This window comes from Lissotriton vulgaris, chromosome 12 (genome assembly GCF_964263255.1).
Source record: "Lissotriton vulgaris chromosome 12, aLisVul1.2, whole genome shotgun sequence".
Taxonomy (NCBI): domain Eukaryota; kingdom Metazoa; phylum Chordata; class Amphibia; order Caudata; family Salamandridae; genus Lissotriton; species Lissotriton vulgaris.
In genome coordinates this window covers 11,839,798-11,971,852 of record NC_141700.1, presented here as the reverse complement: position 1 = coordinate 11,971,852, position 132,055 = coordinate 11,839,798, and the positions used below count along the sequence as shown (strand labels likewise).

At 47.7% G+C, this 132,055-nt stretch overlaps 1 protein-coding gene across 1 annotated transcript; it reads right to left on the bottom strand.

Annotated features, from left to right (window-relative positions):
• Positions 1 to 20,212: 20,212 nt before the first annotated feature.
• On the bottom strand, positions 20,213 to 131,124 carry MED16 (mediator complex subunit 16). The gene is made up of 15 exons (XM_086946721.1): positions 130,988 to 131,124; positions 108,627 to 108,812; positions 103,267 to 103,374; positions 90,270 to 90,439; positions 88,976 to 89,407; positions 84,901 to 85,006; positions 75,845 to 76,000; positions 74,707 to 74,918; positions 74,011 to 74,217; positions 57,559 to 57,769; positions 54,874 to 55,007; positions 53,430 to 53,622; positions 31,813 to 32,029; positions 30,910 to 30,993; positions 20,213 to 21,046 (listed from the first exon to the last, which is right to left on the bottom strand). Exons 2-15 carry the CDS (start codon positions 108,760 to 108,762, stop codon positions 20,920 to 20,922), a joined length of 2,493 nt encoding a protein of 830 aa, XP_086802847.1. The 5' UTR covers positions 108,763 to 108,812; positions 130,988 to 131,124; the 3' UTR covers positions 20,213 to 20,919.
• Positions 131,125 to 132,055: the final 931 nt, after the last annotated feature.

Genomic DNA, 132,055 nt, shown 5'->3' with positions numbered 1-132,055 from the left:
AGGGGGGTGGGGTGTAGGATGGGGGGCAGGCAAACCTCTTTAAGCCCTGTAGTATTACATTGAGATACTTTTTATAATCCATCTGGCTTTGCCCACCTTTGAAAGAGCACAGTCTTTGCGAGGTTTGGCAAAGCAATGAAAAGTTGCGGCGTTTTGCAAAATAATTTGCTCCAGTCAATATGGTACATGAGGATGCGCTTGATGTCAAGGGTGTGGAGGCTTTTTTTGTTACCGAGTCCGCTTGAAGGAAAAAGACACAGAGCTCAATGGTCTGGCTGAGGTGGAAGGGGGATACCACACCGAGAAGGAAGTGTTAGTTACTTGCCTGTAATCCTAGTTCTCTTCCAGGGATATACTCATCAAAGTAGTACGCAATGAATATTTCCACGCATGGGCAGGAATATTCAATGCTTATGACTATTGATGAGGATCCCCCGGGAGAGAACTTAAATTAGTTTTGAAAAGATCTCTGTTGTTATGAACTTCGAAAAAGCTTTCTGCAAACGGTGGGCCTGCAGCTCGCTAACAAGTCTTAAGTGTGTAATAACAAAAAAGGAAGGTGACATTCCAGAGAAGAATTGTAAAGGCCATGCATGCAGAGATTGAAAAGGCGGACCCATGAGTGTGGTAAGGACAATATTCCGGTTCCAGACAGAGGAGAGGGGTGGGAGGGGATAGGGGAGGGGCGCGGGTGAGCCAATGCCCATGCGCACTATCATCCAAGGGAGGAGTCACCTATCTCGTGACTACAAAAGACTTCTTCCAAGACGACAACAACAGACAGGGAAAATCTGGCCATCATACCAAGAGTGAGGAAGGCACGCACTGGAGGCCGCCGGTTCTCGCTGAATGCATCAAATAAGTGGAATGCCCTTCCTAGTCACCTCCGGATGGAACCCGTTCACCTTAAATTCAGAAAAGCTCTCAAAACCTTTCTCTTCCCTACCACTCCCTAAATCCTTCCCCTCTTGAGTTCACTGTGTTCAGGTCAATTTCAGCGCTGGGACGCTCCAGGGCAGCCATGCGCTCTATAAATCTAAATCTAAATCTAAATCTAAATCTAAACATGCAATCATCCGAGCCCAACACCAGGTGGGGATCTAATGCAAAGTGTAGAATCTGCAGCTCATATGCCTCGAACAGAAGAGTTTCCTATTCTGCATGTATACGACCATAGCGGCTAAGAGAAGGAGTGTGGAAATGTAAGCTATACCCGATTTTCAGAAGGAAGCAGGTTTAAGCGGGTCTAAATGCTTAGGAATGCAGTAAAGGACAACCCTTTCAACTTAACAGGATAGCAGGCCCGCATGGCGGGTCTGCGTGCTTCTTTGAGGGCAGACATGCATTCTTGAGGAATTGGGGTGTCTGACTGTGCCTTGTTTAGGAGTGAGAAGGCCCAGCCTGTTGGGGAGCTGCTAGTGGGAGACAACCAACATCTTGAGGAGGGTCGAGAACCAGGGCTGTCTGGCCCACGTGGGAGCCACCAGAATGAGAGTGAGGGGCGTTTGTCAAAGCTTCCAGACCGCAATCGGAAGGAGCAGAAGAGGGGGAAAAAGGTAGGCAAAGATCCCTGACCAATTCATCCATAGAGCATAGCCCGGGGACTATGTGTGCGGGAGCCTGGAGGCAATGTTTTTGCAATTCGCGTTTTGAGCAGTGTCAAAGAGGCCGACTTGGGGGACCCGCCCCCCCCCTCAACGGTAGCCATGGGACTTGTGGGTGGAGCTCCCACTCATGTACTTGTTGACGCATCCTGATGAACAGGTCTGCAAAATCATTGGCCGCTCCCAGCAGGTGCTCCACCAGTAGGTGTATGTGATGCTGAAGTGCCAAATATCTTGCACCAGTATTGACAACTGCAGTGAGTGTGCGTCACCATGCTTTTGGAAATATTACGTGGCAGTTGTGCCGGTCTTTATGAGGACTTCTTTGTGCTGACCCACCAGAAAAAAAGGCCTTGAGAGAAGCCAAACAGCATGTGGTAAATTATTTTAAGACCACCGGCCCTGAACAGTTGGTTGTTGAAGATGTGCCCCCTAACCTGAGAAGGAGGCGTCTGTGGTCAACTGCGAAACAGGGTCCATGAAGGGCAGGAACTGTAACAAACTGTTGCTGTGCCCCAGGGCAGAGAGAAATGGGTGCTGGTATACCAACACTAGCTCCTCCAAGTGACCCCCTGGCTGTGAACGCTGCGACATACCCCGAAACCGGTCCGAGGATGCTTGTTTCCGGTCCAGGGAAGGCATGGCTTGGCAGTTCAGGCTGGACTGTTCTCATGAGGCACAGGGTCAGACTGATTTGCATTTGGCTGGGTCCAAACTGGGGTGTTGTAGTGGGCAAAAGAACGATGGATTTAACCCAGATCTCTTGACTGGGGGAGAATTTTTGAATCATTCAGCATTCCGTCCATCATTTGTTGCAGATCGGCATGTTGGAGCAGACACACGAGCAGCCTGGCATAGGGGGCTATGGCCAGGCATGAGGCCATCCAATCAAGAAGGCGCATAACTGTTCTTACTGTGAGATGATGATTTGGCTGAAAAAGAGGCAGTATCAGCTGGAATGTCTGCACTCTTGTTGGGGTGGGGTAAGCCTGGTCAGGGACTGTAATGAGAGCGGTTCATGGAAAAGGCTGAACGTGAAGGGGCTGGAGATGGGACTTGATGGAAATGATGGTGAACTCCAAACTGTGTAGAAGGGATGCAGTGGTTTGGGTGTGAGCGAGACACAGTTTGCTTGCACTCTTGATGAGTCAATCGTTTAAATCAGGGAGCACGTGGATGTTGTGCCTTCTGAAATCTGGGGATCACCCTGGGGGCTGTGCTAACATCAAATGGCAACACTTTGAACTGATAGTGTTGGTCACTTACCACGAACCATAGGTAGCGGCGATGAGTACATGGAAGTGGGCAGCCTTCATATCGAGTGCAGTCATGAAGTCGCCTTGTTGCAGCAGCGGGATGACATCTTGCAGAGTGACCATGTCGAAATGTTCTAAGAGTCTGTCGTTGTTACGAGGTCTGAGGTCCAGTGTGGGCCTTACAGACATGTCATTTCTGGGGATCAGAAACTATAGATACGCCTCCTTGCCGTGATACTGAGTTGTCGCTGGTTCGATTGCCCCTTGAGAATGAGTGCCTGAAACTCTTGTTGAAGGGGCCGGTGTTCTGGGCAGAGGGCGTGTTTGCTGGTAGGGATTGTGTTGGGGGTTGAGGTGAGCTCCAGGCAGTAGCCATGCTCTATGATGGAGAGAACCCAATGGTCAGAGGTGATCTCTTTCCAGCAAGAAAGAAAACCCTGAAGTTTCTCCTGGACAAGTCATGTGTGATCGGTGTTAGGTGAAGGGAGTCACTGCTTGTAGGAGCTGACTTGGTTATCGGAGCTCCCTTTGCCCCATCCTTGATATTGTAGCCTCTGTAAACTCCACTGGTTTACCGCTCGGATGACTGACATTGGTATGGTTTGTGATGCCTCTGAAAAGAGGTGGGAGGGTCTACAGAGGTGGTCTTGCTGGCTCCTCTGTACTGTAACCTCCAAAAGAACTCCCTTGGAGTGGATGTCTGAAAGGCACGGATGCCTTCACTGTGTCTGCATTTTTTTAAGCATTTCGAGATGTCGGGGGTTGGACTTCTGCCCAGCCTCCTCCGATGGGTCCACCTCCATACTAATTGTGGAGAAGTGTGGCTCAATGGTTAGAGCATATAACACAAATTGCCCGAACCACAAAATCTCTACAAGCTTATTAGGAGGGAAAAGATCAATGTATTGTGATACTCCTCGACATCCTACTTAGTGTCAATGTTTATTATCTTTTTCAAGTTATAACGAGCTCTATGACAGAAAACAACAATACATTAAATATTTACACACCAATATATACTTTGTACATACATGAAAAACAGATTCTTTACACAGTACAAAAAGAAAATTTCTTGCATCAAACATTACAAAAAACTAAGAATACATCACAAACAACATTAGAACAAACATTACAATAAAAAAATAAGAAAAATAGGAAAAACCAATCAAGGGGGAATTATAAGCAAATGAATGGCTCTTAAACCAATCAATACTGGACCAGCCGGTCCTAGTATCGTAGAGATGACATTTTATTCCACCCTATGAAAGTGCCGACGCGTTTCGAGATCAGGCACAGTGTCGCTGATCTCTCATCAGGGCTGTTTTATTCTTTGTATCTGTAAGATGCAAAGAAAATATTTTACTCCTCACTCTCAAGACCGAACTTCTTTTAAGGCAATCGCCTGAGAAAGAAAATTGCTACATACCAAACTTGGTTTTAAGTAGAGCAGGGCATTAAGGCGTAAAGGATTTCAAACCAAATATTTTGAAACGTGGCCAGGCAGGACAACCTACAAGAAATTTTAAGATTTTTTTTTGCATTGATGAATCTAACCAGCTCGTGGTTTCAATACTAAGGCGTCACCCAGTGCTACATAAAGCATACCTCGCTATTGTCGACTGCCGCCAACCGGCGTTCTTATATATAATCCACCACCATGAAGGTAGGCTCCTAAAACAATAGTGACAAATGTTTTAGTGGTGGGGCTGTTGATTGCAATGTTCGCATAGTGCATGCATTATTAAAATACCAGGAAAGGCAGGAATCATTTCGCCTACCTTAATGATGTATTTCTATTCCCTTTTTAGGTCGAGCTGGAGTTGCATCCGAAGGATGCTCCAGCTCGACAACTTTAGTCGTCCGTCTCGGGGGAATTAGGGACAGGAGGGTGGCACGCGCTTCTCCTGCTGGATTTGCCTGCGTGAACGCGCACGTCGGCACCGTCCACATTCCCAGCAAGTCAGCCTAACGCGCGTGCATGCACACAGACACACACGCACACAGACACACACGCACACACACACACACACACACACACGCACACACACGCGCAAGCACTTCCTGGGAACTCATTGCCCAACACACCCAGAACCCATGGTTACCCTTCACCGAGGCAGAGAGGCGCTGCCACTTACAATCCCTACCGGTGAACAGACCCGTCGCGACAGCCTTGCCTGCTCCAGGCCTACCCACGAGCACCCCGAAGGGGCTGACAGGAGGACCCTCCACCCCCCACACCCTGGAAACTACCAGAGAGCCCCATTCCTCCCCCCGAGCCCAGCACTGACCGATTGTCCCCACTGCCGTCCCGGCCCCCACACTCACCTCGGTGCCCTCGGCGGATCCTCGGCTCTGTCCTCCCCGACGGCTGCTCCGCCCGGACACGGGTGAAAAGAACGAGAGGGCTGCGAGCTCCGGCACAGGCTCACCGCGCCTGCGCACACTAACAGCTCCGCGCGCTCGCTGCGCCTGCGCACAGCAACAGTGCCTCTGACCGGCATGAGCTAAAGAAGGGACTGAGGAAGCAGTAGCCCTGACAATAGTAGTGTTGTTATGCAGATGACGAAAGCCATATTTCACAGAGAACTATGGCATATTTTCAGTATTTGAGCTTTTCCTGTGAAATATATATATGTTTTAATACCAAAGCATTATGTCCAATAAAAGCACCCAAAGAGAAATGTGCTCTCAATTTGCCGTCCTGTGTTAGCGAAAAAACCAAAAAGCGAGTGTAAGACATTCAGGGACGAATTGCCAACGTTTTAGATTATGGCAAAGAGAATGGCTTCTTGGGAAACAAGGAACATGACTACCTTCTTAAGAAATGTCCTAGGACTCAGGTCCTTTATCTTCTTCCGAAGATCCACAAGAGCATGCAAGAGCCCCCTGGCCGCCCCATAGTTTCGGGGTGCGACTCATGTCTAGAGCTGATCGCACAGTATGTGGACTTTTTCTTAAAACCTTTTTTGAGTCAGATAAAGTCATATTTGCGAGACACCACTGATTTTTTGGTAAAAGTTGAAGGAACTAGCTTTGATGTACAGGCTCAAATCTTGGTGACGATGGACGTCACGTCGCTATATACTCCAAACCCTCAAGAAGAGGCCCTACAAGTGATGGAGATTTACCTTGACCAGAGAGAAAGACCACATCGGGTCCCCACTGCCTTTATCTTAGAATTGGCGGAAATAGCACTTAAGAAAAACTATTTCACCTTTAATGGTGAGTATTACATGCAAGTGAAGGGGACCGCCATGGGGTGTCCTTATGCCCCAGAAATGGCGGTTCTCTTCATGGCAAAATACGAACAGAAGTTCGTGGAAGCTAACAACCCATTCAGAGATCGAATGTTACAGTGGTATAGGTACATTGACGACGTTTGGCTCCTGTGGCAGGGGAGTCAGGCGGAGCTAATGTCTTTCCATGGATGGCTCAATGCAAGACACAGGGACATCAAATTCTCAATAGAAAACAGCACTAGTCGCATGACGTTTTTGGATGTTGAAGTGAGATGTGAGGAAGGACGATTGGTAACATCGCTCTATAAAAAGGCGACTGATAGGAACACCATCCTGCACCACGGAAGTGCCCATCCATGCAATTTAAAGGCCAATCTGCCCTAAGGGCAATTGCTCAGAATCAGGCGTAATTGTTCGGATGTGGCTGATTATGAAAGACATGCGAGATCTTTTTGTCATGACATGCAGGACAGGGGCTACCCTAAAAGCTCCTTAAGCACTCATTCAAACGTGCTAGATACATGCCGAGAGAATGCTTGCTGCAGCTTAAGCAACGCCCTCCGATGAACAAAATGGTGTGCGTCACAACGTTCTGTCCCGACACCCACAAGTTGCGCCAAGCTGTTCTAAAGAATTGGCATCTATTAGAAGGTTTGAATTGTCCATTTCCTTCCCATCTTCGCTTATAGAAAAAAAAATCGAAGTATTGGCGAACAATTGATTAGAGCGGACATTACCATTCCAAAACCTAAAAGTGACCTTTTGGCACAATGGAACCTAAAGCCCGAGGAAGGTCATCACAGGTGCGGCAATTGTGTTGCTTGTTCTACCACAATTGAGGGCAATGAATTTGTCCATCAGGGAACGAAGTGGAGACATACAGAATTCTCCAATTGCAAAACGAAAAATGTCGTTTACGGAATACTTTGCCCGTGCCCACTAATATACATAGGCAAGACTAGCCAACAAGTCAACCAAACGATCAGCCAGCAGCGATCACGCATAAAGAAAAAAAAAATGACCGCTCTGCTGGTTGAGCACTTCTGTGATAAAGGCCATAACGAACATGAATTTAAATGGTCAGTGTTATTCACTGTGAATTCAATAACAAAATGCCACGCTATTGAGTGTGCCTTACTGCAGAAAGAGGCTTATCTCATTTTGAAATACGATAGCACTCAAACAGGCCTTAATAGCCTGTCTGAGATAGCCCATATATAACTGGCATAGACATACAGCATAGCGGACTGGCATCTGTCAGACATCCCTGGACTTAATCTGTAGCCTTACGTCCTCTTTTCACTAACACATTTTGTGCATAAAGAGTAAGCGTGGCCACTGCCTGGCAGGTAGGTATATGCAATCTTAATAATGGGTGCAGCGTCACCTACAGACTTCCCACATGCTCTGTTACTATAGTTTATTTTTGTAAGGGTGCATGCAATACACGATCCCAATAATGACCATCAATGTGCTCGCCGTACTTGTGGAATAAATGCTATTCAAATCAGCATTTATCAAATTTAAATGAAATGGCCCGTTTTAACATTAGTGTTTAGATACGAGTTGCCAATAAAGTTTTGAAGTTTTTTTTAGTTTAAACCCAGTGCGTAACCAAAATAGTTAAAAAATAGATTTTCTGTCTCCATTCATTGACAATGACACCACGTAACAGGTGCGCCCTGATTTTACATGCGCTTCCCATACTAAACATAATTTTCTCGTAGCGCAATTATGAGGACACTACAAGTCCCATCATGCCCTTTTTTTGAGGTGGGCTTTAAATACAGGAAGTGCTTGGGCGGCCATCTCTTGTGAGAAAACTTTGATCACACCAGCGGCGTGCTGTTATTTTCGAGCAAGTAAATGCCAGGACATGTTTCCTGTCTATTTCACGCTTACAATCTGTTTGAATGGCCATACTTTTGGCTACAAGCGCTTACACTCGCTTTTTGGTTTTTTCGCTAACACAGGACGGCAAATTGAGAGCACATTTCCAAAAATTAAAAAAGGGAATAGAAATACATCATTAAGGTAGGCGAAATGATTCCTGCCTTTCCTGGTATTTTAATAATGCATGCACTTGTTTAAGAGCCATTCATTTGCTTATAATTCCCCCTTGATTGGTTTTTCCTATTTTTCTCATTTTTTGATTGTAATGTTTGTTCTAATGTTGTTTGTGATGTATTCTTAGTTTTTTGTAATGTTTGATGCAAGAATTTTCTTTTTGTACTGTGTAAAGAATCTGTTTTTTATGTATGTACAAAGTATATATAGGTGTGTAAATATTTAATGTATTGTTGTTTTCTGTCATAGAGCTCGTTATAACTTGAAAAAGATAATAAACATTGACACTAAGTAGGATGTCGAGGGGGATCACAATAAATTGATCTTTTCCCTCCTAATAAGCTTGTAGAGATTTTGTGGTTCAGGCAATTTGTGTTATATATTCTATAAAGGGTCTAGCCCCCACCACGTTTTTATGGACCTATCCCCTTTTGTTCTTAGAATCAATGTTTAGAGCGGCAGACCCTGATGCAGAGGTCTAGCCTGGGACCAGGGTTCAATACCCGCCTCGGTGGGTCTTGGGCACAATTTCCTCGGACCTGATAATTCTCGCCTCGGTGCCTATTCTAATCATGGGTCCCACTCTGCAACTCTGGGCAATAGCTTGCTTAATCTCCACAACGGCCCCAACAGCGCTGGGATGCCTGGCTTCACCTTGGGGGTGCCCAGGAGTGGACATTTCACAGGGAAAAGCCGGGAAGGGTTCCACAGCGGTATGGGTCCAGTGCCAGGATGCCCCGGAATGGGGCGGCAGTGCGCTTTACAAGTACAAATACATTTACATATACATTTAGATGACACAGAAGAATCTGCTCCGACTGGAAGTTGAGGCAGGCCTGGTGTGGTGTCGAGGTGCTCATGGGACAGACAAGAGCTTGCAGACTTGATGGTGGTTGGGCCAGGGCAGCTTAAAATTGCACGGGAGGCCACACTGGAGGGCATCCTTGCCATCACTGACTTGCCATTCCCCTAGATGAAATTGTGCAGACGATGGGCAGAGGCCCCCAGGATGGTGCCAAGGCCTCAGCGGTGAGGCTGGTGTTCGTTAAGCAGGATAGAAAAAAGAAACTGACTTAACTATCAGCTGCAGAGAGTTCTTCCAAAGCACTAGAGCCAAGGGATTGAATGGGACTAAGCCAGTAAGGTTCCAAAACACAGAGCCCGACCAGGAGATAAAAATAAACTAGCAATGGAGTCTAAGGAATAAGTCACTGTACCTAATGACTCGAAAAGGCTTCTTAGAAGAAAAATATATTGCAAATGTCTGAGCCCAACACTTGATGGCAGGAGTGTGCAACGCAGATCTATCTACAGCCACACATGCTGCCAAGGCAATACTTCACGAGCCATCTACTTTCCCAGACTTGATTTGGGTTCAACAGCTCAAGAGACATTTTTGCCCGGCCTAAAAGGCTAATATTAAAAAATCTGCACATATCTAGCCTGTCAACGGCTGGAGGTTTCCTTCTCGATTGCCCGAGGAAAGGGAGACCCCTCCCAATAGCCCCAGTGCCATCCTGCCCTTAATATACAAGTGAAAAGGTAACAAGTGCCTTAGGAGGGGCCCAGTTAAAAGGAAAAGCCACAAATGGCAGAAAAAGCACCCTTGTAAATACTGGTAGAAAGATGAATGATGCAGGGATGATAGCAAGGGTTGAGTAAGAGCCCTGCATACAGCCTATCTGGAGAGGGAGGCCCTCACGTATAAAGATTCCATTGAAGGAATCGTGAAATGCGTCAAATAGCGAGTCACAACTAGCGACTCCTGAAATGTAACGTGCAAAATGAATTGTGGTCGCAATTTGCGCATTGTCTTCTAACAAATCCATAGTGATTTTGAGTATCGAACTATATATTATTAGATTGGCCGTCAACATACTGATTCAAAGTGGTTCGCAATTCTACCTACCTCATTAGCTGGCATGAGGTAGGTCGTACACTGAGACCCACTACGATTAGCGGAAATGACAGGCATGGTGGCCTGCTAGGGTCTGAAGACCAACATGACTTTGACTGCTTTAAAATAAAGCAATCTTTTTTAAAATGCATCCTTGGAGGAAAACAGGATGCCTTTTAAAAAGAAAAAGATAATGTTATAAACACTTTTTTTTAGAGACAAAGCAGAAAAATAAGCCATCCTTTAGAAAGTATAAACTGTAATAATTATGACATAATTATAATAATTATAAACATTACAAATTATTATAATATATCATTATAACTTCGAAGTTCAGTTGGCTGCAAATATCCCCAAAATTTGGTAGGAAAAAATATCAAAACATTTGGAATGCAGTGATTTTTTGGGGGAGAATAGCTGGGACAAAAGAGGACAGATTCTTGATCAGAATGAACTGTAGGCCATCAAAATGAATGTAGAACAAGATCAAACATGGTCTTGACTGCTCTATGGCCTGAAAGAACAAGTTACTTACCTTCTGTGACGCCTTCTCTGGTAGAGACTATCTCACCACAGACTCCTTACCTTAGAAGAATCCCCAGGCACCAGACTGGATCTGGAAACAGAAGTGCTGTGACACAGAGGTTGTTGATGTACTGGTGTGCAGCACTAAGGGCCTCAGAAGGGTGACCCTATGCAGAAATCCATTCGCAGAGCCGGAAGGATGGGAGGGTTGGTAACGAATCTTCGACTAGACAGAGTCTCTACCAGAAAAAGTGTTACCAAAGGTAAGTAATTTGTTTATCTGATAGAGACTTCTGGCCGCCGATTACTTACCTTAGAATAGATACCCGAGCAATACCTCCCTGGAGGCGGGTCTGCAAACTGATTAAACCAAAATGTCCTGCAGGACCAAACAGGCAAAGTGCCTGTCACAAAAGGATCGGACTGTACAGGAAGTAGCGCACAGTGAACTTGTGCAAAAGACGCCTACTTGCAGCCTGACAGAAGTCCAGGATAGGTACTCCACGAGCGAAGGCATGGAGGAAACCTTGGCTCTGGAGGAATGAGCATGCAAGCCCTCAGGGGATTGCTTTTTGGCAAATGTGCATCAGATTTTTATGCAAAGCACTATCCATTGTGTGATGGTCTGTTTCAGCACAGCCTTTACCTTCTTCACCCCCACGTACCCAACGAAAAGTCGATCGTCCACCCCAGCTCTTTAGTATAATCAATGTAGAAGGACTATGCTCTTTTTGGCTCCAGGCACCTTCGCCACCTTCGGAAGCAAGGAGGCACGGGTTCTTAAAACCAGTTTGTCTGGATAGTGTGTAGGAAGGGTGCACGGGGAGTGCTTGCAGTTTGCTGACCCTTATGGCTGATGCTATGGCCACCAGAAAAGCCACATTAATAGCGTGCAAATGAAGTAAACAGCGGTGCAGCGGCTCTAAGGGTGCCCACGTTATAAATGTTAAGACCAGATTGAAGTCCCATTAGGGCAGAATGAATTGTCTTGGAGGAAGCAGACGGAGTCCCTTGAGAAATCGAGTCACAATAAGTGACTTGAACAAAGATGGTTATTCCGCAAACCACAAGAATGCCAAAATTGCTAACAGGTAAACTTTAACTGTATTCAGATAAGAGCCCTGTTGGGCCAGAGAAAGAACAAACAATAAAACTTGGGATAAGGGGAGGAGCCTAGCCTGCAGCCGAGATGGCCGCCTAGCTCCTCGGCTCCGTCGGCCCTGGCGCCCTTCGCTGAGATCCTGCTCGAAATCCTGTGCCTCCTGGCAACACGTTTCCCGGCGCTGCTCTCCTGACCACGTCGCAGTGTCCCCAGTCCGAAACGGAGCTGCCAGGGAGGAGTTCCACCCCGGTCACCACTCCGGCCTTCAGCAGAGGGAGCGGCCGGGCCATTGTTAGTGGGGACGGCCGGAGACCATCGCGACAGCGGCGGCCGCGGAGGAGAGGGAGGAGCTGGGGCACCGGCCTCGGAGCTCGGCGCTGGTGTAATTTTCGTAGCAGCCTCCTCCTTGCCAGCAGCCCAGCGCGATTCGATCGCAACATTGTTGCCGGCTCCTGCTTCATGTATCCCGGCCCGGCAGCGAGGGTCCGGGATTGTTTCTTTGTTGCAGTTTGTAGCAGCGGTCGCCATCTTCTGCAATAGGCGCCCTGCTCCTGCCGGTGGGTCTCCCAGCACCACAGTTGCTCCTAGCATTCCTGCCTCTCCATATTCGGCTGCCTTCACGTTTTCTGCACCACCGGGGCCTCACAGAGGTTTCATGGATTGCCTGATGCCGATGGCTGATGCCGGGGGCTCGATCCCGAGGGCGCTCCATGGCAGATTACCCAAGATGGCGGACGCAGCAGCACCCTCCGTTCTCTATCCTCCGCTGAGGCTCTGTGACATCCTGGCGGCACTGGGGGACCTGAGATTGGCCTTTCGTGCTTTTGCTACCGATTTGGGGGCCCAGCTCGATGGGGCCCTGTTGGCTGGCCAAGATGACTCTCCAGAGTGGTGCGTTAAGCCATATCCTGAGCCGACTGTCGGCGGATTGCCCGAATTGGGGTGCGGATCGGTGGCGGAGGGACGTGTCCCGGGACCCGCTGCGGTACTCCTCGGTCCTTTTCTGGAGGAGTCTGACGACGTTGCCTCTCTTGTGCTGCCGGGGCTCGGGTCCCCGTCGCCGCCTCGCCCATCTCTTTTGTTCATGGGTGCCATGTTGCCGAGCGCCCTCCTGGACTTGCTCTCTGTGCACCGGCCGGCTGCTATCTTGGAACCTATATACCGTTCTGCCCCCTGGAGCTCTAGCCGTGGATTAGCGATGGTACGTCCTCTGGTTCTTTACAGTCAAGCAACGATCCAGTTTGCCTTGTCTCCTGCACCCCAACTTTCACGATGGTCTCCAAGGTGGTCCATTTCGTCCATACTGGCTGCGCTGCGACTAGTTTCGATTGGACTACAGATTCGAAGGGGACAAGGCTGAGGATGGGGACTTTCTTGCTGCACACCGGGACATATAAGACTGAGACTGGGACTTGTGATTGCTGGAGGTACAAGTTGTATGGGTGTTAGGTTGGGGCCGGGGGTTGGGTGGCCGCAGGTATCGATTATGTTTTGCTTACATTAATCCTTGGCCCTCCTCCGATCAACCGTGACATTTTATTCTTTTCCTTATTTTTCTCTTTATCTTCGTCTATATTTCGGGTACTCTTTTGGGGCGACAGACACTCTGCTAGGGGGGGGGTAGGCCGTAGCCTCTGCATGTGTGTAGGGTGGGGGGTATATCTTCTTGTTGGTTTTTTCTTTCTATGGGCCTCATTTTCCTTTCTTTCTTCTCCCTTCCTCTCTTTTTCTTCCTGCACTTATTCTTCTGGCTAGCTCTTTCATCACTTCTTTCTTGGGTCTGTGGGTGGAGTGGGTGCTTTTGGGTAGCGTTTTGAGATCGCCATTTGCTATGCTTTTAACTATCCTGATTCCATTGAGTGCGATCGCTTGCCTACTGGATAATGTTTGCTATTCCTCCTTGAGATTGCTGCCCTGCATAAGTCCTAACTGCATTGCCCCGATTCATCTCCTTCCGGACCTGTTGCTATGGACTCATTTTGGATCTTTATTTTAAAATTAAACCTCATCATCCTGTTGCCTAGCGGCATGACTTCGTTGGACGTGACTTGACGTATATGTGGTTCTATCGCTTTGCCGCTGGGGGTTGCCATTACTTGCTGATGTGACCATTATTGTCGAGGCCGGCCTGAGGGTTGTAGGCCCGTATTTGTCTGCACATACTGTTCAATAAAGGTTTTCCAAAAAAAAAACTTGGGATAAGGATGCAGAAAGAGGGTCGGTGTTCTTGGATGTACACCATGCATCAAATTTGTACCATAAGCAGGTGTATACGGTCTTGGTGGAGGCCAAAATAACATCACAGACTTCGGAAGGAAGGTCAAAGGCTTCAAAGGTTGTGCAGGTTCGGGTGCAAGGCCCTGCCCTGTTGCTGCGGCAGAAGATCCTCCCAAAGGGACAGGCTACTCGAGAACAGATGCTAATGCTCAGGAGTTCGGGATACCAAACTTGCAGTGCCCAGTCCAGAACCACATGAATGACTTTAGGCCGGAAGAGCCGTTATTGTGCGTTCTCGGTGGTGGCAAACAGATATAACCAAGGTTCTCCTTCGGACCGTGCACCACCTCCGGACGGATGGAGACACCACTTGTGAGCTGCTAGGCATCGACAGCGGACTTCGGCCACTGGCGTTCAAACAGCACACCAGGTATACATATGTTTGTTTTTTTTGTTTAGTTGTGTTGTGCAGCTGCCTTGTCGGGCGCCAGGACGCTCCTTAGCTGGAGCATCTGTGCGCCAAATAAAAACGCATAACATAACATAACATAACATATAACCACCAGGGTAATGAAGTGACATTCCATCCATGTCCGATGACGAAGGGCCTCTTGACACAGGGTCCACAACCCCACCTGATTGCTGCAGTACCACGTGGATATGGAGTCCATGTACACCTGCACCAGCCTTTCCCTGGCCAAAGAAAGAAAGGCTTTTAATGACAGTGGTATTGGCCGTAACTCCCACAAGGTGATGTGGTGCCCAGATGCCGCTGGACCTCTGAATTCCACCTCTCCCAGGTGGCTGCCCCAGCCCAGGAGTGACTCATCTGTCACTACAGTCCGCTCTGGTTGGGGAAGGGGTCTGAAACTTACCCAATCATGGTTTGTTAGCCACCACCGCAGATCTTTTGCATTTCCCACCAAGATCTGGCCCAGGTCGGAGAGATTTCCCTGGTGTTGTGCCCACTGGGACTTCAGGTCCCATTGCAGAGGCTGCGTATGCCTACGGGCATGTGTCACTAACAGCATGCAGGAGGCCATGAGGCCCAACAGCCTCCGAGTCAGGCTCACCGAAATCTAGGATAGAGGCTGAAGCATCTAAATCGAAGTCCAAATATCCTGGACTCGCTGATGACCCTTTTGGCCAAAAGACCCAACACTGCCCGACAGCGCAAGGAGAGATGGTCCGCCGTCAACCGGTCATGAGGAGGTGGCATGGGCGGCTCCAGAAAAGGGAAAGGGTGAAACATCTGGACGATTTTAGAAACCCACTTATCCAAGGTTAATTAATTGCTAGAGGGGCAGGTGATGGCGAATTCTGCCTCTCAATGGGTGCCTGTGCTGGTATGAGGGCAAATTAAAATGGGTTTGGAGGCTGCGGCTGCAGGAGGGGTAGCAGAATAGACTGACTTCTGGCTGGTAGCTCCACGTGATCTGTGGGAACCACGTACACTGCCACAAAATGGCTGGGAAACATGTTGGTCTTTGTGGCTGGGTGGGAAAGGATGACGTTGGTACCCCTACTGTAGCCATGGAAGGGGTGAAAGGCAAACTGGTGTTGACGTGGCCCAATGGATAGGCCCAAAAGACCTGGTGTAGGTCTGCTGTCTTTAAAGTGCTCAAGATCAGAGTCTCCATTTTTATCAAAAAGGAGAGAGCCATCAAAGGGCATGTCCTTGAGGGAAGCCTGGATAGCACCTGAAAAAATCAGTGGCTCTCAACCATGTGTGGCGTCTGAGTGTCACAGGCATTACATTCGCTCTGCCAAGCAAGTCGATGCATCCAGTCCACGTATGATGTTGAATTTTGCTGCATCTCGCACATCAGCAATAACTTGGGTGAGTACGGCTCAGGCCTCCTCCGAGGCCATGGGCAGCATTTGTGCAACCAAAATCAACATAGTGTGGGTGTATTGGCCCAAAAAGCACACTGTGTTCACAGACTGCAGCGCTAGGCTGGGAAAGGAGAACATCTTCTTGCCAAAGGTGTCTGACCTTTTTGATTCCCTATCCAGTGGAGTGGAAGGGAAGGGAAAGCGCCCACCCGACTGCTGGACATGACTTGTGCGCCCAAGGCAATACTTCACGAATCATCTCCTTTCCCAGACTTGATTTGGGTTCAACAGCTCAAGAGACATTTTTGCCCGGCCTAAAAGGCTAATATTAAAAAATCTGCACATACGTAGTCTGTCAACATTTGTCTTGACTGCCACAGAGGGCCGCATAAGGTCCAGGACCTCAGCTGTCCTCCGCACCATCATTCCAAAAGAAGTTCCCTCCCACAAAACCGTGGTATAAGGAGAGACCAGGCCAGCATCTGGTGAGGTGTCCAATCCACTGGCATCATCGAGATCCTCATACCAGTTGTCCTCTGGTTTGTCAAGAGGGTGGTGGATTCCATAAGGGTCTGGGGCCCCTCGTAATCATCCTCCCCAGCTAGGCCTATTAAAAAAAAGCCACTGGCCAGACTCGGAAGCCATGGTACCAGGCGATGTCGATCAAGGCCCGTATTGGAGTCGGGATTGATGATGAGGTTGGCGCAAGCACAGGGCATTGGTAAAGACGACACTGGATCAGGCTCCGTGGAAAGTCGCAATCTCGTGGGTGGAGCAGCTCTGTATCCAACACCAGATCCATGTGGCCCGATTGGTACCGAGGGCGGATCTGCAGGTGGCAATCCAGAACAGGTTCCTCCGTACCTATGGGGCACAATGGCACTCGAGGGGTCAGGCTGTGCAAATATTCAGTGCTTGGCTGTGAGGAAATGTGATGTATTATATAAGGATCGCACATCAGGAAAGTTAGAAAAAATGTATGTTCCACTGAGGCATGATGAAGGTGGGAACACGTGTTGGAGACCTTCCAGAAACCTATGTACAATAGGGGACTTGAAAAGGGATGGCTGATCTGTCAACTGTAGAAATACAGAGATGACAGAAAGATAGTCTTTTAAAGGTGCCCAAAGCATGAGCCTCGTTGGAAAAGAGAATGAATAAACAGAAGAATCTGAAGAACAAGTTACTTCCCTTTGCTAATGCCTTATCTGGTAGAGACTGTAGCTGCAGATTCCTTACCTTTGAATTATCCCCAGGCATCAGACTGTATCTGGAAATATTTCATGAGCAGCACCCCTGCGCAAGAGTAGGTGGCGCCATTCAGCTCTGCGTGGCATCGTCTGCGTCATCAGAGCCGGAAGGGATGTGCACAGTGCCTATATTGGTGCCACCCTAGTGCGCTAACATAAGTTTCTTTTCACAACTGTCTACACATGCAGAGCAGCGAAGAACACGGACCACTGGTGTGGAAAACTAGGGTCCTGAAAGGGGACAGCCCTGTCCCTAGAAATCCGTTCGCATAGCGTGGAGGATGAGTGGGTTGGTAAGGAATCTGGGGCTAGATAGAGTCTCTATCAGATAAAGAGTTCCCGAAGATATGTAACTTGTTCATACTATAGAGATTTCAAGAAGAGGATTCCTTACCTTAGAATATTTATCCAAACTATACCTCCCGGAGGTGGTTCTGCAAAACTGTTTCACACTAAAAAGTCCTGCAGGACTTCACAAGCAAGATGCCCATCCCAGCGGACCAGACTGTCTAGGTAGTAGTGCTTGGTGAAGTTGTGCAAGTTGCTGCCTGGCAGGTGCCCACGTTGCTGCCTGGCAGGTGTCCATCTGCATGGTAATGAAGTGTGGCTCTGATGGACTGAGCATGCAAGCCCTTGGTTGCTTCCTGGCCAATGAGTAGCATATTTTAATGCAGAGCACGCTCTATCGGCAGATGGTCCGTTTATGGACAGCCTTACCCTTCTTCGCTCCAACATACTGCACAAACAGTTGGTTGTCCACCAGGATTCTCTTGGTCGGCCAACGTAGACGAGCGCTTTTTTTGGGTTACAGTCAGTGGAGTTGCTACTCTTGCTTAGAGGGATGTGGCAGAGCGTAAAAGGTAGGCAGGGTGATCGACTGACCTACATGAAAGGGAGTGACAACTTTCATCACAAAGGAAGTTCTAGTGCGAAGATTCAGATTTCCTGGGTAGATGTTCAGGTATGGAGACTTAGATGAGAACGCCTGAAGCTCACTGACCCTCCGGGCAGGTGTTATTGCCACTGGGAAGGCCATCTTGATGGTAAGGGGCCTGAGAGGACAGTTGCACAGTGGCACAACGGAAGTGCACATCAAAAAGGTGAATTTTTGATTGATGTCCCACTGAGGCATGATGAAGAGAAGGTGGAAACGTTTTGCAGACCTTTCAAAAACCTATTTACAATAGGGGATTTGAAACAGGGAAGGCTGATCTGGCAACCGCAGAAAAGCTGAGATGGCAGAAACATAGCTCCTTCATGTGACCAAAGCAGAGCCCTTATGGACTAGACAAAGGATAAATAGAAGGACTTGAGAAAGGGCGCAGAAAGAGGGTCAACCTGTTTCTCAGCACATCATGCCACAAACTTGCGTAAACTGCAGGTTTATTCTGTCCTGGTAGAGGGACGCCTGGCTGCCAAGCTAACATTGCAGACTTTGGGTGGAAGGTCAAAAACTGTCCACTGTTGCAGCTCAATTTTCAAGCAAGAGAGTAAACCATTTACAGGTTCAGCTGCTGCGACAGATGAACCTCCAGGAGGGACAGCTTGATTGGAGGACCGTTGGGCACACTCAAAAGCTCAGGATACCCAACTCTCCAAGCGCAGTCCAGAGCCACAAAAATGACATGGGACCAGTCGTTCCTGATCTTTGAGAAATCTGGGCAGGAGTGGTATGGGCTGAAAGGAGTACAGGAGGCATGAGCTTCACGCGAGAAGAAAAGAATCTCCAAGCAAGAGACACTTGGAAACTCCAGCGCGCAAAACTGCTAACACTGCACGTTCTCAGCGGGGGCGAACGGATCTAACCGAGGCGCTCCCCACTGCTGAAAGAGAACTTACACCACTTCCGGATGAAGATGCCACTTGTGATCCACCAGATATTCAAGATTGGAGAGTTTGCTGCTCTGGCGTTCAGAGAACCGAACTGGTGTTGAACCGCTATGGATATGCTCGGACGTTCAAACCATGTCCAGAGACGCAGGGTCTCTCGCCAAAGGGTCCACGAACCCACCCTGTTTGTTGCAGTACGACATGGCAGTTGTGTTATCCATGAACACCTGCACTAGCCTTCTCTAAATGGAATTGCAGCAAAGCCCTTAATGCAAGCCGGATCGCCCGGAGCTCCGATAGGTTGATGTGGAGTCCGGGTTCCACGGAGATCACAGGGTCAAAAAAGTTTACAATATTTATTGAAACTAGCGTAGTCTATTATGAAGATGTTGTGCTGCGATTAGAAAAACATACAACTAGGCAAAGTAATTAACTACTAGCAAACTGTACACAATGAACAGAACTTTTTTTGCAATAAAATCTTTAAAAAGTTTAAAACTCTTGTTCATTATATTCATTAAAATGTACTCTGCTCTTCTAAATGGAGTTTATTATTGTGTTTTTCATTTTTTTTACCACGTGTGAGCTGCAAAATACTTTACACATTGCTTCCAAGTAATGCCTAACTGTTTTTGTGCCAAGCTACCAGAGGGACGAGCACAGGTTAATTTAGTGACTTTTGTGAATCATCCTGACAGGGATTGTGGTTGTTGCTCAAGGAAGGGGAAGGGGAAGGGGAAGGGGGAGAGAAGAGAAGAGAAGAGAAGAGAAGAGAAGAGAAGAGAAGAGAAGAGAAGAGAAGAGAAGAGAAGAGAAGAGAAGAGAAGAGAAGAGAAGAGAAGAGAAGAGAAGAGAAGAGAAGAGAAGAGAAGAGAAGAGAAGAGAAGAGAAGAGAAGAGAAGAGAAGAGAAGAGAAGAGAAAAGAGAAGAGATTACATTCCACATATGTAGATCTCCCCTCAGCACTTTATATGGCAAATTAACACACTATAATGTAGTGATTTTGGTGCTGCAATTGACAAATGACCATATTAAAGAATGGTTCTTTGTGCATGAATGAAGAGCCACGGTTCTGCCTTCAATTCATGCACCTGCGGTACTCGCATGACCGAGATGTAGGTCTCAGTGTAGCATTGGGAAACCTTCACAGCCAGACTCTTCATCGTCGCATCTCAAAACCCCCAATCTCGTCAAGGAATCATTCACACCTGGTGTACGTTCTATCAATCAGATTAAGGTGGCTGAAGCACGCCTATACCTATCGTGCATGCTTATGTGGATAGGCCTAGTCACTGAAGTGTTCAATAGCTTGACTGAAAAGGACACACACAACCTTATGCCCTATCAATTTATGACTTCTGGTTGTTTTCAAACATAAACACAAACAAATAAGCAATACAAGTTTATGAATATTTTCCCCTCAATTAAATAAGCAGATACACAGCGATCCATCAATACCAAAAATGTCACTGGTTTTAGTGCATAAATTATCAACTACCAAACGTGTAGGTTAAAGCCAATCTTCACCCTACAAAGCACTTTAAAGCCCATTTGGAGACTCTCGCCTTCAACAAGTAAATCCCCAGTTCCATGGACGTTCCAGGGTTCCCTACACTTTAAGCTCTCTTGTGCATGTTTCACAAGACATTGGCAGGCTGGATTAAAAAAATGTCTGGTTCCAGCTTCAAATCTCATCTTTCCACAGGACCTTGCAAGCAGAGAGCAACAATCAGGCTCCCACGGTTCTTGCAGGACAACATATGCAGATTCCTCAGCCATGATGCAGTTATAGCCGGAGTGTGCACTCAAAACTAAGGCTCCGAGACATAGCTACGTGATAACTCCTCTGCAGTTACTACAGTTCATCATTGACAGATGGCACTCACAGCCCTCAGTGCAGACTTATGCAGACTCGTACCTAGATGAACACAGGGCTCGGAGGTTTCCGAGGGCTTCCCCAAGTGTGTACTAACCGGAGTAGCTGCTTCACTGTTACCCATAGCATTTGTTCTTTCATAAAATGGAATGAGAGGTTGGAAGAGTGCTACAGTGCTCCATCTACCAACTGTGTGTTCCTTAATTCCCACTGTGGATAATCACGAGCAGGCAAGGGGCATCCTTCGCCACAGGCCCCCGCACAGGCAGTTCTTGATCCAGCGTTGCTCCCACTGCTTCACAGCGGTAATCTTGTTGGGAGACTTGAGCATGGTCACACAGCCACACCTGAAAGAGGGACAAGCAAAAGGCTCAGAACGATTACATCCGCAAACCAGTAAACACAGGCAAAGTTCAATCCAGTCTGAGCACCATTTAAAATCCTGAGTCTGAAAGGAGAGGTCTACACAGAAACTTCGCCAGCCATCATTCACAGACCTCGTGTCGGACTAACCCATTAAGAAACCACAACAATTTCTGGCCACATGAAGATCCTCTTCAGACGAATCCCAGAAAAGACTCAACGCCACCAGCCCAAGCAATATCTGATCCCTCTCTGGACATCTTGATGTACCGAACCATAAAGGGTACAGCCTACATTTAAAAAATCCCAAAATCTCTTTTTTTTAAAAAATCCCAAAATCACAAAAATATTTGAACCCTATCCCAGTCAAAATCAGACGCATTCACATCTTCAGTCTAGAGAGAATCATGGCAAGAACAAACCAGACGCCCCAAATAGGCTTCAAAGAACCACAACCAACTTCTGCTGTGTCTGACACTCAAAGATCTCGCGCAACTACAACTTACAGAAGACCTAGCGGCACAAACTAAGTCCCACATCAATAATTAATGTAAATTAAAGCTCTCTAACCCCATCCATGACACTATTGCACAAGTTACTACTTGTGTAACGATATATCTGTAAGAGACATTAGTTAGTGATAGACTCCTTACCTTAGAATATCCCCAGGTGTCTGACTGGATCTGGAAAATTTTGCATACCAATACTCTGCGCGCCGGCAGGCGTCGTCCGCGGCTCCGTGTCCGTCGTCGGCGTCGTTTGCGCCGGAATGACATCCTCGGAATACATAGACGCCGCCCATGCGCGCTGACGTCAGTTCTGATACACAGCTTTTCCACGCCAGATACGCAGAGCCATAATAGAACCAACACTGGTGCCATGAAACTAGGGCCCTGAAAGGGCATGACCTTAACCCTAGATATCGGTTCGCAGAACGGGGAGGATGGGTGCGTCGGTAAGGAATCTATCACTAACTAATGTCTCTTACAGATATATCGTTTCACAAGTAGTAACTTGTGCATCTGAAAGAGACACATTAGTGATGGATTCCTTACCTTAGAATAGATACCCCAGCAATACCAACCCGGTGGTGGGTCTGCAAACCAATAATCACACGAGAAGGTCCTGGAGGACGGAACGGCCAAAGAAGGCATCCCTCCGGACTTGGCTGTCCAGGCAATAGTGTCTTGCCAACGTGTGCAGCGAGGCCCAAGAAGCTGCCCGGCAAATGTCCTGCAAGGGCACTCCTCGGCCCAGGGCAGTGGTAGTCGCCGTGGCCCGAGTGGAATGAGCCCTCAGTCCAACAGGGGGTTCCTTCTTAGCCAAGGAGTATCACGCCTGCATACACAAGATGAGCCACCGCGAGATGGTCCGCTTGTGCACCGCCTTTCCCTTCTTAGCGCCCACGTAACCAACAAAGAGTTGGTCATCCACCCGGAACTGGCGTGTGCGATCCAGATAGTAAGAGAGCGCACGTTTTGGGTCCAGACGGTGGAGCCTCTCTTCCTCTTTCGAGGGATGCGGAGGCGGAAAGAAGGTGGGCAAGGTGATAGATTGCCCAATGTGGAAGGCCGTGACAACCTTGATCAGGAAAGAAGGTCTTGTCCACAACACAACCTTGTCCGGATGAACAGAGAGGAAAGGAGGTGTAGAAGAAAGAGGCTGGAGCTCAATCACTTTGCTGGCAGAGGTGACGGCAACCAGTCTTCAGAGTAAGAAGGCGAAGAGGACAGTAATGAAGTGGCTCAAAGGGAGCACATTAGGTAGGTAAGCACAAGATTCAAGTCCCACTGGGGCATCACGAAAGGAACAGGAGGAAACATGTGTGTGATGCCCTTCAAAAACCTATTTACAATCGGGGACTTGAACAAAGATGGCTGATCAGGTAGCCTTAAGAAGGCGGACAGGGCAGAAAGGTAGCCCTTGAGAGTGCCCAGAGCAGAGCCCTGCTGGGCAAGAGAAAAAGGAAGAGGAGAACCTCAGAAAGGGGTGCAGAGAGTGGATCCACAGCCTTTGTTGTGCACCATGCCACAAATCTGTTCCACCTGCAGGCGTATACCGACTTAGTGGAGGGACGCCTGGCTGCCAGAATGACATTACAGACTTCGGGAGGCAAGTCAAATGGCCTCAACTGTCGCCGCTCAAACTCCAAGCTCGTAGGTGGAGACTGAACAGGTTCGGGTGGAGGACCGTCCCCTGCTGCTGCGACAAAGGTCCTCCCGAAGAGGCAGACAAATCGGGGGATCGACTGACATGCTGAGTAGCTCGGGATACCAGTATCTTCGTGCCCAGTCCGGAGCCACAAGGATAACCTGGGCCCGATCGCGCCTGATCTTCTTCAGCACTCTGGGCAGAAGTGGTATAGGCGGAAAGGCGTACAATAGACCGCAACTCCACTCGCGACAAAAAGCGTCTCCGAGCGAGCAGCGCCTTGGAAACTCCAACGCGCAGAACGGATGACATTGCGCGTTCTCTTCTGTGGTAAATAGATCTAACCAAGGCTCTCCCCACTGCTGAAAGAGGCCTTGCGCCACGTCAGAGTTCAGACGCCATTCGTGATCCGACATGCACCGGCGGCTGAGTTCGTCCGCCCTGGCGTTCAGGGAACCCACCAGGTGTTGAACCACCAGGGTCACGCCCTGATGTTCCAGCCACTGCCAGAGGCGCAGAGCCTCCTGGCATAGGGTCCACGACCCCACCCCGCCCTGTTTGTTGCAGTACCACATGGCGGTGGTGTTGTCCGGGGAAACACCTGCACTACACTCCCCCGGACAGAGGGGAGAATTGCCTTCAGGGTAAGACAGATCGCCTGCAGCTCCAGAAGGTTGATGTGGAGCCGGGACTTCGCCGGAGACCAGAGGCCTCTCATCTCCGTCTCTCCAATGTGGCCCCCCAGCCCAGAAGGGACGCGTCCGTCACAACTACGTGCTCCGGGTGGGGTAGGGTGAGGGATCTGCCACTGACCCAATCGCGGTCCGTGAGCCATCACTGCAACTGTTTTGCAGTGCCCAAGACATGGTCGGACAAGTTGCCCTGATGCTGGGCCCACTGAAACTTCAGGTCCCACTGCAGAGCCCGCATCCGCCACCGGGCGTTATGCACCAGAAGGATGCAGGAGTCCATCAGCCTCAGAAGCCGCAGCGTCAACCTGACCGAGACTCAGGATAAAGGCTGAAAGATCAGAATCATAGCCTGAATATCCCGAACCCGCTGCTCGGGAGGATAAACCCGAAACTGCGCCGAGTCCAGAACCGCTCCGATGAAGAGGAGCTTCTGGGAGGGACACAGGTGCAACTTCGGCACGTTGATGGAAAACCCCAGCAGGTGCAGGAGATCGGCCGTAGTCTGGAGGTAGCCGACGACTGTCTGGGGCGAGCCTGCCTTCAACAACCAGTCGTTGAGGTAGGGGAAGACTGACAACCCTAACCTGCGCAGATGGGCTGCGACCACCGCCATCGCTTTCGTGAACACCCGCAGGGCGCTGGTAAGGCCGAAGGGGAGCACGGTAAACTGAAAGTGCTTGTGGCCTACCGTGAACCGAAGGTAACGCCGGTGGGCCGGCAGGACGGGGATGTGAAAATAAGCGTCCTGCAAGTCCAACGCTACCATCCAGTCTCCGGGGTCCAGGGCAGCTAAGACCTGAGCCAGAGTCAGCATCTTGAACTTCTCCTGTCGGAGGAAGCCGTTGACATTCCTTAGGTCCAAGATAGGGTGTATGCCCCCTTTGTCCTTCTTGGGTACCAGAAAGTAGTGGGAGTAACAACCACACCCTACTTCTGGCCCAGGAACGCGCTCGATGGCCCCCTTGGCCAAGAGGGCCGTGACTTCCTCTTGCAGAGGTTGCAAGTGATCCCCCGACACACGGTGGAATTGCGGTGGCATGGCTGGAGGGGTCGCCTCGAAGGGGAGGGAGTAGCCCATTCGGACGATTTGCAGCACCCACCTGTCTGATGTGACAGTGCGCCAGTGGAAGAGGTGATGGCGAACCCTGCCCCCCCACTGGCGTCACATGGGCCTGAAAACACGGACTAGGAGGGTTTTGAGGCAGGTGCTGCGGGGGAAGGTGTGGGCTGGCCTCGCCGTGGTCCCCGACCGCCGCTACGGCGGTTTCCACGGCCGCCACCACGCTGTTGAACGTTCTGTGGCACGTGGCTGGCGGCACGTGTGGGGGCGCCCCTTCCTTGGCCACGAAAGGGGCGAAAGGCACCCGTTTGCTGGTGTGGGGCCGAGAGGCCCAAGGACTTGGCCGTAGCCCTGGAGTCCTTAAAACACTCAAGCGCATGGTCTTCCTTTTCGCCAAAGAGGCGACGGCCATCAAACGGCATATCCAGAAGGGTAGCCTGGACATCGGCCGAAAAGTTGGCGGATCTCAACCAGGCGTGGCGTCGAACCGCCACCGTCGTTGCCATCGCCCTGCCCAGTGAGTCCGTTGTATCCAGCCCACACTGGATGGAATACCGTGCTGCATTTCGACCCTCCGCAAGGGCTTGAGCGAGTTTAGCCCGGGCCTCCTCCGGACATTGTGGCAGCACTTACGCGACCGTGTCCCACAGGGTGTGGGTGCAGCGGCCCAAGAGGCATGCAGTATTGACTGACCGCAGTCCCAAACTGAGGGACGAGAACACCTTCTTCCCAAACTGTTCGTACCTCTTGGATTCCCGATCGGGCCGGGCCGTCTGGAATGCGGTCTGGGAAGTGGAGGCCTGGATGACCAGGCTCTCAGGGGTTGGATGGGTGGACAAAAAGCATGGGTCGCCCGGGCCGGGCGGTAGCGTCTGGCCACATTCCTATCCACAGGTGGACCTGTGGCGGGCTTGAACCAAGTGCCCACAAGAACGTCACACAAGGCCTCATTAAATGGCAGCAGAGGCTCACTGGAGCTTGTCTGCGGTTTAAGGACCTCAGTGAGGAGGTTAGTCCTCACGTCCGCGACAGGGAGCTCAAGATTTAGGGCCTTGGCTGCCCTTGTCAACACTACACTATAAGCAGCCCCCTCCTCCGTAGCCACTGTTGGAGGGGAGACAAATCCAGTGTCTGGCGAAGTGTCAATTCCACTGGCCTCTCCAAGCTCCTATGTCCAGTCCTGTTGAGACTGGCAATCCCGTGCCAGAGGGTCCTCAGACCCCTCCCAATCACTCTCGTCACCAATCTCCTGTAGTTCAGGGTCAGCGGATGGGGCCAGTTCATGGAAATAGAAATCTCCAAAGGCCGTCGGTAGTGGCGCCCAGCGGCGCCGCTTCGGCGCCGCAACCCGACCAAGGGTAGGATCGGGGACGGCGCCCATAGCAGGTGCCGGGGGCAACACCCGCTGGGCCGGCGCCGGTGAGGTCGACCGGCGACAACCTGGATCCGGAAGCGGATCCAGAGAGGGCCTGTGGCGCCGGGACCGAAGTCGCCGGCGGCGCCGGGGCCAAAGCACCCAACGGCGTCGGAGCCGAAGCACCCGACCCGCTAGGTCCTCCAGCCGGGGCCGTTGGGCCCGGAGGCGCCACGGAACCCGGAGGGACTTCATGGCCATGAGGTACCGCTTGACCTCCTCAGGCGTCGCGTCATGCCCAGGGACCCGAAGGTGTGGGGCAGGCGGCAGCGTCAGCGACTCTGTCGGAGCCGCGTGGGTGGTGTCACCCGAACCCCCGGCCGCATCGCGCGAGCGTCGGAGGAACGATGGTGTCTCTCCGACCTCTCATGCCTCTTACCTGAAGACTTGGAGCCTGACGACCGATGTCCATTCCCGGAGCTGCGAGGGCTCTGACCCCGCGACCCGTCCCTCGACCTCCTGTGGGAACTTTAGACGTCAGGGCCCGGCAGTCGGAGCAGGTGCGGTCGTCTTGGTCTAAACACTTGAGGCACCGGCGATGGGGGTCGGTAACCGACATCAGTCGGTCGCACTTGGAACAGGGTTTAAACCCGGGCATCCCTACCGGCACCGTTGGAGTCGAAGACTCGAGAAAAGAAATGATCAAAAAGTTTAGTCAAAAAAGACTAAGGGGTAGTGCTTCTCCGGATCTGCGCTAGCTGGCGCGGAAAAAAGAAGAACTGACGTCAGTGCTCATGGGCGGCGTCTATGTACTCTGACGACGTCATTCCGGCGCTAACGACGCTGACGACGGACGCGGAGCCGCACACGACGCCTGACGGCGCGCAGGGGTATTGCGACGCATAATTTTCCAGATCCAGTCTGACGCCTGGGGATATTCTAAGGTAAGGAATCACTAACGTGTCTCTTTCAGATAAACCATTCTCCAATACTTTTCAGACACCCAGAGAGTAGATTCTACAATCATGTTACAGAAACATCTGTTTTGAAGAGCTTAGAAACTAAACCATATGAAGTGCTATGTAAACAAAAATGCACAAGTGCTCTGAGGCCTCCCCCATACTGATCATTTGTAGGACTGAAGTACAATACCCTAAGCTGATCTCGTTCAGGGACCTCTCGGCATCTGAACACCAATGCCCCACTAACCAAGTAAAGCCAGAGTAGAGCTCCATGCAGCGCTGGATGCCAGCTTTGTATTCATTACAAGTTTTACATTACCAGAGGTTTCTTCAAAGGGCATCACAAAGACTCTGTGTTTAATTACAGAGGAAAAATAATAAGAACAAAAAATTGCGTTCAGAGTTGGAAAAATGTCAGTCAAATAGCCATGAACCTCACGCCTCTGCGACAGACTCCCTATTATTGGGGACGATGGCTGCCAGCTTTGAGGCCCATGTAAAAATCCCAGTTAGAGAAACTTACAATATATTAAAATAAGTAACTTACCTTTAACTGTAGTTCTCCAGTATTGGAGTACCTGATTTCATAGAGTCACATGCTTAAATCATTCCCCGTCATTGAGATGGGAGTCCTCGGTACCATGTAATAGCAATACAATGTTCAAGATAGTACATAAAGGCCCCTGGCCCTTTCATTTTGCAACCTATCGCAGTCTATTTAAAAAAGAGACCAAACTTCAGCTAATCAAGCTGCCCTGCTCTCTAGAACACTCCTGAGAGAGTTCCATTCCCACACATTTTCAAAAACACGAGTGCCAGTGAATCACTTAAAGACGGAAAATGTGAGCCTCTCAGGGTGGGAGGGTGGGTCGCTTGCGAATCTATGAAAGATTCCAATATGGTGAACTACAGTTATAGGTAAGTAACTTATTTTCTTACTCCAGTATTGGAACTTTCATAGAATGACATGCTTGAATCAGAGTAGAAAGCAGTAGTGAGGCACACTGAACTATGAGATGACAGGGATACAACTGTATAGAGCTATCCCTTTGCCACAGAATAAACAAAGGCATAGCAATGAACATATTATCTTGTTCAACATCTGAAAACATTTTAGTATACTGTAAAGACAGAAAACACATTATGTTATAGGCAATGTGCAGAACTAATAAGAAGTTGGGGGGAAGCAAGAGGTAGCTCACCTTTACCGGAAAAGATGTCTTACAACTGTTTGTCCTACGCTACAACCCCTTGAGGAGTGGAATCCAGGCAGTAGTGTTGTGTATAGGGTGTGCGTATTCTTCCAGGGAGCCTCTCTGCAAATGTTCTTCTCGAGCTCAAGGCAGTACATCTGAGCTTGCAGACTTTCCTCCCCAGGATACAGAACTTAGACGTTCCGAAGCAAACGAACAATATATCAGCGTTGCACTACATAAGCAAAGACGTACAAGATCACCTCTCTCTCTTTCTGGTGCCCCGAAACTGCAACATTTTACATTGGGGAGTCCCCAGCAATGTAGCTGTCTCTGTGTCAGTCTTTATTGCCTAATGGGCTTCATCGACATGCTTGCCGAACAAGGCCTCTCCATCAAAAGGGAAGATGAAAGATTTTGCTCTATACCTCCGGGCTAAAGGAGGTAGCTTTGAGCCAACCTCGCCTTTGTGTACCGCAGAGCCTGAAAGCTGCCTAAACGTAGTAGTGGCGATATCCATGGCACAGTATATGACCTCTGCAGATGTGTGCTCCCCCTCCTGCAAGATCTTTTTGCTTCTGTTTAGCCTCTTCTGGAAGCTGATCTAAATATGGGGCGATGTCAGCCCATAGCTGCCAATCAGACCTCCCCAAAACAGCCAGCGAATTGGCCATTCGGTCAGCCCAGACATTGATGAAAAATGTCTGGCAATAACATCCCAACATCTGCCCTCCTTGTCCGGAGGCGCAGAGATCGGAGTGGAGGGGTTCTTTGATCATCTCTGGGCTGACTGCGTAATTACTGAGTCCAGCTTTGGCTGGCCAGTCAGACAGGGGCTTTATATTTCTTGTCCAGGTGTGGAAGAACCGGGATGCCTGTAGCCGGATTTTTCATGACTTTCAAGTCCTCTTCTCAAATATAGCTTGGACCTTACGTTTTTTTGGGAAAGCTCCTTAAAATCATATAAAAACAGTCCATCTGCTTGGTGGGCCTGGGGAGGGCAATTTTCTTAGGTGCCCTTTCTAACAAATCATGAAACGAGAAATGATTAAAGTGTGTGAATCAATTTAAGTTCCAATACTGGACTATAATAAACAAATATATATAGATCCGTTTTTTCAAAACGCACAATCGGCTAGTAATAATTCATAATTTTGCCTGTGAGCAGCAGCACAGATTTTCATTCCAACACCCAAAATTTCTTCTGGTTCAAAAAACAGTCCAGGCATGAGCAAAGCATATACCGACCGCGACTCTGCACCAGCGCCATCTGGATCTGCGGGCTGAAGAATGCGTTTTTAAAGCAAAGTTAGACAAAATATATTAAAATATTTCAAAATCACACAAGTGCACCTCTTGCATACACACAATCACATCTCGTCTGCCCCCACTCCAGTGCTCCTCTTACATGCATGCTGTCACATCTCTCCGGTCACCACTCCAGTGCTCCTCTTACATGCACTCTGTCATATCTCTCCAGTCACCACTCCAGTGCTCCTCTTACATGCACACTGTCATATCTCTTGTCACCACTCCAGTGCTCCTCTTACATGCACACTGTCATATCTCTCGTCACCACTCCAGTGCTCCTCTTACATGCACACTATCGCATCTATCCTGCCCCCACTCCAGTGCTCCTCTTACATGCACACTGTCACATCTCTTCAGCCCCCACTCCAGTGCTCCTCTTACATGCACACTGTCATATCTCTCGTCACTACTCCAGTGCTCCTCTTACATGCACTCTGTCATATCTCTCGTCACCACTCCAGTGCTCCTCTTACATGCACACTATCGCATCTATCCTGCCCCCACTCCAGTGCTCCTCTTACATGCACACTGTCACATCTCTTCAGCCCCCACTCCAGTGCTCCTCTTACATGCACACTGTCATATCTCTCGTCACTACACCAGTGCTCCTCTTACATGCACACTGTCATATCTCTCGTCACCACTCCAGTGCTCCTCTTACATGCACACTATCGCATCTATCCTGCCCCCACTCCAGTGCTCCTCTTACATGCACACTGTCACATCTCTTCAGCCCCCACTCCAGTGCTCCTCTTACATGCACACTGTCATATCTCTCGTCACTACTCCAGTGCTCCTCTTACATGCACTCTGTCATATCTCTCGTCACCACTCCAGTGCTCCTCTTACATGCACACTGTCATATCTCTCCAGTCACCACTCCAGTGCTCCTCTTACATGCACACTGTCATATCTCTCCTGCCCCCACACCAGTGCACCTCTTGCATACACACAATCACATCTCTTCTGCCATCACACCAGTGCCTCGCTGCCAGTAAAAGCACACCTCTGTCCTTTCAGTGCACCAGGCAATTTCAAACTTGTGTCTGTAGGGAGTAGCGATAGGAAGAAGCAGGGAATGAAGAGACATTTAATGTCTTGGAATCTCTGGGTGAAGACCTCACCTGGTGCATGATTTGCATTCCTCTGTGGGAAATGCCCCGATATGGAGGCGCCGAAGGTGGTCAATCTTTGGCTGCCCGGGGGCCCTGCAAAGAAGAAAATGAAAAGGAATATTAGGATGGCGAAACGGACAAACAAAATGGTGCTGATGCAGGGTTGGGAAGATCCTCATTGTGCAACCCCTGCTCCGCATCAAAGATGGCTTTCTGCCATGGAAATCGAGGGGATGCATCACCTTTCCACTAGTGCAACAATTCTAGTATTCCTATGGAAACGTGCATTTGTCCTTCTCTAAAGTTTTATAAATTGTTGAATCAAGGAGTAGAGCAGCTGAATCTGAAGTGCTGGAGCAAGGGACCACCAATGTGCCCTTTGGATTCTGTAGCTTGAGGATGCTGTAGATTTACACAAGGACCATCATTACCATCTACTGGCTGGGCCGGGAAAACCATCTAGTTTTATAAATGATGTTTTGGGTGGACAAGCGTAGGCGGAATCAGAAGGACTCAAGGACACTAACAGAGTACCCGCAGTACCCCTCTGCGCAGGCAGACAGAATGACTGCAGTGACGCCAGCCAAAGGATAGGTGGGCGAGGTGCAGAACTGCAGGTTAGCTTGCAGAGCCAGTGAATAAGGGGAGGTGTGAGTGCTCATTGCAGAGAATAAACCTGCAGAACTGATAATTGTGGGTAGGTCAGCACTTCCTGTGGCACAAAGAAGAACTGTAGCTCCTGAGGCCAAGGATGAGACTGCTCAACCACTGACAATGAGTAGAATTGCAAAGTCCATCACACCGGGTGGATGACCAGCTGACAGCGGTAAGTAGGCACAGCCTGCGGGTCTCCAGAAGTAGATAGGTCTGCTGTACATTTTACACTGACCCCACAACTCACATCTCTCGTACCTGGAAAAGACATCGAGTGCAGAGGGCACGGAGTGACTCAAGAGCCCGGGGGACTTGCCGAACTGCAGCTTCAGGGCCTGCTTGCTCTGCAACCGGCTGATGAGTCCGTCACTGATGGGCAGCCAGTCAATGCTGGGGATGAGCAGCTGGCTAGGCAGGAGGCAGCACTCGTCGATGAGGGTGTCATCAGGCTCCATTGGGTGATTCTCATCACGAACTGGGTAATAGAAACAGATATATACACAGGTGAGGACAAGCTACAGTCACAACATTATTCTTCACTTGACTAAGGTCACAAGAGGCAGCAGGGGAGTCACAGAGTGCCCCAGAAACACAAAGCAGCATCACACAGCCCATGCTAGGAAGAAATTGTTCCTTACCTGTAATCCTAGTTCTCTTGCAGGGAAATCTCAATTGCGATCATAAGCACTGAAGTCCCGCCCACTTGGGGGGACACCGATGCAGTTCTTTCAAGACTACATTTTCACAGTATCTTTGGCTTACTTCAGAAAGGCCAGGGCGAATATGTGACAAAAATGTAGAAATCTGTAGCCTTGAGACAGACTATAGTGCCAATTCCATTAAATTTACTTTACTTTAAAATAATGGAAGAAAAGTATAAACTTTTTTAAAACCACTATAAATAAGCAAGAATTATGTTCTTAAACGTCCTTCACAAAGTCTTTCCATTAATTTTGAAGTGAATGATCGAGAAGGATAAGCAATAGAACCCACTCAGGCGCCCCCATGGACCCCTGCCCACCGCACATATTCCACAGGGCCGCTGTCGCACCCGAACTTTGACGCACCATCCACACCTCCCTCACATCCGGCATCTTCCCAGACGACTGGAAGCAGGCGGAGGTTAAACTCCTCCTCAAGAAGCCCACGGCCAACCCAACGGACCTGAAGAACTACCGGCCTATCTCTCGCCTCCCGTTCGCAGCCAAAGTCACCGAGAGACTAGTGATCGCTCAACTGACCACCTTCATCGAAGAGAACTCCATCTTAGGCGCCTCCCAGTCCGGATTTCGCAGTAATCACAGCACCGAGACCGCCCTCCTTGCCGCCACAGACGACATCCGCATGCTACTCGACCAGGTACACACCGCGGCCCTCATCCTTCTTGATCTCTCTGCAGCCTTCGACACCGTCTCTCATCACACCCTTGCAGCCAAACTTCACGACGCTGGGATACAAGGAGCCGCCCTCGACTGGATCTGATCCTTTCTCTTCGGCAGAACCCAGAGGATCAGACTCCCTCCCTTCCTCTCCAAACACACCGATATCAACTGCGGAGTGCCCCAGGGCTCATCACTCAGCCCCACGCTCTTCAACATCTACATGGTCCCTCTCGCCGCCATCGTCAGACTACATGGGCTCAGCATGGTTTCCTACGCCGACGACACCCAGCTCATCCTCTCACTCACGAAGAATCCCGAAGACACCAGACTCTGCTTCCAGGAAGGAATGAAGGACGTTGCAGCCTGGATGAGAGACAGCTGCCTGAAGCTCAACTCAGAGAAGACCGAGGTCCTCATCCTCGGACCCTGCACCTCTGCCTGGGACAACACCTGGTGGCCCTCCGCCCTCAGGAACCCACCCACTCCTGCAGACCACGCACGGAACCACCGCATCATCCTCGCATCTTCCGTCTCCATGAACCGCCAGGTCAACGCCGTCGCTTCCTCTAGCTTAAACTACTTGTACATCCTCCGCAAACCTTCAAATGGATCCCCCTCCGTCTGCAAAAAGACCGTCACCCACGTGCTCATAACCAGCAGACTGGACTACGGCAAAGCCCTATACGCTGGAATCAACAGATCTCTCCTTCACAGACTCAAGACCATCCAGAATGCCGCAGCCAGACTCGTCCTCGGGACTCCACGACAAACACATGACTCAACACCTACGAGACCGTCACTGGCTCCCTGTCGAGAAGAGGGTCACCTTCAAGCTCCTAACCCACGCCTACAAATCCCTCAACATTGGACCCAAATATCTCAACGAGAGAGTACCCTTCCACGTGCCGAAGATAAACCTCCGCTCCGCTGACCTCGCCCTGACAGAGGTCCCCCAGATCCACAAGAGCAGAACAGGCGGGAGAGCTTTCTCCCACATCGCAGCCAAGACCTGAAACGAGCTCCCCGTGAACATCAGACGCTTCCCAACCATGCGCACGTTCAGGAAGGACCTCAAGACCTGGCTCTTCGACTGATCCAGAGCCTCCCCCCCACCACCCCTGCCCCCCCCCCCCCCACAGCGCCTTGAGACTCTCGATTTATTGACTGTATAGGCAGCAATATGAATAGAAAACTGCACCTTTAAGAGCCTCTGGAGCCCCAGGGTCCCATCATGCCTTGCAGGTGGATGTTTACTCAGATCTTTTGGATGCAGCAAATAACAGAAAAGGATCTAATCAAATGTCATCTCTTCTCTTGGGGAGGTGGAAGTGCTGCTTATGATTGCAACAGAAAATCCTCTAAGAGAGAACTAGGATTACAGATAAAAAGCCATTTCCTTCTCCCTCGAGGGATCTCCACTGATCATCATAAGCACTGAATAGATTAGCTTGCTCATTCACAAAGAGCTCGACAAGAGAAGAGATAAAACAGCAGATGTGTATTGTAAGCAAAGAGCTTTCTTAAAGAGGGTTGCCCAACCTGGGCCTCTGCCCAGCATCTGAATCCGGGCAATAGTGTCTCGTAAAGGTGTGAACGGATCTCCAAGTCACAGCTTTGCAAATCTCAGAAATCTGAATGTGTCTAAGAAAAGCAGCAGTGACTGCTTTACTTCAGGTGGAACGTGCTTTAGACTTCCCGAGTAAGGTTTTGTTGGCTTTCTGGTAACATAGGAGAATGCAGGAGACAATCCGTCTAGACAAGAATTGTTTCCAAGTGGCAAATCCTTTTATTTCAGGACTATAGTTCGCAATAAGCTGCTTGGACTTCTTGAAAGCTCTGGCATTATCTAGATAAAACTTCTACACCCTACTAACATCTTAAATATAAAGAAATCGCTCTGCAGCAGCAGAGGGGTTTTGAAAAAATGTAGGTACGGAAATAGTCTAATCGGCATGAAAATCTGAAGCTTCTTCAGGGTGGAATCTAGGATGGGTCCTCAGCACTATCCTGTTGCTATGAAATACACCAAAAGGTTCACAGGAACACAGGGCCTGTATCTCAATTACTCTACGAGCAGAGGTTACATTGACAAAGAAGGCAGCCTTCCAAGATAGGTGTTGATGAGAGTGTATATAAATGGACTCAAAAGAATGACCCATAAGGGGAGAAAGGACATTATTTAACTCCCATGGAGGGGAAGGTCACCTGAGAAGAGGATACGTCTTCCTAACGCCCTCCAGGAAATACGTGACCACAGTCATTTTGGAAAAGGACAGTTGTGAAGAACATTTTCAATAGGCTGTGACTGCTGCAAGATGCACTCTAATGGAGTAGCATTGCAATTTTGCTTCAGCCAAATGGAGGAGGGATGGAAGAACCGGTTCTTCTTAACAAGTGAGAGGATTGAAATTGTTCCGAGAGTACCAGATGAAGAATCTCTTTCATTTGAAAGAATAGGAAGTTCTAATAGATGGTCGTTTGGCTTCTCTCAAAACATTCATGCACTTCTGAGGGATGTTCAGATGATCATGTTGTATGAGTTCAGACGCCAAGCTCTCATGCTCAACGAGCGGAGATTGGGGTGTTGAATTTGGCACTCTAAGAGCTGAATGAGATCTGTGAACCACAACTGTCCAATCCACTCCTAAGCAATGAGAATTATTGCGGCCTTCAAGTGAGACAAATGGAGGAAAGGTGTAAAGAAATGTGCCTGACCAGTCGATCCATAAGGCATTTCAGAGTGTGCTTGGTTGGTAAAACCTCGAGGCGACCCCGGGGTATTTTTTGTTTTCACAGTATGCGTAAAGATCTATTTGAGGAAACATTCAGTCGCAAAAGTTGTCAAAGGACGGAATAATTTAATACCCATTTGTGATTCTCTTGAATGGTTAGGCTGAGCATTCTGGATTCCTGGAAGATCGACTGCTGTAACTCTGGGAGCTCTGGATATCAGCCATTTCTAGATTGTGTGTGCCTCTATAGACAAAGGTCTGGATCTTGTTCATATAATGCATGGTTGTTGAATTGTCCATCTGAACAAGGACAGAATTTGTCATGAATGACTGGAGGAAAGCTTTCAGGGCTAAATGTACTGCTCTCAGCTCCAGTAGGTTGATGTGGTAAGACTTATTTCTGAGACCGCCTGCCTTGTATTTGAAGATGGTCCACATGAGCAACCTAACCAGTAAAGGAAGCATCAATCACTATGGTTTGGGTCAGAATGTCTTGATGGAAATTCATTCCTTTGAGTGACTGTTTTGCACAAACTGTTAGCATCACTCGGTTCTCCCATCTTCCCCAGACCTGATCCAATTGATCTTGTAGGTACTGTTGCAGAAGCCTCATGTACAGACGTGCATTCAGGACCAGAACATTGCATGTTGCCATTGATCCTAGAAAAAAAGAGACTTTTTAGGTCTCGTGGCGTTAACCGCGCTAAAGCGCGGTCTCGCCAAAGACCTATTGTGAGCGACGCAGCTTTCGAGGAGACAAGAGATGGCCACGCGCATCTACCAAAAGAAGATCGGAGCGGGACGCGCACGCGAGAACGCGCACGCTGTGGCCATCTCCTGTCTCCTGGGAAGCTCGAACACACACACAGCCACACATCCCCCTGCTTTCACACACGCATGCGCACACATAGAGACACACACACGAGCGCATACACGCACACATATAGAGACCCCCCCACACGCGCACACACACACAAACACACACACAAGCGCCCCGAGACCCCCCCCCCCCGCTGCTCCCCCTACAACGCCAGAGTCTTGAAGTAGGCTGTACCACGGCCTGCCACTATTAATGCATACTTTGTAATTATACAATGCACATTTTTAAAACTTGATACGTTACCCTATCTCACAGTGTAAATATATTATGCTTGCAATCTGCATTAATAAGACAATGAATACCATCATTTGTTTCTACATCGACCTTTCACATTGTGTGGCAAAGATCTGTGTACTTTCTAACAAACATCCAGCTTTTAAACACAATAAACTGTATTTGCATCTATTAATCGCCTTTCACACGCGACAGTGCTTTGTTTGTAGTGAAGATAGTCATTGCACCTACTCCTCTTTTACAGACAATCCAATAGCCAGGGACGCTTGAGAAGGATGCGCAGCACCCATGATCCCACCCGCTATGGGTAACAGCGACTCCTGAAACCACCAACGTAGTACCGTCCTAGCCGTCCGCAAAGCGCTTCAGCGCCTCGTCAAAGGCCTTAAGCACTATGTAACTCACTGCATATATACTGGTGCCATTTCTTACCACAACGAGCACCCGTCACAAAGAGGTGGAGGGTGAGCAGAGTTACTACCTATAGTGCAGCAGGTGGTAAAGCAACGATGAGAAAAACTGGGTTCCCTGGACCATGATAGGTCTCGTTTTGCTGCTCTGCACGGTAAAGCAGTGCTCGGCGCTCACTCACCTGGGTGTGTGATCCTGGCTCTCGCGTCCCAGGAGACCGCTCGCCTCCTCACGGTGCTGCAGCGGTTCTGATGCTCTCAGACCCTTCCTCCCTGGGAACCAGTGCCTCACACACAGAAGTGCCAGGAGCCACCCGACCCCTGCAGTAGTAGGTCTGGAGGAGCCCCGGGCCGGGTGTCAGGGGCACAGCTCGGTACACCATCCGCACACCCCTCTCGGTGGGTCCACGGCGCCTGCACCACTCTCGGCTGGCACTCGGCTCACCTCGCTCTGTCCGCTACACACACAGACAGCGTGTGTGTTTCTGAGAGGAGCCGCCTCCCACCCGCCCTCTCCCTCCACAGCACCTCCCCTTCCCTCCCCAGCACCTCCCCCACAGCCGCCCCTCTGCAGTGACCGCACCTGCTTCCCGACCTTGCCCATCCGCGCAGCGCTGCGCCTAAATATGGCCATTTGTTACGAGGTCCCGAAAGACTCTCTCTGTCCACTTCATTCCCATAAGAAAGTTATAACCAGCCTCCGAAAGAAATGTGGCCAGCCCGACCCTTCCGGTGTACGCATGGACGTCTGCCGCAGTCTGTCGTCTATTTCTGATGGTTCTGGCGCCATCTTTGGGCGGTAGCATATTCTAGCCTGCCCTTTACTAGATTGAAACAGTACAGCAAAACATCCAAGCCTATAACGAACATGATTGTTCTCTGCTCGAATTGACGATTTTTCAATGTAGCAGCAACTTATAATCAAAAACTGAACAATTTTTCTCTCCGAAAATTCGTCTATTGATGTAATTTTTATTATGAGTCTAAAACGTTAGAAGGAATTGTTGACAGTATTATGTGATTTAGCGACAATTTCGTTCAGCCGTTCGCACTGCAAGATGGCCGCCATCCAAGAAGTCCCAGAGTCCACGTATAATCGCTCTTGCTCTTCCACTCAAGTTTTCTGCTGTGTGTTAACGCTAAAGCGGACCTATGCATACCTGCAGACCAGGTAGTTGGGTGTGGCTTGGCGGTATCTATGTTTTTCTGGATTTCCATAGTTGCCGAGACTTAAGTTTGATTATATGTGAAATGTCACGGTGTGTGTATGAGTGAGTGTCATTTTACCGCTGATACGGTCCAAAAATTATACTTTGTCTGGGCTCTGATGCTAGGAGCAGTCTAAAAACTGTACGTACCACACCTGAACGGTGTGGATAAATAAATAAAACAAGCAATAGCAATGCCAATTGGTCTTACCTATGTGAGATCTATTAACTTTGTCAATGTTTTCTAAGGCATGTTGCACAGCTGCTGTGTAACATGACAATGTCAAGAAAAAAGTGATGACGCGGCCATTGTTGACCTTGTCATAGCGGAGAAGAGGAGAAGTGTGGCTCACTGGTTAGAGCGGCAGACTCTGAAGTAGAGATCAGGCCCGGTACCAGGGTTCAAGTCCCGATGCGGCAGGGTCTTGGGCTCAATGTCCGCGGACTCGATAATTCTCGCCTCAGCGCCTACTCTAATCATGGGTCCCACGCTGCAACTCTGGGCAATAGCTTGCTTAATCTCCACAACGGCCCCTACAACACCGGGATGACTGGCTTCACCTTGGGGGTGCCCAGGAGGGGCATCTCACAGGGAGAGCCAGGAAGGGTTCCACAGCGTTATACAGCGCCGGGACGCCCCGTTGGGGCAGCTGTGCGCTTTACAAAATACACTACATAGCGCGTTTTTTTAAGTCGTGTTGCACAACAGCCTATGCTGCAGTGCATGTATTTGAAACAAGCATTTGCAATGCAATAGGTCTCACATTTATGCAAGTTTACGTTATTGGCTTTGTAAATGACAATGCCTTTTATTTATGTTTTAAAAACCAAAACATGAATAATAGACATTGTAATTTACAATGCCATTAGCTCAAACTCGCATAAATGCGAGACCTATTGCATTGCACAGGGGGATAGTGGCTGGACCGGGGGTCTCAGTGGAGGCCGCCCCCTGGAAGCAGAGCCCGAGCACCAAGGATTGGCAGGAGATAAGGGAAGCAAAGGCAGGGAAGGAGAAAGAGCGGACCCACCAGGCAATTGGGCTGGGCCAGCTCAGCCATAAATCTAGGGTAGGAATGTGGTAAGGAGATAAGGGTTATTTAAGGGTGCAGGAACGTCAGAGCGTCCGTGACGTACGACACGGTCGTCATCTAAAGGAAAAAAAGCACTTGCATGCTGGTATTTTTAGTCTCCCTATTTGGCCAAAGTACTTCAAGACCCACACACACTTTGTTGAAGCAAACTAAGAATAATGGTAGAATAGTAATTTATCCTCTCCTATAATATTTAGGGAACTTATTTGCCTCTCTTTCGAGTTTGAAGGGAGGCTCAGAAATACAGGCACTTTCAGGAGGCGTCAGCCCCGTGCGTGAGGTGCATCATCAGAGCTGTGTGAATAATAACAGCTGTGAGCCCCGTGCCTGAGGTGCATCATCAGAGCTGTGTGAATAATAACTGCGTCAGCCCCGTGAGTGAGGTGCATCATCAGAGCTGTGTGAATAATAACTGCGTCAGCCCCGTGGCTGAGGTGCATCATCAGAGCTGTGTGAATAATAACTGCGTCAGCCCCGTGGCTGAGGTGCATCACCAGAGCTGTGTGAATAATAACTGCGTCAGCCCCGTGGCTGAGGTGCATCATCAGAGCTGTGTGAATAATAACTGCGTCAGCCCCGTGGCTGAGGTGCATCACCAGAGCTGTGTGAATAATAACTGCGTCAGCCCCGTGGCTGAGGTGCATCATCAGAGCTGTGTGAATAATAACTGCGTCAGCCCCGTGGCTGAGGTGCATCACCAGAGCTGTGTGAATAATAACTGCGTCAGCCCCGTGGCTGAGGTGCATCATCAGAGCTGTGAGAATAATAACTGCGTCAGCCCCGTGCCTGAGGTGCATCATAAGAGCTGTGTGAATAATAACAGCTGTGAGCCCCGTGCCTGAGGTGCATCATCAGAGCTGTGTGAATAATAACTGCGTCAGCCCCGTGAGTAAGGTGCATCATCAGAGCTGTGTGAATAATAACTGCGTCAGCCCCGTGGCTGAGGTGCATCATCAGAGCTGTGTGAATAATAACTGCGTCAGCCCCGTGGCTGAGGTGCATCACCAGAGCTGTGTGAATAATAACTGCGTCAGCCCCGTGGCTGAGGTGCATCATCAGAGCTGTGTGAATAATAACTGCGTCAGCCCCGTGGCTGAGGTGCATCATCAGAGCTGTGTGAATAATAACTGTGTCAGCCCCGTGGCTGAGGTGCATCACCAGAGATGTGTGAATAATAACTGCCTCAGCCCCGTGGCTGAGGTGCATCATCAGAGCTGTGAGAATAATAACTGTGTCAGCCCAGTGCCTGAGGTGCATCATAAGAGCTGTGTGAATAATAACAGCTGTGAGCCTCGTGCCTGAGGTGCATCATCAGAGCTGTGTGAATAATAACTGCCGGCAGCCCCGTGCATGAGGTGCATCATCAGAGCTGTGTGAATAATAACAGCTGTGAGCAACAGCATACTCTTGCACACACTCTCACTGCTCACCAATTCAAAGTTTGCTAAAAATTTTATGCAACGCATTGTCATACACAATGCCAATAACTTTAATGCTGCGAGACCTATTGCATTGTAAATGCTTGTTTCGCCATTGAATGGGCTGTTGTCTTTAGATTGCAGCCTTTCTGAAGGATAGATAATCGTCTCTCCTTAGACGGAAACACTTGTGTGTGCAGTGTTCAGGAATGCACCTAAGTAGTTGAACTGGTATTGAGATAGATTTCTTTTTATTCACAACCAGCCCCAGCTGACTGAGAGTGGCGATAGTCAAATGATAATGTTGGCTCACTTGCTGGTATGAAGATGCCTTGATGAGTCAGTCGTCTAGGTATGGACCGACAAACATTTTCATTTTTCTGAGGTGAGCTGCCACCACCACCATGCATCTGAAGACAGCAGTTTTGATATGGCAATTGGAAATGGTAATATATTGGGTTGGTAATGGTCTCTTTCGATGGTGAACCTCAGGAATTTTCAATGTTTCTTGGCTATCAGGATGCGAGAATACGCATCTCGCAGATATACAGAACATAACCAATCCCCACAGTGAAGCTGAGGGTAAATTTGATGAAGAGCCAACATTCAGAATTGTTTTTTGCAAATCCACTTGTCTGCTTTCTTGAAGTCTAACATAGGTCTGTAGTAGTTTTTCGATCCTTTCTCTTTCACCAGTAAGTAACGGGAATACATTCCCATCCTTTCAGGGGAGTTGGGACCTTTTCCACCTCATGTTCCTGCAAGAGGATGGAGACTTTTTGTTTTAGTTCTTCCCGATGGAAGCGAGAAGGTTTCTTCAGTGGAATGGATCTTGGAGGATACTTGAATCTGAGACAGTATCCATGTTCCGCAATATTTATAACCTATCTGTGGGTGGTAATTTCTCTCCACTCTTCCAGGTAAGATGTCATCCTTCGCCCTACTGAAGTGGTTGACAGTCAAGGGGAAAGAAGGTAATTATTGTTTGCGTTTAGTAGTTGACATCGACATAAGATCCAAACAAAGCATTCCCTGGAAAAGGGAGATTTAATATACAATGTTGGGCTTCTGGCTTTAACCCTGTGAGTCTGAGCCAAGATAAGCGACAATAACCATTTGCTGGGAGTTAGGATGTTTCAGCTGCAGCACTGATGACTTGATTTGGCACTATCATGCCCATGTTGATTTCCTGGAAATCTTGAAGACTCTTAGTAGATCTTTTATAAATTGTTGGACAGAGTCCCAAACTGACCTGGCATATCGTCCCAGAAGAGCAGAAGCACTACCAGCTTTCATTGTAACTTTGGAAGTACTACACACGTTTCTTCCCACAGAATCCAACTTTTTACTCTCCTTGTCTGGACTGATAGTAGATGAAGGGACTGTAGCATGCAATATTTGGGCAGCAGAGACTATGACTGAGTTTGGTATAGGATCTATGTGTTAAAAAGAGGGATTCTGATCTGGAGGCTTGTATTTCTTTTAAGGTGGGATGGAGCAGCTTTAACAGAAGCTGGTCGCAAATAAGTCCACACAGGGCTCCAACAAACCTGGTATCAAAGGCAGCAATGGCCTGGCAGCTGACCTTTCCCTGAGTATTTAGAAGATTTTCTATGTGGACTCCGTGGTAGTTGGTAACCCTATATTTAATTTATTGGCGTTCCAGACGAGAATCTCCTGGAAGGTATTGATATCAACAACAGGAGATATTCTAGCAGGAGGTGGATCAGTCAAAGTAGGTGAGTACAGTCCTGAAGATGAAGTGGTATGACGAGACAGTGAGGGTCTCGATCTGAAGCAATAATATCTTCACCTTGAGCGTGAACGCCTGGAAGATCTTCAACTAAAAGGACCGTTGTGAGATCTTGACCGTTACCTAGACCCATGGCTGCAAGGTCTGTTTTAACAGGAAGGAGATCTAGGGTGCCTTGATGTAGATGGCACTTGTTCAGGTGACTGTGGTGGCCGAGAAAGAAGTGGCTGGCAGATTTATTGGCGCTACTGCCACTAGAAATGCTGGTTGTGGAAGAAGAAGAGAAGGACGAGGAGGAGATGAAGTCAGTGGTGGAGAAGATTCTGACAGATTCTGAAGAGATGTTGGTGAAGTTGGAATGAGGTCTGGAGAAGTCAGCCTGGACGGAGAATAGGCTCTTCAATACTCAGAGTCGGATTCCAATGGAAGTTTGCAAGCTTTCATGAGTAAAAGCTACTCCAGCGTCTTAGTCAGAGAAGTTGAATGATATCTCGACATTGAACCGTGACTGGACATGAAGTTATTGATGTTGACTGTGCTCACTTCCTCGACGTCGTATCTGCTATCGTTGTCCAACCAGCTCTTGACAGAGAGTAAGCTAGTGCAGTACTACTTCTCAACGTCGAACGGGAACAAACAGTTTCGTACTTGTAGGTGTTGTTTTGCAGCTTGACAAATTTTCTGGATTCACATGCTGTGCATTATTCTGCCATCTAGTGGTACAGTATCGAATTCTCTACTTTTTTGTAGTCCTATTTTTATTGTATGTGGGTGTCGACAGATCCCCCCTTTTGGTGCTTCCTCTGATGTGGTACGCCCTGCCCCGGAAGCTTCCACTCTTGGTCGCCATCTTCAGATTCTTTTTTTGTTTTTCCTGTAGGTCTGTTCTCTCCTTCCATCTTCTTAGTGGAGGTTGATAGGCCGCTTGTGAAGAGAGAAAATTCTTCAAAAATACTCCAAAACTATACTCAGAGATAAGAAACTATTCATTTTGAATTGTGAATCCTTTCTCGATTCACGTACTGTGCATCAATTTTGCAGCAGTTTTGTTAGTTGTGGTTGGGTTGAAGATGAGCTTAGATTTGTAAACAGATGTTTTAAGATTTTTTTGTCGCACTAGTGCTTCCCTGTATATTTCAATGTCTATGTAGTAATGTTTTGTGAATGTGTGTGCAGATGACCACGTTGCTGCCATACATATATCCTGTAAAGGTGTATTTGCAAGAAATGCAATGGTTGATCCTTTTTAGGTTGAGGACCTAAAGGCTGCGCTTGCGCAGTCTCCGGTCGGAGATTTAATGATTTGGAGTAGGGGGGCTTGAACCCGCATCTCTCCTCCTCTCTCCTCCATTGGCTGGCTTCCTAAACGGAGGCAAGCCATTGGAGAAGACAGGCGTCACTCCAATAAAGCCCAGTCTCTTTCGGATTCGGGGGTGTGTTTTTTGTGTTCTTTCCACCTGTGACGTCATCCGTCACTCAGAACACCAAAACACGCCCCCGAATCCGAAAATGTTCGGAGCTTTGCATCCGCCATTTTTTTCCCTGTTTGTGACTTTATAATCCATTTTGCAGCGCCCGTTGATCCCTGCCCGCACTCTCGGCCCCATCACCCCCAGTGCCTCTCCCCACTATCAAGAAGCGAGAAGCATGGAGTCGGGGTAGAACCTCGGGGCGGCCCGGCGAGGAAGCGCTGCCCTGTGCTGCTGATGGGTCTGTGAGCAGCGGTGGGAGCCGTGCGCGAGAGCCTGGACTGGGAGCCGGAGCTTCACTCTGGCGGCAGCAGCGGGCATTGTGCTGGAGCACCGCAACAGCTGCCGCCGCCATGGACTTTCACCCCGAGCCCCCCCCCCCGGAGAGAGGGGAGGGATGAGCATGAAGCGAAGCTGCAGGGAGAGGGTCATCCACACCGGCCTCGCCGTGCACCCCCCGGCCGGCCTCTCCCTGCCACGGCACCGCCCGCACCAGCACCTCACGCGCCGCAGTGCGAGCACCCCGCCGCCCGACCCCAGGGCCTCGGCCAGCCGCCCCGGGACCAGCAGCGCGCACCGCGGGTCGAAGGAGAAGGGCTCCACCAGTCTCAACAACACCGGCACCGCCGCCATCTTAGAGCGGGCAGAGTGCGGGATCAGTGAGAGGCAGCGAGGCAGTATCCCCCCAGCCTGGACTGGGAGCCGGAGGCACTGCCGGAGCTTCACTCTGGCGGCAGCAGCGGGCATTGTGCTGGAGCACCGCAACAGCTGCCGCCGCCATGGACTTTCACCCCGAGCCCCCCGGAGAGAGGTGAGGGATGAGCATGAAGCGAAGCTGCGGGGAGAGGGGCATCCAAACCGGCCTCGCCGTGCACCCCCCGGCCGGCCTCACCCTGCCACGGCACCGCCCGCACCAACAACTCACGCCCCGCAGTGCCAGCACCCCGCCGCCCGACCCCAGGGCCTCGGCCAGCTGCCCCGGGACCAGCAGCGCGCACAGCGGGTCTGAGGAGAAGGGCTCCACCGGTTTCAACAACACCGGCACCGCCACCATCTTAGAGCGGGCAGAGTGCGGGATCAGTGAGAGGCAGCGAGGCAGTATCCCCCCGCACGCAAGGCCGCCCAGACCCCCAGGCAAATTACCTGCTGATGCAAGGGGGAAATACTATGCCGCTTGGGGCAGTAACTCGCTAACAAGCCGCGGCAGGTGCCAAGCGCTGTACTCGTCTTTAGCGCTTGGGAGCGTTTTATGTGCTTTGGCCGGTGCCCACCTGGCATCTTTTACCCCGTGTTTGTTTCTGCCGTGACTTTGCCCGACTTGAGCCTCTGCAGCGCGACCAGAGCCGAAGGAGGAGGCTCGTCAGGGAGGCCGCGCTGCTATTGGCTGCCGAGTCAGCCTATGTCCAGCGAGAGAGGGGCAGGACGTCCCTCTCCCACCACAACCCGGAAAAGACCCGGTGAGTGCAAGACCCGGGTTGTTGGGCTCAGGGAAGGGCGGGGCTCCTCGCACCCATCACAGAGCAGCCCGACTGGCAGTGGGCCGCTCCAACGTTATTTCCCACCTCGGGGGAAGGGGAAGTTATTGGAACTGTGTGTTTGAATATTTGCCCCAATTTGTAGTTTTTCTTCCTATAACCCAGTTCTACGTTGTTTATTCTTTTTGCAAATCATATATACAACTATACCGTCCTACATGGAGTACATGTTGAGTACGTCTTTTCCCCTGAGATTTGAAGAAATATTTTCATTTTTTATGCTTTTATTAACAAACATTGAACTTACCTCTCGGTTAAGTGCGTTTTTAGGTTTCTTCTACATTTGTAAAGTCTTGCTTTGTGTCTTGTTTCACAGTTTCATTTGCAAGGTCAAGGCGCATAATTTTTGTTTACGCGTCTTTAATAAAGTCTGTCCTGCACACTAATATGAAGAAACTACATTGATCTGTTGACTTATTACCTGAAAGTATATTTTATAATATAGACATTAAACAGGAGGCACTTTCAGAGTTTGTTTTGGACGTGTGTATTTAATTTTTGTTCCAAACAATTATTTTTCAATTACAATGCGCTAAAATAAACATCTCGCAGGTTATTTCCTTTTGCGCGGGTTTGGAAAAGTATAATGAGAGTAACAAAGATGCTTGGAGAAACGGATTTTGAAACCCCGGCTCCAAAGGCTCCTCGTTTCTCTTTAAGGGTTCACAGAACGGGCCGCTGTAGTTTTGCTCTTCAAACCTTCCCTTTGTCAGCGGGAGCCTTAAGAGGCACCCGATTAGTGTTCTCCGCTTTGGGGTTTTGTTTTGCCAATTAGTGTTTTGTGGCCAGCAGGAAATCTATGCCAACTGAGATTACGGGACTATCAGGCTTTTTGCAACCTTGGCGTTCAAAGAGGTTCTCTGTTTCAGGATAGTTGGTTGCGCAGTAGGGTTCTGTACTTCAGCTTTGAGTTAGATGGCATAAAATTAGGAAGCAGGGAGTAATGTAAATATTGTAAGTGATGAAGTGAACGAATAAAAGACTGTACTGGGTGTGATGAATTTGAGAACCTGGCCAGTGTTGGGTAATTAAATATTTATTTTGGGTGCGGTTTAAGCTTGTGTTTTAATTTGAAGGCCTTGACGCTGCTTGCTTCGATGTATGTGCACACTTGAGTTTTGTTCACACGTTATCCGGTGAACAAGCAACAAGGAGCTAAAACAAATTTGGCCGCTCTTGCAGGAGAAGTCATGCTATTATCCTTTGCCGTCGTCGGTTCCCGTTTCCTGTGTGTGTGTGTGGGATGCTCTGTGTGTGTGTGTGTGTGGGGGGGGCTCTGTGTGTGTGTCTCTGTATGTGTGTGTGTGGGTGGCTTTGTGTGTGTGGCTCTGTGTGGGTGTAAATGCAATGGGTCATGCATTTGCGAGCGATTAGCCTATTGGCATTGTAAATGACAATGCCATTTATTTAACGATTAAGCTATTGGCAATGTAAATGACAATACCATTTATTTAAGATTTTAAAAAAACAATGCCATGAGCAATGCCAATAGCTCTACCTTTAATAATGCAGAGACCATTGCATTGTAAATGCTTGTTTCCTTGTTGAGTGTGCCTTTGGGGTTGATTTTAGTGTGATCCATCTGGCAATTGTGACTTTAGTTACAGGTTTTCCCATACTGTTGTCTACAAATGAGACAAATAGTCGGTTTGTCTTCCTGCTCGCCCTCGTCTTTTACAGGTAGTGTATTATAGCGCGTCTTGCTTCTATTTAGCAATGTAGCACTTCCTTGTTGTTGGCCTTCTGGCTTCTCTAAGAACAGCCACTATGTTTGCTAGTAGTTTAGAGGACCGGATTCTAAGCCTTCAGGAGCCAGGCTACCAGGCTCAAAAGACTCTGGTTCTGGGTGTAGTGCTCTTACTTCTTGCATTGACAACCGGTCTTGTTGTGTTGGTAGTTTTAGAATGTTACCTTGCGCTATTTCAGCTCTGTGAACCATGCCTGTCTCGCCCATTGAGGGGCAATCAGTATTATAGTCATTCTTCTTCTACTGCATTTGCTGATCACCCTAACAGTGGAATCGGGGGAAAAGCGTAAGCAAATATCCCTGAACAGTTCATCGACAGACGACCCGGGTTTGGTGGTATGGTTATCTCAACAAAATGTTTTGGAATTTTGCATTCTTTGGTGTTGCGAATACATCTATTTTTGGTGTTCCCAAACTTTTGAATATCTTTTTGAGCACTCCTTGGTGGAGTTCACATTTGTGAGAGCATGATGCTTGTCTGCTTTGCCTGTCCACTTCTACACTGTCCTTGCCTGATAGAGTAAAATGGAGACAACAGCATTTGATCTATGTTGCCCACTTCCCGATTTCTTGGTCCAGCTTTAATAGAGCAAAGGATTGAGCCCCCACTTGCTTGTTAATGTAAAACATTGTAGTCGTTTTGCCTGTTTGGATCAATATAGTCTTTCCCAATAGCTCTTTCTGAAGGCTTTTAAGGCTAGGAACACTAACTTTAATTCCGAGATATTGATATGCTGTACGGCATCATGTTCCTTCCAGACTCCTCGTACTTCGAGCGTGTCCCTGTGCGCTCCCAGCCTATATGAGAGGCATCTGTTGCAATGGTTACTGTTGGCGTAGGTTGTGCAAATGCCCCTCCTTGTGCTCCATGTTTTTACCATGCCATCTCCTGCTGTAGTCTCTGGGTGGCAACCACCATATTCTCTGAACTCCCTCTGGCTTGTGACCATTGGTTCTGTAGCCATTCCTGAATTGGCCTCCTGTGTAATCTCGCATATGGAATTAAAGGGATGCATGAAGCCATCTTTCCTAACAATTTAACCACAGTCCTCACTGTGAGAGCTGGACCCTTCTGGTAAAGGTGAGTTTGCAGCAACAGTGATGGTATTCCCCTTTCGCTAGGATATACTTTCACTTCAACTGCGTCCACTTCTCCTTTTCGAAACCCACCGCACACAAGCCTTCACCACGCTCCCCGCAGGAACTGGTACAAGGTCACCGAAGAGCACCTCAACTCCGCCCTCAACCGTGCTCCTCCACCTACCACGACCAACGCCAACTCTGCAGCCAACGAACTCCACACATGGATCACTGAATGCGGAAACACGCTTGCCCCCCGAACTCCGACAGACAACGCCCCACGAAAGCCACCAACCTCCGAGAATCCAGACGCATGGGCAGATGACTCGAAAAAGCATGGAGGAACAGCAAAACCTCGGAAGAACACCTACAAAACCGCCATGACAGAGCACCACCAACTCATCAGATCCACGAAGTGGAACTTCATCCAGGACAGAATCCTCTCCAATGGCCAAAACTCTAAAGAATCATACAAGAATTCACCAAACCCCCCCCAGTGAAACCTCAGACGCCCCACCCTCCCAGGACCTCTGCAACAAACTCTGCTCCTACTTCCATCACAAGATCAAGACTCTTTATGACAACTTTAACGAACGGAATCAAGGCACCGAAACTACACCTACCACCAGCAATGCCACCCAGTCTACCATCAACGTCTGGACCCCTGTCACCAAAGAAGACACCACTAAGACGATGAGGAGCATGCACTCAGACTCATCCAGAGGCAAAGGCCTTGACTGGTAACAGTCTACCCCTTCCTCCGAGGCTGCCTCCAACTCCTGCCACTAAGATTCTGTGTATTCAGACTCTTCAAAGCCCTGAAACATCCTCAGTCCCTCTTGCTCCTCTTCTTCCTTGTAGAAGAGTTCTTCCTCCTGCGGTTCAGTTAAAAAAAGGAGAATGATTATCTTTGACGTCATTCGCGCCCTGGTGTTTTGGCGGCACATTTATTGAGGAATTTGATATTCCTTTAAGGATGTGTTGAAGTCTTTCATTTCTGAAGGAGCGTGGTCATTTCAGCCTCGAGACGCTTCTTCCTCTTGATCTCCGCCGAGATTTCTTCTGGTTTGAGGGTCAAATTTGATTTTCTCTTCGACGTCAAAGATTCCTCGTCAAGCTTCTTTGCTCGTCTTAAGACGTTTCTCCCTTCGTAGTAGAAGCGCCTCGATCTCATCAGTCAACAAGTGTGTCTTTTCTGGAGAGTTTCCTTCTGCAGTGTCCCTTTTGAGGGATCAGAGGGGTTCTTCGATCATCAAGTGTCTAGATGACGAGGCTGCCTTCGACGCCTTTGAGCCTGTTTTTTGAGAGTCAGGCAACTTTTCCGTAGAGGGTGTGGCTTTTACCTGCGGTCTCTTGCCTTTCCTGGTTGCCTAGGTTTTGACTTGAACGATTTTTAGATCTCCCTCGGCACCTTCGACAACATTTTCCTCCTGGTCACTCGACAGACGCAGGTCTTTCAGGGTTAAAGTTGGTTTCTGTCCCTGCAAGGTGTAGTGTGCCTGTCTCGGCTTCTCCATTGCCCTCAGTATCTTCGACTTGAACCGGGCACAGGCATCGCAGTTGTCACTTCAATGATCTATCGGTAGGAGGGGGGGAAGCTGTGAGGATGGCGCATGGGGAAAAGTATCACTCTATTGTAAAGGCTCTAGGTGTTGAGTTTCAACGTTTCATGTTATGTTGTTATATAAGTAATGCATAAGTTGTCTCAATGTGTAACGATATTAGAACTGTAATGGACACAAGCAATCTGTAACTAATATAACAGTCTGAAGTGTCAGCTTATAATGAGTGTTTTATCTCGGTAATTTTACGATCTGAACAGTAGTGCCACTAGTGATCCAAAAAATACAGACACTATAAACTGCAGAGTTTTTGAAAAAGAATAAAAACAAAGTAAAGAAAAAAAAGGAAGATCTATCGGTAGGCAAGTGTTGCAGATGGGCTGTTGGTCCTACCGCGTGAATTTGTGGTGACATTTCGGGCAGAACTGGAACGGAATTTTCTCCATTATGTTGAACAGGGAGCCCGCTGTCCCGGCATTCTTGAAACTGTCTAGGAACTATTCTCCTTTACTCTAGGATTCTCCTCCAGTTCCTCTTTTTCGATGTTCTTGTCTTAATTTTGTCCAAATCTCCAGCAAAAAAATCCCAAACTTTCTTTTTCCCACTGTTGGAGAGCCTTCGGCCCAGCATCCAGACCCAGCAGTGGACTAAAATAATCTGAAGATGACACCAAGAGTGGGAGCTTCTGGGGAAGGCCTACAACATCACAGAAAACACCAAAAAGGTGGATCCGTCGACGCCCAACAACACCACAAATAGAAGTACTACAAAAAAGTCTAGAATTTCAGACCCAACTACTAGATGGTGGAACAACGCGCAGATTGTGAATCCAGAAATGAGTCATGCTGCAAAATGTAGTTTTTCACCAGATTTCCTCCTTTTAGATCTCCCATTCCAAGAATCCTCAGGGGGGGGCGATAGGGGCACTGGTAGAGGAAACAGTCTATCCTGCCAGCGAATCTGGTCTTCTCTGGTGCACCACCGGGCCATGAGGAGAACCTTCTTGCTCTTCCAAAAGGTGTGCTTGCAGTGGCGATGTATTTTAGGATCACAAGAATCTGGCAAACAGAGGATAGAGACCCTCAATGTCAAGCAGGTGACTTGGAGGCAGAGGGGAGGCCCTGCTAGGAGAGGTGACTTAAGGACGGACGTAGAAAGGTTCTGGTGACCTTAGAGACCTTAATCGTCATTGACGGTGGCTTCGACTGGGTTGTCGTCAACAGGATGCAAGCATCCTTTTTTGGTGTTGTGGTAGACGGGACTGCCATAGACAGAGCAATCATCGACACAGCAGTCGTCGACTGGAGCATTGCTGGGACCATCGTCGACAGCAGTGTCGTCGACGGGCTCGTCAACAGGAACATCGTAGACGACTGGATCTTCGCTGACAAGATGGGAGAACTGATGGGCTAATCTCCTACGCCGACGACACCCAGCTGATCCTCTCCCTGACCAACGACCCCGCCGCCGCCAGAGCCAACCTGCACGAAGGAATGAAAGAGGTAGCCGAGTGGATGACGACCAGCCGCCTGAAACTGAACTCGGACAAGACGGAGGTCCTCATCCTGGGCTCCTCACCCTCCGCCTGGGACGACTCCTGGTGGCCTCCCGCCCTGAGCACCGCACCCAAACCGACAGACCATGCACGAAACCTGGGCGTCATCCTGGACTCCTCCCTCTCCATGACCAGGCAGGTCAACAACGTCTCCTCGGCGTGCTTCAACATCCTACGCATGCTAAGGAAGATCTTCTGGTGGATCCCCACCGAGACCAGGAAGACCGTCACCCAGGCCCTCGTCACCAGCCGACTGGACTACGGCAACGCACTCTACGCCGGTACCACCGCCAAGCTCCAGAAGAGACTCCAGCGGATCCAGAACGCCTCAGCCAGACTCATCCTCGACATCCCACGAACCAGCCACATCTCCGAACATCTGAGAGACCTTCACTGGCTCCCCGTCAACAAAAGAATCACCTTCCGCCTCCTCACCCACGCACACAAAGCCCTACACGACCAAGGCCCGAGCTACCTCAACAGCCGAATCAACTTCTACGCTCCCAAACGCCACCTCCGATCAGCCAACCACGCCCTCGCCGCCGTCCCCCGCATCCGAAGAGCGACTACAGGAGGAAGGTCCTTCTCCTACCTGGCCGCCAAGACCTGGAACTCCCTCCCGTCCGACCTGCGCCTGACCCAAGACCACCTCTCCTTCAGGAAGAAGCTGAAGACCTGGCTGTTCGAGCAGTAGCGGCACCCCCCCCCCCCCCCCCCCCAGCGCCTTGAGACCCTACGGGTATGTAGCGCGCTTTACAAGTGCCAATGATTGATTGATTGATTGATGGTGGCTGTCGTTGTTTTCAACGACGAGATGGTTGTACTGGTGGCTGACGACGATCTTGGTGTCAACAGTAAAGGCGTCATCGAGAGGGACTTCGAAGAAGATGTATGTCTCGTGGAAGGCTCAGCAGAAGAGGCATGAGGGCAATCCTTATCCTTGGCAGATGGCATCAATGGGCCCGGCAAGAATGTTTTTGAGGAGAAATGTTTTTGCTTCTTTTTCTTGGAGCTGTGAGGTTGATGAGAAGTCTTCAAAGATTTTCTGGACTCTTATCCGACTCCTTCAACAGACCTAGCCCTTTTGCTAGACCTAAAAGAGCTGTCACTATCCTCCTCAGAAAATGTCTTTGTTTTCTGAAACCACAGGAGTTGCCTCCTTTCCGTGTCCCTTAGAGATTTTGAGGAGAAAGTGTGACAAATCTTGCACTCTTACCTCATGCTTGAAATGAAGACAGTAATGACAGTCCTTATGTAGGTCATCCACATGAACTCTTTTTCCAGCAGGTCTTACAGGGACGAAAAAGGCATTTTCTGTCCGACAAAGTAGAATAATGAGGTTGAAAATAGCTTTTCAGATGAAAAAACTGAGCAGAGCTCAGGAAGACTCCCTTCACACACGACATGTGGTGAAAATCTGAGGTAATCAGCAACTCTTGGGAGTGTTCTAGAAGGTGCTACCACCTGAGTGGTCATAGTAAAGTTTGGTCCTTTTTTTCAAAACTGACATAGATAGGCTATTAAATGTATTGCCTAGTGCCATTATAGCCTATGTTGGTTATACATACTGCTTTACTATAGTACTGCGGGACTCCCACTCCGAGAACGGGGAATGATTCAAGCATGTGAATCTATGAAAGATCCAAGACTGGGTCACCAGTGTGTCACAGTGTGCTGAAGGTATGACAATGGTATCTTAATGCCACTTACATTATATGTCATTACAAAAGAAGACAAACACAAATCTACACAGGCACTTTCTTGTCAATGCACTGCCAGGGAAAGATGTTAGAAAAGAAGACTTGCAGAGACTTACCGCACAGCCACAGTTTGGTAAGTAGGCGGAAGAGTAGTGAAAGGCTGTCTTGGGTGTCTGAGGTAGCCATATAGATGGGCAGACAGCTGGGCTTCAGAAGACCCCAGATGCGGATGACCACCATCAGTTCACGCAGCATGCCCAGCGACGGGCCGTCTCGCAAGAAACTGCTACCAGGTCGCATCAGGGATCCCTGTGGGCAGATAAAGGCGGCAGCAACATGAGGACAAAGGAGGCAGCAACATGAGGACAAAGGCGGCAGCAACACGAGGACAAAGGAGGCAGCAACATGAGGACAAAGGAGGCAGCAACATGAGGACAAAGGCGGCAGCAACACGAGGACAAAGGAGGCAGCAACATGAGGACAAAGGAGGCAGCAACATGAGACAAGGCAGATAGAAAGTAGGCCACAGCATGCGCATGGCAGAAAGACATAAAGCAGCTGCATGACATGCAGCACAGAGAATAGAGACGGCAGCATGATATGCAACATGGAGTAGTGTTAAAGGAGCATGACACAGCATGAAGTAAGCAGATAGCAGCATGACACGCGGTATGTGGAAGGGAGATGGCAGCATTATACGCGGCAAGGAGGAAGGAAGACTGCCGTATGAGCTCCCATATGGAGAACAGTCTGCAGCATGACATGTGGCACACAGATGAGAGACAGCAACATGACAAGCAGTGCACAAAAGGGAGACAGCAGCATCTCATCGGATATAGAGAAGTGGGACAGCAGCTGAACATACCACATGAAGAAGGGAGACTGCAGCATGACTTGGCATGGAGAATGGACATGGATCTTCCTCTCAACCTGGATCGTGATTGTAAGACATCACACCTCAAGCCGCCATAAGCTTGAGAGAGTGCTCCCTCAAGGCTTTGGGGTACAAGGCATGACAGTCGGAGCAGGCCTTTGTGTCGTGATCCTGGTCGAGCCACCAGAGGCATGCAAGGTGCGGGTCTATCACCGACATCTGTCGGTGACAGGCACTGCAGGGCTTGGAGCCGACCTTTGTGGATGACATGCCTGCCAGACCAAGAGATAAACCTCAAAAAAGACTTCAACAAAACATCAAAAAAAACCTACTAAAAAAATGACTAAGGGGTAGCTCTTCCTGGATCTGCGCTGGCTGGCACGGAAAGAAAATAACTGCGTCAGCGTGCCTGGGTGGCGTCTATAAAGGCACCGCGAACGTCACTTCTGGCGACGCCACCAACAGGCGCGCATGGTTACTGCTCATAAAAAAATTCCAGATCACATCTGACCCCTGGGAATAATTCTAAGGTAAGGAATATGCAGCTAAAAGTCTCTATCAGATTGGAAGAATCACAAGCATGCAATAAGCTCAGAAATGGTGGATTAAGAAAGAAAATGCCAGTGTTAACATATGCTCTTGCCCGAGGGAAGTCTCACTGACAGGTTCAAGTCAGCATAGCTCACCTGGTTAGGGAGGCTTGCCAGCAGGAAGAGCACAAAATCCCCCACCCACTGGATCAGCTGCTGAAGAGACTGTAGAGTGCTCATCTCCAGCACAAACTCCTCTGTTTTCAGGTTAATCATCACTTTGTCGATATCTGAAGACAAAATAAGGACACACAGGCATGTCAATGTGACAGACGTACGTACATGACAACAGATTTATAGTAATTTTTCCAGTAAAGAGCAACTATGTACAAGGGGCACATATAAGAACATATCAAACAACCCTGGGCCCATCTTTCAGAAGGAACAAGTTATGTTATTCACCTATAACACTAACATTGCAGTTTATGGTCGCTTACAGCTGCACACGCTTGAATTCATTCCGCTCAAACTCTGCGTAGCCAAGGTTTGAACAGCCAGATGAAACTCATTTTCACTTGACAGCAAAAGTTTCCAGTCACCAGAACAGACCTCCGTACCTGAACCAGTCCAAACTGGCCTCAAAGTGATCTAGGGAACTGAAAGACTTCCCTTTTTGACAAAGAATGGAATAAACTGCTCTGTGACTTTAGAAGCCTTTGGAGTGTATGAATTACAGACTCCCTGGATGGCTGGGGCATGCCACCTAGGCCACCGAGCGAGTGTAAATACTGTCATAATCAGCTAATAATGTGTTGATGTTTTTGACTCCTCACATGGGAGGGCTATGCACTATCAACGTAGAGAGAAGCCAGGAGTCTATCCTCTACGTGGTTGCCACTCTCACGCAGGACTAAGCTTAAGGCCAGGAGAGCCTTTGGAGTCACATTCTTGCTTGACCTCTGGAGAGAAGGTCCAGCTACATGTCTTCAAAAGAAGCCAGGGTAAAACTACCAGAACTGTGATCTGATCTGTGCGCGTGGAGCCGAGGCACCGGCCCAGCTCATTGGAATGACCTGTATACGTGTGCAAACAGCAACCATTAGCCCAAGGTGGCACAAGGTCAAAGATTGGTGTTAACCAGAACCCTATCAACTTGAATTAAAATTTTGCTGAAAAAACACTCCATGAGACTGCTGGTTACCAGACTGCGTTTGGAATGCCACAGCACCAAGCGTGGGATCTTTTATCGAAGGAGGCTTTATCTTCAATTTATGAAGTTTCACTTATTGCTTTAATTACTGCTCATTTAATCACTGGAATGATCTTCAACTTAGCACAGGCAGAGCAGTTTGTAAGTATTTGAACCGAGGACCTCCCATACCATTTTTCTTCTGCAATATTTCTGCCCATGTAAAGTGTTGTAAGGTCTATTCTGGGACATATCTTTACTTGTAGCATAATTTTACATATGCATCTTCCTGAGACCGCGACTGCTTATAAAAGCAAAATTCCAGGCTAATTTGGGCCTGAGATGTAGCACTCAGTAGCAAAAATAGCTGTCCATACACGTTACTATGCCAAGTCAAAACACTGAGCTTCCACTCAGAGACCGCTCGTGCCCACAGGTGAATGATGGCAGGGCCTGCTTTTAACTGCCTTCCACAAGGGCTCCAATGAAGGGCGAGACGTTTTCTTCGCCGGTTTGCAAAAAGCAAGGCCAACGGAATTAGATTAGGACTTAATGAACGTGAGAGGTTGACAAAAAATATGTCACTCATCAAAGTAATTACCTAGGTATTTATAACAAGAGACACTCTCGAATCTTACATTATTCAATATTCATGAGCCCCGTTTCCTTACCTTCCTCGCAATGGCGCCATCTTTGTGTTTTTCAAATTTACAGCTTGTGGTTTTCTTTTTTAACACAAAAAGACGAATGCAGTAGACAATCTTCGAAGCCAGAGCAGCATTGTGCTGAGGAGAACTGTATCTTCTGCATATTGTGATAATGTAAGAAGTCGCCCACAATTTCTTTTTTTTGAGGGGAGCGGGAGGGTATGTTGCACTACTGAGGCAGTAATTTAAATCTGATATTTACACGTTAAATAGCAGAACTATTGCGTCAGTGAACAGACTTTTACAGAAACTACTTTCTCCGCGCCCACCATGGCTTGCCTATTTGCATCTCTCTGTACCACCTGAACAGCAGTATAGAAAATGAAAAAATGTGTGACTGGTGTTTTTGCTATAAATTATTTCTTTTTACTCTGTCGAAGGCAGACTTAAAATCGACAAAACCTGCATAAGGAAGCGAAGAAAGAGTGACGACTGCTTGGCCCACACTTTGAAAACTTCACAAAAGCATTTATTTGTGGCCATTTAACATGTGCTTCTCTTTCACTGTCCAATAAGTCAATTGGCACACACTGACACAACCGGCAGGGCGATGAAGAGCACAATATGGGATGGGGACACATACATTCACCCATTTATCGCTACTCCCTTCCCTAAGTAAGGTACTGGTCCCTTGATGGCTGCTACCACTGGGGTCAAAAAGTTGGAGATTCCTCTCTGACCAGCACAGGCTGAGGATCCCCGGCTCCCAGGCCAGGGAACACACGTAGAATCACTTTCAACCCTGTAAGGAGTTATCAACACATAGTGGATCTGGCAAAAATGCAGTCACCTGGCACTTTGGAAAGGTCTGAAAAAGAACCTGCTTTCTCAAATTTTAGAGGCCATGAGACACATTTTTCAAACTCCCTGAAGTGCAAGATTGTTACAGCCTGAGGCAGCCAGACTAGAATGTATAAATAGAAACAGCAGTACTTGCTCACTCACCGATATCTGTGATTTTGGAGCAGATTTCAGTCAGCCTGTCTCCAGGGCTTTTATCTGGGGTGTTAAGGATTGTGGGACGAAGCAAAGACTTCAGTGTACTGCTCACAGCGATCAGGAATAGCTTGGCGTGATAGTCGCAGACACGGGCCACTGTGGAAGGGGACAACTTACACAGAGATGCTTTCATGGCAACGATCCGTGTGGAAAGAACCTGTATGAGAAAGTACAAAGGCAGGGTGAGTTATTTCTCTGTGGATATTGGAGCTCAAGTCTCTACAATCTAGAAGCCATATCAGGGAAGCAAGAGGAGTTCTTCCATCGTGGATGTCCAAGCCTACAGACTCAGGGTGAAGAACCACAAAGAAGGGCTAGACTAACCCCCATAGATGTATAAATCCTGCAAAATATGGGGGAGAAACAAGAGGGAAGAAATTGATAACCTGTTCCAAAGCTTCCAAGCGGCAATCTTAGAGTGCCCTGATGTTCACTAGAACCTACGCTCCTGCCCGACAGTAGTGAGAGCCTAGGATAAGGCAGCTTCATCTTGACCATGCCAAGTACTGCCGCTCCAAAACCAAAGAAAGCTGACAAGTCTCTTGATCTGCCAGCACAACCAGCAATTGCATTTAACTAGGTACCATATGAAAATAACCACTGTTCTGCTGAGACCATCCAAATCACTCCTGGATTATTTGCATCAAATGAACATTGATTCATGTACTGCCAGGGAACCTTCTCTGGAACCTCGAGGAAGGAGCGCTGCCCAGAATCTACTTGAAGAACCAGATTGATTCCCCTCACTTATGGTAACTCCAGATGTCGAGTCAACTGTCTGCCACGGTTAACTTTCTTCACTGCAGCAACCCCGCAAATCGCTGCCCACAACCATCTAAAATATATTGATTACAGCAAGGGACCCAACTGTGCTCTCACATCAGGGGACTCATTCAGAACACTGTCAGACCCAGTTCTAGAAATACAGATTACTTTTACAGTGAAGCTAGGAGAGACAAAGACCATTAGAAAAAATAACCACATAGGTAACATTTGTTTCTGAAATACCCCTTCAGTGAACTACTAGAGACAAACCTCAAGAACACCTCTTAAAATTAACTCGAGAACTCCTACAAGGAGACCGCTTCGACAAACTCTCGTCCTGAAAAAGGATTTCATGCACCGACATTTAAATGTACTCTGGCCCAAACCCAAGCCTGACCCGAATCCTAACTTTAACCCGCAGCCACATCCTAAGCAAACCCTTACTTTAACCCCTGGCTCTTTTCCTAATCTGTAACTTATTATTTACCCCTAGTTATGCAGCTTTTTAACTTTTATTTATATGTTTTTTTTTTTTTATAACCATCTAGAAATGAATACTTTTTTACGTGGGTTATTTTGTGTTGTAGCTATCTAAAAAGTATTTTCCTTAGTAGAAACTTTGCTTGTAGCGATTCCTCTGGAAAGGAACTTTGATGCAATGGCTTTTCTCTCTAGGGGCGTCTCAGAAATGGTTCTCCCAGCACATGTTTTTCTGTCAAGACCAACTCCCATCAATTCCCAAAAAAGCAGACCTCAAAACACTGGAGAATCCCATTGAGTGAATCTAGTCAGAGCGGACAGCCACTCAGTGAGCAGCAGCCGCCTGTATGGGCACACCCAAGGACAGTCACAATTGGTCGTTTTCACAGCGTCAATTCAATCGCAGCCTTTCATTATTTGTCTGCATGAAAGAAAATGTGTTTCTTACCTGTAACTATAGTTCTTCAGTATTGGAACCTTTCATAAATTCCCCTGCTTGAATCATTCCCCGTCGTTGAGATGGGAGTCCCCGGTACCATACAATAGTAGTAGAATGATCAATAAAGAAAGCCCTGGGGTTTTTACTTTTGTGGTCTATTGCAGTCACTTTAGAAAAGAGACTGAACTTATGTCTCAGCCAATCAGGCGTCAACATCCTTTAGAAACCTTTGAGGGAAGCTCCAGTACCTCTGATTTTCCATACACAAGTGCTAGAGAACTGGAAACAGAGAGGTTAAGGAGAGCATCTGTGAGGAGGAAGAGGGCGGCTCGCATAAGAATCTATGAAAGATTCCAATACAGGAGAACTATAGTTACAGGTAAGTAACTCATTTTCGAACTCCAGTATTGGAACTTCCATTTTCACATGCTTGAATTAAGCAATAGTGATGCACATGTGAGTTTAGTTGTGAATAACCGAAATGCATACAAAGGACATCTGGAAAAGAATCTGTATGCATAGCACACACAACAGCTCAACTGTTAATTTTTGAGAAACTTAGAGCTTGAAAAAACCAACAAGGTTCACTAAAACAATGCGCAGAACAAACAAATGGATGGCAGGATGATGGAGATAGTTCACCATTACCAGAAAAGATGTATTAGGACTGCCTGGCCCGCTGCTACTTCTGCCTGAGGAGTGGCATCGAGACAGAAAGGCTGTGTAGGGGGATGCAGTTTCTTCCAAGCAGCTGCCCTGCAAATGTCCAAGAGTGACACACCCTCAAACAGTGCAGTTAATGCTGACACAGCTCTTATAGAATGAGAAGGGAATGATGCCTGCAATGGCTAACCTGCTGCCTGATGGCAAAATGGTATTGCAGAGGAAATCCATCTAGCGATGCTTTGTTTGGGAAGGGGCTGACCCTTTCTAGGTGCACTGTACGCTACAAAAAATTGGCTAGTCTTTCTGGAGGACTTAGTTTTAACAAGGTAGAACTTGATGCACCTTTTAATGCCCAAAGAATGAAGAGCCCTTTTCCGATGAAGTTGAAGGATTCAGAAAGGTCTTCAAAATAACAGGCTCATTCACATGGAAGTCAGAGGGGACTTTAGGAATAAATCGAGGATTTGTACTTAGAATAATCCTTTCATGTTAAATTTGTAAGAAAGGTTCTTGAATCGTAAGGGCTTGATTCGCAATGACACGTCTAGACGATGTAAGAGCTACTAGGAGAGCCACCTTATAGGATATGAACTTTAAGGTGGATCTATGGATGGGCTCGAAAGGCTGCTTTAGGAGTTGCGCAATGACACTGTTCAGTTGCCAGGAAGGAAGTGGAGGTCTGAATGGTGGGAGGTCCCTGTAAAGTTTCTTCAGAAATGGTTTAATGATCCTAGAGGACCATAGAGAGATTGTGTTCTGTGACCGCCTAAAACGTTAAATGGCCGCCAGGTGAACATAAACAAAATCTCTTCAATTTGTAAGAGTTGGTCTTATTAGTGCTGAAAGCTCTGTTTTTAGAGAGTATGTCTTTGCATTCTGGAGGAATGTTCTGATGGGTAAACTCATTGTGCTCTGAAGCATCCCGATAAGTGCAGAGATTGGTGTTGGGGTGCAGGACCTGACCCGGATTCATAGTTAGGAGGTAGTGAGAGATGGTCAATGGAATGTACGGTCTCTCAGAAAGCGGAAGGAGCAATGTAAAGCAGTGCTGGCGAGGCCATGTTGGGGCTATGAGAATTATTCTGCATGGCTCGATCTTGATGAGCACTGTAGGGAACAGAGGAATAGGCGCAAATGCAAAAGGAAAGATTTCGCACCTTGCCATCGAAAACGCTTTCCCGCAGGATCCCTGATGGTGATACCAGCTTGCAAAGTATCGGTACTTAAAGGGTTCGCAAAAAGGTCGGGACGGTGTGTTCCCCACTGGGAGAATATGCGGTCGACAATTTTCTGATTTAACTCCCACTCGTGGCAGGCTGATTTCAATCTGCTGAGCATGTCTGCTATCTGAATTTGCTCCCCGGGAAGGTGTACAGCTTATAGGTGAACGCCATGTTCGATTGCCCAATTCCAAATGTTCTGTGCCTCTTGTGAGAGAAGTAGAGACCTGGTACCTCCCTGCTTGTTCAGATAGTGCATTGCTGTTGTATTGTCCGTGCTTATGAGGACCTGTGAATTGATTCTTTTGGGGGGGAAAGCTTGCAAGGCCAGATAGGGTTGTTGCCATTCACCACTGAGATGTAGGTCCTGAAGATATGCACCCCATGCTTCCAAAGATGCCTTGGAGCTTATGACCAGCGGGGACGGTTGAGGAAGAAAGGGGAGCCTACCGAGGGGTGTTTCTTCTGAGTCCACCAAGCTAGGCTTTTGACCATAATCAGAGGTATGATGATGAGATCTTCAAAGCTTCCTGTGGCTTGTGTCCATTGAAGGCTTAGCTGCTCCGGAAGGAGACGCATTTGTAGTCTGCAGAATGGAACTAGCGGAATGCATGAGGATATCATCCCTAACGATGGGGTGCCGAAAGAGGACCTTTTTTCTGAATGGCTTTGGACTATACAATGAGCTTTAGCTGCCTTTCTTTGGTAGGACAGGCTATGTTGGCTACTGTGTCAAGATTTGCTCTCTTAAAGGTGGTGGCATTTGAGAGCGTTGTGGATTAGATTTTTTTCCAATTGAGCATTAGGTCCAGGTGTTTTGAAGAAGGCTATATTTTTATTTATTATTATTATTATTATTCTTTGTAGGGCGCACAAATCATCTCCAAGTGGATCTCTCGGCGCCCGGGTAGCAGACAACCTAGTGTGGGAAATGCTCATTAAAACAGCCAGGTTTAAGATGTTTCTTAAAGAGAGCCAGGCTGGGCCATGCCCGAAGATCCTCTGGCAGGCTCTTCCAGTACCTGGGGGCTAGATAGAACAAGCATTAGAAATGCAATAGGTCTCGCAGCATTAGAGTTAGTGCTTTTAGAATTGTTAATGGGTTTTTTTGTAAATCTTTAGCATGAGGGTGAGGGTGAGTGAGGGTGAGTGAGGGTGAGGGTGAGTGAGGGTGGGTGAGTGTGAGGGTGAGTGTGGGTGAGTGTGGGTGAGGGTGAGGGATTGAGGGTGAGGGGTTGAGGGTGAGTGAGGGTGAGGGGTTGAGGGTGAGTGAGGGTGAGGGAGGGTGAGGGGTTGAGGGGTTGAGGGTGAGTGGGGGTGAGTGAGGGTGAGGGGTTGAAGGTGAGTGAGGGTGAAGGTGAGTGAGGGTGAGTGTGGGTGAGTGTGGGTGAGTGTGGGTGAGTGTGGGTGAGTGTGGGTGAGGGTGAGGGATTGAGGGTGAGGGGTTGAGGGTGAGTGAGGGTGAGGGGTTGAGGGTGAGTGAGGGTGAGGGGTTGAGGGTGAATGAGGGTGAGGGAGGGTGAGGGGTTGAGGGGTTGAGGGTGAGTGGGGGTGAGTGAGGGTGAGGGGTTGAAGGTGAGTGAGGGTGAAGGTGAGTGAGGGTGAGTGAGGGTGAGTGTGGGTGAGTGTGGGTGAGTGTGGGTGAGTGTGGGTGAGTGTGGGTGAGGGATTGAGGGTGAGGGTGAGGGGTTGAGGGTGGGTGAGGGGTTGAGGGTGAGTGAGGGTGAGTGAGGGTGAGGGGTTGAGGGTGAGGGGTTGAGGGTGAGTGGGGGTGAGTGAGGGTGAGGGGTTGAGGGTGAGTGAGGGTGAGGGGTTGAGGGTGAGTGAGGATGAGGGGTTGAGGGTGGGTGAGGGTGAGTGAGGGTGAGGGTGAGTGAAGGTGGGTGAGGGGTTGAGGGTGATTGAGGGTGAGGCGTTGAGGGTGAGTGAGGGTGAGGGGTTGAGGGTGAGTGAAGGTGAGGGTGAGGGGTTGAGGGTGAGAGAGTGAGGGTGAGTGAGGGTGAGTGAGGGTGAGTGAGGGTGAGGGGTTGAGGGTGAGGTGTTGAGGGTGAGTGAGGGTGAGTGAGGTGTTGACATGCCTCTGCCAAAAGACCGCCCTGAAATCCCTAGATGAGAGAGTCGTTGCTATATTGTCAAGGCAAATAGCAGCAGTAACCTTGTGCTCCCATATACATGGCAGGCAATACGATGCGCAGCACGCTTAACAACTATTGCAAACGGCGCAAGAACAACTTAAAAATAAACATTCAAAACCATACATGCAGGAGGTAGCAGAGATGCTCTGAATACTTCACCTCTTAACACGGTACTGAGGACACGAGAGCTCCATCTGATCGCCGCCATCGCTGTGCGTGGAATTCAAAGTAACATGGGTGTGAAAAAAAGAAGAGGTGACTGCAGCGCCGCCATGTTTTTGAGGGGCAAAATTGAAACGGGAGCAGAGATGCTCTGAATACTTCACCTCTTAACACGGTACTGAGGACACGAGAGCTCCATCTGATCGCCGCCATCGCTGTGCGTGGAATTCAAAGTAACACGGGTGTGAAAAAAAGAAGAGGTGACTGCAGCGCCGCCATGTTTTTGAGGGGCAAAATTGAAACGAGCCTGTATTTAAAGTTCCGATGATGGCAGCGGCCATATTGTAGTAGTCAAGGTTATCAAGACGTTCGAATACGTTATGCAAAAAAAATATATATATAATTTTTTTCACAACGAACCCGAATCTATTACTTCTGTATACGAGAGTTTGAAACATTTGGTAATACTCGTATAACGAGCACAAACGAGTATTGCGTTGGAAATATTTGGAAACAGCAAGGAACTTAAGTACCTTAATGTAATTAATCAGTACACATTTTCTTGAAATGTTAAAGAATGACTCTGTTTAAAGTCTGTTCATGTGTGGCATCTTATGTTTTACGTACATGCATACAAACTGGCCAGAATTTTAGAACCGATTCTAGGATTGATTTAAAGTTGTGTGGATGTTGCCTAACGGATAGAGAGGTCAACCTCGAAGCTGGAGGGAAGAGAGGGGAGGGGGGAGGAGAAATGCGACACGGCGGGAAGGGGAGGGGGCGGAGCGGGTCAAATAAACAAACATGCACGCGCCCGTGACTTTTAAGGTCAATGCGCATGCGCATAAGCTTAATGCGCATGCGCATTGACCTTAAAAGTCACGGGCACTGCAAGGAATCGCCACGATTCCTTGCAGTGCAGATAAAGAGTGGATAACTCGCAATAGTCTCGCTTGCTCGATGCGCATGCGCATCGACAGGCGAGACCTAAAAAGTACGGCCACCCATCTTAACTTTCCTGATACTCTGGGTGCAAAGAAGCTTATAGCCACTGGATCTCAACTGGCGAGCCGGGATATACCAGTCTAGTTTCTTACTTAGGTATACTGGGCCTAGCCCATGGAGAGATTTAAACACCAGACATAGAAGTTTAAAAACTGCTCTCTTCCTGATGGGGAGCCAGTGCAACTCTCTCAGCAGAGGTAGAGATGGAGTTTGTGCTGGCTTATTCAATGCCAAGCGTGCCGCTGTATTTTGGACGACTTGCAGCCATGACAACAGATCTTCCCTAATCCCTACCAGTAGAGAGTTTCCGTAATCTAGTCTACTGACTAGAAGCGCCTGTATCAGGACCCTTCTGGTAGAAAGAGGAATCCAAGGGAAGATCTTTCTCAGCATGCGCATCACACCAAAGCACTTGCCTGATAGGGCCTGGACATGCTCCTCCATTGAAAGGCTGTATTCGATTACAATGCCCAAGTTCTTTGCCCATTTTTTGGGAGTGGGAGCTTCTCCTAATTCCGCAGGCCACCACTCCTCAGTCCATAACTCCTCAGCTTTCCCAAACAGTAAGATCTCAGTTTTGTTGGAGTTAAGCTGTAGGAAGTTCTTGCTCACCCAAGTGGCTATTTTTCGCATGCAGATCTTACATCCTTCTCTGGTCACACCGGGATCCTTCTCTATGGGGACTATCCCCTGAGTGCCGTCCGCGTTAGAGCAGGTGTGGAACCCGCAAGATCTAATAATGGTGGCCACGGAGGACACATAGATATTGAACAAGGTGGGACTTAGGATGGAACCCTGTGGTACCCCCCTGTCCACAATTGTAGTCTGGGACACAAATGTGCCCAATTGTACACATTGTGATCTGTCTGACAGAAAACTATGCATCCACTCTAATGCCATCCCTCTGACCCCAATCTCACACAGCGTATCCAGGAGGATTCTGTGAGAGATGGTGTCAAAGGCTGCCGACAGATCTAAGAGGACTAACGTTGTAGGCGTTCCCTCGTCTAACAGCATCCTAATCAAGTCGGTTACCTCCATTAAGGCAGACTCGGTGCTGTAACAAGCACGGAAGCCTGACTGCGAGGGGTCGAGCAGACTATGATGTTCCAGATAGTCTGAAAGTTGTCGGTTAATCAAGGTTTCCATAATTTTTGAGGAGCAAGGGAGAAGAGATGGGTCTACAGTTTTGTAAATCAGGGGGGTCCGATGATGCTTTCTTGGGCAGTGGCTTAAAATACGCCTTCTTCCATTTCAACGGAAAAGAGGACGTCTCTAATGACAGATTGCAGATTTCCATAATTGGATTCAACAGCGCCAGTGCCAGATCTGAGATGATGTGGGGGGGGTGGGAGGAACCACATCTAACGGGTATCCTGACTTAGTGTGTACCAGCAGCGATAAGACTTGCTCAGAAGTGATGGCTGCAAAGGTCTCTAGTCTGGGAGAGGGAGGATTGTCCGGGACCAGTGTTACTGCCCTAATCTCCACTTCCTGATCAAATGAATCATAGATTGTATCAATCTTCTGTCTAAAGTGCATGGCTAGCTCATCACACAACCCCTGTGTGAAAGGGCAGGAAGAGTTGTTAGCTCTAGGAGCAGTAAACTCTTTGAGGATCCTAAAGAGCTCTTTAGAGGAGCCCTTTGCATCGGCGATTCAAGTGGCATATTTAGCCACTTCTGAGCAGCCTGCCAGGAACTGGCCTTGATTAGCCAATCGTCCAAATAGGGGAAGACTTGGTGTTTTTGTCTTCTTAACAATGACGCTACCAGTGCTAGACACTTTATGAAAATTCTGGGTGCTGATTTAAGACCAAAGGGTAAGACTCGAAATCAGGTTAGGGGATGCCGCATTCCCAATGGGCGGGGACATACAAAGGATGTACCAGCTGCCAGTACCTGTAACACTTCTAAATTCAGTATTTTGGGGCACCCCTGAACCTTGAGCCTCAGAGTCCTGTAACCCAAGAACAAGGAATAAGAAGATGCTGCACAGCAAATCTTGAAGACGACGAATGACTTAGCCCCAGCCCTACCGATCTGTCTCCAACTTGAAGAGCCTGTGAAAAAGACCATGCCTGTCCTGCGGCCAGCGACTTCCAAGCACCCCAAGAAGACTGCCACTCTTCAAAAAAGATCTCCCGAAGACAGTGGCCCTATCCAGAAAACTCCAACTTCAAGGACTCCGGATTCAGGCGGATCCGTGACCTCTGCCCACTCTGCACCTGACACCCATGACCTAAGTGGCTTGTCTGTCCTGTGAGGTCTCCCTAGCGATCCAGAGCTTGACTCCATTGGGTGCTGACCTTTCCAGGACTCTACAAAGACGCCTGCAGTCTTTTCATGAAGGGTCCTGCTGAACGCCACCAGCTACAGAAATGAAATTCGAATACCAAACGTTACCCCTGCATCTTAGGCCCCCCGAACATTGGGGAACCCAGCCAATGGTGCCCAGTTCTTCCCCTTTATCCCGACTTACCTGTGCAGCCACTGGTCCCCTTCATCCAGCCTCTTGGTCCGAGCCGGCAGCCTCTTTTTGCAAACAAGGTTCCCCATTGGAAAGCATTGGGTGCCCGACGCTGATCTGCACCCTGCACCCGGCCGCCCCAGAGCCGCTGGTGTAGCTTTGGTGCTGCCTTGTGTGCCCCGTGCTTGTTCTAAACCTTGGGGCCAGTGCCCTAAAACCGCAGGTACCTACCTGCAACCCACACCTCGTGTGGGTGCTCCCAGTCTCCAAGTCTCCATTGACTAACATTGGGCCCAGTGACCTCTGAGCCTGGCTGCCCCAGTGCCGCTGGTGGTGGAGTACCTACCTTAAACTGACCCTTGCCCAGTGTTGGTCTAAACCTTTGAAGACTGGAAGAGTAAGTTGTGTGCTTACTTGTTAATGGATATAAAGTTTGTTACTGTTTTTGATTGACAACAAAAAATTATTTCTGATACTGTAAAATATTGCTATTGCCTTTGAATGACAATTCTTACTGCATTTTTGCAAAGTATTACTACTCTTAAAACTGTTACCTAATTGCAACTGAGTTCCTCTTGGTTCTAAAATAACAAAGTAATAACTTTTTTTATACAAAACAGCTGGTTTGGGATTCAGTCTTTGAGGGTGTGTAATCATTTCTTGCCTGAGTGTGTATAACAAATGCTTAACACAGCCCTCTGATAAGCCTAGTTGGACGTCCACACTACAACAAATAGAGAGCATTATTACAATCTTATTTAGCCTCTGTAAACCTCTGGGGATGCGCTTGACTCAGTTTGGAATAGTACATACAGAGATAGCTTCCTACACAGGGTCTGAAGAGACTTTTCTTGTCCTGGTCAGACATGATGTAGTCTGAGAAAAATAAAGGTTACAACCTTTGCCGTTATCAAGAATTAAAGGCTATGAACTAATATCTGTAATGAAAGGTGAGCAGAGCTCAGAGGAGACTCCCTAGCACGACATGCGGTAAAAGATCTAAGGTCCTGGAGCTTCCATCAGGAGGGTTCTAAAGGGGGCTGCAGCCGGATTGTCCGAGACATGAGTCTGACTCTTATCTAAAGTGACTATAAAAGTAAAAGTCCTAGAGCCTTCGTGCTTTATAGTTATGGTTCTACTACTATTGTAAGGTATTGAGGACTCCCATCTCGACGACAGGGAATGAAAGTTCCAATACTGGAGTAACTTGGGGGAATATCGGGTGGTCCTAGCCCACAGACAAATCCAGTGCATGCCAATGACCTTTAAATCAAGTTTCCAGCCCAGACGCTTGGGGTTAAGATGGTGGGTTGGGCACACAGACACACACCAATCACCCGCTATGCCCTTTGGGCCATATCCAAGCCTTGGAATGTGGTGAAAGGTCGGGTTGGTTCAGGCAGCGCCTCCATCGCCTCCTTTCAGATTCTGGGTATAATTTCCAGAGGGTTATGGGGTTTCTCCCCGGCAGAAGGCTATGCAAATCACTTGAGTGAAGTAAATTTGGAGCAATGTGACAGCAAGACATGCTGTTTGTTTAAAATCATGTATTAACTCAATGCCATTTAAATAAGTAACAAAGACGCAGTCAGAGCACAGTGCCTAGTACTCTTTTCTGGGATGTACTGTTTGGAATTCATGAACATGGACTTCTATACGAGATCCGAGTAGCGTATCTAAAGGGATCAGTCAGACTGAGGATCTCATTACTTTGAAGACGTTCGGCTGCTGGAGTATTCTGTGGAGCAGATGAAGCATACAGACACATTCCTTCAACTAATTGACAAAGCTGTCAAGAGCCTCTTTTGGAGGAATATTCTTTCATCATCAAAGAGGGTTTGTATTGGACTACAGTCCTCGCAAGCTAATCGTCCAGGACAGTACCAAGTAAAGAAAAGTTGCTTCTGTGGCTAAGATAATGTCAGACTACTGCAGATCTGTGGATGAACCTGCTGCCGGCACGGAGTAGCAATGCCTAAATCAGTGATGGAGGCTTCCTTTATCAGGGGGGGTTGTCATCCTGCAGCTCTCACAGTGCTCATATTATTTTAGAATGAGCAATTCGCGTGTCTCAGTCCTCCAGCTTCAAGAAGAATCCTGCTGAAATGCAGTCAAGGAGGCTACAGACACTGAAGGAACAATGGTCATCAATTGTTTTGCCATTGATGCAGCAAGGGTTATTAACTGCGATAAATGCCAAACCCTCTTTTTATATTGGGATGCTAATCAAGTCATTGGCAACAATGGTGCCATTATGCCACCATGTACCTGAGCTTCCTTTCTTGAATCGTCTGAGCTTCTCTAATGGCAGATGGCAAGTCTCTAAAGATAGTGGAACTGAAGCATGAGAAAGAGTGCCAGATGTACAAATGCATTTACTGGTCGCAAACCTTACAATTTGGGAAAATTTGTTTTCGAATGGAGTGATTCGGTAAGAGGTTACTGAATCACTAAATGGGATTAGGAAACACCAAACCGATATAAGGAAGGGGCGTTTTGAAGGGGGTCCCTTCCAAATACTGGTTAATGATGGAGACCTGCTAGCTTGCAAGGTGCCACTGCGAGTCAAACAGTTACACGTGAGGAGTCAATATGACACGCGGGAGGGAAGACGAGCTGCGCACCACTGAAAAGAGTGGATTTCCAGCTCATCTGTGGAGGTAGCGAACAATTGTTTTAAGGGATGTGAAATCACCCCAGGATATTGGTGACACCTCAAAGATCCTTTGTTTTATGTATTTTTGGAAGGCGTGGGATGGTTTGGTGAAGTCAGAGGGCCTCTTTGGTAGTTCTTTGTATGAGGCTCCTCCCCCTCCTCACACAGTGAAATATATTTTCAGGTTGGCAGGTCTGCTGATGGTGTATATTAATTCTTTGCAACCAAAATCCAAACATTACAATGTTACTGACTACTGAAAGGTAGTAACTCATTCATAAATGGGAAGGAGTCCTCAAGGGAACTCATTCCCCATTTAATGCTCACAACATTTTTTAGTATTAGGGACTGGTCCCAAGGACCTCTGCCTACTCCTATAAAAGTTCTCAAAACTTAAATTATTAACTTATTTTAAATATAGCCCGTTTTTCTTTAAAGAAGAGAAGTTTCATTAAAAAAAATCTTTGTTTAAGATTTAGCACAGACATGGTAGTCCTTTGGATGGCAACAAATCTTAATGGGTTTCAATTTGCAACCTACCTCATTAATATGCATAAGGTAGGTTGATTCCGACACACACTGATTTGAATTTTTAAGAACTGCCTATAAGTTTATAGGTTGGTTCTTAAAAATCTTTACTGGTGGCAAACATACTGGTCGAAAATTGCGACTAGAATTTTGTGACCAGGCGATAGTACAAATGGCCGGACGTACCGCTGTGATTTATTTTGTTCAATTAAGGAAAACAGCCTCACTTTTTAACACAAAGTACACTTACTGCACCTAACAGAATATGAACTTAAGTTTCCCAAAGGACCCGAGTGGAACCACAACGAAAGCTTCTGCTCTACAACGGTAGTAAGTACTAGATCTCTCAGTCATTCTGTCCGCCTAAGAGAGCGTTCATTTCCAAAAGGCCCCTAACACTGACCAAGCGGAATCAGGGACACACACTCCCTTCATGGTCACACTTAACTGGTAACAGGAGCAGATACTATTCCGATACCCCCAGCCCTGGACGAAGCTCAGTGCAATTCCATCGCGGAATTTTTCATTGCCAAGGTTGAGCGCATATACGATTCTATGAGCGCTCCCTTGACTGTAAATGAACACCAGTCGGAAGAGGCTGGAGGGATGGGACAACCACTCCCAACGGCGAAGGTCACCAACTGGCAATTGTTTGATGACAGCTCGTTCTTCTCTTTTCTGAGCAGTGTAAGATCGGGCTCACCCCGTGATCCTGTTCCTGCTAAAATCCTAAAGTTACTGGATCTTGAACCCCAACGGGTTCTCATGAGACTCCTACATGCATCCTTAACAGAGTCCCATGCGCTACAGGATTGGAAGAATGCAATGGTTGTTCCTCTCCTAAAAAAGGCCAGAGCTGACACGTCTAACCTCGCAAACTTTAGGCCCATATCCTTGCTGCCTGTTCTCTCTAAAGTGCTGGAAAGGCACGTTAACATCCAGCTAAACCATCTCGTGGAAAGCTTGGGATTCTTACACTCTTCCCAGTCTGGCTTTCGTGCGCATTTCTCCACCGAGACGGCCCTGCTGGGGGTGACGGAGAGGTTGCGGCAAGGTATCGACCGCGGGGAAACATCTGCACTCATCCTTTTGGATTTGAGTGCGGCGTTCGATACCGTGTCCCATTCCATTCTTTTGAACTCTCTCCGGTCCCTGGGAGTGGACCGTCCTGCGCTAGCCTGCATTGCCTCCTTTTTAAGTGAGCGCACCTTCCAGGTTTTTTCCACAAAAGCCACATCTGACACATGTCTATCGGCGCACGGCGTTCCGCAGGGGTCCATACTCAGCCCCCTGTTGTTTAACATTTATGTTAGACCCCTGGCTACCATCGCGGAGGATGCGGGGCTGACTATTTTTTCATACGCCGATGACACCCAAGTGGTTTTCTCCCTTTCCAGCAGCGAGTGTAACAGTGTATCGGTCCTGAAGTCCGGATTGTCTCGTATGGATGAGTTGATGCAGAGGCATTTCCTTAAGTTAAACCGTGACAAAACCGAGGTTGTCATCTTGGGAAAGCATAAAGATCTCTGGGGCCCGCAACACTGGCCCAGTGATATGGGACCCCTTCCCCAACCAACATCTGTGGTCCGTAACCACGGATTTCTCATAGATGATAAACTCTCTATGAGGCAGCAGGCCACTAAGGTGGCCGCCATCTGCTTTGCCACCTTGCGATGGCTCCAGAAAATCCTATGGATGCTGCCCCATGCCACCAGGAGAGCCGTAGTCCAGGCGTTAGTAACCTCTCGCCTGGATTATGGTAATGTCCTCTACATCGGTGCCGACGTAGCAACCATTAACAAATTCCAGGTTGTACAAAACTCGTCGGCCCGACTTCTTCTTAACATCCCGAGGAGATCATCGGCCTCACAGGCTCATCGAGATCTACATTAGCTCAGGGTCTCTAGCCGTATTAAATTTAAAGCCCTGTGTTACCTTTTTAAAATCAAGCAAGGCACGGCCCCAAAATACTTGCAAAGTCTTGTTCAACCCTACAAGCCTAGTCGCACTTTAAGATCGTCAGCCAATTGCGACTTCATTGTTCCTAGATTTAAACTTGCAAGGATGGGGGGGGGGGGGGGGGGGGGGGGGGAAGAGCCTTCTCCCATCTAGGTCCCAAATATTGGAACGCGCTACCAATTGCCCTAAAATCCGAGACAAACCTACTTTGTTTCCGGAGAAAATTGAAAACTATGCTTTTTTAAAAGATCCATTAGCTGCTGCTTTTTGTTCTATGGTATTTCTGCTTTGTCCTTTCTTCTTCAGTCTATCCCTTGCGCCGGGAAACCCATTGCAGGTAGCTGTTGCGCATTACAAATTCAAATAAATAAATAAAATAAATAAATAAATACTTGAAATAGCAGCACTGCAGAGCTATGAAGACACAAACAAAACTGTGGACTAGCGTAGCCTGCGTTATTTATGTTGTAGCAGAACAAGTAGGTTTGGTTAATTTCCAACTTGAAAACTAAGTTGATTCCAAGAAGATTCTGAGGCTCTTGTTAAAGTCCTCATGGGCTGGTTACCTCGCTGGCTCGGTTGACGCCTGGCAGTATAACTAAGTGAAGCATCTCCTGTCCTGTGGAAGGGGAGAGGAGCTAGACGGGGAGCTCATCACAAACTGCCTCTCTAAGGTGTTTCATTGGCTGGCCCTGCACCAATTGAAATGCAACCCAGACAAGACTGAGATCACGATTTTTGGGGTTTCTTCCCCATACCTCCTGAGATCTCGCTGGCCTTAAGATTCCCCGCAGAGGGCCCTCAACAGAGCTCTGTAAGGAATCTAGGTATCAAATTTGATAGCACCCTCTCCTCTCGACCTCAGATCCAAGCTCTGATCAGTTCCTGTTTCGGTATACTACGGATGCTGAAAAGATTCCCAACTCATGTCCGAGTCGGCCATGAAGAAGGTTATCCAGGCTCTGATCACCTCGAGACTGGATTATGGGAACGCCCTTTACCTTGACCTCCCAGAGTACCTTCTGAGTAGACTTCAGGTGGTGCCGAACTCGCTGACCAGACTCCTACTTAAACTACCCCCTAGTTCTCACATGAACGCTCATTTAAAGGCCCTCCGCTGGCTCCCAGTGAAAAAGAGGGTACAATTTAAGGCCATGGTTTTAGTGCACAAGGCCTGCATGGCTCAGGAGCAGGCTGCCTCAGAGAGAGGATTCAGGACTACATTCCGGCTCGCACTTGGCATGCTTCCTCTGCACATCTGGCGAAAGTCCCTCTGATCTACGGACTTAGAAGTGTCGGCAGAGCCTTTTCTTATTTGGGGCCCCTTAATTGGAATAAGCTCCAGAGGGACTTGAGCCTAACCAGTTATCTTCCTGCTTTTAAAAAGAAACTGAAAACTTGGCTTTTCACACTATCTGTTTAGTTTTCCAAGCTGGTGCTGTGTGTCTTTAGCGCTAGGCACTCTTCCGAGGAGCTGCGCCCTGTATACATTGCTGTAACATAACCTAACATGAGAGGGTTATGCAGAGCATGCAACTTTGATTTCTGTAGTAGAACACAACCATGCTGCTCCCTGGCAATCATGGGAACATTTGAGGACATTCAAGAAGGCGGCTCGAACAGACTGAGGAAGAGCTGTTTCTGCACACTGGCGCACAAAGGATAGAAGAGTTAGATATTAAAAATAAAGTGGAGAAATAATATTTCTTGTTAATATAAGAATCTTCTTAAATATGATAGCTGGCACATACTTGCTGTCTTCATTCATTCCATATTTGGCCTCTGGAGCAGCTTGAGATATTTGAAGTGAGTGCGTCTCAAGTTGAGGAGGCATGTCAATGCTCACCTGCTGCAAGGCGGCGTTCACGTTTGAAGTGAGTGCGTCTCAAGTGGAGGATGTATGTCAATGCTCACCTGCTGCAACGCGGCGTTCTGACGCATGTACTCCTCGTGCAGCTTCTCCACTAGGTTCTGCACCATGCCAGACTGCACATGCAGCAAGATGTCCCACCAGTCATAGCCGGTCACCATGCAGTACTCCAACAGGAACAGGAGGTGGCAGAGCGAGGTGTTTAGGTCCAGCATATGGCCCATGGATGGGGAAATGCGCATCATGCTCAGCTGAGGGGGACAGGAAGAGAGAATGAGGGTGAGGGACACAATACAGAACAGGAGCAGCAAATGACATGATACTGGGGGGGAAGAGCGTAAGGGCGAGGAGAAGATACAGGAAAGGCAGAGCAAGAAGAGGAGAGGGGAGACAAAACGAAGCAGGAGTGCGAGGGTCAAGATACAGTGCAATGGGAGATAATTATGCAATAAAAGGGGGGAGCAGAAGCCCGAGCACAAGATACACAACAGGCGAAGTGAGAACAATAGGAGCGGAGACTAAAAGAGGGCATGAAGGTGAGGGACAATATACAGGAAAGGAGGGACAAGAGTACAAGATGTGGGGAGACAAAAAGAGCTTGAGTGTGAGGGACAGTGTACAGGACAGGTGGAGAGAGAGAGATCACCAGAGGAATGAGAACAGAAACCGAGAATGAGGGTGAGGGAAAAGATGCAAGAGTCAACATCAAGGGTGGCACCAGAGGAACTAAACAATCTTACTTTTCCGTGGTTATCAATCCCGACCAGAGCGAGCGATGTCCAGGACATCTGCATGGCTTTGAAGTGCACAGAGGGGCCTCCGGTACGCTGGCGCTTCACCGCCTGCTCGTCCACTGGGCGTTGGGTGGCAGAGCCATAGTACACCGCCATGGTTTGCAGGGAGAGACGGTGCACAATGTGGGCACTGCCATCATGAAACGCCAAAGCCAGGCCTTTGAAGGAAGGAAATGAAGAAAAGTTGTGGTCAGAGCCTACTGCTGACTAGTCTCTTAATACGACATTTGCTTAGAGAATGAATGGCTGGATCCATCTTGCTCTCCCTTTCAGCAATTCTTGAGTATGAAAGGGGTGATTATATTTAAATAACAAAAGGTAGGTTCTGTCCAGCTGCTACATAGGGAGTTAAAAAACACAATAAAACAAACAAAAAATATGTTTATTCTACACAGGTTTGAGCTGTTGGAGTTGGATTAGAAGAGAGTGTCAAAGTGAGGCTTGAAAGGAGAGACACCTTCACCTTTAGTTTATCAATGAAAAAAGGGAAATTGTCAGAACATTAATGGACAGAAGCCGGTTCCACACTAAAAAGTAAGGAACGATCTTGTCCTGAGGACTTCAAGGGCGCGGACAGTGCAAACCTTCAAAAGTGAGACAAGCAAACAGAAAGCAAGACCTGCCTCTTAGAGGAAGGAAGGCGGTGAAAGGCCACACAGGAAGGTGAGTCCTGGCTGTTCCGGATGTGTTGCCCTTACTGGCCATTTAACAAATGTATTCATGCAGAAAAATCTCAGTCATATTCATGCTAGTAATTGCCTCACACAGGTCACTTGTGCTTACAGGCCTCAGGTAAATCACTCCTCTGACTTTATATGCAGCTAAGAATACTCTTTTGCAAAAACGCCTGTTCTGTTTCGAGTTAAACATGGCTCCACTATTTGCTAAAGATTATTTTATTCTCTGCCTGCACTGAGCTGAAAGTCCAAGCATGCTGTGTTAAGCTTAAGCCGGTGTCCATAGCAGCTCACGCTGTCCTCGGCGGCTGCTGTTTGCCATCTCATCTAAGGACCAATGATCCAACATGAATCCGCAACCCAACACACTCTGAACAATATGGTCTTTACACAGTTTTTACACTCACCCAGGCCAGGGTAGAACTTTGTTTCATTGGCCACTTTCAGGTCGGTTGTGGTCAGGGAGATGGGCAGCTTGGGCAGTGCCACGGCGGAGACGCGGTCCAGGTCGTTGGTGGCAGAGAGGATCCGCCATTTCAAGATCATCGGCTGCTTGTCTCCCACTGAGAAAGAAGAGAGCTTCAGTTACTGTCAGGCGTGAGCCAAAGGGATGCAATTCCTGTCACAGGATGGATGCATGAGGTACTCTAGAAAAGAGCTAAGGCAACCATTAGCCATGCAGGATTACCAGCCCTTGTAGATGTGCCTGAAAATCTAGATTTTTGTATCAGTGATCAAAGACACAGTTTTTTTAACCTTTAACATCAGTTTATAGGGAACTAGTGTACTTGGCATAAAATGAGTGCACTATGATCTTTAGGTATTCTTTATGTACATACAGAGCCTTCAATTTAAAGCAGCTGCATTTGCACAGTGCTTCACATGTGCAAACCCTACCCAAGATGCAGCAAAGTCCAATTTGAGTTGTGCAGTAACTCAAAAGAACTTCCACCGTCAAATAACAAGATAACATGTCATTCTTCATGAGCTAGACAAGGGGTTTACAAGGTTTGCAGCCATGTGGTAATGAGCTACAGATTCTTCAAAATCCTGACTGCCTTTACTGGGGAAGATGAAAACCCAATGGGCCTGCTCTGTGAAATGGGACAATAGCTGCAGTGGCAATGAAGTAGGAAGACTCGGCGCTTTCAGCATTGGAAACAACTTGTTTTTTTCCCTCTTCTCGATGCTGTTCAGCATCAAAGCCAAAATGATGCCCAACGCCTTTCAAAGGTGAGTCCTATTGGCTTTTCCAATGCTTGTACACTTTTTCCAATGAGGAGAGGCTTTAAGAGTGCCCATTGTCCTAAGCCTTGAGCTTCGAAGATGAGATGGTACTCCAGGTGCTGTATCAAGCGCATACCCAAAAGTCTAGGTTGTGTGACAACCGTACCCTGACAGGTGTGAGCAGCGAGCACCACTTGTGAAGCCGCTGAGAGGAGCCTGGACGCGAAAGGGTGCGGAGCAATGTATGGGTTTCATCAATCAAGTTTAAGTGCTTTCAGCCCACGCATCCTCGTTAAGAAACCAAACAGAAGATGATGAGATCTCTGGAGACCCCAAGCAGCTGTCTCAGCAGAAATAGCAGCAAGTGTGAGCTACCCTCAAAGCAGGATCAGCTCTCGTCATTAAATTGCTCGTTATGTTCGCTGCCCAAAAGAGCATATTCAAGATCTTTCTTTTTAGTCACATGACACATCTAACCTTTCCACATTATGCTAGAGGAAGTAGCAAGTATGCAGGAAGTGGGTAGAAAACGACAAAAGGGTAATAGGGGAGGATGAAGCAATGAGCCGCTAGGAGAGGTTCCCTGTGCTCCAACTGTGGCACGTGGGCCCACACGCGTGCTCCGACAGCCCACCGATCTGAGCTGCTGCCACCACGCAAAGGTGTAGTAAGCAGAATCTCAAAGCAGACACATTTGACAGCAGCCCCCATTTGTACCACATCCCCCTGGACGCCCACTGTGGGCTTGAAAGAGGAGGACTGGACAACTGAAGGGCTCCTTGCTTCGTCTTGGAAACATTAAAAAGACGGAAGAACAATCTACTAACAAGAGTGTGAAGCCATTAGAACCAGTGTACTAGAAGGTGAAGTAAACACAGGGTCCCAGTCCCTGTTCACCCACATTCCGAGCCTGAATCACAAGAGGGAATTCACATGAAACCATAGGTTTAAGGGAATCCATGGGTTATCAATAGCTTATGTTACGTTAGATGTCTTTTGTATAGCGCAAAATCACCTTCAGGTCTCTAAGCTCTTTTAGAGAGAGTGGCCAGGATCACTGACGGTAACTGGTAACACAAGGCAGCAGACTACACTGTAGCCAACGCCTCCCTAAACGGAAGCGTTTTAAGTTGTTTCCTAACGGTAAGGAGGACCGGTTCCCTGCGAAGGTGCGAAGGTAGGCTGTTCCAGATTTGTGGGAGCATGACAGAAAACGCACTGCCCCCTTTGGATTTGGTGGTGTATCGGGGAAGGCCTAGGCGGCAGGCCTCAGATGTTGGCAGTGACCGGCCTGCAGCATGGTTCTCCAGGCCTTCTTTTATGTTCACTGGAGCTTGGCCGTAGATTGCTTTGTGGGCGATACAAAGCCTTTGAATCAGGCTCTCTGTTTAATGGGGAGCCAATGCAATCTATGCAAAAGAGGGGCAGCGCGTCTATTCCACCTGGGAGCCGTTTGAAAGAAGTGACCCTCCAAGTATCTTTGTATGCAACCTACTTTCACCGGTTCCAACACGAACACCTAACCCTGCTGACCAGTTGTCATCAGACAGAACTCTGATAAGAGGGAGAGGGTTCACGTGACCCTCTGGCAGCCAATAGCCGAAACCGAGCCATTCAACGGGCTGCAGCAGAACCCACATTCAGGCAGACTCCAGAGACCAGAGGGTAGACTGGGAGGCGCCAGCAAGGCCCCCATGGCTCGGCCAACAGCCACCAGGGGCAGCGGCCGAGGGCAACTGCTCTTATTCCGGCCAGAGTGCGATGTCATGGTAAGAGCGTAAAAGGAATTTTCATCATCCCAGTGGTACAGGAGAGGTAGCAGCAGCACAAAACACACGGTTTACTATGCCCCAGTGCAGGCTTCTCACAGAGTCAAAGAACAGATCGAGTACACGCAGCAGCGATGCAAGCATCACTTGTGCTCAGAGAAACAACACACAGGGCATAAACAACACGTTTCAGGAATATCATAAGGCACTGTATGGACGTCATACGCCGTTATCGGAGGAGCAGTAGGACTCCTTTATGACGAATCTCGATGTCCCACGACTCACGGCGGAACAGAGTACTGACATTGCTCGCCGATCACGATTGCAGAAATAAAGCAAGCGATCCGGGCGCTACCGCGAGGTAAAACCCCTGGGACCGACGGCCTGCCGGCTGAGTTTCATGGGACATATGCAGACATTCTTGTACCGCATTTACACGAGCTTTATCTAGAGTCTCTAAATACTACTGCACTCCCACCCACGACGCTACAGGCACTGATAGTCTCACTCTTGAAACCTGGTAAGGACGGGCTCCACCGTGCGAACTACCGACCACTCTCGCTCTTGAACACGGATTACAAGATTCTTAGTAAAATTTTGGCGATGCGGCTGGCCCCCTATATCCCATGCTTAATACACCCAGGCCAATGCGGTTTTGTCCCCGGCCGGAGTACAGCGATGAACCTACGAAGGCTAAGCCAGATAATGCTTCATGAAGACGCGGTAAACGGTATGGAGGGCTGCATATCTTTAGACCTGAAACAGGCATTTGACTCCCTTAGATGGGATTACAGGCTCGCAACACTCCGTAAATTCAAACTTCCGCCTGAGTTTGTGGCTTGGGTGACTCGGTTATATACACAACCGACGGCAAGGGTACGCACTAATAAATGCATATCCAGCCCTCTTAGAATTGAGAAGGGCACCAGACAGGGCTGCCCGCTATCGCCCCTACTGTTCATCCTAGCACTGGAACCACTATTACATAAACTCCGGGCTTCTGCACAGCACAGGGGTATACAGAGAACTGAAATGATGCATATAGTATCGGCATATGGGGAGGACATCATCTTATATATAGGGGACATGAGGGACAGTCTAGACCCGATACCAAACATTTTTGAGGACTTTCGAGTCATGTCGGGCCTCACGATAAACAACGCCAAGTCATACGGGTATTGGTTTGGTACCGCGGGTAGGGACGCACGACTCCGGTTCACCCCATATTGCTTGCAGGTTGCACCAATGACCTTCAGGTACTTAGGGATACAAATATATAGAGAGACGAAAGACATGTTGGACGGGAACCTAGGTAGAGCGATCGCCACCTTAAAAGCACAAATGCAGTTCTGGAACACGCTGCCACTTTCGATGGCCGGAAGGGTAGCCATCTGTAAGATGGTAGTCCTACCCAGTCTTCTTTATTTCTTTACGAACTTGCCGCTTCTGATCCCCGCGCGTACGTTTAAAACACTAAATACTATATTAACAGAACTGGTGTGGGGTTTGGGAAGACGACGCATTAGTATAGCCAAGCTACAACTACCGACTGCACAGAAAGGAATGGGATTACCGGATATGTTGGCATATAGCTACGCATGCCAACTGCAATGGCTAGCCTACTAGCTGGCATGCCGCAGTGTTCATGAGATCGACATGACAGAAACGGACAGAGCAAACGGTGTCATCCATAGATTATTGTTGCCAAAGGTTAAAATACCTGGATCGGCACCGCTTCTGCTTAGACTCGCTCTTGGCTGCTGGAGGAAAGCATTGAGGTATACGAATGCGACGACATCATATGCTCCCACTATACCACTCTTGGGGATTCCGCTTGGGTTGCACGCACTAACAGAACACGACCTAACTGCTTGGCATGACGCAGGCGTCACGTAGGTGGGAGACCTGTTTTTGGATGGCAACATCATGCCATTTGCGGACTTTAACAGAACACATCAGACCCCTGAGAGGTTATTTATATTATTTGCTAGAGTTAAACACTATGTGACACTAACATGGGCACGGACTGGTGAGGAACCGCCCACGAACTCCCTGCTTACTATGCAATATTTAATGGGAACGGGTAGCCATTTGACGAAATGGTTAACGCATGGCATTAGGACCGGTAGGGCCATTTCCCTTCAACCCACACGCGAACGTTGGGAGGGAGACATAGGGAGAGCCTTTAGAGACAAAGAGTGGGCGAGGATTCTGAAATTCCCTAAAAAGGTTTCGAGGAACCCAAAATTTAAATGTATTCAACTGATGATTATACACAGAGCATACCTCACTCCACATAGGATACACGCCATGTTTCCTGCTGCTGCGGCCACGTGCCCCCGATGCTCAGCGGACGACGCACAACTATTACACATGCTATGGGAATGCCCAAAATTAGGATACTTTTGGACAACGGTACATAAGGAACTAATCAGGGTAGCTCCAGCGAGACCGTACACCTCTGTAGAATATTGCATACTGGGGCTGGGCCCTACTGAAAAGTAGAGAAGTGTAGTGTCCCGCTTCGCTGATATGGCATTACAACTAGCGAAGAGAACGATAAATAGGAGATGGAAATCGGCTAGACCACCAGAACCAGACATTTGGCGCGGGGGGTGCTGAGGTGGGGGAGGAAGGCAGAGAGTGCAGAATTACAGCGGGAGGAGCGTAGAGGTCTACATAAGCACCCCATTTCATTGGAATGGAATGCAATACTGCTAGATTTTGAATCAGGTGCTGATGTCAGCCTGCCTCACGCTGCGAATGAAGACAATGATGGAGAGTTGCACAATTAACTAAAAAGAGACTATCGCCCCCACCCCCTTCAGCCCCCCCCAATCTCCCCCCCCCTTCAACCCCTCCCCCCAATCTTCTCCCCCTCTTTTCCCATCCTCCCCCCTCCCCACCCTCTTCCTCCCCCCCCTGTCCTTATCCCCCTTCCCCCTTCCTCTTCCCCTTTCCCTGATGAAGCCCATATAGGGACAACTGAGGATGTACAACCAGGTGCAGAGAGAGCCAGACCGAATGAACAGCACAACAATAAGAACATGTTGATCTGTTGACATAGGGAGTGAATTGGACATGGCCGGGAACCGTTGAACATTGAGGCTATATATTGTTTTTTCTCATAAGATACTATGAACACAGTATAAGGGATTTGTGACTTGACATATATAAGTGCCGGGGTAATTGGCGGGAGGGGGGGGGGGGAGTTGTTGTAACTGTAAAGGACTTAATGAAAAATACAATACTATGTATATTTGACTTTATACCATGCATGGCCTGTGAATTCAGGATATTTTTTTGATACAACGCCCATATTTGACTATATCAATGTTTGAATCCTGCAATAAAAATAAATTAACAAAAAAAAAAGAGAAACACTACACAGAAAGCCTGAATAATGCATTCCAAGAATCTTTGCAATCTTCCTTCACGTGAGGTACAGCACAAACCACAGCAGTGCAAATTTCCCTCAAAAACACAACAGGCACAGCACAGTGAATGGAACCCTCCCATATACAGAGAACGGGTAAAGCGCAGGCAGCAGAAGTACAACTCTCCACTCATCACAGATGTCGCAGAGGCAGTGAAGGCTTATACAATATACAACATGTACAACGTACACATCACAAGTGGAAGCCTTAGAGACTCACCAATCAGGTGTATCAGAGGCAGCAGGAGTGCAAGACTCCGCCACTCACCGCAGATACTGCATATGCAGTGAAGGCTTCAACAATATGCGACACGTACAACACGGGACTCACAGTGCAAGTTTTAGGTGCATCACAAATAAAAAATAGGGGGATGCCCAATGCTCCCTGCAGCTCTTGGGCTGGCAAAATATCCACAAAAAAGGTGGGTGAGCTTGCGACAAACTACTTAGCATCGTTTGCTATCCCAAACAAAACAAATGTGTTGGAGGTGTCAGCTTAAATACTTACGACGACGTCAATTTAACCAAATCATAAAACCATAGATTTTCAAACGCAATTGTTGCCGCTTATTTCCTTTTTGTGCATTTTTTCAAATTAACAAAACATTACAACATCCAATTGACAGCGTCACGAATATACTCAAACACTTATTATTAACACAAAAAAAAATCAATGTCAATTTTGGCTTCTCCCAACCATATCTTTCACAACAGAATTAACAAATATATTGGTGGCTCTATTAGTCCTATTGGGGAGAGGTGTGGCGCCGCGGCCAGGGCGACTGACGCTGGACGCTGGGGATCACAGTTTGATCCCCGGCTCTGGCAGCAGGGGTCTGCCCAGCACCATGCGACTCTGGGCAATAGCTTGCTTAATCTTCCCAACGGCCCCCAGCGCCGAGATACCCCTTCGGGGGTGATTCGTGCGCTTTACAAGTACTGGATTTACATTTGACATTCACAGAGGTTTACGAGCCAACCAAAAGATAATATCTGGGGACACACAGTGATTTCTTTATATCTCCTAATACAATACCCCATTGAAATTTGGTTAATTCATAATTTCCATCAGTGGATTTACTTCACCAAGAAGGGAAATGGTCGATGCGTTTCTGCCTGTGAAGTCTTTAAGGCTTCATCAGGACCAGAGAGAAAGGGATGACCAATTAGTCCTCGAAGTTCGCGAGTAAAGTGTAAACACGGGACTATGATCCAGCCCGACGCATTAATGGTCGCTGGTGTCCAGGGCAGATCGGTGAGGCGGGAAGCATTCTCGCTGTCCTCCATATAATGTTCTATCTCTAGGAGCCACGCAGCTGTGTAACTAAGTGTTGCACAGGGTTTAAAATCCACTGTGGAACGAGGAGAAAAGTCTTCCTCTGCGATTGAGTTTGAAAATATATGGTTTTATGATGTTTCCTAAACTGACGTCGCCATACGTAATTCAGTTGGCGCCTAAAACGCATTTGTTTTGTTTGGGATAGAAACGATCTAAGTAGTTTCTCCTGAGCGCACCCACTTTTTTGCTCCGAATTTTGGTTTCAAATTTCTCATGTGAACGTCGCATTCACCACAGAGGCACCCGCCCCAAGGCTGCTCAGCATTATTAGTGGCATTTGGATGGATGAATTAAATTACTGCCAGAACCGTCGCCACTGAAGGCATGCCTGCTGACAGCAGGCCAGACATTACTAAAGTGTTAGACGATGATTATTTAACCAGCGCCTGCAGCTATGAGCTAAAAGTCCGTGTAAATTGAGGCTGAACGAAGGGCAAAGAACTTTATATTTAAGCCTGCATGTTTAATGGAAAAGACCGGCTGCAACTATTTAACAATTCATGTGTGCGCAGTGTATCCTGATTCTTCAAGAGATACATTTATGAAAAAGCTACACGAGCAGGATGTGCTCAAATTGCTGCAAGTTTGAATGCTTAATAACAGCTTTAAAGCTTAGAGGACATTTTCATCCGACCTTGGTAAAGCTGCGGTCTGTTTATACATGCCATGCTTTCATTATCCAATGGAAGTGTGGCAGGTAGGATTTAAAGATGTGACAACCGGCATTCAGAAAGGCTTTTTGCTGAAACGCGTCTGCCTTGTCGAAATAAATTACAGCTCTGTGCCCCCAAGAGGGCTACGAATTTTGGTTTCAAATATATATTTAAATATATGTCTTGAGCTTGTACCTAAGACTAAAGAATGCTTCATTCACATTGCCACAGTGCCAGTATCAAATTGTTATGTTTTGAAAGCAGCCTATTGGCTAAATCAATCAATCCAGGATTTGTAAAGGGTGGCAAGTCACCCATGGGGGTCTTAAGGCGCTGAATTGTAGGCACAGGGAGATTACGCGATTTGCTCAGAATCACAGGATGGTGATGCTGACACAGAGACTCACACCTGGTTCCCACCAGCTCCGAAGTCTGCAGCTCAGGCTGTTACGCCACATCCTCTCCCTAGGCTAAGAATGCCTTTGCATTTCATTCATTCAATAAAGGCTCTCTCTGCACCTCATGCTCGCTCTTTCCGGTACACAGAAGGGTCTGGGACTGGGAAGGGGTTCATTCAATGAAAACCATTGCAAATGAGGAATTCAAGCCTTCGGTATTTGCGCACACACAACCACCCACCCAATACCATGGGGTCCCGAACGCAGGCGGGAATATTCAGTGCTTATGACTTTGATGAGAATCCCCTGGAAGAGAATGAAGGCTGGAGCAATACACAACACGTACAACACAGGCATCACCAGTGCAAGCCTCAGGCTCACCAACTCGGCGCAAAGCAAATCAGCAATAAAGAAGCTTCATGCGTGCAGTCTGCACAGTCTTCAGGCGGTGGGGATGTGGGGGAAAGGGGGGGCTGTGGGAACCTTCCAATCCTCCACCTTTCCACCTTCTCACTCAGACCGATCAGAACAAATGAGTCTTCTACAGCATGAAGCTCCAGAGGGCCACAGACACCAGGCCCAGCCGCAGCACCATTCTTCTAATTCTGCAGAACGCGTTCTTTACCACATGCAAAACTCACCCACAGGAGACAACTGCTGGAAGATGTTGTTGACGGGCAGGCCCTCCTTGCGCAGTGACCAGCACTCCACGATGCTGCTGGTCTGGTTGGACGCACAAAGCAATACCTGCAGCAGAGGGAAACCAGAGAGGACGAAGAGGGACGGTGAGCACCTTACATCTCAAAGCTGCAGCTCACCGCACTCACTTTCATTCACCAGGCTCCCAAAAGAACAAATTACCACCAACACTGGTGAGGAAGGCAAAGAATGAGTGTGTTGCAGAGGCTTCATACAGCAGGGGTCCCAACGTGCCACGACTGAGACCCCAAGCACCACTCTGTTAATGCACCTCAACAACGGGCTCCGAGTGCAGTGATTTAAGGTGTCATTTCAAGACAGGCATGGGGATTAGGAGCTGCATAGCCTAGAAACTGGAGTACCTCCCTCATACAAAAGTGCCTCCTTGTTGACTGCGGGTCTCAAGCTTGAATGCTCAGCAAGGGTCCAAGAAAGCCAGATCTTCACGGTAACCACGGTGTCCACTGGTCTCATTTACATTAAGTAGAAGTGCACTTATCCGAGGTGGAGAGCCTGAGAAGCCGGGACAAATGCCAATTTAGAAGAAAATCAGGGCTGACCGTCAGGACTCCATCAAGAACTCTGCAGTCAGGGAGCTCCAAGCCCCCGGGTTTGAGAACATGAATTTATTCCCAGTAGATCCCAACTTATCATCCTTGGGATGTTCTCTTCCTGGAAATATCTCCATTAACAAGAAGGCGGAGGTAGGAGGCTGCTTTATGCGCTCTGTCAAACCCTGCTCCCACTCTCACTATGCCTCCTACTTTCCAACTCTCTGTCCGGATCTACTATCGCGCTCACCATGCCTCCGCCTTTTTAACTCTGTCAGACTCTCATCACCCTCATATAGACCCCATGTTTAAGTCACTATCAAATAATTACTCAATGTCAGCCTGGATTTCTCTTCCAACCTCACCCTCTGCGTCAGCGGCCCCAGTGGAGCCCCCCCTCCATTCACTCTTTGCCTCTTTCCTAAGTCTTCCCCCTTTCTTCTATTCCGTCTCTGGCCTTTGAGAGTACAAATGCAGTACAACGTAAGGAAGGAGCTCTGAGCCACACGCATCAAGCGAGGTCACACCATGGCAGGATGCACTCACCAAAGCCCTCTAAAAAGACAAATCGGAGAGACGCTTACACTGCCTGTGTATGCGGTTGCATGAACATGTATGTAGCATACAAAGATTTGTGCTTTCTACTCATTCCCTGGCTATAAGACTCTATATTTGGCCAACAAAGTTTGGCTCACAACATCTGGCTGAGGTTATGATGACACTGTGACAGGGTCAAAATCAGATGAGGGAATTTTGACAGCTTACCACATAGCTAGACTATGGAAACTGGTGAGATTAAATGAACCATAACATTCTTAACTGAACCAGCCGAGCGGGTTCAGATGCTCTTAACCTCTTGAGATAGAAGCAGACATTGGTCCGCTCCCTTCAAAGCGGAGGAGGTAGAGGCGTTAGCATGGGTAGGGACAGTGGATCATTGACTTTGCACTGATGCGCATTAAAAACTAAAGGCCCCTGCTGGTAAACTAGAAGAACCCACTGGGTCTGCGTGTCAGAAAAACAAAGCTGAAAGGTTTGCTCTAGATGAAGATACTCAGACTGCCGTTACGAGAATGAACTAGTTTTTCCGAAGATGCAGACAAAAACTCGAGACTCATTCAAGGAGAGATTTAATGCCTCAGGATTGGATGTACTGATGGCTGCTTTGGGTGCCCATGTCAAAGGGTTGAGATAAACGCGGGGCAAAGGGGCTTCTGGTCACACCCTCTATGTATTCAAAGGAACATTCCACTGGAGGAACATGGGATAATCTGTTACAAACATGGCAAGAGTCTCCTCCACCATCTTACAAGAGCAACGCAGCCTGTGGCACCGGTACTCAGACAGACAGGATCTCTGCCAAGATCTGACACAGTATCTCGTCTGCCAACCTCTACATAAGGTTCTCGGTTCTGCAAGCCTGTCAAGTCCCGGAATGTGGTGGACTTGTTTGAGAGAGCCCCGTCACAGTACTGTGAGGACTGAGGGAGGGGTGAACAAGTCATGCAGCACCACAGGATCATCTTTTATTCTTAGAGACGCTTGCAGATTTATGCACACACAGGTTGTTGAGAACTCCTAAACAGGAAAAGGTGGCTGCTAAATAGGGGTGGAAACATTCTTACCTCTACTGAAGTGAGTTACGTACTCATGTTCTGCACCACATACTTCCACTATGGCCAACAGCTTTTGTACTACAACAAAGGACAGGGCTTTCTTCAGCACTGGACTCTTCCTGAACCCAAGACCATCCTACACAACTCAGGCAAAAATGTGGCACGTCTTTCCAGGTTGCCTTATTCTCCTTCCAGTACTGAAAGTTGTAGACATGTCTACTAGTGTACTTCAAGACGGCCTATTTTAGAAATTTGGCTGATGAGCTTAAACCTTTGAGTACTGTGGCCAACATGCAGCTCTGCCAATGCACAGAGCTCCCTGTTGTGTTCCCACCCCATCAATCAGGTACTGTGGCCCACACTGAGCGTTGCTAAAGAGCAAAGACTTGCTTGCTGCCAGTACAGTGGCCGACTCATCGCTCCATTAAAGCGCCAAAACTTACTTGCTTCGGCCCTTCTTCCGGTTCTGTGGCCACACACAGCTCTGTCATTGTGCCAAGGCATTAGTGCCAAGACTTAAGTATTGTACCATCTGCTCACGAAGTTATGAAAAGCTCACACAACCATCAATGGTTCAGCTAAGGACAGGGGATCGATAATTAAACAAAAAGAATCCTACTCCGAGTGCATACCCCAGGGATGGGGGACACTCAATGTTGTGAAAAATACCCCTCACACACCAACAGGCCCCTTGGTGTCATGCTTCATCATTGGGGTCTTCGCATCCCACTAGAGGGATGCAGCGTGCTGCGACCAGCGACTACGCGGGAGCACTGTCAGAGTTGACTATGTGTGGTGTGTGTAAGGTGTAAGTGGTGGGGTATTTGAGGATGTGAGTGAAGGGTGTGGTGAGAGTTAAAAAGTACCTGGCTAGTAGGTTCTAAAAAAACTTTATTCAAGACCTGATCAGCGGAGCAGCCCTGGGTGGTAGAAGGAGGCAATCTCTGGCGGATTCTATTACGAATCCATCATCCCACCCTGACGTTCTGGATATGCTCATGGAGCAGGATAAATCATTAACAATGAGTCATGCAACTGCATGAACCAATACCGCTGTAGGCACACTATAGCCTCATTCCATCACTGTAAATATTTTCACTTTTCTTTTATTTCCTAGACAAAAAGTCTTTTTTGTAAAAACACGTGAGTAAGGTTGGGAAGTTGTGCCCCCGTCCTGAAGAAGGAACACCAGTTCCGAAACATGTCGACGCACACCAGAGGTAATGTCCATAATAAAGACAACTAACCTCAACTTTGCACTTCTTTTAGGAGTACCAGCTTGAGGTCTTGAATAAAGTTTTTTTAGAACCTACTAGCCAGGTACTTTTTAACTCTCACCACACCCTTCACTCACATCGTCAAATACCCCACCACTTACACCTTACACACACCACACATAGTCAACTCTGGCAGTGCTCCCGCGTAGTCGCTGGTCGCAGCACGCCGCATCCCTCTAGTGGGATGCGAAGACCCCAATGATGAAGCATGACACCAAGGGGCCTGTTGGTGTGTGAGGGGTATTTTTCACAACACTGAGTGTCCCCCATCCCTGGGGTATGCACTCGGAGTAGGATTCTTTTTGTTTAATTATCAGTGCCCGTGGAGTGAGAATCCTATCTCTATACTCTACCTCCCCCCATTGTTGCAATTGAAGGACAGGGGATCACCAGGAGATGCCCCCCTCCCCCCCCCCCAAGCATCCTTTTTAAGAGGACAGCAACAGTCACGTACACACTGAGCACCACCATCTAAGAAAACGAAGCAGAGGTAGCTTTTTTGGAATTCCAAACTCTCAAACCCCAAAAACATAGCACTGGTTTTACCATTACAGCTATTCTTAATGAGCTCACCTGCTCAGACATGTCTCGGGCGAGGAACTTGAGGTGTGTGACGGCCGGGTACTTGTCCTTGCGCACCGGGTCCGTGGTGCAGCGCATGAAGAGTGAGGGCAGGATTTCAGTGTCAATGCGGCATTTCTCATTCACCACACCTACGCACACCTTGTAGAACTGGACTGGTGATGTACTGCTGCCGTCGGATGTCGCCACCACAATGTTGCCACCCCCGGTGAATGCGATGTCAGCCAGAGCCACTCGGCACCGCAGCCGACACAAGCTCTCTGTGGAAGTCAGTACCTGCCCATTGGGCTTCAGTAGCGAGACGGTGACTAGGCCACTGATGGTGACTGCGATCCAACCCTCCATGGGCTTTCCACCAAAAAGTGTGAGGGAGGGCGAGAACTTCACCCGAGAGAACTTGTCCCCAAAGCTTGAGGCGCCAGACTGGTACAGGGAGAGAAGAGCAAGAAAAAAAAACATGAGTGCCTGAAAGAGCACAGTTAATGCCATCCAATGAGAAAGTGGGTGGAAGCAAGGCTGCTCAAAGCAAGTGAGAGTGTAGGAGCAATAAAGCTGCACAAAATGGGTGGGAGAACCAGGTGACCAAAACCAAACATTTTTACTGCACAATTTCCACGGATGAACACTACGAGGCCTCATCAGAACTATTCTTCGATATACACCAATGTACCGCGTAAGGCATTAGCAGAGCTATTCCACAGGCTTAAGCTTTCAGACAGCAGGACCAGCTCTCAGATTAGAAATCCAATAGCTTGGGTCACAGACAGAAGAGCACTCACTCAAGGCACTGATATCGAGCAATCACTGACTGCAAACAGAAGAACTGACACACAGGTGACAAATATCTAACAGCACCAGGTGGCCGGTGCACAGGTTACTGCTATTCAACTGACTCGGGCAGACAGCAGTGCCAGGGAGCAGGTTCCAGACATCACACATGCTAAGCTCACAGACTACACAGCCATGAGTGAGGTTACAGATATCCAACCTGGTAACACGTCAGAGACAAAATAATCATTGCCCAGATTACTAACAACAAACACATTCAGATCAGACAGCAGAGCCTTCAGAGAGGTTACAGAAACTGAACATAAGTGGGGAACAGACAAAACTCTCACTTAAGATATATATATATCCAACCTCCTCAGGTCACACACATCACACACAATCATACCAGAGGTGACAGACATCCGAACAGACTCCAGCTCATTCAGCAGGTTGTAGATATAGAGGCGGCTTGAGGCATGCACAGCACTGTCCTGCTCACAAACGCAGCAAAACAAACCTTCTCCACATGCAATGCCAGCTTGACTCCGTTGTGTAACCAGGAAAGGGCCACAATGGGGTCTCCTTCCACCCCGCTGCTCACAGTGTTCTCCCAGCTGTTGGCCAAGTGATCAGTCATCCCCCAACACTTGATCTGCCCATCACCATCTGCTGACAGCAGCCTGGACCCTGGGAAAGATAACAGATGATGCAGTGTCAAAGGAAGAGCACACCAAGAAGGTGCACATACATGCAGTCTGCAGAGAAGCTGGAGGCACACCCTCCAGTGTTTGTGGGTGGAACCTCCAAACAACAAGCATTTGCAATGCAATAGTCTCACATTAGGAAAGTTTGAGCTATTGGTATTGTGAATGACAAATTTTGTATTCATGTGTTGGTTTTGAAAAAGCTAAATTAATAGCTTTGTCATTTACAATGCCAATAGTTATAACTTTCGCAAATGTGACACCTATAGCATTTGTAATGCAATATGTGTTGTATTTACGTGACTTACATGTATTGATATTACAAATAACAATGGCTTTTATTTTTTTTTATAATTCATACTGAAATAAATGTTATTGTAATTTATAATGGCAATAGCTTAAACTTTTGAAAATAACTTTTGTTAAGATTATGTTCAGTGTATTTTATTGTGACGAAAATTCAAGAACAGAAGTGAAATATTAACATCTTTTTGTGACATTTGTAATAAGCTTGAAACATTGAGAGAACATATTTGAAGCAGTTGTTGAATGGTTGCACAGATTGATGGTGTGGTGGTGCTGAGTGATGTTGTGGTGGTGCTGAGTGATGCTGTGGTGATGCAATAGATAGAGGGAGGGCGATCGATAGATAGAGTGAGGGCGATAGATAGAGTGAGGGCGATAGATCGATAGATAGAGGGCGATAGATCGATAGATAGAGGGCGATAGATCGATAGATAGAGGGCGATAGATCGATAGATAGAGGGCGATAGATCGATAGATAGAGGGCGATAGATAGAGTGAGGGCGATAGATAGAGTGAGGGCGATAGATAGAGTGAGGGCGATAGATAGAGTGAGGGCGATAGATAGAGTGAGGGCGATAGATAGATCGATAGATAGAGGGCGATAGATAGATCGATAGATAGAGGGCGATAGATAGATCGATAGATAGAGGGCGATAGATAGATAGAGGGCGATAGATAGATAGAGGGCGATAGATCGATAGATAGAGGGCGATAGATCGATAGATAGAGGGCGATAGATCGATAGATAGAGGGCGATAGATCGATAGATAGAGGGCGGGCGATAGAGTGAGGGCGATAGAGTGAGGGCGATAGAGTGAGGGCGATAGAGTGAGGGCGATAGAGTGAGGGCGATAGAGTGAGGGCGATAGAGTGAGGGCGATAGAGTGAGGGCGATAGAGTGAGGGCGATAGAGTGAGGGCGATAGAGTGAGGGCGATAGACAAAAGGAGCTAGCAGAGCGACAGACATGCTCTGACGCTGTGTGAGTCAGCTGCAGGCGGGGCAGATCCTGTCAGAGTACATGCTGTAGGCAGGGCATGCTTGGGAGTGTGGGTGAGGCTGCACAAAGGACTCGAAGAAAGTGTGTACGTTGAAATGCAATTCTGACAGGCTCAAGTGCTGTGTGGGTGGGACATGTGCAGATGCAAATGACATACAGGTTGGTCTCACGCAGCCGTGTACAAGGAGGTCCAGCAGACACTTGCTGGTATGAAAGCCATTAATGTTTAGCTTTATACATGTTGCTTATTTATCTTGCTCTGGGGGTACATCAATCATACATGGAAGGGGACATCGGTTTAAAAGCCTAGGACAGTGGCAGATGAATTTTCTAGATCTGGTGTTATCTCTCATGGGAGTCAACACTCTGCCAACAGCAGCGTGGAAGCCGAGTCAAAGCCCTTAAAGAGTGGCTCTTTGCTGCGGAACAGCTCATTGAGGGAAGGAAATTATAATAAAGCTGCCCCTGTAGTAAAACAATCTTCACTGAATGCATCTTCCCTGCCAGCTTCTCCTTCAAGGGCAGCTGCATGGCTTGCAAAGCAGTCAACAATAAAATCCACCACTGTACATGTTGTCCAAGATTAAGATATCTGAAAGGCTACGCAAATACAACAACAGCATATCCAGCCTACAGATAAAGTGCAGAGAAGAAGACCCTATGGTAGGCCTTCAAATGCTTCACCTAGGCTGTGAAATCCAAATTTGTCTTTTCTGCAGGGTCACAACAGATTTTTCGCCTTTTTCTGGACCCTATTTTGCTGGCTTTAGGAATCTTTTCTCTTTACCACTGCTGAAACAGTAGTTAAGTACCTGTGCTTTCGCTATAAAATGTGTGCTGCACATTGGAGCTCCCTATTTTGCTTGTTAACTTCCCTAAAAGTCTATTGTAAAGTGTATAACTGCATTGAAAGTTAAATGTCATATGTGGGCTGCCGCATACGTTCACACCACCCACATATGTGACAAAAATATATTTCTGCCAGATGCGCCATTGTGTTCTTACTAGTTTGAAGTTTAAATGCACTGCAGTGGCACATGGCTGGGAAACAGACATTGCAATGTAAGGAAAGCCTTTTTTCATATATTGATAAGTTACCCTTAAAAAGTGTGCCTCGTAAGCCTACAGTGCAGGGTGCTACTACATACCAATAGGGCACACTACATATTAGGGTTAGTGTGCTCTCACAATAAATTGAACCCAAAAGCTATCACTTTGTAGGCCTCGCTAGACACTAACATAAGGAGACTAAGTGGAATTACAATCTTTATTTTCTTCCTCTGCTTAGGAAAGGGAGAGAAAAATACTTCGGTTATTCGCTGCTTAGCTTTTAAAATCTAGCAAACACAACAAGATGATGGACGGAGTGCTGAAACTTTTCAAACACTCGCCCCCAGTCAAAAGATGTGGGTAGAATTCATTGTTCTTTCACTCACCACGCCACCCCAGTTTAGATTAAGCCATATGTACATCAGTCTTGACCCTGTGCCTCATGGAAACAGTCCACCCCGAAGTGCCAGGCCTGGTCCTCCCTGGTTCGCCCTATGTGGCAGAGGGTATGCACAGACGTGGGTCCCTTGCTCACTGGGCCACTGGATCAAAGCTAGCCTGGCTCATGAGGGGTGATACCCAGAAATTGGCCCCTGGATGCTTGTTTCCGGTCCAGGGAGCACCAGGTCTGGCAGTTCGGGCAGAACTGTTCCCATGAGGAGCAGGGTCAAGACTGACTTGCATTTGGCTGGGTCCAAACTGAGGTGGCATGGTAAGCAAATGAATGATGGATTAAACTCAGATCTCCTGACTGGAGAGGAGTGGTTGAAAGGTTTCAGCACTCCGTCCATCTTCTGGCGTTTGCTCTGTTCGTCCTATGTGGCAGAGGGTATGCCCAGACGTGGGTTCTTGCTCATTGTGCCACTGGATTCAGGCTAGGCTGGCTGATATGGGGCGATACCCCGGAAACAATCCCGGGAAGCTGGTTTCTGGTCCAGGGGAGGACCTGGCCTGGCAGTTCATGTTGGACTGTTCCCATGAGGAGTAAAGTCAAGACTGATTTGCATTTGGCTGGGTCAAACTGGGGTAGCATAGTGAGCAAAATAATGATTGATTAAACCCAGATCTCTTGACTGGGGCAGAGTGGTTGAAATGTTGCAGCACTACGTACATTATCTTGTTGTGTTTGCTAGCTTTTAAAATCTGACTGGATGACTTTTAATACATTTAGTGGAAAAGCAACGTTCTAAAAATGTTTCTGGGCAGCCTCTTGGGTTGGAATACACATCCTTGGCTGGGAGATTTAACAACTCTGGATGAAAAGCAATGGCCCACATAATGCCAAAGGGTGTTCCCTGCTGACTACTTAGCAGAGATTAGCCAGAAACAGCTGTCAGAACAAAGGACAGCATTAGCACTACCTCTTTTGATTTGGAGAGGCCAGGGAGGGATTTTCATAATCATCCCCAAGACCCTCATATTCAGTGAGTAGTTTTTCACCAGTCACTGGCTAGTGCACAGGATAAATCTGGCAGCTCAACTGCCACCTCCTCAGAACATTCTAGAACTTAATAAACTCGAGCTGAAGAAAAAGGCCCAGTGGGAAGATGAAGGATTAATTCGGATTCATCTGGAAAAGACTTGCACAAGGACTCTAAATCCTGTGGCCTCCCAGGGACTGGAGTTGTTCTCCAACAGACCCTGCAGGACACCTGGCTGGCGGCAGACCTGTAGCAGTAATAATGGGACCCCCTCAAAATTTAAAGTACGGCCAGGGAACAGAGGGGAAAAAATAGAGCACAGCAAAAGAAGAGGATGTTCCCTCAATGGCCACGATCTTTCGATACAGGTGTACATCACATTCTTGATATTAAAGGTGACAGATTCACAACAAACTTTTTATTTTCTTCAAAAAATATATGAAGCTTTTAATTTTTTATTTTAGCATTACTTTCAAGTTTATGTATTTTTCATAGAATTTGAATTCATAAGAAACATGTAATCACAATATTAACATTTCATAAATAATTTCATGGTTCATACAAAGAAAGAGAGAAAATGACAATAACTATATGTGAAAAAAGACAATTTATACAAGTACATATACCCCTGATATCACACAAACAATCACAAAATGCTAACACATTCATACTCTAATTACATTCACATCCACAACATCTGAAAAAGGAATCTCGGTTCTAATTGGCAGGGAAACCCCTGCCAAATAACGAGTCTCAAAACACAGTATGAGACCCCGCACTATGGTTGACGCGCGTTTTGGCAGACCTATACCTTGAGGATGTGGGAAGTGGATTCCTTGTGTGACCATTTGCCCTGGATTTGAAGTTGGCCTGTATGGGCTCCCCATCCCAGGAGAGAGGCATCCATGAATGTGGTCTGAACAGGTATCTCCTTGTGAAACGGGATCCCTCATAGGAGATTGGTGAGATAGCACTACCATTTGATGGACCAGAGGGCATGTTGAGACAATTGAATCCGGTCTTCCCAATCTCCTGTTCACTGGTCCCATTGGTCTTCTGGGCATTCCCGTAGAGATCTCATATGGAGACGTGCATTCGGAACGAGGAATATACAGGATGCCATCGAGCCCAGGAGCGAGGACACCTTTCACACAGTCGGGCTAGAGTGCCATGAGAGCCGAAGAAAAAAAGGAAAAGATTGGAAGTCCAATTGAAGTGCAGCTGAGCCTCCTGTAATGTGGATGCCTTGATTAGCCAATTGTCTAAATAGGGGTGGACAAACACTTTGCGTTTCCTCAGATGTGTGGCTACCACTGCCATGCATTTGGAGAAAGTCCTGGGTGCGGACTTTAGGCCAAATGGAAGTACACTATATTGGTAGTGGCTGTTCCCCACTGCGAACCTCAAGCATTTGCAATGCTTTCTTACGATGGGAATGTGAAAGTATGCAGCTTGAAGGTCGATTGTGCATAACCAATCTCCTCGATGTAGCTGGGGGTAGATTTGGTGAAATGCAAGCATTCAGAACCTCTCTCTCCGAATCCACTTGTTGGCCGTCCTTAGGTCGAGAATGGGTCTGAACTTGTTCTTGTCTTTCTTGTTGACAAGAAAAAATCTTGAGTATAACCCCCTGACTCTTAAAGAAGGAACGGGTTTCACCACCTTTTTCTGTAAGAGAATGCTCGCTTCCAGTTGTAACTGGTGCAACTGAAATCTGGATTGTTTCGGAGGTATTGACGGTGAAGGGCTGATGAATCTGAGCGGGTATCCATAGCGAACAGTATTCAGCACCCAATTGTCTAGCTTTATTTTTTGCCACTGACAGATGTCGGATGCTTCCCCCTACCAGAGCGGATAACGGAAGAGGGGGAAGACAGGATTCAGGGTTTTGCACCAGCTGGCATCTTGCCTCCTTGAGCAGGCTGCTGGCCTGATCTTCCTCTTGTCTGTCTTTTCTGATAAGGCTGGTTGGTACGGTTGTTGTGTACCTGACTGGCGGCCCGGCTACCACTGAGGGGTTTGAACCCTCTGTGTAGAATAGCAGCATTGAAAAGGTCGGAAAGATTTAAGCTGCTCCTTAGGTCTTTCCAGGCCTACGGCTTTTAGTGTCTCCATTTCTGCCTTCATCCTGGCCATTTCCTTGCCTGCATGAGGTCCGAGAAGAGTCGTACCTAAAAACGGGAGATTCAGGATGCGTTGTTATGATTCAGGCTTAAGCAGTGTAAGGCGTAGCCATGAGTGTCGCCCTAGTGACACGCCGTGGCAATACTCATGCACAGCTAGAAGGGATGTGTCAGCTGCTGTGCTTATAATTTGATTAGAGACCATCAGACCTTCTACCAGGATCTCATTAAAGTCCTCTCTTTCGTCTCTGGGAAGGTAATCCGCAAACTACTGGATCAATTCCGACAGTGCCCTGTCATATCTGCCTAACAAGGCTGTGGCACTAGCAACTTTCATGACAGTCACTGCTGTGTTGCAAACCTTCCTCCCCACCGAGTCCATTTTGCGGCTCTCTTTATCTGGAGGCACTGTCGAAGTTGGAGCTGTGGAATGTTGCTTCTTCGCAGCCACCACAATAACAGAATCCGGAGTTGGGTCGATCCTTAGGAAAGCAAGGTCCTGCTCCGGAGGGCGGTATTCTTTCTGCAGCCTGCAAGGAGCGGACTTAATAGTAGAGGGCGTCAGAAAGGGTTCCAAATCGCTGATTCTAAAAGACCCGGCACCAGAGGAAGCAAGGGACGCGACGCTTGTTTTTGTTGAAGAGTCTCAAATATGACGGAAGTTGTTGTGTGCGAATGGAGACTGGAATGTTCAATTTTGAAGCAACCCTCACTAAAACGCCTTAAAACGTTGAAATGTCATCAACTAGTGAAATCCGCGGGGAGGAGAATCAGACAGTGTAGGAGAGTATCTGCCTGTGCTTGAAGAGGAAGTGTCCCTGGTATGTCTAGAATGAGACCTTCCTAGATGACGGCGACGATGTGAATGAGTAGAGGAGCATCTATGACTGCAAGACCTATACCTCGTGTGAGATCTAGAGCTCTGTCTTCGTGGTGGATTTGGTGGAGGAGGTGGTGGAGGAGGTGAGGAGGAGGTAGAGGCAGTGTCGGAGCTCTTTGTTTCACATCTGGAATAGAAGGTGGAGACTGCTGATGAGATGTTGAAAAAATAAAACGAGACTAGATGGAGAATAGGTTCGGGAGTAATCCGAATTGGGCGTGTAAATACGTCTTCTCCTCTTACGCGCCTCCTGAAGTCTTGAAGATGGTGACAAAGTCCCTGAAGAAGTTCTTTGAGTCCCTCTCAACATCCATCTACTCATCAATGGCGACCTTCGATGTCGCCTCGAAGGAGGATCTCATCTCGACATTGAATGCCGACCTCTCTGCGTTGACCGACGGTGGGATTGTGTCGATGATCGATGGTGATGACGAGTCGATTGACAATGATGACTTGGTGTCAATCGACAGAGGTGTCTCGACATCGAGCAACTGTGCCGGTGCAATAAGGTTCTCGACCACGACCTACGAGGTGTCACCGTCGGCGGTGACGTTCCTGAAGCCGAACAAGGTGGTCTCGTCGTCGGCTTTGTAATCGATGTAGAAGATCTTTTTCTCGACGTGGAACGTCGACATCATTTGGACGCAGAGCCCTGGGTCAACGGCGAACAGGTTGCGGTTGTACCTCCTCTTGGCGTCATCATCCGCGAACAGGACCGGCCCTGTTTTTCAGCCCTTCTCCTGCCGGGGAGGCTGAAGATGAAGCCCTGGAGAGGAATGTCCCTCTCCTTGCCATGAAGTCCTGCCTGAAGACTAGGCCTGTTGTTTTCTTCACTCTTCTGCTCCTTGAAGCCGGATCTTCTCTCGGTCACACAGAGTACGCTTAGAGAAGGTTCTACAGATGGAACGGGAGTCAGGAACATGAGAAGCAGGAAGGCAAATTATGCACACTCTGTGAGGATCAGTCTTGGCCTTCTTCCTACCACAGTCTGAGCACTTATCAGAAAGGGATGGCATGTTTGAGTGAAAAACTGCAAATTTTCTGTCAGAAAAAGACAGAAAGACGACGAGGAAGACCAAAGACGTTGAGTGAAGTAGTTATCAGCTAAATTCAGAAGTGAATTTTGAAGAGAAACACCAAATTGGTAGAGCTCATTGCTCCAGGGTCCTGATAGCAGGAGCCGGAAAAAAGAACTGAAGTAACTGCCACTGGCTGTGCATGATGGGATACTGGTGGTCTCTGGATTCTTAAAGGTACAGCTTCTATTTTTAAGACATATAATGGCCGCCTTATGGGGATCTTCTGTCCTTTTTGTTCATCTCTATCTTGAAAAAGGGGGTTTGTGAAGGGGATTATTCGGTGTTAAACCCTACAAAAAACACAAAATGTAGTATACTGGCCGCCTTTTCTTCTGTTCAAGATGAAGATGCAGCCAGTGTAGCCTATGTATTTAGGCGCATTATTGTCTTTCTATCTCTTAAGTGTCTTTGCAGGCCTTTCTGAAGAAAGGCGGAAAATATCCACTTAAGAAGAAATATCAAAAGAAGTGCTCCGGGGTCCCCGCACGTGGGCAGGACTATTCAAGTGCTTATGACTATAGATGGAAATCCACGTGGGGTCTTACCTAGGACATTGGTGCTCTAGAGCCCCGACGAGATTCATTTTATCCATGCATGCTAGGTTGCACATGTTGTTTGAAGGTGAATTCCAGGTCTCTAACAAAGTTTTATCTGGAAGAGCACTAAATAATGAAGCATTCAGAGCACAGAATAAGGAGCGGTGAGCCACACCTGCTCTTCTTGTGCCTGAATAATGTCAGATTGTGAATTTTGGTGCAAGTCAGCCCCTGGACAACCACACTTTTTTTAATGGAATTGAGTGTCTGAGGGAAGTCCTGTGCGTGCCATTGTTGGTGCTGTTCATGTGAACATTAAACGCATCAAAGATGGTCAGGGTGGGGGTAGTCACAGAAGATGATGAACATCTGCCCCCAGGCCATACAAGGACCAACAGCAGGGGTAGAGGGATCAACACGATTTTATAAAGGAGGTTATGAAAGACAGATAATGCAATAGAACAGAGAGCATAGAACAAAAAAGACAGCAGGAGAACACAGAGCAAAGAGAGGGAAGAACACAACAGGATGCCATGACCCCGGAAGGAAAGCACGAAAGTGGTTTTAAATTGAATTTGCTTCAAGAGATGGATGTGGGTGTAAGCCAATAAAAATATACACCAAGCCACCATGGCAGCTACTTGGCAAAGTGCTCCTGTCAGCCTCATTGCAGAGAGAAACTAATAAAATTGAACACTATGTAATTTGCAAGTGTACTCAAAGTGGAACTGTCGCTGACTGTTACCCTTTTTCCATTTCCCAGTGTTCCTGAAGTGACTGCTGCGTTATCTGCAGTCCTAATCCCTCATTCCCCAGACACAGCTATGGGTGTTTACAATAAAGGCTTACACTGGCGATTGGTCTTTCAGCTACCAGTATCATTTTTGTAGCTGGAAACTGAGGTGTCAACCAAACTTCCTCCTTCTCTTAGTATTATGAGAACATCAGTTTAAATTTAACAGGACTCTTGTGCTCTAAATATCAATTAGGAAAATATCCACCTATTGGAATTACTAATCCAAAAATTGGATATTTTTTTTAATTGTATATAGGAGAGAATATTGCTGTCGGATGATATTTTGCTAACAGCACTTTGACGTATAATCTGTGCTGTGCATCGAAAGTCTGCCAGTCTCGGTCCAGCAAACAAATTCCTCAATGCTGTTGTGGATGTGGCTTGCCCAGTTGGATCCACACACCTAACAAATGCATTCAGTTGTCACAAAGGGCATTTATGCCACTTCAGGGTTCTCAGAAAGAATGAACCACTTCAAACAAGCCACAGCAGAGGAAATTGCCCCTTTACTTTGAGCTCAAACAATACATTCTCAGAGAGCCTTTTCTAAATGATTTGTTTGTTAATAGTCAAAACATGCTGCAGGGACGAAGACCGCTCGACTTCAAACATTAAAAGCAATCCCTATCCAGTGGGCGAGGAATTTGAGGGCTCTCCCTTGGCTGCCTTACTGCCTAACCGTTGGACACCAATCTCACCCTTCCTGCCTCAAGCATCTGAGAGGCGACAAGTTGTCACACGGGATCAGAGATACAAAAGCACAAGACAACTTGTAACCAATAGGCAGCAACCCAAGTCAGTATGGGTATTGTCTATCTAGTGCATGCACCTAGAGGAATGCAATATGCCAGCTTGCGAGGGTAGTATATACCTGCACTAAAACACAGGATGTTGGACAGAAAAAGAGACTAGTGCTCTGTTTCATTATGGTCTTCTCGTGTGGATGTTTATCCTGCCCTTCCGCGTGGTTTCCCTGCACCCACTGGAGTTTGAATCTCCAGGATTAGAAAGTAAAAAAGTGTTTTTCTACATTAATTTCTTTTGTAAACATTGTACCTTTTTTGCCAAGCTGTCTGCCTTCTCAGCTATACTGAGACAGTGCATCTGACGCCTAGGGCACTAAATCATGTAATTGGGCTGGAGAAAGTTTTACTTGGGTGCCCTGGGGTACAATTTGGCGAAGGGCATTCTCAGCCAGGACCTCTGTTCCTGCTCTTTATCCAAGTGGTCCCTCCAGCTTCTGCCACTGTAAATGAGCACGCTTCACACTCCTTGCACCAGTGCTACCTCTGGGACCAGACTAGCACACACCCATGACTGGATATGCTGTTTTCTGAGACTTCCAAATACCAAAGGTCGGGGCCAAGGCAGTGACCAATAACAGCTATTCCAGGTCTCAAAGATAAAGGAACAGACCAAGGAAGGGCTGTGGCAGACGCACTCCACCGCAGGGCATATACGAGTTGAGGAAGAGGGGAGTGCAGCAAGGAGACCCCAGAGTCCCGATAAGTGGCTGCTGTCTCTTCTCTTAACAGAGGGGTTTCGTAGAGAAAGGAGCACGGAAGGTACATATAATGGGGGTCAGGGGTGGTTAGGACTGAAAGCCTAGAGCCCCAAAGGATTGGGTAACAGAAGAAGCAGAGTTGGATCTAAGGATTTGGCACAAAAATCACAGAGGATCAGACTGGTTAAAATAGAGACTAGTGGCTTTGCAGACACTTAAGTTTGAAGAAGGATATAATGCAATATCTGAACAATGTAGTGTCAGGAGCTTGTCCTGTGCAGAAGCAAAATATTACAGGCATTCAAACTCTATTTAAAATCCAGAAGTGCTGTCAACATTCCCCCTTTGCTCTATCATCATGTGAAGGGGTCTGTGACAAAGAACATGGCGACTATCAATGTAGAGCATTTACAAAGTTCTTGAAATATGTCCTCTTAAGACCACGTTATTATATAGAGTAAAGGTTACTCAGACAACTCTACCCTTGCAGCTCTTCCACGGCTGCAAATCCTCCCAAACAGCAAGGGTGGTATCATCAGCCCAAGAACCTATTACCTGCACCTCCATCATCAAAGTCGATCTAACTTATTACGCAAGTCGCTTAGAAGCGACTTCCTGAGACCTAAACAATTTTTAATGTTCCCTTCAGAGAGGTAGCAGGAGTAAGTGAGCAACTAAAAGGCCTCCATCCTTGTTGTTCGATGCTTTGAACTTACTAATTATGAAAAATACTGAATTACCCAACAATGTTCCTTCCCCTTGACCCAAACATATATGGAATACAGGTCCAGTGGATCAGTATTTTTGTACTCTTAGGGACTTCAAGATAGATCGCACTAGCTCAATGAGGTGGTTTACCTGGGACACACCTCTGCATGTCGCTTTCCCTATCCTCAGGGGCCTGGACTGAACCGCGAGCACTAGACACATCAGCTGCGGCGGCCCAGAGAGGAGACTAGCGCTTGTTGCTGTAAGAGAGAAAAGTCCTGATCAGGAAGGCCAGGGTAAGGTCCAGTTGACTGCAGCCACATGCAGGGCACCTTGATCAGTAAGCTGGTCAGGAACCGAGTAAGACCCTATGCCCAGTGGGTCAGAATCGATAAACAGAAGCAGAAGCACCATGGGGAGCACTCCAGAATTGCTGACACCCTTGCCATGTCTTGGTCCATGTAAGTATGTATGCATTTGTGGCTGTAGAAAAGAAACCTAAATGGGGCGTCTTAGCCAGGGGTGTTGGGACACTATTCAATATTATGTATATTAAGTACGGAATCATACATTTTGAATGCCACTGTTCCATCATATTTTTACAATTTTAGAACCACCATGACATGACTTTCATTCAAGTGCAAGAGTGGTACTGGAATACTGGTTCCTAGGTTTGCTTGGATTCTAGACAGTGTCTCCTGCCCCTGTGAGGACAGGCCCTCCTTGAAAGGTGTCCAAAAAATGGGAGGGATGACAATGAATTTAAAGACAACAGTTGGACCCTTCATCATGACATTTTCATAAGTGGTATAACAGAGGAGCAACCTCATCAACATACCTCGGCGATGGGAGACAGAAGTGGAATTATACTACCAGGTTCCGCAGGGAATCCTGACCCATAAGATCATAGACTTTGGAGTGTATCTACTGATGCTTAGCAAAGGGATGAACAGATTTCCAAGTGGCAACCCTGTTAGTGTCTGGCATCAGTATGTTCATCACAGGAGCAAATGCAGGAGCCTCCCCCGCGGAATGATCCTTGGAATCACCCATTCAAGATCTGCTGGCTTTTAGTAGCAGGTGATGACGGAAACTCCTCCCAGCCATCTCTTTGATCACACATGCTGGACTAACACGTCCTTTGCTAAAGAGCTTGTAGTGACATAATAAGAACACATATTCGAACCTTGTGCTCTACCTCAAGTTCTTGACAGACGGAATACTCCTCAGCCAACCACATTGCATAGGACCACAGATGGACAAGTACCCTGCCCTCCAATGATGCATGGTACCCGACGGTCAGCCAGTAACCGGAAGCAAGAAGCTCATTTTTACCTTCCATTTGAAAGAATGCGTTGGCTTCAAAGCACATGAAGCGAAAAGGTTCTATTCAAAGGAGGATTCTTACCAGACTGATCCCACTCCAAGCAGGAGATGACCTCATTGTGACCAGAGTTGATGGAGTACACGTCCCACGGATGCTCTGTGTCCAGTATATGGATCATGTGGGTAAGGTCTAAGGAAAAAGAAAAAAAGCTGAAAACAACTTTCAGAGCACCTGTTACCGAACCAGGGATATTCCAGGAGATCAGGCAATCACAGGCATCATCTAGCATGTAAAACACTTCATGTATCAAATACTAATTATTAATTTGCCCACTATGGCTTTAACATAGAGTCACCCTGTGAGACCTGGGGTTACCAGCTCTTATGGGGGTAGCATGGCACGAGCAGCAAGGCAGCCAGGGGCTTGTGTGTAAAGCAGCTACTTGACGCACACATCCAAGGAAACACACAGTGGCGCAATAATGGAGACCACACCAGTAGTTGTGTTTAAAGAATCAAGATCTTTTATATAAGTTTTAGATTAAAGCGTTGCAGCATTAATTCATCAACATTTCAGATAAGCATTTCATTGGGATATTTCATAAAGCATATTCAGAATGCATTTCTGATCAATAGGTGAGCATTACGTTTAAATAATAACCAGTTCATTTAGCAGTAAAATGCTAACTAACCCCGCCTGTCGCAACAGACTCTTCGACAGGCAAAGGGGTACCTGTATTAACCTGGAGGATCCTACAAGAAGCGACTATAGTAATGCATTTAGATATCACACCTCATGGTCGCTTTTCCTCAAAGGTAGTAAAACATATCGGTAGTACTTATCAGTCCCACCAGGAACTCTAAAGAACACAACCTTTAATCATATGTGACAAGCCTTTCTTCTTGTGAATATGGGTCGGCTAGCGACCTGGATCAGATCATCAGAATACTATGGAGCCCACCTCTGTAAGAAAATTCAGTACAGTGAAGTGAATCTCCCTCTCATTTCAGGCTTGTAAATATGGTGCACTATAGCATTTCAATAGAGAATTTGATTATGCGATTCAATAAAGCATCTCAAATAAGCAGGCAAATATGCCTTTCAATGAGCATTTTAAATAAACATACAAGTATGCGTTTAACTCTCCCGAACAGGGCGGAACAGGCAACTTGGGCCAATTCAATAGGTTCATAGGCATAAGCAGGTATAAGCGGTCACTTAGGAGCCTTGCAGAAGCGTTAGGCTCCTCGGGGCCAACAGGGCCCAGTCTCACTGTTCCCCGGGGGAGGGGCGAACACAGGGCCTTCTCCGGCCTTCCGCCCTCCTCCCGCAGGGGTTACCTGGATCTTCGGCACTTCCCGGCCCTTGCGTAGCTCTCCAAGGCCTCGGATGACCGGGCGCGGTGCAGAGGACAACTGCAAAGCACCAGCGCCGGTCGCGAGGCAGGTAACACACTGCGGGGGGAAATTGGGGGGTGTATTTAGCTTCGGGCCTCCTTCGCAACGGAGGCTAAGGCCGCAGGACTCTTCTCCGTGTCTCCGCTCAGGGACTGGGGCACGGTTCCACGGACCACTCTGGGCTGTGAATTCGGGGGCGCGGCCGGTGACGCGACGCGCGCCCGTCACGTGGTCCGGGCTGACAAAGGCTTCAGACTTGGTGCAGCCTATGCTCCTACGCGCAGTTACTTCAGGGCGCGTCACGGACACAGTTACTTCAAAGCGCTTCAGGCACAGTCACTTCAAAGCGCGTCAGGCACAGTTGTTACTTCAAAGCGCTTCAGGCACAGTCACTTCACAGCGCGTCACGGACACGGTTACTTCAAAGCGCTTCAGGCAAAGTTACTTCAAAGCGCTTCATGGACACAGTTACTTCAAAGCGCTTCAGGCACAGTTACTTCAAAGCGCTTCAGGCACAGTTACTTCAAAGCGCTTCAGGGACACGGTTACTTCAAAGCGCTTCAGGGACACGGTTACTTCAAAGCGCTTCACGGACACGGTTACTTCAAAGCGCTTCACGGACACGGTTACTTCAAAGCGTGCCAGGCACAGTCTCTAGCGCTTCTGAGGGGAACAGGCAGGGTTTGCGCGGGACAGTTGGTCCAATACCTGGTTGATCCTCAACAGTCTTCTTGTCAGATAATCAGTCTTCTTGGCGCTTGGATAGCTTTGCGCCCTTGTGATGTTGTTGCTTCCACAGGGGGGGGGGGGGGGGGGGGGGGCTAGGGGTGAGTTGGCTGGTCCCTGGGTTTCCTGACGCTGGCCAGATCAGGGGGCTAGTCTAATGTACCTCACTCAACTTAAGAGGCAGCACCTCAATCCTGTCACTCTCAGTGGCATAAGCCCCTCACTAGGCCCTCCCGCCTAAACTCCTGCGTGGGTCCCCCAGGTCAGTGATGTCCCAACCGACTAGAAGGTTTCCCTCCTTTTCCTTATATAGTGTCAGTTGACAGTTGGCAGTGGCAGTTGGTGCCTCCCCTATTCTGGAAGGTTCCAGGAGCTTCCCTCATTCTAGCTATGGGCAGGCTGGCATGGCAACATTGTTTAAGGGTTCCAGCCAGCTCCTGGCTACTAGAGTGCACCTAAAAAGACCATGCTGCAGTAGCAGTGGTCAGTGGCAGCCATGTTGGGGAAAGACAAGCACCTGCATCTAACATTACTTTTAATAATACACAGGGCATTACAACCTCACAGGGTCTATTCAATTACAGTACAAGGGGGGACATCTGGAATTAGGGGAAGCAAAAAGCGAAACATTTCTGTGAAAAGGGCCAAGTCCAACACACCCACTCCACCACTATCAATATGTTAAGCAGGAACTGGAGCAATCAAGGTTTCTGTTAAGTTGTGAGGAATCTGTGATAGAATCCTGTCTACTCCTTTGCGGCTATCAGGAACATTTGTCTTTAGAAAAGAAAAAAGCTTCCACAACTGAAACAAAACAGAATTAACAAACATTTATGCTTACATTTTCCAGAAATATTGCTCTCCAAAGTGCCAATGATCCAATCCTGCCCGACCTGGTTATGGTACGGAGATAAAGCAGCCTATCTGCGTGAGCGATGCCAGGGTCCTCACACTAGCTCTGTGTCGCGTAGTTTCTCCTTCCAATCACATCATACTAAAAGGTCCTAAGGGATAGGGTTCTGTGTAAGTCAACAAATCCTGAAAATACTTTGCTGGCTAGAGTGTCATAAAGTCCTTCTAATGATTTTAAAAACAAATACACAACAAAAGGCCATAAAGATTAGTACCATCTCGAAAAATGGTACAGAAACCTTCTGAAAAGTCCTGAACCCATCCCTTTTCTCTTAAACACTCTGGCTCTGACAAGCAAAGCTGGTAATCAGGCTTTCACCAGCACTTGGTTGTGCTGTAGATCACAAGGGCTGTTTGTGCAGATAGAAAACGTGTTTGTGACAGCAGCCGCTCGGACTCTAGGAAGCCCTTCATTGGACAGAGTGGGGCAAACGCTGCACTAGACGCTGCACCGAAAATAATCCTCAGCGCATCTTAGACCGTTCAATAAAGCAGTATCGTCAATGTCCTAACACTAGAAAAAGTTGTAAAAGACTTGTCAGTTAGACAACAGAGTTGATATGGGGGGGCAGGGGGGAGGTCGGAGCAACAAAGGAGCAACTCTAACTCGGGGTGCTACTTGGTAGTTAATTTACCTACATTAACATCATTTGTATGCAAGAGAGTGAGGAAAGGAGGGGGTTATAAACTGAAACAACTTCAAATGGGAGCTACGAGGAAACACATTATACACACTTTAAAAAAGGTTCAAACTGCAGCAACAAGAAGCATAGCCAGGGAGTCGCAAATAAATATGAATCACGTGGATTCTGCATTAATCTGATTTCAATACCAGTCTAATCCCCCAGTAAATAAACAAATAATAAATCCAGGATTTGTAAAGCCCAGCAAATCACCAGTGAGGGTCTCAAGGCGCTGATAGTAGACACGGGGAGATTAAGGGATTTACCCAGAATCACAAGATGTTGACGCCGACGCATGCACACAAACCTGGTTCCCACCTGCTCCAAAGTCTGCAGCTCAGGCCATTACGTCACATCCTCTCCCCAAAAAGAATCTCTAAATATTGCTCTTTTCCTCTTAAAGTATTGAAATGTGTCTTTTTTCTGATATCCCATTATACTCAAGCACAGTTGAACAGGGTGAAAACTAAGGCGTTGTATTCGAATCCTAGACAGAGCGTAACATAAGGAGAAAATAATTTAAGCTTCTAACCTTCCATTCTTGGTCGGCGCTTAGATAGCAGGTCCCAGTGTTAAAAGCCCTGCACCCTCCGACCCCCGACCCCCACCCCCCCCCCCCCCCCCCCCCCCCCCCCTCCGACACACACTGAAAGAGAAGTTGTTCAATTCAGACAGCTCTTGGAATACTTGATGCACCCATACATTTTACACTAGGGTCAGGTCAACAAGGAGGCATGCCCTCTATGTGATAAAAATGTGCAGTGAAGGGGCGCCTCCTTTGCTGTCGTCTGCAGGTCCCCATACGGAATGTTGAACAAATCTACTCACAATGGGCCTTTTCTTTTCCTGTTCTGTGGAGTTTGCCCCGTTGTCCACAATCCATATTTTTCCAAATCATTGTATGCATTGTACTAACCTGGTTTCTTCCACACTGGTTTCTCTATTCCGCCCCCACGCACCAATGACGTGTCCTCTCACATGCAGATTTGTTCCCTTCAATACGTTTAATTTAATATCCGTTGTCAGTACCAAAGCATTGTGATAATGTATGCAAAGTATGTTTACATCTTAAATAGGCCCTGGAACGCATTTTGACAATTTGAGCACAATACAAGAGCATGCATACTTAACAGCCCACCTTAAGGGCTTCCTCTAAATAGAAAACTCAAAATATCACAACAATACCTCAACGCAATGGTGCACCATTTAAGTTGGAGAGATCTGGATAGACAGACTGACGAGGAGGGACAGACAGAGAAGAGAATGGCGACCCAAATAAAGATTAAAAGAGATGAAACCAAATACAGAGAGGCGAACAAGGCGAACAGTTAGATGAATATATATGGACACAGAAAAAAAACCTTTAAAGAGATAAAGAGCCGCTAAAGGTGAAATAAAGAACGAGCAGCTAAAGGGGCGAAGAGACACTGGGGACACAGAAGACATTCCCTGATAAGGCACTGCGGCAAGAGCACATGGGACGCAGAGGTGTCGCTGCTATAATAACTGCTCATTTCAAAATTACAAAAGTGTGCTCTGTACTTAAGTAGAATTAAAAGTCATTAACATATTTTCCTGTATCGCGGATTGACACTATTTTTATGGGTGCCATTTTTAAAACGTCCAGATTAGAGTGAAGCAAGCAGAAAAAACACACACACACACACACACACACAAAAGGAGTAGACAGAGATGGGAAAGAGGCAACCGCCCAGCAGGTCACCTTTCTCTTCTTCATTCTTCAGGTCCGTCGTGAAGGCGATAAGATTGCGGCAAGACCATGCGCACACCAGCGGGATTGAGGGGCAGTGGTTACTCTTGGGCCGGCGGTCCCACTCGCAGACGTAGGCCAAATCCATGGTGCACCCAGTGTCCGCCTGCGTGCCCGACAGGTCACAGCACCAAGCCCCTGAAACAGAAAGAGAAGGTGAACCACAATGGCTGCCCCTCGCAGACCTCCATCTTCTCACAATCTCCCATCAGTTGCGGCTCTCTAGACGAGCAGATAACCAGGTGCCGCAATGAGGGCTGCAGCTACCAATAAAAGACTGTTGAGAAGCAAGGGAGACAAGAGGCTTCCTTTGGCACAATAGGTGCTCGGCCCACACTAAAGCAAGCGAGTTAAGAGTCTTCCTTTGGCACAACAAGGGCTTGGCCTACACTCGCTTCCTTCACATTCCAACATCCAGTCTGCGATCCTAGGCTTCGATGTGAGCGCACGCGGCATTATCCCTCCATGGATGCACAGTATCCCTCATCCCACAAGACTTTACATAGGATCACATCCACTCATTTGCTCTCCCCCCTTAACATCAAAATACCATAACAGAAAACCAGCAGTACCGAGGAAAGTAATGAAAGGAGATGGTGTAAAAAAACATTTTTTTTAAAGAAGGAGTGTGGGGTGCTGGGGGTGGATCTGTGCGACTTAAAAATACCTGCCTAGTTTCCCTATGGTCCTGCTGAAAAGTCAATAGGGGTAAGGCTTGAAACATGTTCACCCTTTAGGAAACAGGGTACATGGCACCTAATTTCCTAAGCCGCCCCCCTCCCCTGTTTTCAATCATACCGGCTAGAGGTCTAAATAAATAGGTTAAACCTAATGGGCAGGTATTTTTAAGACATACAAACCAACCCCCACTCCTATTTTATACACCATCTCCTTTATCATTGTATAAAACTTTGTTTTCTCCAGTTCAGGGTTACCTTCCTCTGTACTGCTGGGTTTCTGTTATGGTATTTTGATTCACCATCTCCTTTATCATTGTATAGTCTTGAAAGTGTTCCCACCTATTCCGTAGGTGGCAGCACGCCCCACCCCGCAGCGGAACAGGATGGACCCAACGATGAAGCATGTCACCAAGGCAAAAACGTTGTTTTCTCCAGTTGAGGGTACTCTGGGTTTCTGTTATGGTATTTTTATTTATAATGCTGCCTGCAGATCCCCTCTAACAGACATTTAACAAAAAGATCTCCAACAAGAGCGTCAAGTGACAGAGGGAACCCAGGCAACAACTGGCGGCTCCGTATGAGGAGCGACCCGAGGATGAAGCATGCCTGTGAGGTGATCGAGGGTCTTTAAACATGTACACCCAGGAGAATAAGACACACTCCAATAGCATATATTTCAGTCCACCAAGATGGTTAATGTGACTGACTTTGAGGGGCTGCTTGAACAAAGTATATTTGTCTCAAATATTTTACATCGGGAGGAGATACTTCAGACTTTTCTTACCTCACCCCTCCCCAAACCTCATCCACTCAATCTGTCAAGATCAGACTTTGACAACAGATTGCCCAGAGCAGCACAGCACACCTGACACCTGCTGGCTTTACTCTACACTTCAAAAATAGCAGGTTGGATGGAACCTCTGCATGAGGGAGAATCGAGTGCATTAATAATCTATATTGTTGTGTATATATGAAACATGCACATACGGTGAAGGCCAACAATATTCTCACCTTTGTGGTAACCACCCCACCTCTGTGGTTTAAACATCTGAAAATAATTTTGCTTTTCTCTTATAGAACCAGAGCACAAACTAGATTTTTGTTTCAAGCAGGAGTTGGTATGCTGTACGAGTAACAAGGCAATCTCCTCCTTTTTAAATATTCATCTTCCAATTGGATGAAACTGTGGTAGGGGGACTTTTGCATCTGTAGTGTTGTGTGATCATGTGCAGTAGGACCCATGTGTTCCTCAGCATACTCTTTCAAAATTATGTAATCAGTGGGGTGTTTCTGGTTGTGGTCAATAAAGTTGGTGATGCAATACTTTCAAACAACAGTTACATGCTGAAGAATAAAGACGTGTGTTACAGAGCTCCGTGTGTGGCGAAGTCCTTCAGGTGCTCCAGAACTGGAGTGGATGCGGCAACTGGCAACGAGCAGGGGATACGTGCCCAGAAGAAATAAGACTGACCTCCCTGAGGGTCTGCTCTAGCTCTTACGAGGCCCTAGAAGAAGTTGAAGGCCCTACAGAGAAGCACCGCCAGAAAGAGCACCAGAAGACCACCGTTCAGGCAGAAAGAGGAGATTCTGCGCCATCGTCCATACAAAAAAGAAACGCTAAGGGGAGCAGCAATCAAGTATAAGCAACAAAAGTCTACTCACCGGTGTAAAGCAGAAAAAGCACCTTACAACCTCAAATCTGGTGAGGCGACTCAAGAGCAAACACGGGGTTGTGTCTACAAAGCCATTGGTCCCTGCAGAAATGACCAAAGTGACCGCTAGTAGCATTCAGCACAACTGAGAAGGTCTTCAAAAATTGAAGTTCTCCAATGGCTGAAGAGAGGAGCGCTGAATATGGAACAGCTATGTTCCTGAAATTTCCACCACCCTACGACACCACCAAAAGACAGAATATTGCATCTAGATCGAAAAGTTCGATGACTTCACAGATTCTTTAGAAGAAGTAGATAACAAGAAGATCATCAAATACTTAAAGAACCTTGCAGGTGATGGAGCAAAAGAAGCGATACAGAAAATATCACAAACTGCTGAAGTATCATACCGTCAAATCAAAGAAACACTGGAAGCCAATTTCAATCCAATGGTAAATGTATTAATGGTACATTTTCAACTAGGCGAGACAGCAAGCTGGTGAAACGATGAATGAATTTGTCGAAAGATTTGATGCCCTCAAACACTGCAAGTTCAGTGAATTCAATGACGAAGAAGTAATGTGTCTCAGAGTCATCGATGGTTACCTCTCCGATTCGTTCAGGTGATGCATGCTGAGAGAAACACTCATTCTAGAAAAGGTACTCATGGCTGTGAGAGCTGAGGAACGTGCAGACTGACAGGCCGCTGATATGGAATCTGGAATAGCCCCAAATGAATCAGCGCTGATCATGGAAAAGGAAGCAGAAATACTAAGTGGGGGCCCATTAGACGATGTCTCAGAAGAAAAAGAAATTGTGTTTCCGATGCCGATTCTCATTTCCACATGAAGGAAAATGTCCAGCTGTACATGCAAGGGCTGTGGGAAAGAAAACCATGTCATAACGGCCTGCAAAGTTAACTCCTTAGGAGCGTCGAACGCTCAGCGCCCAGTGCTGAACGTTCGAATAACGGGTGCTGGCCCGTCGGCCAACGGTCGTGCGCAGCACTGGCAAGGTAGTGCTCGCGACGATCGTTGGCCGACGGCAGAACTTTAAGGGTTAAAGAGAAACCAAGTGCGTCACTACAAGAAGAGAAAATGGGCGCTAGAAAGTTCCAGAAGCTCTGTTCATCACCACCCCCTTTTCTGAACCACTCTGTTCATCACCACCCCCTTTTCTGAGCCACTCTGTTCATCACCACCCCCTTTTCTGAATCACTCTGTTCATCACCACCTCCTTTTCTGAATCACTCTGTTCATCACCACCCCCTTTTCTGGAACACTCTGTTCATCACCACCCCCTTTTCTGAACCACTGGGCCAGGGTCAGACTAATTTGCATATAGCCAAGTTCTGAGCTGGGATGGTGCAGTGAGCTGAAAAACGGTGATAGATCAAGTCCTTATCTTTGGACTGGGTAAAAGTGGTCTGCTTAATTCAGACACTCTGTTCATCACCACCCCCTTTTCAGAAAGTTCCAGAAGCATTCTAGTCACACCCACAAGACCAAACGGCAAAATCAATTGAGGCAAGTCAAGACAAACGAAGCTGATCGTCATCAAATTCATCTTCCAGAGACTCTTCAAAGTCATCATCGAGCGAAATTGAAGAAGATTGCTGTGCAACAGTGAAGTCAACTGCAGAACGATGTGAACATGTAAGATTTGCTGCTTGCAAAGCAGAACACAAGTTAAAGAGAGATCGCCACATGAAGTGACCACATTCATTTGGATAATTCTCTAAGATCAAGCTAGAGGTGAAAGGCTGCCCTATAACTTTTATTCTAGACATTGGTGCACCGATCAATATCATGCTGGACAAAAAAAAAACAATAAACTGTCTCTGGTACCAGTCTAATGCCATTGAAAACAAAGGAGTATACCTGGGCTGTTTCTAAGCCATGCAAAGTCAAGGGTCATTTGTAGCGATCATGAAGCATAAGATAACGACAGTACACGCACCAATTCATGTTCTCTCAGGTACTTCGGCGAGTGCACCTCTATTTAGTTCAGCTCGGCTACTGACATGGAACGGATATCCATCAACCACAACCTCAATGCACATTCTGAAATAGTAAGTCAATTCCTGTCGTTGTTTCACGGACTGGGAAACTCAAGACAATGAAGTTACAACTTCACATTAATGAGGTCATTTGTCCTGTTGCTCAGCGACACTGTTGGATTGCTTTTCATTTACAAGAGGCCGTTGAGAAAAAAAGAGACATTATTAAAGCATGACATCATCCAGCGCTCTACTGGTCTCACGCCATGGGTTCCACCCATAGTAGCAGTGCCAAAAAAGTACAGCGGGGTGCGTTGCGCATCTGTGTTGATATGCGCCAGGCCAACAAAGCAATTGGGAGAGAAAGACATCCAGGTCCACACATACCGGACATGATGACACAGCTGAATGGCGCCTAAGTCTTCGACCGTTATGATCTGAACAAAGGATACCATTGACTCGAGCTGGAAAAGAACTGTAGATGCATTACTACTTCTTCAACTTGTGATGGTTTGTTTCATAAAAGACTCCGTTTTGGTGCATCTTCAGCTGAAGAATTCTTTCATGATGGCATTAGCCGAGAAATTCAACCTGTCACACATGCTTTTACCTACAGTGGTGATATACTAGTGTTTGGGGCCACAAGAAAGGAGCATGACAAAGCTCTTACACATGTATGCCATCTACTCACTGATACAGGTCTCACTTCAAATGCCAAAAAGTAGGAGTTTCACAAAACCAAACTCAAGTTCTTTGGGCATGTTTTCTCTTAAAAGGAGAATGACTCTTGACCCTGAAAAAGTAGAAGCATTGTCATCCAATTGTGCCCGGCAGGATGTGCCCATGCTGCTATCCTTTTTAGGCACATCCAGCTATTGCTCCAGATACATTTGTGACTCTGGCCCCATTAAGAGACTTGAGAAATAATAATTTTTCTTTACAATGGTCCGCTGATTGCAATCTAAGTTTCAAAGAAGTCAAACACACAATTGAAAATGCAACTGAAATGGCTTATTTTGATCTAACGCTACATACAGAGATTGTAGTAGAAGCAAGCCAGGTGTGGTTGGGTGTGATTCTTGCTTAACACAACGGCCATCCAAATGCTCAGAGGTACACTGTGGCCTAGACTAGCAAAAGTCTGTCTCCAACTGAAAGTGCCCATTATCAGCCAGAAACAGAGTGCCTGGCTGTAGTTTGGGCGTGTGAACATTTTCAAGTGTTTCAGAACAGAAAGCAGTTCACCCTTGTCACCGACCACCAGGCTTTACTCGCCGTTTTCGGAAAGCTAAGATGCCCCATTGCATTGAGAGGTAGGGGGTGCAACTGCAAGTGTATGATTACATTGTTGTGCACAAGCCGAGGAAGGATCAAACCTCCACAGATTACTTTTCACAAGAGCGGTTACAACATCATAGTGCAACGTTTAAAGAGGCTGAAGAGTACATCAATTTCATAGTGAAGTCTAGTAACCCTACAGCTCTATCCATTGAACAATCAATGCTGCCACCAACACAGAGACATGCTCACACGCACGGAGATCATCACTTAACAATCATGGAGAAGACATACTCAACCTCTCACCAATGATGTTGAAGATCAATAATTCAAAAACGTGATGGAGGAATTTTCTGCCACTCAAAGGTTTTATATGATGAGGTTCGAGGATTGTCATACCAGAGAGTTTGAGGCAACAAGTCATTGTACTGGCCCATGAAGGATACCGTGGTATTATAGCCACTGATAGAGCTCTCAGAGACCGAGAGTGGTTTCCTCGCCTTCATGAACGAGTCATGAAGGAACTAAAAGCATGTCACCTGTGTAACTGCTTATCCCCCAAGATGATAAAGCATCCGCTAAACATGTCTGAACTTCCTTGACAAGCATGGAAGAAAATTGCAGTTGATTTCTTTGCAACCTTAAACAATGGCCATCATCGCATGGTAGTTATTGATAAAAACTCACTTTTCCTTAGTGGAGGATTTGTCATCGACCACCTATGACAAAGTCAAAGAGAGGATGAAGGACATTTTCGGAGCTTGGGGTGTCCCTCCATTAGTGGTAAGCCTGACAAAAGTCCACCTTTTTAATAGCAGAGAGTTTAAGGACTTAGTTAGTTGTTTGAAGTCAAGCATCAAAAGAGCATGGATCTCTGGCCATAGGCAAATGGCACTGTTGAACAATTTATGTGCATCCTGAAGAAGGTGGTTCAGCGCAATGCACTAGAAGGAATCGATCTCAAGTCAGCCCTAAGTCCAGCCCTTCATGCAGATCGGTCAACTTCCCATTCTACAATAGGTGAAAGCCTTGACACACTACTGTTATGGGAGAGCCATTGGGACTAAATTACCACAAAAGACCACAAACCGAGTAATAGACACTGATGAGATTCATTTCATGGACACAACTCACAAAAGCAAGATGAAGACCTATGCAGATAAGCAGAGATGCGCTAGGGGCACGGTTTTCATAGAAGGAGACCGTATTCTATTCAAACAAAAGCGGAAACACAAGACTGACGCACCGTTTGATGTGGATTCATTAAGTGTCATAACCAGGAAAGGACATACGGTGACCACTAAACGTCCCGGAAAGTCAAATTCGAGAGACTTGTAACATTTCAAGCATCTGCCTTGATGTTCGTCGGCTCCATACCTTACGAGTGAGTCAAGTTCATCTGAGTGCCCGAGTCAAGCATCTGAATCTACATCTATGAAGCCAGATGACAGTGTGACTTCTACCCCGCAACAACTCATTGAGGAATTCTAACGTATGTATGTTGTCCGTACTTTTTATCTAACAAGGAGGAGATGTAGTATTATGTGATCATGTGAATTAGGACCCTTGTGGTCCTCAGCGGACTCCTTCCAATTTATGTAATCAGTTGGCATGTGGTCAATAAAGTTTGTGACGCAATACGTTCAGTTAACAGTTTCATGGCGGAGAATAAAGACGTGTGTTACAGTGCCCAGTTTGTGGCGTAGTTCTTAAGGTGCTCCAGAGCTTTGATGAATGCGGAAGCCTCCAGTGCTCCTGCAGCCAGATGTCAACAAAAGATTAGAAAAAAAACACAAGCAACAACAAAGCCAATAGACCTGCATTGGCTGCCCCGCCGTTTGAATTGGTCAATGCCTCTTTTGCTTTGCCTTTTTTTGAAAATGCTATTGTTAGGTTAGCTGTCGGGCCCTCTGCCTTATATTAAATATAAGAATATAAAAAACTGACTTGAAGCAAAAATATTTTTATTAAATATCAAATGGCACACATTGAGATAGTAGCCCTTGGCACTGGAGGTAATTACTTTGTGTCTGTATGGGTTACTGGTGAAAAATCAGAATGCTGTCACTCACAGTGAAGTTAACAAGTGCCTGAAGTGGGCAGACTCACTGGGCCATACTGTATGGTGTACTTGGTGGAATAAACATGTAAATGATACAAGACCAATGAATGAAGAGGGCTGGCTAATAGCCTCTTTAAGTATATTTATTATACATATAATTTTAGTGAACTCGAAAGATCTCGGCCAACACCTGACCAAAAAAGAAAATGCTGACTAGAGGCACATTTTCTGTATCAAAAAACACCAATTGCCGTATTAGTCCATTGCACTGAAGGAACTCTTTTTTAGCGTATGAGCTTCTTGTGGAAGAGCATTTTCACTCAGTGAAATTAGCCAATTGCTGAAGTGGGCTGAACCATTGCTTGAAGCCGTATTATGTAGCCGGCAGAAGAGAATGTGAATGACACAACAGCTCAGTGGTTGAATCAATATGTCTGAAAGCCTCTACAGGTATATTATCTATATAGAGAGTCAGTGAAATTCATACAAACGCCAAACCTAAAAATGTTTCAGCATCTCCCCATGCGTTCTTCCAAATCCCCGATGGTAAAAGTCACTGCATCAGCCCTAAAGTTAGTCTTCTTTAATATTCCCTCCCAACAGCATTATGCTGCTGATTGTTATTTTCAAGCTAAGCCCAACAGGCAATTCTAAATTGATCAACTTTGTGAAATGCCCAGCAGCCATATGCCAACAACAGACAGAAGAGAAAAACTCAAGTTAAAGCTTACAGAAATTGAGATCCGGTAGAGACAGCTTTAGCAACTTACTGATTGGACAGAAGAGTTGGAGTCTGGCTGCCTGCCCACTTTGAATTTGTGTCTGAAGAACTTTTGGTTTGTACTTGACCAAGACCTGCCCCTATGTCCAGAAATCTCAAATGTTATTAGAACAAGCTTTTTTCTAGGAAAATCTAAAACGCACTTCTGTCAAATTTACGAACAAGCTTCACCATGGAGCAACTGTTCCACTTTGTAAACTTCAATGATGACAACTGAAAAAAACTGCAGAGTCCAGGTGGCCCATGGCAACAGGAACTTATAATCCTGTGTTTTTCAGTTCAGAAATGTGAGGAGGTCTGTGATGAACCCAACACAAGCAACACCGCATCAACACAAGCAACACCGCGTCAACACAAGCTTTTGCCATGATATGCAGCACCTACATAAGAATCCAGACAAAACCTGTTCCTTCAATACCAGGTACCAACACCTTGAACAAAGACCCAGAAGTGAAGAGACGCTCAGAGCACTTCTGATACTCCGACGCGTCTTACTTGATCTGGTCAGGCCTTTGTTCAGCCCTATAATGGACCGGTGAGAACAATGTGACCTTAATTGTGTGCTTCAACCTTGATCTTCGCAGTGACCTTTTCAATGAGGTGTCTTGTCCTCAATTATTGACAAGAACAATGCATTCCTATTTGAGTCTCTGTGAGTGTTTTTCTGGGTTACAAAGTCACATCATTTTCATGTCTTGAATCACCGGTAATAACAATGCGCCCCTAATTGTGTCTCTGCGACTGGTTTTCTCATTGACCTTCACAAAGCATTTTCCAGCCTTGAAAGATCACAAATAGCAATGCATCCCCTCTTGTACTGGAATTCAATGACGTTCAGCCCTGAACGTGGTGTTATGCAGTTTCCTTTCAAGTTACTTAAACTAGATTTGAAAAGACAGACTTAGGCCTTGAGGAATAAAGGTTCTTTGTCTGGACTGCGCTTTGGTGCCAGAGCTTCCCACCTGAAGAAGAGGAGTGACAACTGCCTCCCTCTGGTGAAGCTCCAGCACTCACTGAAACGAAGGGTCCGGGCCTGTCAAATCCCCTGGACAAGCCTACACTGGAGCTTCAAAGAAGGCAATCCAAAGAGGCACCTGTTCCTGCCGCGACTTTTCGGGGACTCACGAGCTACACAAAGCAGTCCACTGCTGGCAAGACTTCTGCTGCCATGCGTACAGGCTCTGCAGACAGCAGGTCCCCAGCCACCCGCTGGAAGGTTCAATGTGGCCACTACAGCAAGAATGGGTGAGAGACTAAGAGGGCTGAGTGCCCTCAGCGATGGAGTACCAAGAGAGCTAGGGAAGAAGGCTGCAACTCCAAACTACAGAAAGGGCTGCCTGGCGAGAAGACAGGAGCTGCCTGGGCAAGGCAGCCCAAACCTGCACGGAGACAGGAAGAGGTGTTACATGATAAAGCAAACTATCAGTGGTTTCTTTGTCCAGGACAGGCGGTATCATCACCCCCTAGTCTCATCCATGTGTTCTCACTGAACATACTTCAGGTTACTGTTGATCAGTCACAGTTAGCTCTTATTATCTCCCCATTTATATTGCATTTAAAATAACACATAATAAAAGATCCACAGACGATAACTTCAGGTCACAAAAATGAGTGGTTCGGCCATAGCCCTCCAACTGCTGAAGTAGGAAAAAGCTTCCTGTAACTGGTGCTTGACCTCTATGGGTTAAATTAGTAAGAGTCCTTCAACGTGATCAGAGCACTCAACCAGTTAAATTTGAAGGAAAGCTCCTGTGCCGGGTCTGGTGGCTTAGTGGACTAATGCGTCCACTGTAGGTGCCTGTGTTTCACCTCTTGGTCACAGGTTCAAATCCCGGCGCGTCCACTCAGCCTTTCATCCTTCTGAGGTCGATAAAATGAGTACCGTTGAGTTGGGTAACAATAAACATATGTTATTCAGCGCCAAGATGTCCACGGGTGAACAGATGCTATGTTATGTCATTGTGGCCTTCAACCACTCAAAAATTATATAAAGGGACGCACGTCATTATAGCCTTTGACCAGTAAATTAGTAACAAGGGTCCTCCAACGTGATCAAAGACCACAGTTAAAGATATCAGAAAGGTCCCCCAACGTGAACATAGACCTCTGCCAGCTAAAGACATGGCTGTTCTCTCAACGTTACGACTAATCATTAATCTTTCTAACCTTTACCTTAGAGATCCAACTACTCGTAGCAGCTCTTAGCCCTCAGCGCAGAGACACCTAAGGGTAATTGCAGCGCTTTAAAAATTGCATAAATAAATAAATAAATAACTTTGAAAAAGAGTCCGGTGACGCGATCTTAGACACTGACCTGTTAACGTCGTAGAAAGTGTTGTGTGACAATGGAGTTCTCATCCAACTTGATATTTCCTTTAATCGACAGTGCCCAAGATAAAGACCAATGCGGAAGGGATGTTAAAGAATAATGGTGGACGGTAGAATTAGCCTACAGTGACAATAGTTATGTTCCAAGTAAAACATTAGAGTATATAGCTTCCCTATTAACGCCTTAATGGGGGCGGCAATTCCGCTGCGGTGCAGGCGTTCTAAAGGGTGGAAGGGGTTGCATCGGCCAATGGTCGTTCGAAGCACCAGGGTGGGAGTGCTCCTGTCGGCCAACGCACTGAACGGGTTAATACACGGAATAGTGAGATGGTTGCGTCAGCACGGGAGGTGCTAGTAAACTTTTTGCTTCAAGAGGTTACATGTCACACACAACTTAACCCACGCTTCCTTCTAGGATGAATTTGTTATTTTTTTCAGCTACATAAAATGCACTAAGTCAATCAGAAGTAATTTGGTCTATGCTGGAAAAAGCTAAACACTCAAATACCCAACTTCCTGCCCAGCCCAGCATTGTTTATGAGCAGAATCAGCAGATACAGATAAAAAATATTTTGCCTTTTTGATTGGAAAACTCTTGTTGCATTTAGACATTTCTAACAGTAGAGTTTTGGTTCCAACTTAAGAATAAATGCCTAAATAATATTGAATTTGTAGTATGCAAATATTTGATTGCGTAAATCTAAACTATATTTGAATCAAATTATTATTTTCACTACCAATGTTTGATTAGGTAAAAGCAAGATATCAGTTTAATAAATCAACAAAGTTTGTAAAATGATGCGTCCAGTGCCTTCCAAATTCTGTCACATTTAAATAGCTGTGATATTAGTGCATGAACCGCAAACATTCAAGCTAAGCGTTGGTGCCCGAAGAGGGAGTGGCAGCCTAGGCACGCCCCAGCAGAGTGTTGATGACAATAATCGCCAAGTTTCATTGACCAGCTGGGCATGGAGGTTGGGTAAGTAAGAATCCTCTACTGCGCAATCACGCCCCAGCAGAATTTACCATATGATCTGGCAAAATACCGTCATTGTGTCATTTTGGGCGGGTGTGGAGCTGGAACTTACACAGACCCTGGGGTGGGTGGTTCCCCATGACCTATTACGTCTGATTTTAGGTGTGTTTGATGGCCTGGAAGGCTCTCAAGCTGATAAACGCTTTCTTGGGACTGCAGTGGCGGTAGCAACACGTGACACTGTGGCATTCTGGTCGCAGGCCAAGCCTCCTACTGTACGGAAGTGGAGACGTGGAGTGGAATGGTTCATGACCCAAGAGGAGCACCTCTTCGAAGCCCACGGCTGCCCTGAACTATTCAAAAAGATTTGGGAAAAATGGTTCAATCTATTGTCCTGAGTGGTGTGTGCATTCATATGTTTTGCGATAACCTTGCACGGAAATCTACTCTGAAGCATGATACACAGGTCTCTGTCATCATCTTTGCAGTTGTTTATCACCGAGATAATGTGCCTGATTTTGCTGCCAATGTAAATCTGTGGGTTCTTTTAAATATCAATAAATTTGATTATCAAAAAAAAGAATCCTCTACTGCATGGCTTCCCAAACTTTTTAGCCCCAAGAACCATTTTTTAGTATGACAAACTTTAGCAACTCACCTAGCTTCCATAGACATTAGGCCGGCGATTTTTAGGTCTCGCCTCTCAATGCGCATGCGCATTGAGCGGAGCGAGACTATAGGGGCTTAAACAGAGGTTTAACTAAACTGGCGATTTGATGCTGTGCCCGTGCGCTTTTAGGTCAATGCGCAAGCGCATTGACCTAAAATGCGCGTGCACAGCATCAAATCGCCAGCCTTCTGTTCCCTAGCAGCTCTTCCCGCTCCGCCCCACAAGCTTCCCCCAGCGTCCGCTCTGCCTCAGCCGCACTCCTCTCACACCTTTGAAGTGAAGTGAAGCTTAGGCCCCTGCTGCTTCACACTATTCACGGCCGCCAGGCCGTGTCTCTCCCTCATTGCCGCTCTCCCCGCTCCGCCCCCTGCTGCGGACGTGTCGCATTTCTCATCCCCCCTCCCCACAGCAATGCCCTCCGTCTTGTTGTATTAAATGTTGTTTGTATCTTACATTTGCTCTTGCTCTGGATACAAATGTATTAAGTAATTTCAAATCTACTGACTTGGTCCAACGTGTGAATACTCTACAACCCTGCATCAGGATGATATTATGTAGATCTCAATCTGTTAATAATGCCTGTCGTGCGTGTCTATAAAACTTGGATTTAGACAAGTTTAATCCAAAAACTTGCAGACAAAACTTGTTTTTGGGTGGCATATTTTGTGGAAGTGGCGCTTGTGGCGTGTTTTTCAAAACTGTAGAATGTGTTTTGTTTTTATAATTTTCTGGTTGCTGCTTCACTTCGTGTTTAACTTTCGATACTGGTTAAAAGCGTTGCCCTACATACCGCCGCGAGTGTGCAGCATGCCTTGGCCCGACTTTCCAAGCTGGTGCTGCCATTGGTCGCCGCTCATCTGAGGAATGTTTCCTGCCTGCCCAAGCGTTGCAGGCAGTGGGTGTTCTTGATGTGTAAGCGCGAGGGGCTCATTTGTCAGCGATCACGTGCTATGGTAAATCTGCATGGGCCCTCACACAGCCGTGCACGGTAGTCTGTATTTAAGAATGTGTCGACATCTGAAACGTTTGCTAATTAATTGACCCGTAGTCGGGTTAATGAGTTTTCTGCAGTGATGAACATGTTAACACAGCAGCAGGTGTATCGTTTCATTCGAATCCTAATGTAAACGAAGCAGTTTGGAAGACTTGTACGTACTATTTTAGTACCCCAAGCTAGCCGCACAGATCTATTTCTGTTGCATTGTGCTGTTTGAATCTTTAGATGGTTTTTTGTATTTATTATATAACATTCTTACCAGAATCTCGGTGTTCACGTGTTACTACGCAGAGTTGCGGGCTACGAGGCATTGTGTTTTTATTATTACGAGGAGTAATTTTTTTTTTTTTTACTTTATCATTTTAACATGTAAGTGCAGTACAAATATAAGGATTCACTGTCATTACAGGCATGGAAATGAGGAACATAAAATGAGGTAATCATATCAGCACCAAAGTGTCAGGATATAAAGAAAAAGTCAGTGGATTCAGCCTCCCTTTTTTTCAGCCCCTGTTGTGCCGCTCGACTTGTTTCTGTTTGTTTACTTCCTGTTGTGCAGGATGTGGCCCCTCTCTCAGCCGTTTAGCTTCTGCCTTTGCCAGTGCTTGTTGATTTGTGTCGTAAGCACAGTCCATTGCAACCGCGGAGCCCAGCCATTTGAGGTGTTTTTTTTTTTCATACAGGCATACAGCCAAAGGGACCTAGATATTGCTTCACACAGTACCAAGGCCATTTCACCCCCTCACCCACTCATCCTCACACCCTCAACCCCCCTCACAACCCTCTCACTCTCACACACCCCCACCCTCACCCCCCTCACCCTCACACACCATTACCCTCACCTTGACACACCCTGTCACCCTCACCCTCACACCCCCTCACCCACCCTCACACCCCCTCACTCACCCTCACACCCCTCACCCACCTTCACACCCCCTCACACACCTTCACACCCCCCTCACACACCCTTACCCTCATCCCCTCACCCTCACACACCCTCAGTCACCCTCACACTCACACTTCCTCACCATCACACACACTCACATCCTCTCACCCTCACAAACCTTCACCCTCACACCCTCACCCACCCTCACACACCCTCACCCACCCTCACCCACCCTCATCCTCACCCCCTCATCCTCACACACCCTCACACCCTCACCACCCCCTCACACCCCCTCACTCACCCACTCACACCCCTTAGTGCTACAACACACATTGTGTTACAATAGGTGTCAAATTTGCAAAAAATAAAACTATTGGCATTGTAAATAACAAAGCTATTAATTTCGCTATTTTCAAAACAAGCACATAAATAAAAAATGTGTCCTTTACAATACCAATAGCTCAAACTTTTCTAATGCGAGACCTATTGCATTGCTGTGCTTCTCTCCCTGCTGCACTCTCCTGCTCTCTAGAGATGTGGCCTAGTGACCAGATTTGCCATCTAAGTCACGTAAATACAAAACATGTTGCATACCAAATGCTATAGGTGTCACATTCGCGAAAGTTATAACTATTGGCATTGTAAATGACAAAGCTATCAATTTAGCTATTTTGAAAACCAACAAATAAATAAAATATTTGTCATTTACAAGACCAATATCTCCAACTTTTCCAATGCGAGACCTATTGCATTTCCAATGCTTGTTTTATGTAACGAAGGCACTGTATGGTAGCTTATTGGCTTTTGCAGACGGCATCCATTGAAATGGTAACTAAATTTGCAGAGACATACAGTTTTATAGATAAAACTATATTGCACACAAATTATGTTTTGGAATCAGGTTGCAATGAATGAACCTGGCCAATCTCGGCCTCAAACAACTTGTTGACACCCCCGCAGGGGTGTGGAATTTAATAAAATATCTACTTGTCCATGGGGCAGGCTGCTTAATAAATCTACTTGACCTGTAACAAAATCTACTTGTCCCCTTTGTGCCATGTAATGCAGCAACAAATTACGCAGCAATCTCATTATATAAGAGTTCTGATTTAGCCTCTTTGATTATGCCAGGGTTCATACCATAGTAGTTTTTGAATACTAGCAATTCCCTTATGCTGCTATGTTTCTGCAGGTCTACATACTAGGGCTGAAGATAGTGGTAAGCAATAGTTCCAGAGTTGGAATGCCCTTTTTAGTCTGTGCAAACCTACTAACGTGCATGTTTTAAGGGTTTTCACCAATTCTTCTCCAATCATTTCCCATACTGGGAACGGTTGGGAATTTACTACTGACAGTGGCCGACTTAAAACTTCTTCCAGGGTTGGGAAAAAAGTGGTTGGAGGAAAAGTGAATATGAAAACATTCAGATTTGCCCATAAGCAAATCTACACCTGCATATTTGCTCATGCTAAAATGCAGTTAACAAATATTTTCTGGGAGTACTATTTCTTGGCCTACTTCTGTAAATTCTTATGAATTCATGGAAACTGTACATATGCACTTAATGCCAAGATATATACCATGGATGCACTTTTGACACTTTCTTTAATAATTGGGCCTTTAATTAGGCCTGGCGTTAACCATGACCTTTTGTTTTGTTTTTTTATTCTGTCTCTCTCAGTCTGTCTATTAGCTGGCGTCCCTGTAAGTGACAGTATTTTGCCCTTTTAGAAGAAGCATATTGGCATACAAAGTAGTTTTGTTCAGTGCCCAGAACCGCTGTGTGGCAATGTGTGCTGAGACCAACATTTTTTTGTTTTGCTTATACCAATGCTTGTTAGAATGGTGAGGACGCAGCAGCTCCCACACTGTTAAGGTTTTACAAAAACCATGCCTAAACAAGTCACGCCTTGACAAAATCAAAAGGCCGACCACCAATTTCAGACCCACTAGCTTTGCCAATGCTTGTTTGTTCTTGTTTTCCATATTCATATTTAAACTGGTTACACTGATATTCCATTCCGAATATTTTTGGGAAATACTAACATACATAAACATGTTACTAAATGATGCTGCAAAAATACGCTATCTAAAATCTTACAGTAGTTGAGCTAAATGTTTTCTTTTCTTACATGCATTTTTTGTGAACGTTTTATTTTGAAAGCAAAGAATCATCACTCTGCTTTCAAGCTTCTGAAATATTTGCATATAATCAGAGAGCATTCTGGGTGCATTATACAGAGCCTCATATTATTAAACTTTTAAAATGTGTGTACACTTTTATACTGGAACCACCGTCAGTAGTACAGGCTGAGCTTAAAACATTTACTTTCAGTGCTCACCCTAATAATAAAGGCTATGTGTTAATGAACCATATATGCAAGTTTGGACAGCATTAACACACATATTACATATAACACACACTTTTCCTTAATTTTAGAGAATGCCCTTCCCTGAGCCACAATGTGGTACTGTAAACTGGCAGCCAAAGGGTTTGTGTTGCAGGGGGTTGGGCCTACTTATCCCAAGGACAAAATGCACATTAAAACTGGTTGCCCTTGACCCCAAACAATATGTCCCGGGCGTCGGGCTATAGGAATTCCACATCCCTGCCCCACCCATGTAGCCGGACATACGCTCGACCCAATCTTCACCTCGAGCAAACACATCTCCTTCGATCGCACCACAGCTCTCCATTGGACGGACCACAGTTGTGTTCACTTCAGCTACAAAACCACCTCGACCCACAACCCCACACAACCTATTCCCCGAAGAAAATGGAACAAAATCACCACCGACCAACTCCTCACATCGCTCAACCAAAACCCACCCGCCCTCTCATAGGACCCAAACCAAGCTGCCATCAAATTCAAACAATGGATCACTCACAGCGCTGACGAATTAGCACCCTTGAAAAACCATCACTCCAAACAAGACAGCAAAAAGGCCCCCTGGTTCAACAATGACCTTAAAAAATCCAAGAAGCTATGCCGTACTCGCGAGAAAACATGGAGAAAAAACCCAACCACCGACAACATGACCACCTTCAAGGCAGCCACCCGCAAACACCACCAGCTGATTCGATCCACCAAGAAATCAGCATTCAAAAACCGACTCGACAACAACGCCCATAACAGCAAGGAACTATTCAAAATCGTCAAAGAATTCACCAACCCCACTGCAGCCTTAAACGATATCACTCCCTCCCAAGACCTCTGCGACTTGTTATCCTCCTTCTTCTACAACAAAATTGCAGACATACATAACAGTTTCGAAAACAGTTCCAACGAACAATCCTCTCCACCCCTCTCAGAACCTAAACCGCACTCTAACAACCTCAGCGCCTGGAAGCCAATCACCACTGAAGACACTATCCGCCTAATGAATTCCATCCACTCCGGCTCACCAACCGACCCCTGTCCCCACCACATCTTCAACAAAGCAGACTCCATCATCGCACCTCATCTCCGTGATGTCATCAACTGCTCCTTCAACTCTGCTACCTTCCCCGAAAGCTGGAAACATGCCGAAGTCAGCGCCCTCCTGAAGAAACCCACAGCAGACCCCTCTGAACTTAAAAACTACCGCCCCATATCCCTCCTCCCATTCCCGGCCAAAGTCATTGAGAAAGCCGTCAATAGCCAACTCGCTGCCTTCCTCGAATCCAACAACTCCCTCGATCCCTCACAATCCGGCTTTCGAGCCAAACACAGCATCGAAACCGCCCTCATCGCAGCAACAGACGACATCCGAACACTACTGGACAACGGAGAAACAGTGGCCCTCATTCTACTCGACCTCTCCGCCGCCTTCGACACTGTCTGTCACAACACCCTCACACAACGCCTCAGCAACATCGGCATAAAAGGAAAAGCCTTGGACTGGATCATCTCGTTCCTAGCTGGGAGAACTCAGAGAGTCCAACTTCCCCCCTTCAAATCAGAGGCCACCGAAGTCATCTGCGGTGTACCACAAGGATCATCACTCAGCACCACCCTCTTCAATGTTTACATGAGTCCACTCGCCCCCATTGCGCGTCAACACAACCTTAACATCATCTCCTACGCTGACGACACCCAGCTGATCCTTTCCCTCACCAAAGACCCCAACACCGCCAAAACCAATTTTCACGAAGGCATGAAAGAAGTAGCCGTATGGATGAAAAACTGCTGCCTAAAACTTAACTCAGACAAAACGGAAGTGCTCATCCTAGGATCATCCCCCTCTGCCTGGGACGACTCATGGTGGCCTTCGGATCTGGGCTCAGCACCCATACCCACAGACCACGCACGTAACCTTGGCTTCATCCTAGACTCCTCACTCTCGATGACCAAACAAGTCAACGCCGTCTCATCCTCCTGCTTCAACGTACTTCGTATGCTCAAAAAAATCTTCCACTGGATCTCCACCGAGACAAGAAAGACTGTCACCCACGCACTGGTTACGAGTCGACTAGACTACGGAAACACCCTCTACGCCGGAATTACAGCCAAATTACAGAAAAAACTCCAACGCATCCAAAACGCTTCAGCAAGACTCATTTTGGACCTCCCTCGCCAAGATCACATTACCGGCCACCTGAAAGACCTCCACTGGCTTCCCATCAACAAGAGAATAACATTCCGTCTCCTCACCCACGCACACAAGGCCCTCTAGAAACTAGGGCCCGAATCTGTGGGAGTGTACAGGCCCACGGATTTGTAGGTGTGGGGGGGTACAGGTCCGCAGAGCTGTGGGTGAGTGTCTGTTGGAGGCTTCAGCCCCACAAAGTTGTGTGTAGAGGGTCTATTGGAGGCTTCAGCCCCAAGGAGTTGTGGGTGCAGGTTCTGTTGGAGGGTACAGCCCCGCGGAGCTGTGGGTGCAGGTTCTGTTGGAGGCTTCAGCCCCACAGAGTTGTGGGTGCAGGGCCTGTTGGAGACTTCAGCCCCACAGAGTTGTGGGTGCAGGGTCTGTTGGAGACTTCAGCCCCACGGAGTTGTGGGTGCAGGTTCTGTTGGAGGATACAGCCCCGCAGAGCTGTGGGAGTGTACGGGCCCACGGATTTGTAGATGTGGGAGTGTACAGGCCCGCGGAGCTGTGGGTGAGGGTCTGTTTGAGGATTCAGCCCCACGGAGTTGTAGGTGCAGGGTCTGTTGGAGGGTACAGCCCCGCAGAGCTGTGGGTGCAGGGTCTGTTGGAGGGTACAGCCCCGCGGAGCTGTGGGTGCAGGGTCTGTTGGAGGGTACAGCTCGCGGAGCTGTGGGTGCAGGGTCTGTTGGAGGCTTCAGCCCAACGGAGCTATGGGTGCAGGTTCTGTTGGAGGGTACAGCCCCGCGGAGTTGTGGGTGCAGGGTATGTTGGGGGTACAGCCCTGCTTAACTGTGGGTGCAGGTTCTGTTGGAGGGTACAGCCCAGCAGAGCTGTGGGTGCAGGATCTGTTGGAGGGTACAGCCCACGGAGCTGTGGGTGCAGGATCTGTTGGAGGGTACAGCCCACGGAGCTGTGGGTGCAGGATCTGTTGGAGGGAGCATAAAACTAGAAGGATGTTCCTGCAATGGCCGTATCATTCAGTAATGTGTGTACATCTCTAATTCATCAACAAAAATAGTGACAGAACATAAGAAATGCAAGTAAAGTTCATTCAAAAAATATATATTTTTATTTTCTTATTCTATTTTATTTTTATGTGAATATAAATAAATTTTATACTTGATCAGCGAATCATCTTTTGTAAAGTTCATAGGTAATACATGAAGGTGTTTGAAAAAAAATCCATAAAGGACACAAAAACAAATCTAAAATCCATAACAAACTAGTAGACGTTCCCCTGAAAAGCAATCATACACAGCAACTCACTCACGTGCTGACAGTCATTCTACATTCATACCACATACAAAGATGCAAAAAGAAGGAACTGGATCACAATTGGCAAGATGGTTACGCTAATGTGGATCTGTTGGAGGGTACAGCCCACGGAGCTGTGGGTGCAGGGTCTGTTGGAGGGTACAGCCTGCGGAGCTGTGGGTGCAGGATCTGTTGTAGGTGTGGGAGGGTACAGCCCCACGGAGCTGTGGATGCAGGGTCTGTTGGGAGGGTACAGCCCGCGGAGCTGTGGGTGCAGAGTCTGTTGGAGGCTTCAGCCCCGCAGAGCTGTGGGTGCAGGTTCTGTTGGAGGGTACAGCCCCGCTGAGCTGTGGGTGCAGGGTCTGTTGGAGGGTACAGCCCCGCGGAGGTGTGGGTGCAGGGTCGGTTGGAGGGTACAGTCCCACGGAGCTGTGGGTGCAGGATCTGTTGGAGGGTGCAGCCCCGCAGAGCAATGGGTGCAGGGTCTGTTGGAGGGTACAGCCCGCGGAGCTGTGGATGCAGGGTCTGTTGTAGGTGTGGGAGGGTACAGCCCCACGGAGCTGTGGGTGCAGGGTCAGTTGGAGGGTACAGCCCCGCGGAGATGTGGGTGCAGGGTCTGTGGGAGTGTACAGCCCCGCAGAGCAATGGGTGCAGGGTCTGTTGGAGGGTACAGCCCACGGAGCTGTGGGTGCAGGGTCTGTTGGAGGGTACAGCCCAGCGGAGCTGTGGGTGTAGGGTCTGTTGGAGTGTACAGCCCAGCGGAGCTGTGGATGTAGGGTCGGTTGGAGGGTACAGCTACGCGGAGCTGTGGGTGCAGGGTCGGTTGGAGTGTATAGCCCGCGGAGCTGTGGGTGCAGGGTCTGTGGGAGTGTACAGCCCCGCAGAGCAATGGGTGCAGGGTCTGTTGGAGGGTACAGCCCGCGGAGCTGTGGGTGCAGGGTCTGTTGGAGGATACAGCCCTGCAGAGCTGTGGGTGCAGGTTCTGTTGGAGTGTATAGCCCGCGGAGCTGTGGGTGCAGGGTCTGTGGGAGTATACAGCCCCGCAGAGCAATGGGTGCAGAGTCTGTTGGACGGTAAAGCCCTGCGGAGCTTTGGGTGCAGGGTCTGTTGGAGGGTACAGCCCAGCGGAGCTGTGGGTGTAGGGTCTGTTGGAGGGTACAGCCCGCGGAGCTGTGGATGCAGGGTCTGTTGTAGGTGTGGGAGGGTACAGCCCCACGGAGCTGTGGGTGCAGGGTCAGTTGGAGGGTACAGCCCCGCGGAGATGTGGGTGCAGGGTCTGTGGGAGTGTACAGCCCCGCAGAGCAATGGGTGCAGGGTCTGTTGGAGGGTACAGCCCACGGAGCTGTGGGTGCAGGGTCTGTTGGAGGGTACAGCCCAGCGGAGCTGTGGGTGTAGGGTCTGTTGGAGGGTACAGCCCGCGGAGCTGTGGATGCAGGGTCTGTTGTAGGTGTGGGAGGGTACAGCCCGCGGAGCTGTGGGTGCAGGGTCTGTTGGAGGGTACAGCCCGCGGAGCTGTGGGTGCAGGGTCTGTGGGAGGGTACAGCCCGCGGAGCTGTGGGTGCAGGGTCTGTGGGAGTATACAGCCCCGCAGAGCAATGGGTGCAGAGTCTGTTGGAGGGTACAGCCTGCGGAGCTGTGGGTGTAGGGTCTGTTGGAGGGTACAGCCCAGCGGAGCTGTGGGTGTAGGGTCTGTTAGAGGGTACAGCCTGCGAGCTGTGGGTGCAGGGTCTGTTGGAGGGTACAGCCCAGCAGAGCTGTGGGTGTAGGGTCTGTTGGACGGTAAAGCCCCGCGGAGCTGTGGGAGTGTATAAGCCCACAGATTTGTAGGTGTGGGAGGGTACAGCCCCGCGCAGCTGTGGATGCAGGGTCTGTGGGAGTGTACAGCCCCACGGTTTTGTAGGAGGGTACAGTCCCCGGAGCACCGGGTGCAGGATCACTCTGGGGGTATCTAAATCTCCACAGAGGGTCAGCCCTGCATTTCCAGGAGCCCCCTTATAGGAGGAAGATCCCGACCACGCCCACCAGAAGCTCTCCGCGGGGGCGGCACCCAGAAGAGCGGTGGGAGGAGCCGCGCAAGACGACCCAGTACTGCCCGTTTGGCTCTGGGCACTGCATGGCGCTCAAGGCTGCTGCGGGCGGCTGTAGTCACAGGGTGCTCGCCTGGAGGAAGAGTACACTCACCGGCAGCGGCGGCGGCGCTCCCGCGGCTCAGGGGCTCTTCAGGCCGCCACAGGCCGGCGCCGGCTCCGGCTCAACCAGACACACCGCGTAGCACCGGTGAGGAATCAGGAGCCCCGCCACCGGCATGGGACAAGACCGGCAGTCCCTCAGACATCTCATCCAATGAGCAATAGGAACACCATTCAACAGCGAATCAGAAACCACGAAAACTTCCCGGACGCCATTCAGCCAATGAGCTAGCAAAGAAACGTTTACCGGAGCCAATTGTAATGACCGCTTCCATGAGCGCCTTTAGCGAACCGCATGACAAGAACTCCTACCACGAATAGAAAGGCCCTACACATTACTCTCTCTGACAGAGTATGTTTCATCCTACGCGATTGGCTGCGAGGCTGAGCACGGCTCGATGTGATAAAGTGAAAATAAAAAGGAAGAAGAAACCCGTTCAGAAGTGATGTGAAAGCACGGCTGGCACAGGGCCTGTATTTTCACTGGTGGGGCCGATATATTTTTAAACTTCTAGATTGCCTAAATACTGGCAACATTTGCGCTCCAGGTATTTTCTTTTTTTTGGATTATGAAGTAAAACGGTAAATAGAAGAAAAAATCCCCGAATAAGCATTTGTAAGATTGTAAACCTTCCTAGATCTCCGCTATAACAACGGGTAGAAGCAGAGGCCAACTTTCCATTATAACGTCTGAGGCCCCTCTGAGCCTTTACTATGGAATATTGTTTCAATTAACATTTTTAACAACATTCTCACTGCAGTGCTACCCACCCAGCAAAAAAGACACCCATCATGCAGCACAGCCGACCATCACGCAAATAAGCCAACTGCCTTTTAATCCAGTAATTCCACTCCCTCCTTACAATCAGTGGTGTAACAAAACTTGAGGGGACTGTTGTATTCTCTGCACTTATGTTTCTATGTATCCCTTTAAGCCTTACATTCCATTTTCCCTGATGTCATCTTCTCCTATGTTCTGTCCTGTCAGTTAGCTCCTGCTTTCTGATGGGAACACCAGCTTTTCTCTATGGTGCTTAATAAACAACCATTAAGCCTTGCA

Coding starts and splice junctions, on each gene's coding strand:
- MED16 (XM_086946721.1), bottom strand. CDS start 108,762: ATGGATTTGGCCTACGTCTGCGAGTGGGACCGCCGGCCCAAGAGTAAC. Junction 57,770..74,010: donor AGAACGCCGCGTTGCAGCAG/GTGAGCATTGAC, acceptor TTTCTCATACAG/GTTCTTTCCACACGGATCGT. Junction 53,623..54,873: donor TGGCAAGCCTCCCTAACCAG/GTGAGCTATGCT, acceptor ATCTGCCCACAG/GGATCCCTGATGCGACCTGG.